The sequence below is a fragment of the Furipterus horrens genome, unplaced genomic scaffold, assembly GCF_987537825.1.
Source record: "Furipterus horrens unplaced genomic scaffold, mFurHor1.1.pri manual_scaffold_6, whole genome shotgun sequence".
NCBI lineage: Eukaryota > Metazoa > Chordata > Mammalia > Chiroptera > Furipteridae > Furipterus > Furipterus horrens.
Genome location: NW_028327176.1, coordinates 130447520 through 130591698, shown reverse-complemented (window position 1 = coordinate 130591698; position 144179 = coordinate 130447520). Strand labels below are relative to the sequence as shown.

Sequence of the window (144179 nt, the reverse complement as noted above, 5' to 3'; positions counted from 1 at the left end):
ACGCATAAGCCTCACTTAATCCTCTCTGCAGCGCTGCCTCCTGAGACTCAACGGTTTGGCTGAACTAAATGGCTGGGTTGGGGAAGAATGGGGTGGTCTGTGGGCTTCACTTTAAAACGGGTTTCTCTTTTCTATCCTAATGGCTTGGACAGAAAAGGCCCAGAGGTCTGAGAGGGGGAAAAACCTAAACTATTTACCTCAGCCTAAACTAAGTATAATGGGCAAAAGGGTTTTGGACAGGCGAGATGTGCCTAGCACACCTTCTTACAAAGAAGCCTTTTTTTTTTTTTTTTCCCTAATATGGAACATTGAAAAATTAATCCCTGCCTTTTGTCATCTAGTAGTTATGGATTGAATGATGTCTTTTAACCCTTTACGCCAAATCTGTTGCCCTCAGAACACAACAAAGACACCAGCCTGTTAAACCAAGCACGCCGTTGACCGGAGGCAGCCAACTGACCTGGAGTTTGCACGATCCTTCCCCATGTGGGAAGGCCACCCTCCCCTCCACACCCCCACTCTTATTAGGGTTTTCTGGACCGAAGGGTAGGTAGGACGACGACCATGTCCAGCTTGAAGCAGCTAGAGGAGCTTGAGACCTTCGCCCATTGTCCTTTACAAGATTACAAAGGGTCCTAATATTTGAGAGGGGGGGGATAGTTAATTTTTACGAACCAGGGGTATGGACTTGGGGGGGATCGCTGGGGGAGGGGGGTGCTGGGTGGAGGGGAACAAGGGGGAGAAAATTGGAACTGTTGTAACAATATAATCAATAAAAAACAAACAAAAAAAATAAAATGATGGGTACAGGCTATAAAAAAAATAAAAATAAAAATAAAATATGCTGATTAAAATTAAAAAAAAAAAAAAAAAAAAAAGCTCCCGCAGAAGACCATATAGAACTCCTATGGGTCCGTGAGGAGAACCAGGAGTTCCATTCCCTTGCTTCCCATTCCCCTTGCTCCTACAGGCCCTTGAATGGGTCTGGTAGTTGCCTCTCCCCTTCACCCCCTTTCCCTTTTTCCCTCAATAAACCTGTTGCCTGATCCCACAGTTGTCTATGGATGATTTCTCAGATCAGGGCTGCTCTGACACCCACATGGTACTATATTCTCAGACTACGTTGTATCAGTATCAGCATTTAGTTAAGGAGTCATCAACTCACTGGAAGGGGGCTCAAGGCTTCATCTATCTTGCAGTCTAAAGTGTTCATGTGCACATTGGCACTTTATTGGAGTGTGCTTAGATAAAATGGCAGCTGGACGAGATAACGGCTTTGCTTCTATAACCTAATTGCACTTTCTGTTCGAAGTTCTTTACGTGTAATGACTCATATCATAACTCATACTACACAGAGCTTTATTTAAATGTCAATTATGTATTAAGAACTATTTTATTCCTAAAACTTTGGAGATATAACAGTTAAAAGAATAGGAAAAAAAACTTTCCTCATCTTAGAAAACTGAGCCATGCTTTACTTATTATAATATCCTTCAAAGCATCTTGCTCAGTACCTCATGTGTATGCATAATGCATGATTGTTAAATTGAATTGCTTTTTTGTTATTAGAAGTTGACTTCTAAATAAAGTTGCATTGTAAGAATGCTTTTGTATATGGGTATTTGGAAGCAATTATTTTATCAATCAAATGTAAATTGTTTAAAACTCATTTTTCATGAACACATAATACATTCATTGAGGCTAATGTTGGTTGAAGGAATTAGCAAAATTGTTACATACTAAAACATAGCTGTTTCAATCTCAATCTTTAAACCATTTCCATTTCTGGGTCATTACAGTTTAAAATCATCATATTTATTCATAGACACTTGAATTCTTTCATTCAAATTAAATTGTTGAAGGACTTCCATATAGTGCAATTTAGTAAGACCTTTTTTCTTCATCCACAGCTAGCTCAAAATGAATACTCAGTTTTTTTTTCTCAATCACAAATATTGACAAAATTTCAAATCATCCAAAATTGGGCAAACTGTGGGCAACTCCAAGGCAAGAGCTATCTCCTCAAAATGTCCAGTACAACCCCTGGTATAGAACAAAATCTCATTGTTAAATTGGACCAAACCTATTGCTTTTGACTATGAATCCTGTTATCACACAATACTGCAACGGATTTCTTTTCAGATTCTTTTTTCAGAATCCATTTTAATACTATCTAACTTATGACATGGGAACTTGAAAATATAGCATATTTTATGTTACTCAGGTAGACTAAAAATTAAACTTTTTTTTTTAATAAGAAAAATTCTTGAACACGTTTCTTTTCAAAGCAACTCAAAAGTAGCTTGGTCTCCTAGGTTATGTCAGGTGCCGTGAGCTGTTTCTATTCCTTTTATTTAAGGAACGAACTCAAAATCTTCGTAATAATTCCTTTGTTCTGTTTTGTATTGTAAACAACAAAACACCATTTCTGTTTCCCCTAGGCACCAAACCATTCTTCCTCTTAATACAGGAAATATACCTCCTGCCTAAAAATGTCTTGCACCAGAACTTCCTTGTAAAGGAGGGACAGTCTAAACATACGTAATATAGTAAATGTTCATGTGTTCAGATGTGCAAAAAGCAATATTTCTATGTTATTTTGTAACAAGATAATTTTCTTAAAGCCTCATTTCATCTGATGAGAGATAATATAATCTTAGTCAACAATTCTCCTGAAGTTAGGCATTTCAGGTAAAACTTAATAAAATGTAGTTAAAACATCATGTATGGCTCCCCATCACCGTTTTTCTTCCCACTTAGTATCTTCTTGGTTCCTGAGGCAAAGATTACCTAGTATCGTGATGTGAGGATGTGGCATTTATTCATGTTGGATGCACTGTCCAGGTCAGATCCTCCGGATTCACTGTTCAGGCAGGATTATCCATACAGGCTGGATTCATTTTCCATACTAGTAGCCTGTGGCCTTTGGATGTGGTCAGTTCCTCATACTGAGACCCTCTATGTATACTATCCACACTGATTGTCCCTGCTGTCCTCACACCAGGGGCAAGAACCGGAACTCCAACGCAGTTTCCAGGCAAGAAGACACACCTTTCTTCTCTTCTCAGATTCCCACACCCATTGATGGCTTTATTGCTAATCTCAGAGGGGAGAGGCAAGAAACAGGGTTTTCTTTTTTTTTTTTTCAGAAACCATCAATATCCTCCCAGTATCATGCTTACATGTCCAACAATTTTTCCTTGTCCCTGCCTTTTAGAATATTTATGTAATCTGGAAGAGAGAATATTTATTGTTTATGACAAAAAAAAAAAAATGATGACTTGAGAGCTTTGCTTTTGAAAAAACAAAATTCAAGTTGTTAAAGTTCAAAATCATTGTCTCTGTCTTGGCCTTCAAAGGAACATTTTAAAAATAAAAACACCAACCTCTAACCTTTCTCTCCTTCTGGATTTTCACAGTATCAGTCTGCCCTGAAAACAATAATTCTAGAATGTTTTCCAGCTACCTAGACTGTGGGAAAGTTGAGGTGCATGCATGGTTCAGGGTCCAGGCTATAAAAGGAAGCAAAGCAAGTTATTTCAAATACAGGACATTTAATACAGGCCATTAGTCAGTTTGAAAGGTGTTGGGAGGTTAAGAACAAAAATTGAACTTTGAGGTAACTTTTAGAGGCAGCCACCACCCATTCCCAGGGCTTGGAGAATGAAAAGGAAAAAATCAGTATTACCAGGTCCTAGGAGCCCAGAAGAGGCTGACCAGTGAAGGGATGTTCCCAGATGGTGCACAGTCCTCAGGGGTAGGCCCTGAATGGCTGGCACTAGGACCTTGGAGGGAACACCAGTGCTTGGACACCTGAGGAGAGCACTACAATGGCTGGCTCTGAAACCTCTGAGGAAGGCACTGCTCCTCTGATCTTGGATTCCTGGGGGAGCACATTGAACAGCTGGTACTCAGAGATCTAAGAGGCCACTGTTCAGCTAATCCTTGGACTTTTGAGGGGTTGTGCATGCCTCCCAGTGGCACCCAGATCTCTGAACTGAGGCTTCACGGGGGTTATTTTCCAGTACTCTGAGCAGATGCTGCACACTTGGTGCTTAGACCTCTGAAGCAATGCCTTCCAGCTGCTTCTTGGCATACAAAACAAAAAAACACACCTGTAATTGTCTACTGCTCCTGTAACTCCTACTGCTAGAAGAATGCTTACAGGACTTGGGAACAGGATAAGTGTCCCTTCTCCCTTTCTCATGCTTCCCAGACTCCTGCCAGTTCCTCCCATTGCAGCTACAAGGGAGTCTTGAAAATGTAGTTCACAGACTCAGCCAGCCATCACAGAGCCAAGTACAGAAGGATGGCCATGAGTTAAGAAATACTAGGTTAGTAGCTAGCTAGTACAGTACAAAAAGAAAATGTATCACTGGAAAGGACAACGAGGATATTTCAAAGTGTTGTGAAGGAGCTACTTTTCAAGCAAATAAAGCTATCACAGAAGTACCTAGACCCAGGCTTGAATTTTCCCATCTGCCTTCAATCAAAGAAACTTATAATTGACTTTTGTTTTTACTTACAAAAGGTTGGAACTTAATATCTTAAGCTATTAGAGTACTATGACTATGTTAGATACTAAGTAGGAACCCTAATAAAATGAAATCTTTGTAACAGGTAAATTTTGCTAAAGAAACAAGGAGAGCAAAATCTTAGCCTCTGCCTACTTGAGCAAGCCTACAATGGGAAATCTCAGGAGTTTTGATCTGGATCATTGGCACATCACTCAGTGGCAAAGCTAAATCAGAAGAGGCAGCATGGAGCCAAGCTAACCATCAGTACAGCTTGTGTCTTATGGTTCTTCAGCCCTGACCAACTGGACAGAGCCTGTTTACTTCCAATCATAGATTGAGTTTGTCTGTGGCTATTCTCGGGTCCCTGCCTGATTTCTAGCTCCTGATCTGGGCTCTTACTGTACCTCCTTTGGTCCTTATGATGGTTAATTTTATGTCTCAATTTTGCTAGGCAATGGTGCCCAGTTGTTTGGTCAAACAGTAGTCTAGATATTGCTGTGTAAGCACATTTTAGATGCAATTAACATTTCCAATCAGTAGACTTTGATTAAAACAGATTATCCTCCCATTATGTGAGTGGGCCTCATCTAAAAGCTGAAGGCCTTAAGAAATAAGACTGCAGTTTCTTAGCCCTGGCTGCTATGGCTCAAGGACTGAGTATCGGCCTGAGAGCCAAGTGTCCCTGGTTCGATTTCTAGTCAGGGCACATGACTAGGTTGCACGTCAGATCCCCAGTTGGGGGCGCGCGTGAGAGGCAACAACACAGTGATGTTTCTCTCCCTCTCTTTCTCCTTTTCCCTTGCTCTACAAATAAATAAGTAAATAAATAAATAAATAATTTTTTAAAGTTTATGTAATTGAAAAAAAAAAGACTACAGTTTCTTGAAGAAGAAGGAATTCTGCCTCAAGACTGCAACATAGCAAACCTGCTTGAGTTTCAAGCCTGCTACCCTGTGGAATTTAAATTCAAGACTGAAACATCAACCCTTCCCTGAGTCTCCAGACTGCCAGCCTGCTCTACAAATTTCATACTTAACAGCCCCACAGTTGTATGAGCTGGTTCCTTACAAATAAACCTCTCCCTCTATGTGTATGTGTGTGTATCTTCTTGGCTCGGTTTCTCTAGAAAATGCCAATCCATAGACCCCTCATACCCTCCTGTACCCCCAATATTAATTCAATTCATCTTTGGTTACTACTATTTGGGACTTCCAAGTCTAGTTGCGAGCACAATTTCTGAAACAACACTTGCTGTGTTAAGTACATCTTTGACCTGTCCTATATACTTCCCAAATACTTCAAGATCCCCAGTAGCCTTGAACAGCCTCCTGTCCTCCTGAGTGACTAAAAATGGAAACTCATTTATTATTATCTCCTGACTCCTAATCACCAGAATATGGCCTTCCTAGGGCCTTCACATTCCAGCTGAAATTATTTATTTAGTTGCTGACAGCCTCTTCTGTGACCCATGCTGAGCAGCTGGGGCACTATAGGTCTGTAGCTAGGAGAGGGTGGGGCCTACACAGTAACCAGACAGAGTGAGGGTCATGGCCATGGGCTCCCCCACTGAGTATAGGGATATGTCATGAAGGAAAGGACTGTGGCTTTACAAAAGTATTTTAATGTAACTCAAAAGATGAAAGTATTGTTCAAATGATGAAATATCCAGCTGATAACCTGTTTTGTTTGTTTGTTTGTTTTTTACTTTTCCCTAGAAAAAGAAAATAAGCCTTGGGTGTTTTCAGACTGATTGCAAAGGTTTTGCTCTAAATTTTACTTTAGCTGCTCTTTTTGTGGCTAAAAGCCATGCTCACCCAGATCACTCATATCTTTCTGTCACTCTAATTGCTTCACAATTCACTTTTAGAAACTCTTAACAGCTCACCTTTCCATTATGAAGCATCACCGAGAGAGCTGAGGCTGGTGTTCAAGCATGCAGACTTCCCTACAAGCATCTCAGTGCCCAGACTGTGAAAGCTAATACTTACTGAACCTCGCATCTCCAAGGTCAGCAGAGACCTTTTGCTAACCAAACCAATGACCTTTTATCTGTCCTTAGTCTACCTGACCTCCTCCATTCATTTAAAAAACATTTACCAAGGGCTTACTTGGTATCTGGCTCTATCTAGGTGCTAGGGACATAGAAATCAACAAGATACGGTTCCTGCCCCCAAATAAAGTGAAAGAAAGGATAGATATTAAAATATGTGTGGAGGTTCCAAAAATTATGTGAATTAAAGCTATATGTGAAGCAGCACAGGAAAAGTTCACCTTATTCAGGCCGGGCTCTCAAGGGATGGCTTCTGGAGGAGGTCGTAGGAAATAATTCATAACTCGTCGTCGTCGTCGGCAGCCGTCCGTCTCGAGAGACGATGGTGTAGCTTCTTAAGAGTCTATCTGCACCGCCGAGAATGGCTGTGCAGTCCGACTCGGGAGTGACATGGTAGTATCTGTCTCCTCCCGTGTTGAATCGACATTTTGCGATGACGCTGAAGCTACAGAGCCTGGGCAGGGTAATATGGAGGGTCTGCTGTTGCCCATGCAGCAGACCCCCCCTCTCTTCGCAGCTGAAGGATCCAAGGGAAAGACGGAGTCAATACAGCTCGGGTTCAGGTGCGCCGCAGGAGTTGCCGGTGTTGACTACAACGTCAAACCGCCTTAGGGACTTCGGCTCCGGATTTTCTGTCGGGGTTTACTCCCTTAGCCTTTCCCCTGAAGAGGTATGCCGCAAGGCAGCGGAGGTTTTTTGGAGTCAGAGTTTTCCTTCTCTGATGTACCCTGACTGGAAGATCGAACCAGCGATACTTAGCTCACAGGCCGACGCTCAATCCACTGAGCTAAACCAGCCAGGGCAATAATTCATAACACATAAGTAGGAATTAACTCATTGAATGAGGGAAAGAAAAGCGACCCAGAAGAACTTACTTATGTGAAAGCAACAAAGCATGAAAAAGCAGGAAGCATTCCAAGAACTGCTAGAAGACTGACTGGAGGAAAATGAGTGTATGGAGAGTCTAGCCAGATGTGATGCAGGACAAAATGGGGTGTGAGGGAGGCCCCAAAGGATTTTAAAGGAGAATTCTTAAGAGTAATGTGGAAATAGGCTGCTGTGAAATAAGCAGAAGATGCTTTAGAAAGTTATTAGAATAGCTATTGGAAGAAATGATGAGAACCTGAACTAAGGAACCAGCTGAATCATCCTCCTATTAAATGCAATGGCACATGCAAGAGAAGAATCCATCCAGTGATGAATGCATTCAGTGTGTAGACCTTGCTGAGCAAAGTCTTTGCAGAGAAACCAGGTACAAGGTTCTGGCTAGAACATGAATAGGAGAAGTGAGTGTATGCATAGCAATTAAAAGAATTAGTATGTTTAAAATCACAATAGAGTGTGAGTCAGAAGAACAGTGACCTGAAGATAGAATTTTTAGAAGGAATGACATTTCTTAGAAACACAAAAGGTGATGATTTCTTTGAAGTACAAAAGGTGATGAGCCTAAAGAGCAAGGGAGCAGCCAGGAAGAGAAAATCCAAAGGATAACAGTATCAAAGAAGCATTTAAAACAATTGACTACTACTCTGACTGGTGTGACTGAGTTGACTGGGTGTCATTCCGCAAAGCAAAGGTCACTGGGTGCGATTCCCAGTCAGGGCACATACCCCAGATGCCGGTCCAGTTCCCGGATAGGGTGCATATGAGAGGCAACCAATCAATGTTTCTCCCTCACATGATGTTTCTCTCCCTCTCTTCCTCCCTCCCACCCTTCCTCTGTTTCTAAAAATAAATAAATAAAAATTTTAAAAAAATAAAACATTGACTACCCAGGAGAGGATATGTACAAAAGCTGGTAGGCTGTGGGTAATGGAGGTAATGGGTCCAAATTATGTGCTTTTTTCTTTTGCCTTATTGAATAAACCATATTTCACATGAGACAGCTACCTGCCTATGGAAGATTAAATTTGTTACCTAATAAATGTAAAGAAAGGACAAAGAAAAAGTCCATTTTTTTACACCTTATAAACAATTGGATATGCAGCAAAACAATAAACCTTGCTCAACAGGTTATCTTTAGAAAGAATAGACTGAAGGACTTTGAATATAGGGTTTACTAACATGGAGGGCTATCCCATACCAACAATCAGGACAGGGAAGGAAAGATATAATAAAGAAGAAACAAAAGAGCTATCTGGTTGCTTCTGGCTGGGGAGGTAGGGGCAGGGGAGAGAAAAATTGGGAGGTGTCAATCTGTCAGTCTTGTGTCTCCCAGTCTCCCATTTCCACTTCCTAGACTTCAGGTAGATGTTTGTTATATAAGTGAGGATAAGATCAATGATAAAGATGTAGGATATTAGCCAGGCACTTATTTTCTTATGGAAGACTCTGTGAAAAGAGCACCTTTCAGTTTGTCCTCTTCCCCCAAATTCAACAACCTGGGATGCAGCCACAGTTCCTTGGCTGTGCAATGTGTACATAACAAGAAAGGTTCAGAGGTGGAGCTTTCTCAAAACTCCCAGTTTCTGCATTTGTGCACCTGACGAACAATGGACCCATCAAGGGACTTGTTGGGCAGAGAACATGGTGAGCTTATAGAGTAGACTTAGTAAACACTGGGACAGCAGGCTGGACAAAGGCCAAGGCAGTCACTTAGGAGCAAAGTGAGGTCAGGTTAGCCAGGAGCGGTGCTGGATCTTTGCAGAGAAAACAAAGTGACATCAGCTGTAGACTGCCTATAAGGAGGCCAGCATACCCAGTCAGCCAAGAGCAGCAGATAACTACAATTATACATCCCAGAGAAAGGATGAGCCAGGGAAGCCCTTCCCCAACACACCTGAATGCCTCCTTTGGGGAAGAAGCAAGAGCTGGAGAATGCCACCTGAGAGACTGAATAAATATTTGTCCCAAAGGAGAAACAAACAAACAAAAAACCCTCCTAATATCATATTGACCCAGATGATACATTCACTCAATCTGTTCTCCTACTATTCCATAGATAAAAGCACAGGAAAAAGATGAAACTTATAGTAGATGAAATAAAGAATTTATATTTTTCTTCACATTAGAGTGTAAGCTCAATTTGCAACCTTGCTATGTAAGTAAAACTAGGAACTAACATTTCCCAAAGTCTATTCCACAGAACACTAATTTCGCATAATGTTGACAGATATTATACAGGCAAAAAATAATAATGAAAATTTAAAATCTATGGTCATTTACATTGGGCTAAAAATAAACAAACTATGTTTAATGCAAAGTTTTCTAAGAGCGTGTACTTAGCTTACAAAAATTCTGAATCTCCAAGAGAGAGCAAGTTGGTATGCCTTGTTTCCCATATATTTGTCCACAACATTTCTGGAAACACTTCTAACATTTAAAAATGGAGATACCGCCAAATCTTTAGAACAATTGGGTCAGGAGCCCTATAGTGCACTGTTTTCCCCTCTACTGCAGTTTATTTATCAGTTGAAAGCTTGAGCTATTGCTAAGCAGAGAAATACAGGACAAGAACAGAGCAAAATGTCAAAGCAGAAGAAACTAACATTTGTTGAACACAAAATTCCACTTTCCTCCACTTTGGGAACATTTCTTCCTACTCCTTCCCTCTTAAATAACACTTCAGATTTTTTTGTTTGTTTATTCTAAACTACATTGATCATTTATGGGCTGTGATAGTGGACCAACCACACAACTCACCTCTTCTTTTTCACAAGAACCAGTGGCAGTGTGTTGTGGTGGGTAAGAGTCTGAAGACAGACTGCCTGGGTTTGTTCAAATCCTGCTTCAACACTTCCTAGCTGCATAATGATCTTGGAAAAGTTACTTAACTTCCCTGACCCCGATGTCCTTACCTGCAAAGTAGACTAAATATTTCGTCTATGGATTATAGTTTGTCAGCACTTGAATGTTTATGTGAGAAATGCTAAGTAGGTTCTAAACTAAAAACAAAAATCCTGGCTGCTTTTATACACAAAGAGAAATGATCACAGCAATATAGACCCTGTCTAATGTACTTTTCACTAATTCTTAAACAATTAAATTTTTCTAAATATTTTAATACTTATTATAAACAAATATGTCAAAAATATTAATTTATTAAATAAGATTTCTCCAGACATTTAAGTATTGATTGTAAAGTAACATATTATATTCCTTATAAGTGTGTAATCTAATGGCCTCTAAAAATGCTTTTAACACCTTAAAATAATATACTGATGCAATGCTTCTAGAATTAGGAAACTATTAGAAATATTGAGAAACTATTAGAAAATCACTAACACATAGGCTTAAATATGTTTATTATGTCTTTTTAAATTTTAATATACATTTTCTTTTTTCTTATCCAACTACAATTATACACATTTTCCCTGAGAGACAGAGTTACCTTCCTGACCAGTTAAAGCTGAAAATAGAGTTTCAAATTCCACGACTGGACCTAAAATTACACATCTTGGGTCATGTTCCTACCTGTTCTACCCAAGACCATTATCAACTTGGAAGTATCCCTTTTCACATGTAGATTTTCATTGCATAAAAAAATTATTGGGGACTTTCGGCCAAGATGGAAGCCTAGACCGACATGCTGCATCTCCCTCAACAACAAAGAAGGAATACAACTACCTCAAAACTAAAGACAACCAGAAGTTCCAGAAAACCGAGCTGCATGGAAGTCCAACAAACAAAGATATAAAGAAGAAATACTAATCCAGACAGGTAGGAGGGGCGGAACCGGGGCAGAGAGGAAGCAGTGTGGTGGTGGCAGCAGTGGCGGTAGCAGCAGGCTGACAGAAAGTGCAATCACAGATTTTAAAAACTCGGGAGGGACACCTGGGGAGTGCTCCCAGCACAATACCAGACCGCAAAGCTTGTGGTCCCAGTGCCAGGAAAAATAAAGCCTCATTGCTTCTGACCATGCAAACCAGTGGGGGCAGAAGCAGAGAAAGAAACTGCCAGTCTCTCAGCAGAGTCCACTTGTTTAAAGGGCACCCATGGTTCTAGAACGTCCACAGATCCACCCACTCTGGGAACGACAGTCAGGGCACCAGCTAGAGAGGCGCTAGTCCCATACAAAGTGGGAGAAGTGCCTGGAAAAGGGGCGAGTGCTGAACAAACAGCATTGTTCCCTCTCAGACTCCTTCCCCACAAACACTGCCACAATGTGGTGAAACGGGTCGCCCTCTACTGACAAATTCCTAAGGTTCCACCCCTTACAACATAACAGGAACAACAGCTCTACCTAAAACACAGAGGCAAACAAACACAGGAACCTGTCAAGATGAAGAGACAGAGAAGTATGGCCCAAAAGAGGGAACAGACAAGGTTCCAGTGGAGAACTAAATGATGAGAAGATAGCCAACCTAACAAATGAGGAAATAGCTGACCTTAAAACAGATACAGAGTTCAAAACACTGGTGATAAAGATGTTCATGGGCTTGACAGATATGCCTAAGGATGGCAAATGCATAAGGGAAGAAGTGAAGGCTATGCTAAATGAAAAGAAGGGAAATCCTCACAAAACCAATGGTGAAGGGAAAAAAACCGGGGTTCAAATCAATGATTTGGAATGAAAGGAAAAAAAAACAAAAACAAAAAAAAACAGTCAACCAGTACAGAATGAAGAAACAAGAATTGAAAAAAATGAAGAGAGGCTTAGGAACCTCTGGGACAACTTTAAATGTGCCAACATCTGAACCACAGGGGTGCCAGAAGGAGAAGAAGTAGAGCAAGAAATTGAAAACTTATGTGAGAAAATTATGAAGGAAAGCTCTCCAAATTTGGTGAAGGAAATAGAAATACAAGTCCAGGAAGCACAAAGAGTCCCAAACAAACTAGACCCAAAAAGGACCACACCAAGACACATCATAATTAAAATGCCAAAGGTTCAAGATAAAGACAGAATCTTAAAAGCAGCAAGAGGAAAGTAGAGAGTTACCTACAAAGGGGTGCTTATAAGACTATCAGCTGATTTCTCAAAAGGAACTTTGCAGGCAAGAAGGGACTGGCAAGAAGTATTCAAAGTGATGAAAAGCAAGGACTTGCAACCAAGATTACTTTATCCAGCAAAGCTATCATTTAGAATGGAAGGGCAGATAACATGCTTCCCAGACAAAGTAAAGCTAAAGGAGTTCATCATCACCAAGCTATTATTATATGAAATGTCAAAGGGACTCACTTATGAAAAATATAAAAATTAGGAACATTAAAATGATAACAAACTCCCAACTATCAACAACTGAATCTAAAAAATAAAAACAAAATCCAACTAAGCAAACCAGAATAGGAACAGAATCATAGATATGGAGATCATTTGGAGAGTTATCAGATGGGAGGGGGAAGAGGAAAAAATGGGGAAATTGTACAGGGATTAAGAAGCTTAATTGTTTGATACAAAATAGACAGGGGGAAGTTAAGAATAATATAGGAAAGGGTGAAGCCAAAGAACTTATATGCACAACCCATGGACATGAACTAAGGAGGTGGGATTGCTGGAGGGAAGGAGGTACTGGGCAGAGGGGAGCAAAGGGAAGAAATTGGGACTACTATAACAACATAATCAATAAAATATACTTTAAAAAAATTATTGACTCTAATTTTCTTTTTGTGATCTAAACTTTTCCCCTCAAATAATGCTGATTTTGAGTGTCTATACCTATAGAACCTACTTTACAACTGTTTTTTCTCCATGTATTTCCTTCCTTTAATAATCCAGTCCTTGTCTGTTTTGTAACTGCTGTTTGAAAAAGTAGAACTTTAAAGTCCAGTAGGGCCTGGACACAAATCTTCCTTAGAATTTTGAGCTTCTTTGGGCTTTGAAAAAATATAAAGATTTGTAGAGAAAAGGAGGTTAAGCATTAGTGTGGAGTCGTATTACCTCATATGCCTACTTTTGAGATTGAATAAGAAAAAAACACTAAGTCAAGACAGAAAATCTAAAAATCTCTAGCTCATTTAATAAAATGGGATTTTGAGAATTTTATAATCCAAGTTTCTTATTTGGAAATTCATTCACACTAACACATGAAGAATAAGACCAACACTATTCATAACTTCTTAAAGTTGTTTAAATATTGGTGTGTGAATGTGTGCGTGTGCATGTGCGTGTGCGTGTGTGTGTGTGTGTGTGTGTGCATGTTGGCTCCTCAACTGAAAAATCCTTGAAGGCAGGAACCACATCAACTACTTTTTATACCCTAAAAAGTTCTAAAATCCTATGCTCACCAAAGAAAGGTGTTAAATAAGTGTTACTGAATGGGCCTACGGATCTCTGTAAGTTCTTGAATAGTTGACTTGAAACAGCTTCATTAACCGTCTGTATCCACAGAGAGTTGAGATCAGCTTAAAGTATTGCATAAATCCTTCTGTTGCATAAAAGCAATAAAAATACTAAAATTACAGTGATGGGGTCCTAAATGTAAACCATAAAAAAATTATTTCTACCCTACATGAGAATATCTGAATGGTCCTTCTTTCTTTGAAATCTAATAAAATATTTGTTAATGAGCCAATGGCATGATTTGAAATTTTCTGGGCCCCAAACAAATTTTGCTTAAAGTGACCCAATCTAGCTTTCTTGAGATTTTAGAGAAAAGTCAAGCAGGCAAGGTTTTTTTTCTTATGTCAGAGGCTTCCTCCTTTATAATGAATTAGGCTTGTGCTTGAGATTTTATTTTTTTAGAAATACGCCAGTAGAAAGCCATTTGGCACTTGCAGCAAACTCACCAATATAGGTGACATTGAAACAAGGAATAAACTTGGCTTATGGCAGTAGTTTTGGACCTGAGCAAGTATATATGCCTTGTTCTCAAACATATAATAATTAAATTTTTGAGTAATAATCAGAATATGACATTTTAACTGCAAAGACACATACATAAAAATGTATGTATTTGTTATAGGTGAATTTTTTGCTTGGTGACTCTTAAAGAACTATCCAGACTTTTTTGGCCTAATCGAAATAATAGCTTTCCCCTATTATTGCAGAAAATAGTAAGCTTCTTTACCAGTCACCAGAAAAACATCTCATTTGCCTTTAATAGAAGTATTGAGCCAATGAATAACATGAGTTTTAGGTTTTCAATATGAAAACAGTTCTCCCACACAAAAGTTGTATATATATTAAATTTATTTTTTAGATCTGCCACATTGGGAAAGGGCTTCCTGCCAAAAGCATTCAGCTTAAAAATCACTTCACCTCATTATTCTTTAAGCTCTACTCACAAGCAAATAACACAAAAAGAAAAAGAAATGAAACTTAATACATCACAGTAGAAACTACAACCTTATGTGGGAAGCCAACTATAGAAGCATTGTTATGTTGACTCATCACCATTTGTAACATGCCCCGTTCTAAGTGCATGATACTACACACTAGATCATAAACTCCTTCAAGCCAGGGTTTTATCCATATTTCATAATTTTGCTGCCTCAGAGTACCTTCTTCTCTAGCAATTAGTACAGAGACTCATACACTGTAGGTAATGATTAATAAATACTTTGAAATGTCATTACATGGAATCAGACTAAGCCACAAACTTAAGTATTAGTTTTGCTACAGGAAGAGAAAGGAAAGAAGGTTATGCCAACATTCCCCAAACTGTGTTCCCACATATTCTGCAGAAAAATAAAAAGAATTTGCTAGTCTACCAGATTTAGTAAAATCCATATACTATATTATCTTCTTGGAAATTCACATTCCAATGTGCATTAACTCCAAAAAGTCTTGTTGAAAACACTTGCTCAACTTGATTTTATACAGCACTTCCCAAGTGTGATTAATTTTATGTGTCAATTCCGCTGAGCGGAAGAATGCCTGGAAAGCTGGTAAAAAAATTTTTTCTTGGTGTGTCTGTTTCCAGAAATGTTAGCATTTGAATTGATGAACTAAGTAAAGCAAATTGCCCTTCCCAATGTGGATGTGCCTCATCAAATTCCTTGATGCCAAATAGAACAAAAAGGTGGAGGAAGGGCGATTTGCTCTCCATTTGAACTAGGATATGCATTTTCACCTGTCCTCAGACCTCAGCGCCCCTAGTTCCCAGTCCTTCATACTCAGACTGGTGGTTACACTATCAGCTCCCCCCTACCCTCGCCCCAGTTCGTAGGCCTTTGGCTTTCACTAAATTACACCATCATTTTCCTGGTTCTCCAGCTTGCAAAAGGCAGATTGTGGGAATTCTCAGTCTACATAACCAAGTGAGCCAATTTCTATAATAAGTATTAGTTTTATACATACATGTGTGTATGTGTGTGAGCATAATTTTATTGGTTCTATTTCTCCGGAATACCTTAACATAGCATATTTGATGATAGAGCCCTTTTTAGAAGATATCTACTGACATTTAGAAGAACATCAGAGTCCTGTGGAGCAAAATCTCAGAAATCCTCAGTTGTCCTGTTCAAAACAATAATCAAACTTAAGGGGAAAAAATGCCACAAATTCCTGGATGCAAACAGACTATGAATTCTGCCATTATTGGATTCATGTGACCCTGTGCAAGTTACTTACCCTCTCTGAACCTCAGTTCCCCCAAATGCCAGCTAGGCAATAAGGTATCCTTCATAGATTGCTGTTGTTGTTAAATAAGATTACATACCATATTGCTTGTCATAAGTTTTTTTTTTGTTGTTGTTGTTGTTCTTCCCCACAAGAAGGACTACTGATTCCCCTTATGAGGATATAATAAAGAAGGAAATAGCATTCCCATTAGGTTAGTAGTTATTGGTGGATGTGAAAAATTTAGGATCAATTAGGGTCAGTACTCTTCTTCTAAAGTTAATAACAAAATAATTTAAATACATGGAGAAATAAAATAAGCCAGACATGCTAAAAGTATAATAGTAAAAAAAAAAAAAATAGGAATAAGGGGTGAGAGGAGATAGTTTCCTACCATGAACATGGTGCAGTGAACTTCAGAAGAGTGTGTCTGAGGGTTTTCAATTGGAAAGAACAGTATTTGTCTCTGACCTAAATTCTCTTAATGTCCTGCATACTTCAGAGCAGGACAGGCTGAACATCAGGCTTTTCTGAGCAAACATTAGGTATTTAGGCCTAACTCTAATTCATCGACCCTGGAAATCTGGTCTAACTCAGATACTGTTTCCCTTTAGATGGTATTGATGTGTGATAACTAATCTCTCAGTCCCTGACAAAGAACAGCCAGACTGAGAGAGAAAAAACTCAAAACACTAACAATGGAATGATAGGTTAGAGAAATGTACTCACCAGACCTTTAACTCCTGCAGTAGATTTGTCAGCATGTTACATAGGGGTTTAATTTAATAGCTTCCCAGCATATGGCAACAATATGGTCTCAGCAGTTTGCTGCTACTGGCATGGCAGAGGAGGAGGAAGAAATACTTAGACATTGACAGGCAAGTGGCTGCTCTCACAGCTCAGCCAAAGCTTTCGCAGAGAACTCTAGATATTTTTAAACCACAGTGCCATCGCAGCTAAAGAAATAAAACATTTTCCTTTTTCTGGTAAATAGGTATTAGTTTGTTTCAGAGTCTGATTATAAGTAAGTGATAGAAGTCACAACCCAATGCTCTAATTCTTTTATCCTATTTCCTTTGGAAAAGTATACATATATGCTGCCTATGATACATACAGTGGAATATTAGGAGGCCAAAACACTAATATTATTCTTACTCTCCTCTCCTTGAGAGTGCACACATCCAAACAATTTGTTTTTAGTTGTCAGAATATTCATGCTACATGTTATCTGAGGAGCGACCTAAGGATTATGTATAAAGCCAGCAAAACAGACCTTAAACATATACATGAGAGAAGGCTAGAACAACAAATTCTTTCCCCAACCATACTGTTAACTGCTCAGGTCTATGAATCTATCTTGACTACCATCTAAAACATTATCACCACCATGACTAATCTGCACAATTTTCAGTATATAGCAGTAATTCATAACTATTGACCAACGTATTGATGTTTTTCCAGTATGCAGACTCTGTTTTCATGATCACTAGAAAAAAATATAGTGCAATGAAATCAAGCAGGGCAAAAGTGTGATACTTCTTTGTGCTCATTGTTTTTACTACACAAAATAGTGCCTGACAGGACTTCAGCCCATGAGAAGGTTTGACTTACCTGAGATCAGATACTTTTTTGGAAATAAATTGCTTTTTCCCGAAAGAAAAGCACATATAAATTACAACCAAGTTTTACTTATTTTTGTTGTCTTTATATAACCAAGTATGTGTACATTTATTTTCAAAGAAGACAATTTTTTGTCTAAAGTTCATCTCTTGTTCATATTCAGTGTTATAGACTAAATGTCTGTGTCCCTCCAAAATTCATATGTTGAAGACCTAACCCCCAATATGATGACTTCTGGAGATGGGGCCTTTGGAAAGTAATTAGGTTTAGATGAGGTCATGAAGGTGGAGCACTATGATGGGATTATTGCCTTTATAAGAAAAGGAAGCACTGGAGTTCAATCTCTTTCCACATGATGACACAGTGAGAAGACAGCCATCCATGAGCCATGAAAAGAGCCCTTACCAGAATCCACCATCATGGCACCCTGATCTCAGACTTTCAGTCTCAAGAATTGAGAAAACAATTGTTTGATATTTAAGTCACACAGTCTAAAGTATTTTGTTATAGCAGCCCAAGCAGACCAAGACACTCAATAAAACAATAGGAATAAATGTGATTGAGAATAGAGTGGTCATATGGGAAAGGACTGCATGAAACAAAAAGGGCATACACTCATAAAACCAAGAAATTTTTTCCTCTGACTTTCTTTTTAAAAAATGAGATGCTGTAGAAATTTCAGGGCCAGACATGCTATCTGCCCTTGTCAAGTGTCTAGGCACTACTGCTATGAAAGTTAAAAGTTCCGTGACAGGAGACTAAGCACAGCTACTGAGCTTGAAGGTGAACAAGCAGGTCTCCAACAGCATCCCTAGAGACAAATGCACACTGACAGCATTTGCAAAGTGAGCTCTTAATTTCCAGACTCATTGGAATTTAGTGCTATAGATTCCAAAGTCCAATCAACTCTCAAACTTCTATATTCACAGAGGGAAAAACCCATTATCATTTAATACTCCCCAAAGTATTCTACTTTTCTTTATAAAGTTGCTCTAGTGAAGGGCTTTGTATTAGTCAGATTCTGCATTAAAACAACAAATAGGAGAGACAGAGATTGTAATGAAGTGGTTCATGCAACTGTGGGGACTGACAATTTTAAAATCTGAAGGGCAGGCCAGTAGACTGGAAATTCAGGTAAGAATTGATATAGTAGTCTTGAGTCCAAAGTATGTAAGGCATGGCAGCAGACAGGAAATTCAAGCAGGATTTTTATGTTGTGGTCTTGAGGTCAATTGGTTCTTTGGGAAACTTCAGTCTGTTCTGAAAGCTTTCAACTGGTTGGGTGAAGCCCACTCCAATTATTCCTATTTTATTCAAAGTCTATTAACTAAATGTTAATCACATCTAAAGAAAATTTTCATAGCAACATTTAGACTGGTGTTTGGCAAAACAACTGGGCACTATAGCCTATCCAAGTTGACACATAAAATTAACTGTCACAAGCGTAAAATGGGAAGTGAAAAGAAAACAAAGACAAATGTTCAAATTGTCCTCTGTCCTAACCAGCTAATCTTCTTAAGAATCTATCTCTGGAGAGAGACCCAAGATGGTGGAGGAATGAGTGGAAGCTACACTAACTTCCTCCCAGGTCAAAACTGGAATTAAAACTAAATTATAGAAAAATTATCCTAAATAATCAATTATACATTAGCTGGAGAGAAGCCTTATACCCACAGTCAGATGAAAAAAGCCACATCACTACAACATGAAGGGTAGGGAGTGTGGAGGAGATGCAAGAGGGCTGGCTTGGATCCCATGGGTGGTAGTTAAAGTTCCAGAGGGATATTTCAGCGGAAAGAGGGTTGCCCCTGGAAAGTGTGGGGTCTAAACCTCAAGCTGGGCTCCCCAGCCTCTAGCACCAGAATTGGAAAGGAATTCAAATAACATATGGCTGTGAAAAACAGTGGGGTTTCTGTCTGTGGAGAGACAGCTGGACCCTCAGAGAGCCTCTTAAAGAACGAACACACAAAATTCTGTGGGCTCTAGCAGAGGGAAGTCAGAGTGTACTAGAGACTTGTGAAGAAAGTCTGGGGCTAGTGGCTCTGGGAAAAGAACTGAAGGGACAGGTGCCAGGATTCTTGTGCTGAGTCATTCCCCATGTGCAGAGGCTATCTTTCTTAGGCAGAGCAGTCCTCTCCAAATGGCATCAGCCTGAGGGAAGACAATAGCCCCACCCACAGGAATTACTCTGCCCCACCCTGTGGTTCTTATGCCTTGTTGCTGAGGAATACAGCTGGAAACATTCATCTTTAAGTCTACAAAAATCATGCAGGCAGACACAGATCTGTGTGAGCTCAGAGACTTTAGCTGACTCTCCTCCAGGACCGGTACTGATAAACGTTGGCTTTGGTGCACAGCCTGGTTCTTTCTGCACACACCCAGGCCCAGCAGAGGAAGCCACATGCTGTGAATCACTGATAGCTCCAAACAGGTTGCCCAGGGCCAGTCACAAGCAGCATCTTACAAAGGTCTGCACCAGAGTCTTTGCAGATCTACCTAATACATAAAAACAAATGTAAGGGAGGGAGCCTTAGGTATTCATCAGTACAGGGCGACCAGTTTCACCACGTTGTGGCGCTGTTTCTGGGACTTCTGGTTTTCTCTAGTTTTGAGGTAGTCGTATTCCTTCTTAGTTGTGGAGGGAGACGCAGCATGTCTGTCTACCCCTCCATCTTGGCCGGAAGTCTCCATAGTAATTTTTTATCAGATACATCTTCCAAGGCAAGGGAAAAAAAAGAAAAAATAAACAAATGGGACTACATCAAACTAAAATGTTTTTGCACAGCATAGGAAATTATCAAAATAAAAAGACAACCCACAGAATGGAGAACATATTTGCTGATATATCTGATAAGAGGTTAATATCCAAAATTTATAAAGAACTTACAAAACTCAACACCAAAAAAACAAACAACCCAATTAAAAAGTTTGTAAAAGATCCAAATTAACACTACTCCAAAGAGGACATACAGATGGTCAATAGACATATGAAAAGGTGTTATACTTCACTAATCATCAGAGAAATTCAAATTAAAACCACAATGAGATACCATCTCACACCTATCAGAATGGTTATCATCAATAAATCAACAAATAACAAGTGCTGGTGAGGGTGTAGATAAAGGAGAACCCTTTTACACTGTTGGTTGGAATGCAGACTGGTGTAGCCACTGTGGAAAGCAGTATGGAGATACCTCAAAAAATTATAAATTGATCTGCTTTTGACCCAGCCATCCCGCCTCTGGGAATATATCCAAAGGAACCCAAAACACTAATTTTAAAGAACATGAGTACCCCTATGTTCACTGCTGCATTATTTAAAATTGCCAAGATATGGAAGCAGTCTTAGTGCCCATCAGTAGATGAGTGAATAAAACAACTATGAGATATTTACACAATGTAATACTACTTGGCTATAAAAAAAGAAGAAAGTTTTACCTTTTGCAACAGTAAGGATGGACCTGGAGAACATTATGCTAAGTGAAATAAGCCAGTCAGAGAAAGACAAATGCCATATGATTTCACTCATATGTAGAATCCAATAAGTAAACTGAACTATCAGGTAAAATAGAGACTCATAGAGAGGAGGATGACAGGTAAGTGAGAGAGGAATTGAGGTGAGGGGGTGAGCAAAAAGGAAAAAGGACTCATGGACACGGACAACAGTGTGGTGATAATGGGAGCAGAAGAAGTATAAGTGGACTAAATGTCAGTGGAAAAAATACAATAAGATAGAAAAATAAAAGGATCTATCTCACTCATCACATTAAACAACTCCCTAAATCAAATATATTTTATTATATCCAAAGGAATGCCTTGCGTTTTTACTAAAGTCAACATTGTAAGTACAGGATGAGTTTCTGGGATGAAAGAAATAAACATGAGCAGTCCTAAACCGTGAAATGTCAAAGGTTAGTAAACTAAGGCAAAGCTGAAGTCTAAAAAGAGGTCAGCCCTTAAGACTAGGATACAGCCCTGGCTGGTGTGGCTCAGTGGATTGAGTGCTGCTGGCCTGTGAACCAAAGGGTCACCGGTTAGATTCCCAGTCAGGGCACATGCCTGGGTTGCGGGCGAGGTCCCCAGTTGGTGGTGTGCAAGAGGCAGCCACACATGGATATTTCTCTCCCTCTCTTTCTCCCTCCCTTCCACTCTTTCTAAGAATAAATAAATAAAATCCTTAAATAAATAAAGCAATATTAATTTAAAAAAAAAAAGAAGACTAGAACACAGCTTATCCATTCATTATTTTAGCCCCTGGGGCTAGTCCTATGTCTGGTACAAGTTGGTCCTCAAAAACTTTTGTTGAACAAATACATGAGCTAGGGAGGTAAATGAGATTAACATTATCAAAGGTGCTTCCCACTTTGAGGTGACAAAGACAAGTAGAGAACTGTTTAGTCTGTTTATTTTTGTACACCATTACAAAATAGATTATTACCTCTACAAATTCAACAACATGGAGACCTGCTGTAACTCTATTCTAGTCCCCAAGACTAGGTTTCTCAGATATTTTGGAGCTATTCACTTTCATTCCCTGTTGCAGCATGCAGAATTCACTAAATGTGTTTACTAGCTGTATGACCTTGAGCAATAATAATTGTAACAGCTAACCTTAACCAAATGTCAGGGACTGTTTTTAGTGCTTATATTTACCCATTACATTCTTATTGGAGTGAGTGCTATTAGTTTCCTTTATACCAAAGAAACTACAGCACAAATAAATTAAGGAAGTTGCTCAAAAGTCAGATTAGTAGTTAGCAGCAAAGTTGGAATTTGACTCATTCTTGTTCCAGACATCTCTCCCTGCCTCTACTATACTGCATTTTACTTAGGTGCTCAGAGCCCCACTGTTCATTCACAAAATGGATAAATAAATTATCCCTTGTAGAATTGTCTTACATTTAAAGCCAATGTATGCAAAGCTCATAGCACAGTGCTTAGCGCAGAGCCCATGGGCCCTATGTAATGGTGGTGGTAGGAGTGAGAACAGTAATGGCAGTTGTAATTGTTGCTGTTGTCATTCTTATCCATTGTCATGGCTGAAGTAGACTTTCTCTACAACCACCTCATTTTGCAATTATTACTTAAGTAACAAAATTCAAGGGAACATGTACCTATGTACTTATCTCTACCACTTGGTTCATAAAATGAATACTAAAACATGAACTAATGAAGTGAATTCAGTGATGCAAAGCAGTCACTTCTAGATTGTTTGCCATGCCTCTAATCCTTAAAATCAAATTTTATATTAACTTTGCAGGAAAATTGTGGTGGATTAAAGATGACCACAAATTATTTGGAATTTCCTCCATCGAAGAACTGACTCCTATTTTCCTCTCCATTAATCTGGGCTGGCATTAGTGAATTGCCTGACCAATGGAATGCAACAGAATTGACATTCTGGAAATTCTAAGACTAGGTCACGGGAGCCTTTCAGCTTCTGCCTGGGTCATTTAAATACTTGCTCTAGGAGCCCTGAATCTATGTAAGTAATCCAACTATCCTGAGTAGCTAAGGTCAACCTTCCAGTCATCTCCATCAATGGAGAAAACACGTGAGCAACGCCATTTTGGACCCTCCACACCAGCCCATCTGTCAGCTAAATACTACCAAGGGACTTCCATCAATGCCACTTGAAATAAACAAATTGTCAGAATTCCCAAATTCCTGATCAACAAAATAGTGAGATATAATAAAACAGTTGTTTTAAGTCACAAGGTTTTGGAGTAATTTGTTAAGTAGCAATAGTTAACTGGAACAGAAAGATTTCCAAAAGATCAAATGAGAAATTGCACAGCACTACGCCCTCAGAAAGAATATTTTTGGATTCAGCTGCCAATCAATAGAATCTAAATAAGTGATGTTGAAGGATGCCAGCCTGTTAAACCAAGCACGCCGTTGACCGGAGACAGCCAACTGACCTGGAGTCTGCACGATCCTTCCCCATGTGGGGAGGCCACCCTCCCCTCCACACCCCCACTATTATTAGGGTTTTCAGGACCCAAGGGTAGGTAGGACGACAACCATGTCCAGCTTGAAGCAGCTAGAGGAGCTTGAGACCTTCGCCCATTGTCCTTTACAAGATTACAAAGGGTCTTAATATCTTAGAGGGAAGGATAGTTATTTTTTACGAACCATGGGTATGGACTTGGGGAGGGATTGCTGGGGGAGGGAGATGCTGAGGGGAGGGGAGTAAAGGGGAGAAAATTGGAACTGTTGTAACAATATAATCAATAAAATACATTTAAAAAATAAATAAATAAAATATAGTTCAAAAACAATAAATAAATAAATAAATAAATAAATAAATAAATAAGTGATGTTGAGAAGGCAGACTGCTCAGAGGGGAGTATATTTATTAGCAAAAGAAAATGTACCAGGCTTGGTTAACAGGAACAGCAGAATGCGTGATGTCAGTGAATTCAACATAATGTTTACAAGTCACCAGACCTTATAAAGAGGACAGAAACTGCATAATGTTTCCATTCTTTTTTGTTGTTACTGTTTTTGTTCTTCAATTTTTTTATTTTTTCAATTGCAGTTTAATTTCAATAATATTTTATATTGGTTTCAGGTGTACAGCTTAGTGGTTAGGCAATTATATGCTTCACATAGTGTTCCCCTCAATATTTCCAGTACCCCAGCTGGCATCACACATAGTTATTACAATATTATTATGCTTTACTTGACATCCCCTGAATTGTACTTCTTAATTCCTTCACCTCTTTCTCCCAATCCCCTGACACCCCTTCCCTCTGGCAACCACCAGTCTGCCCTCTGTGTCTGTGTCTGTTTTAACTTTGTTTATTCATTTATTTTGTTCTCTAGGTTTCACACATAAGTGAAATTATATGGTATTTGTCTTTCTCTGACTTATTTCACTGAGCATAATACCCTCTAGGTTTATCCATGTTGTTGCAAATCGTAAGATTTCTTTCTTTTCTTTTTTAAGTATATTTTATTGATTATATTGTTACAATAGTTCCAATTTTTCCCCTTTGCTCCCCTCTGCTCAGCACCCCCCTCCCCAGCAATTCCGCCCCCCAACCCAAGTCCATGCCCATGAGTCGTGCATATAAGTTCTCTGGCTTCACCCTTTCCTATATTATTCTTTTTAAAATTAATTAATTAATTTTTTATAACAATAAAAAATAGCAATCCCACACATACACACTTAAGACCCTTTATAATCTTATAAAGGACAATGGGCAAAGGTCTCATGCTCCTCTAGCTGCTTCAGGCTGGACATGGTCATCGTTCTACCTACCCTTGGGTATAGAAATCCCTAATAAGAGCGGCAGTGTAGAGGGGAGGGTGGCCTTCCCACATGGGGAAGGATCTTGCAGACTCCAGGTTGGTTGGCTGTCCTCAGACAACGGTGCACTTGGTTTAACAGGCTGGCATTCTTGTTGTATTCAGTCACGTTGTGATGAAGCAGCTTTTTCTGTCTCTCCATGGTTATAAGGCTTCTCTCCAGCTAGTGTTCAGTTGGTTATTCCGGATGATTTCTCCACAATTAAGTTGTAACTCCATACTGGTTCTGGGAGGAGGTTAGTGTAGCTTCCACTTACTCCTCCACCAACATGGATCTCTCAGATTTCTTTTTTTTTTTTTTTTTTTTTTTTATGGTCACAGAACTGAAACAAATCAACAATAAATTTGATCAGATGGAGTCGAGGGTACAACTGACAAAAATGCATGTGCCATGTAGACGCCCTTAGCAACAGGACCCTCTTAGATTAATGATACCACCATGAGAAAGGCATATACAAATTAAGTTTATAATAATTTAAAGTTATATGTGTCTTGTTCATTCCACTTTGAAGAAGGGTCTGGAAAAGAGTGAGGGAGCCCTTTTTGCCCCAAGCAAAAGGTGAAACCTGGAAAACATATTTTTGAATTTTGGGTAAAAAGATTAACCAGAGCCCATGTGCTCCAGAACTTTTTATGTGGCGGACTTGTGACATCTCCCTCTGACTTGGGTCAGTGAAGAAAATGGACAACGTTAATATTTTATACATAGAAGCTTCCCAGCTTGTGAACAGTTGCTTTGTATAGAACCAGCACCCATGCATGTAGTCTAAAAAACTTAAAATTCCTTTACTCTACCTATGCAACACCCTTCTGGAGGCAATAACAGTATTTTCATTTCTGAAATTATTTACAGAGCTATTAAACAACTTACTTAAAGCCATGTGACACCTCAGATAAAAGTGCAAAACAAGGTTGTTTTTAATTTCTAGCTCTTCCTCTCTCTCTCCTTCTCTCCCACCCTCTCTCCCTCTCCCTCTTTCTTAGTTTCTCATTTTCTATTTTTCTTCTTCCTTTCTTTGTCCTAGAAAGTTAATCATTTTGGTATACTACAAAAACCTTCCCTGATAATTATCATGCAGATATTTCAAACTAGCCCCAAATTTCTATATTTTTGAACAGCCCCATAACAGGGAAAAAGAACAGCTGAAACTATCCAAGGCAAAGAAACTAACAAGAAGTTTATTTCATGACACTGTGTAGTCAATATTTTTATTCCAGGGAGTTTTGTCTTCAGAAACCTGCTGCTATTGTGTCCAGCTTCTCTTGAAGAGCACTGTCAGGTGGCAGTCCAAGGTTAAAAGCAGCTGGAACAAAAGAAAAAAGTGGCATTTTGCTACACTATAATATCCAATTATGCATAATTTCCCATCCCCATAAAACCTAAAGAAATTCTGATCAACAGATGTTGATCTTCTTTTATTTTCTAAAAAAAATCATTTTAAGAGTTACATAAACAGCTTCAGATATGTCTTTTGGTAGTGAGATTAAAGATTTTGTTAAAAGTAAAGGAAGTCAATAATCCTGGAGACACAAACTATTTTTGAAACAATCCATCTTGAAAAATATGTTGTTCCCTATGTGATTTAAACAAAGGTTTAAGACAATTCACCCCACAGAAAAGAGATTTTATTTTTAAATATTAAGCAGTTCAATACCTTGCTTTATCTTCTGACTAAGTAGATGAATAAACTGCCAGTGCACAGAGTCATTCTGTATGTAATTTTTTATTTTCATTTTGATCCGTGATCACCGATCATATACTGTCTAGTGTTTTTGTGTCTCTTTTCTTTCCAAGAAGGTTTTTAACTCCTTTAAGCTCAGGGACTATGTTTCTCGTTGTATCCGCCAATGAAGAAAGTACAGTTCTAGACAAACAGGACAATCAATCTATTTTTTTAATCTAAAATTTATTAAAAGAACATATGTTTTTCTTCCAAGCACTGTGTAAGATTTTCAGAAAGTTGATTAAGGATTGTTTTACAACTATGTGCAAATTTTCAACCTTGTTCATTAATAACAAATTCATAAAAACACATTTAATATTTTTATCCTAAGAAACAAACATTTCATAAAGGTCAAATAGTGGATTTTCTACCCAACTGCCAAGGGAGGAAGGCGGGTGTGATACCATAGGCCAAGAGGGTCATGCAGGTGAGCAGCAGTGGCTTCAGGCCATTGCCAGGCTTTTCAAGGTGCAACAGAACCTATGAGTTGAAGATGAATGAAGGTTGTCATGATGAATGTTTGCCAAAAACTTATCATAGAGGATGACTAAATCACTAGGACCACAACTGCAGGTAACAAGCATTTAGGTAGTTAACTGTGGTGTTCAAAAATTCTTCATTGCCTCAGAGGTGTGGTATGTTACAGTTTGGAAGGAAAAATGAATTGGTCAAAAGGACATGAATTGAAGCAAATGATAAAAATTAATATTTTATTTAACATCCATCACTTCACAATAAATTATGTAGAAAATACTAAAAAGAATATTCAAGTAGTGAGTGTTCCAAATTCTGACTGAGGCCAAAAGACTGTTTAAAACTGTACAGGTATATTGAAAGAACTACATTGCTAGAAAAATCAATGGGGAAAAGGCAGAAGGTAAAATATTCATACCCTAATAACTAATAAAAGAATAAAAAATAAATTAGTCTACTAAATTTCCAAAGAGATGTCTAAAAAAAGTGTGATCTATATATCTTTTATTTCATTTTAGAAAGACAAATAACACATGGTTTCATTTATATGTGAAATCTAAGAAAACTAAACAAATGAACAAACAAAATATATATATCATCTTGATGTTTACAAGCATTTTAAATTACTGAATCCGGACTTCCAAGTTAACATGGTTAGAGGTTCTACATGGTGATGGAAATCTGATAATCTTTTTCTTAACTTCTTTATAAAATATCCTTGAAGATACAAAAATGTGAAAGCTAGCTTTGGGACCAAACAATAAGAAAAAAATCTTAGAAAATCCTGGTGGAATTCCCACTAAAGGCACCATCAGTCAAGATGGATTGAGCAATCTATCACCTACTCCACCCCCTGAAACAGAAGGAAAAGGCCAACCAACACCCAGCAAACCAGTGCTAAAGACACAAATGAAAAGTAAAGAAAAAAGACAAAAAGAAGAAAATAATGAGAGAAGATAATACATGTGGAAAGTAGAGGACAAAAAGCCAGATAAGAATTACAAACATTCCAATGAAAGAAAAAAAAATGGAACAGAAATGAAAAGTCAAAAAGAAGAAAACACCTCAGTTGAAAAAATATATGAGCATAAGTGTTCTTGGGGTCCCAGAAAAAAATAAGCAAATGCCAATGTTGAATGTATATATCATAATTTCAAAATTAAAAAAAAAAACTCTACAAGCATCTGGAGAAAATATCTGGCCTCACATTTATCTCTAACCTTAAACATACCAGAAGATAGTAAGTACAACCATCAATCTACTGAATGATGAGGTAAAATAGCTGTGACCTGGAATTTTCTATCCACCTGTGACAGCAACAGAAAAACTTTCTCAAATACGTTAGGACCAAAAAATATACTACTGTAATGTGTTCTGTGTTAAATTTAAATGAGACAAGATTTCCAAGTTCTTTAAGTAAGAAAGCTGCAGAGCAATTTTATTTTACCTCAAGCATGTGAAATGAGGCAAATAACAATGATCACCTTCAGGTTTCACAGAGGGTTTATGCCTTTTAGAAAAAAGTGATGCCTACATCAAAAGCATCACTGAGGCAACACATTATTAAGGAATACAACCAATTAAAATTACTGACCTTTCGGAGATCAAAGGTTACCATCAATAGTTAGCAACCATCTCTGAAGCCCAAGTATCTTATAAAAGTCCTTATTTGGAATTAATATAAGCAAAAATACTTCAGTTTTTCCCTTCAAGTGCAGGGAAAGAGGAAACAGACATTTCCTTCTTATATTGCACTATCTTCTTTTATTCATGATTAGGAAAGTCTGTGTTTCAAGACTAAGTATGAGAATTCCTTTAGTTACCACTAACAACAAAAGGAACAGAGCTCTGAAGCTCAAGTATATAATATGGAATAGAAAGGGCAAGATAATATTATAAACATCAGAAAGTGGAGCATATAATGTTTTGCATCTCATTTGTCCCAGAACACTAAGAGATTTACTCCAAACTTCTGAAGGATGAATCAATCTAGTGTGAACTTTTGCGTTACAATCCTGGCTTTCTTAAGTTGCATAAGTTCTCTCAGTCTCAGTTTCTTCCCCTGGATATATGGTTGAACCTGTATCATTAGATTCCAGTGAGAATCAAATTAGACAATACAGGTAAACTATTTAACACAGTGTCTGCTACACAATAAGTACATCATGGTAAATATTTTAATATAATAAATTATTGGATAATAATATGATTTTCTCATAAAGAAATATATTTGTATCAGTTATCCATTGCTTCATTACAAATTATCCCCCAAATTTAGTGGCTTGAAGTAAGAAGTATTTATGTCCCAGGAGTTTCTGAAGGTCAGAAATCAGAAGCAACTTACCTAGGTTTCTCTGCTCCATGTATCTTATGAGCTTGCAATCAAAATGTTGGTTAGGGGTGCACACAGGTGAAGGTTGATAGGCCTGGAGGATCCACTTTCAAGAAGATCCACACACATGACTGTTGGCTGAAGGCCTTGGTTTCAGATTGGCTAATGGTAGAATACCTTAGCTCCTAGCATACATGGACTTCTGCTTATGACATGTCAGCTAACTTTACCAAGAGTGAGCAATTGAAGAGAAAAAAGGAAGTCACAGTGCCTTTCATGGCCTAGTCTCTGAAGTTCCACATCACCACTTCTGCTTTTCTCCATTCATTAGAAGTACATTACTATCTGTTCACACTCAAAGGAAGGTGAACTAGGTTCCATCTTTTGAAGATCAAATAATTTGTGGAAATATTCAAAACTGCCATACTTCATGTATTATATGCATGTATCTATAAGAAATTGGAAGATAAAATATAAAAAATCCTTTTATACTGAAATATAACTGACATACAGTATTGTGTAAGTTTTTAAGAAATACGATGTGTTGATTCGATACATTTATATATTGCAATATGATTACCACCTTAGCCTTAGCTAACACATCTACCATGTTACATAATTATTATTTCTTTTTTGTGATAAGAATATTTAAGATCTAGTTTATCAGTGATGTTGAAGTATATAGTACAGCATTGTTGACCATACTTTGCATTAGGTCCCCAGAAATTACCAATCTTCTAACTGCAAGTTTGCATTCTTTAATCATCTCCCCAATTTCCCCACCCCACCCCCACACCCCCAATAACCATCATTCTGCTCCATGTTTAAAACTTCTGGTTACCAGGAAAAGTAATAAAATACATGGAAATAAGCAGAAAAATTATTTTGAAATATGTTTACAGTACAAAGTTCATTCTAAAGCCTTCCTGAGGCTGTCCTGCCTCCAACACCCCAGCTCGGTTGGAAACTCCCTATCCCACAGAGGTTTCAGGACCACAGAGGAAAAACAATTTTATCCAGGACACTATTTTGTCTGGAGAGTTGGGAGGCAGTTAGTCTCTCTAGTGGAAAAGAGCACAGAACTTCAGTCTCCCATGCCTTTTATTGAGGAAGGGATTCAGGAGATACAAGGCCAAGACTTATGAATCACCAATAAGCTTTCAGAAGCTTGGGTTAGAGTTGACAGTTATTGATTACATATATCGATATAAAGAACACAGTGAACAGTCTGTCTGAGGGTCTCCTAAACATCTCAACACCATGCTGACATCAGACGCAAGGCCTCATACATTGTTAGCTACAGATTGTTTATAGTTAACTAAGAGATAAGAAAAGCAGAGCAAGCTCTAAAGCATAATACAGTCGTCGACAGCCGTCCGTCTCGAGAGACGATGGTGTAGCTTCCCAAGTGTCTATCTGCACCGCCGAGAATGGCTGTGCAGTCCAACTCGGGAGTGACACGGTATCTGTCTCCTCCCGTGTTGAATCGACATCTTGCGATGACGCTGGAGTGTCCTCTCCAGTGAAGCTGAAGCTACAGAGCCTGGGCAGGGTGATATGGAGGGTCTGCTGTTGCCCATGCAGCAGACCCCCCCTCTCTTCGCAGCTGAAGGGTCCAAGGGAAAGACGGAGTCAATACAGCTTGGCTTCAGGTGCGCCGCAGGAGTTGCCGGTGTTGACTACAACGTCAAACCGCCTTAGGGACTCCGGCTCCGGATTTTCTGTCGGGGTTTACTCCCTTAGCCTTTCCCCTGAAGAGGTATGCCGCAAGGCAGCGGAGGTTTTTTGGAGTCAGAGTTTTCCTTCTCTGTAAGCCAGTAATACATCATTAATAAAGCGCCAATTATATATGCAACATAAATGTAAGCAGAAAAAACACCGTTACTCCCAGTTATTTACTACAATGGAGTATCAATCACGTTTACAAACTGATCTGTGCAGGGCTGAGATTCAAATGCCTATGAAGTAAATTCCCTGTAATGGCCAATATTATTACAATGGTCATGGTTTCACTGTCATGTACAGGGGAAGGCTGACCAAATATTATACTAAAAATGTCTACTAATTAAATTTTTAAAAAGAGTAGGTTTTGAAAATTATTATGTCCAACTCATTTTCAAAATAGGTTTAGCAACTGTATATTCATTCCAAATTTCATACACTCAGGATGAGACTTTGCCTCAGAGACAGCAAACACAGCCGACATAAAGCTCAGTGAAACTGCAATGGCTGCTGTGGTTCAGTACCAATTATATATGCAAAGTAAATGTAAGCAGAAAAAACACCATTAATCCCAGTTATTTACTACAATGGAGTACCAATCACGTTTACCAACTGATCTGTGCAGGGCTGAGATTCAAATGCCTATGAAGTAAATTCCCTGTAACGGCCAATATTATGACAATGGTGATGGTTTCACTGTCATGTACAGGGGAAGGCTGACCAAATATTATACTAAAAATGTCTAGTAATTAAGATTTTTTTAAATGGTAGGTATTGAAAATTAATATGTCTAACTCATTTTGAAACTAGGTTTAGCAACTGTATATTCACTCCAAATTTTATACACTTGGGATGAGACTTTGCCTCAGAGACAGCAAACACAGCCGACACGCTCAGTGAAACTGCACTGGCTGCTGTGTTCATAGACCAGTGCTCATTCTACTGAACCATAATACAGTATTCCCTCACTTATCGCAGGTATTTGTTCTAGACCCCCCTGCGACAGGTGAAAATCCATGAAGTAGGAACCTTACATTTATTTTAGTATTTATATATATTTTAAGGCTTTATAAACCCTTCCCACACACTCATAAACCACTCCCAGTCCTTATTAACCTTTCCCAATCCCTTATGAACCTTTTCTGCACTTTTATAAACACTACTTATGTTCTTAAACATATTGTACACTCTTAAACCTACGTAACTTTAACAACATATATATACAGTACTGCAAAATCCTGCTATATAGTGAAAAATCTGTGGTAAATAAATAAATATAGCATTTTTTAAAATCCTTCGATACAGTGAGGCTGCAATAAGTGAACTGAAATAAAGAAAGAGTCTACTGTTTGCATTCTTTAAATCCGATTCCCATAGAAATACTCTGAGTGGCCTTTGGTCCTGTCTGCCTTTTAGCCTTCCAGTTTTCTGTTGAGACTTAAAGGCCTTCCAGAGGGGGCTGGCTTATGGCTTGGGCTACGATTCCTGAAACCACAAGGAGCGGTCCCCTACACTTTCCTATAAATTATGATATCTAAAAATATAAAGTTATAAAATAATAAGCTAAACTTATAACCCAAAACTATTTAAACATATAGATGTTAGATAAGAATTATAGAAGAGAAAGCATACTGCATTTATTATTGTATATAGGAAGAAGTTACTGTTTTGATATTGATTTTGATGATTAGCAAAATATCAATTCAAATACATAGCTGATAAACCAAAATTCAGCCACTAGTAATATTTTTCTTATAATTTTTATGATCATAAAAAAAGATGCCTTCAGTGTAAACAGAGAAAATTTTTTAAATACCAAAAAAGATAGAAAAAAATCTATAAACTCACCACCCATTAAAAGCCATTTGATTTGTTCCTTTCAGGCAATTACTTGTGTATGTGTGAGATATAAAACATATAAAAGTATAATATGTGTTTCTCCAATATGCTACATAGAATCATAATATATTATACACATATCATGTTTTTTCCTTAAGAGTTTATAAGCATTGTCCCATGTCTTTAAATCTTGTAAAAGTTATATTTAAAGACCGAAGACTACAACATCATGCGCATTGCTATACTTAACTTAATAATTCCACTATTGAATATTTAGGGGTTTTCAATTTTTTAAAGATTTTATTTATTTATTTTTTAAAATGGGGGAGAGAGGAAGAGAAACATTGATGTGAAAGAGAACATCAATCGGTTGCTTTTCATACACACACCAAACAGGGACTGAATCCACAACCCAAGCATGTATCCTGATCGGGGATTGAACTGGCGACCTTTTGCTTTGCAGGACAACGACCAACTAAATGAGCCACACCGGTCACAGTTTTGGTTTTCAATTTTTTATTAATATAAATAGAAAATATATAATTTACATTTTTCAAATAACCATTTTCAAAGAATAAAATCCTAGAAGTAGAATTTCAGAAGAGTGAGAACATGTTTAGAGATCTTTTTTTTTTTTTTTTTTTTTTTTTTTTTGTGGAGAGAGTGGACATCCTTGTCTTGTTCCTGATCTCAGGGGGAATGCTCTCAGTTTTTGCCCATTGAGTATGATGTTGGCTTCAGGTTTCTCATATATGGCCTTTATTATGTTGAGGTATGCTCCCTCTATTCCCATTTTGCTGAGAGTTTTTATCATAAATGGGTGTTGTACTTTATCAAATGCTTTTTCTGCATCTATTGATATGATCATGTGGTTTTTGTCTTTCATTTTGTTTATGTGGTGTATTACATTTATTGATTTGCGAATATTAAACCATCCTTGCATCCCTGGGATGAATCCTACTTGATCGTGGTGTATGATCTTTCTAATGTGTTGCTGGATCTGGTTTGCCAATATTTTGTTGAGGATTTTAGCATCTATGTTCATCAGCGATATTGGCCTGTAATTTTCTTTCTTTGTTGTGTCTTGACGTGGTTTTGGAATTAGGGTTATACTGGCTTCATAGAATGAGTTTGGCAGTCTTCCCTCTTCTTGTATCTTTTGGAACAGTCTGAGGAGGATAGGAGTTAGTTTTTTCCTAAATGTTTTGTAGAATTCACTTGTGAAGCCATCCGGTCCAGGGCTTTTGTGTACTGGGAGTTTTTTGTTTACTGTTTCAATTTCACTAGCTGTTATTGGTCTATTCAGACTTTCTGATTCTTCTTGATTCAGTTTGGGAAGACTATAGGTTTCCAGGAATTTGTCCATTTCCTCTAGGTTGTCAAATTTCTTGCCATACAGTTGTTCATAATAATTTCTTATAATCCTTTGTATTTCTGTGGTATCAGTTGTGATTTCTCCTCTTTCGTTTCTGATTTTATTTATTTGCGTCCTCCCTCTTTTTTTCTTGATGAGCCTGCTTAAAGGCTTGTCAATTTTGTTTATCTTTTCAAAGAACCAGGTCCTACTTTTGTTGATCTTTTGAATTGTTACTTTAGACTCTATGTCATTTAATTCTGCTCTGATCTTGATGATTTCCTTCTTTCTACTTTATCTGGGCTTTGCTTGTTGTTCTTCCTCTAGTTCTTGTAGCTGTAGGGTTAAATTTTTTATTAGATATTCTTCTAGCTTTTTTAGGTAGGCCTGTACTGCTATGAACTTTCCTCTTAGGACTGCTTTCGCTGTATCCCCTAGGTTTTGGGTTGTTGTGTGTTCATTATCATCAGTTTCCAGAACCTTTTTGATTTCTTCCTTGATGTCATTGTTAACCCATTCATTATTTAATAACGTGTTATTCATTCTCCATGAGTTTGAATGTTTTTGAGTTTTTTCCTTGAGGTTGATTTCCAATTTTAAGCCATTGTGATCTGGGAAGATGCTTGATATAATTTCAATTTTCTTGAATTTGTTAAGGCTTGTTTTGTGTCCTACCATGTGGTCTATCTTTGAAAATGTTCCATGTGCACTTGAGAAGGATTGTATATTTTGCTTCTTTGGGGTGAAAACTTCTATATATATTGACTAAGTCCATTTGATCTAGAGTGTTGTTCAGTGTCTCAATATCTTTGGTGTTTCTTTGCTTCGAAGATCTGTCCATTGTTGACAATGGGGTGTTAAAGTCCCCTACTATGAGTGTGTTGCTGTCTATATCTTTCTTGGAGTCTTTCAAAAATTTTCTTACATATTTGGGTGCTCCTAAGTTGGGTGCATATATATTTATAAGGGTTATATCTTCTTGATGGATTTTTCCCTTAAGTATTATGAAATGCCCTTGTTTGTCTCTTTTTATGGACTTTGCTGTGAAGTCTGTTTTGTCTGATATAAGTATTGCTACCCCGGCTTTTTTTCCATTTGCTTGAAATACTTTTTTTCATCCCTTTACTTTCAGTCTGTGTAGATCTTTTGTTTAGAGATCTTAATTAGCATTGTAAAATTGCACTTAAAACGTTTTTGTGCCAACTAATAAATACCCCAGCAGTGTTTGAAAGTTTTTATTTCTCCAGATCAAAACCACAGTGCAACAGCACCTCACACCTATTAGAATGCCTATTATCAAAAACAGAAAATAACAGCGTGGCAAGGATAGGGATATAGGGGAACACTTCGCACTGTTGATGGGAATGTAAATTGGGGCAGCCACTATGGAAAATAGTAAGAAGGTTCCAAAAAATTTTAAACAGTATGATCCAGTAATTCTACTTCTGGGTATTTATCTAAAGCAAATGAAAACACTAATTCAAAAAGACATATGCAACTCCATGTTTACTGCAGCATTATTTATAATTGCCAAGATATGAAAACAGCCTGTCCATCAATCAATAAAGGGATAAAGGAAATATGGTATATATACAAAATGGAATATTATTCAGCCATAAAAAATAAGACAATCTTACCATTTGCAACAATGGAAATAGACCTTGAACGCATTATGCTAAGTAAAATAAGTCAAACAAATACAGTGTGTTCTCATTTATATGTGGAATATCAAAAAAACTGAGTTCATAAGTACAGAAAATAATAAGTACAGAAAACAGATTAGTGAGAGTATTGGAGGTAGGCAAAATGGGGAAGGGATCAAAAGACACAAACTTCCAGTATAAAATAAATAAATTGGATCCAGTCAAGATGGAGACATAGGTAAACATGGCTTGCTTCTTTGCACAACCACAGCAAAATTATAGCTAAACTACAAAACAAATATCACTCAGGACCATCAAAAAATCAAGTTGTATGAAAGTCTGACAACTAAGAAATTAAAGAAACCACATTCATTTAGACAGATAGGAAAGGTAGAGGAACAGAGACACAGAGACAATGAATGGACTGGTCCCAAACCCACATGTGGTAAATATAGAACAGAGAGCTATCTCAGAAGCAAGGGATCCCAGACCCACACCAGATCACCCAGCTCAGGGTTCCAGTTCCAGAAAGATAAGTCCCCATAACTTCTGGCTGTAAAAACCAGTGGAGGTTGGGTCAGCAGAAGGAACCGAGGGATCTCAGGTGTCTCCTCCTTGACTTATTCATATTCACTTCCTCTGGGCTATAGCACCAGAGCAGCACCTTGAAGTGCATCAGTGGCATACGGACAGGAATTGAAGTGTCTGGCATCAGGGCGAGAGCTGAGGACAGCTTTCACCTGGACAGAACTGCAGATAGCAGCCATTGTTCCTTTTCTGAGCCATCTCCCACACAGAGTCACAGTGCAATGGCACCATATCTAAGTCTCCATCAACCTGGTTCACACAGTTAGCCCTGCCCTGACAATTACCTAAGGCTCTGCCCTATCCAAAATGGTAGCAGTAGCCTTTCCATAAGAAGGGCTGGGCTAGGTACAGGCTTCAGGCCTTCCTAAATCCATTCAAACAAGCAAAAGTTGAGCCCATACCTCTAGCTGCAGCCATTTACAGATCACTTTATAGCTTACACCAAGGGCCACCAGACAGAACACAGGTGGAGGCTGACATTGGCATGCACAGGCTTGGAAATCCCAAGACGGTGCACCTAATGGACAGTTACAGACCACATTAGAGCACCACCACAGAACCACCTCCACAAGGTAGGTAGGAAGGTAGTTGCCGGCCAAGGGTCAAAGCCAGTCCTACCAGCTGTCTGGATTGGATAAACTCCTTCCACTGACCTGCTGACAGCAATGAAGACTCAACTATAGGAGGAGGAAGTACTTAGCCCATATGAAGGGCACAGTCAAGTCTCAGCTTTGGGGTTAGGGGAGGCTGTGACACTGGATCCTAAAAGATACCTACTACATTAGGCCATGCTACCAAGACAGGGAGTCATAGAAGCTCTACCTAATACATAGAAACAAACACAGGGAAGCTGCCAAAATGAGGAGACAAAGAAACATAACCCAAATGAAAGAACAAATCGAAACTCCAGAAAGAGCTAAACAAAATATAGATAAGCAATCTATCAGATGCAAAGTTCAAAACGCTGCGTTATAAGAATGCTCAAGGAACTCAGTGGATACTTCAACACCATAAAAAAGATCCAGTCAGCAATGAAGGAGACACTATATGAAATAAAGAACAATTAACAGGGAAAGAACAGTAGAGTGAATGAAGCCAAGAATCGAATAAATAATTTGGAACATAAGGAAGCAAAAAAGTGAACAGTCAGAAAAACAAGAAGAAAAAATCCAGAAGAATGAGGATAGTATAATCAGCTTCTGGGACAACTTCAAGCATTCCAACATCCACATCACAGGAGTGCCAGAAGGAAAGGAGAAAGAGCAAGAAACTGGAAATCTATTTGAAAAAAATAATGAAAGAAACCTTCCCTAATTTGGTGAAAGAAATAGACATGCAAGTCCAGAAAGTACAGAAATAGACAATCTTAAAAGCACCAAGAGAAAAACAGAGTTTTACCTAAAAGGGGTGCCTATAAGACTATCAGCTGATTTCTCAAAAGAAACTTTGCAGGAAAGAAGGTACTGACAAGAAGTATTCAATGTGGTGAAAAGCAAGGACTTACAACCAAGATTACTCTATCCAGCAAAGCTATCATTTAGAATGCAAGGGCAGATAAAGTGCTTCCCAGACAAGATAAAGCTAAAGGGGTTCACCATCATCAATCCATTATTATATGAAATGTCAAAGAGACTTACTTAAGAAAAAGAATGTTAAAATAATGAAAATTAAAATGATAACAAACTCACAACTATCAACAACTGAATATAAAAAATAAAAACAAAATCCAACTAAGCAAACCAGAATAGGAGCAGAATCATACGTATGATGATCATCTGAAGGGATATTAGCTGGGAGGGGGAGGGGTAGAAATGGGGAAATGGTGCAGAGATTAAGAAGCATAATTGGTAGGTACAGAATAGACAGGAGGATATTAAGAATAATATAGGAAAGGGAGAAGCCAAAGAACTTATATGCATGACCCATGGACATGAACTAAGGGGCATGGGATTGCTGGAGGGAAGGGGGTACTGGGTGGAGGGCAGCAAAGGGAAAAGAATTGGGACTACTGTAACAACATAATCAATAAACTATACTTAAAAATTAAAAACATAAGTGCCCTTGTCTGTTTTCTGCAATTGGCATTATCCACTTCTTTTGTACTCATAGAGAAGAGATCTATATAGAAGAGAAGACCTACTATTTCTGCCCTAAAATGTTTTCATAAGTCAGTGTTATGGACTGGTTATGTTACCCAAAATTCATATGGCCAGAGGGACTCTATTTGGAGATGGATCCTCTAATGAAGTAATTAGGGTTAAATGAGGTGTTAAAAGTGAAGACCAGTCCAATAGGATTAGTATCCTTAAAAGACGGGACACCAGAGAGCTTGTGTCTTTCTTTCCATCATGTGAAAGTTCAATGAGAAGGCACTGTCTACGGGAAGAGAGATATCACCAGAAATCAGTCCTGCAGGACTTTCATCAGGGACCTCTAGCCTCAACTGTGAAAAAGTAAGCTTGTCTTGTTTAAGCCCCTCAACGTGTGGTATCTTCTTATGTAGCAGCCCAAGATGACTAATACATCACCAGTTTTATTTTCTTATTTAGAATTTCCAGCCCAAATAGATTGAGATAATATATTTGGAAGTTCATGGGGTGGGGGGACGGGGGGGATACAAGGTAGTTTCATATTACTTGGAAAATATGAACTTGTTCACTTTAAAAATTTTTTTTCCCTAATAAAGTGCTGTATTCTAAGACACACACCTTTAGAATGTTCTTATTAGTAAATGGTGGTTATAATTTCTTTCAGGTGAGCCTTGGTTCTTCTTTCTGTGGGATTTATGCCTTCATCTTGGCACTGCAGAAAATCATTTGTGTAATCTGAAATTATCCTTCCAATGCAAACAATAGTTTCAGATCTATTGCTATCTCAATAACTGAAGACTTGAGGCTGCCTAAATAAAGTCCTACAATGAAGGCTGTAGAGCTCAGAACATATACTTCATCAGCTTTACGCAAGTTTAGATAGACTTGACAGGGATTACATTATTCAACAGTGTTCTGAAAACAGCCATGATTTTTTTGTCTGAGAGGTATTTTCAGAATTCAAGGTACCAGGTGTTTTATAAGAACTGTGGTGAGGAACAAATCAGATAATGTGTGTGAGACAAAATGAAAATCACTCTGCAATGAAGTGAGTGATATTGTGGAGATAATGTAACAATTGGCCTCACCCTCTGTAGTACATTTCTACTCCTATTAGTAATAGTAATAATGGCTAACATTTATCAGTACTTACTAAATAGACTGGACACTGTGCCAAGTGCATCACAGGTATTAATGCATTTAACCCCCACCACAACCTTTTGTGGAAGTAATATTATTATCACTATTTTAGAGATTAAAAAAATGATGCAGAAAGAGGTTATATAACTTGCTAAGGGTCAGAGTGATAGAAAATAAAGTACTATGCCATTTGAAAGGAGACTTAAGTGGAGGAATAAGTCAGAAAACTACTGCCCTGGAATTAGACCGTAGCAGATATCACTGGTACACATGTCACCTTTTGGGGGGTTTAGATTTACCTCTACTGCCAGCAACCTGCTACAAACCTGAGCTTCTCATCTTTCCACATTCTGCCCCAAGGCTGACAATGGTCACCTGCCCTCTTTCTAGGGCAGCTGAAAAGCTAACACTCTCTGGGGGCAACCCTCAACCAATGCCGAATGGAACTAGGAAGTAAATACCCTGGCTTCTGTCTTTCAAGGGGGAACAATTCTCTTTCCCTGCCTTACTCTGCCTACCCTCTCATGCCTGCTTGCTGAATCACCTTCCAAATAAACTACATCTCCCCCAGGTCCTAACCTTAGGTTCTGCTTTTGGGAAAGCTAAACTATGGCACATTCAGCCCTTCTAATTAAATTCATGATTCTAACTAAATACATAGTATAATAAAATATGGGTCTAACCCAAAAACATTTATTAAAATAAGCAGCATATTTATTATATAGTTCTGATTATTTAAAATTTTTTGTTTTAAAATTCTTAGTAGCCAGCATGAGATTCATGGCAAAGCATTTGTGGGGCTTTTTAAAAACTATTTTTAGCACTTGCTGAAATGTTTCATACCAAAGAGAAAATCCTTTCACTCAACAGACACTGATTAGATCTTTAGGTAACTGTTCCCATAGCAACACCCTATTCTTCAACACTGTATTATTTTTTCAAGCCCACTTCCTTAGCCAAAGACTAGAGTTCACTACATATAGCCACCTTTTCCAACTGTCTTTCAATGAAGTGCTTCCTGTTTTTCAGCTTTTTTCCACAATTCTCTCTTCACTTTTATTTCAATAGTGAATTTAATAAATTGAAAACATTTCACTAAAGGTATACTATATATTTTGTATACTGATATAAAATGTTTATAACAACATAAGAATAACAACAACAGCAATTCCTTATTATCCAAATATTCACGAACTTCTGTAAATGTGCTCCAAGCTAACTAAGAATGTGATGTCACAGAGTGGAAGGCCAGGATGACCCTTCCACTCATTCACTTATTCAGTAAATATTTAATGAGCACCAATTATATTTCAGAGGCTGTGTTTGGTATTAGTGATACAACATATAAAAAGACAGACATGATACTGAAACAGGTAGAATAAAATGTTCCCCAAGATTGCTCCATCAAATAAAGCTCTTCCAAAACAAATTGCCCTGCCAGAACTATGGCAATTACCAATAGGTAACTATAAAACAATGGTCCAGGAACTAACCTGATTTCTTTTACATTTGTTTTTCAGCTGTAAAGCCAAGCCACAAACCCCAGAGACAAACTCAATACCTAGTTGGCAAAGTCCCTTCCAGCATCCCATAATAAGTCTTGCAAAATCCCAGAATGCCTTGCTTTACTGATGCATACCAGGACTTCAGTGGGACCTCAGAGTTCCTAAAAAGGAAAAAGCCAGCCAACCTATACCCTGATTGGTTAACCCCAGCAACTCCCACGTTCCCAACGAATAAAAACCCCTAAGCCCCATATGCCACACGCAGAACCTGGGACCCTATCTCAGTGTTCTCACATTCTGCAAACCCTCAGTAAATCTGCATTTGCTTTTATCAGTGTCCCTGGTCTAAATTCTTTTATATCAGGTGACTAGAACCCAAAGTCTTAGGTAACAATCCTTGCCCTCAAAAAGCTTACAGTCTAGGGGAGGCAGATAAACAAGTCTTGAAACATAGGTAAGGAAAGCACAGAAAGTTATGGAAGAGAAGACTACCATCAAGAAACAGGGAAGGCCTTTCAGATGACTCTAAGGATGAGTGCAATTTAGCCATGGGCATAGTGTACTAGGCAGGAGCAACTGTGTGATAGAAGGCTTAGATGTAGAAATCATGAAAGAAGTTAGGTATAATTGGAGTGAAGAGTGTGAGAAAGAGTAAGGAGAGATGAAGTGTCAAAGACTAGATTATATAGAACCTTGTAAGCCGTATGTATTAGTAAGGATAACTACAGGGCTGAAATATAAAAACCCCAAATTTTAGTGGCTTAGCACAATAAAAGTTAGTTTTTTTGCTTTCTGAATAGTCCCATGTAGGTGTTCCTAGATGGTGGGGGCTTTCCTCACCATGTCCCAAGGAATCAGGCTTCCTCCTTTTTTCTTTTTTCTATCTTTTTTTTTTTTTTTGACTTAAGTGTCCTGAACATCAAGGCAGAGATCAGGGGAAGGTTATAGAACCACATGAGAGATTCCTATAGGCCAGGGCTGGAAGTGGAACACATGACTCTCACATTTCATAGCCATGCTTCACTATAAGGGGGCCAAGAAATGTAACCTCATCAACAACTCTACTAGGTGTAAGAATGGTGTCGCTCAGAGAACCATGAGGATGCAGCAAGCAAAAGAAAAGAAGTTTATTGAGGGAAATTAGCAAGCGGGGAAGAAGCCGTGCCGCAAATGGCCTGACTCCGGGGTCCTAAGGAAGGAAGGGGCTGTTTTATAGGCGGAAGGAAAAAGGCACTACTGAATTCAGTTGTTATCGTGCAGCTGCAAGTCTGGGGGCTGATCAAGGCTGAACAGAGCTTGGCTTGACACTCCCCACTATCATGGAAAACTCCCAGACAGCTGCAGGCAGGTGGGGGAAGGAGGAGGGCATGGGAACCAAGGTTGTCCCTGGGAAAGGGTATCATGAATTTTTAGTAGATAGCTATTACCTTTGCCACACTATATTAATACGTTTGGATTTTTAAAAGAGAAATGAAAAGCCATTACATAGTTTTAAGTAGGTTATAGCATTATCAGATTTGTATTTATAAAGATCACTCTGGATATTGGGTGGAAAATGAACTAGCCAACAAATAATTTGTCATGGACTAGGATGAGTCAATGAAGATAAAGGTATTTATAATAGGCAAAATTTATGGAAATTAGTGATTAGCTGGAATGAGTGTCAGAGATAAATCAAGAATGACTTCAAAGTTTCCATCCTAAAACAATAAGTTTAAAATGGAGGATGAGCAGCTTTGCAAAATAAGACTATGAGTTTAAGAGTGGTTATGTTGAGTTTGAGGTGGCTTTGAGACTTCTAAATGATAATGTGTGGTAGGAAGCTAGATATATAGATCTGGAGCTAAGAGGAGAAATCCAGGCTAAAGATGCAGATTATGAAAGTGAAAACATATGGATGCTAATTAAAACCACGAGGTAAGATCTTAAAAAAAAGGAAAAAGAAAAAGAAAGCCCTGGTTAATGTGGATTGAGCACTGGCCTGTGAACCAAAGGGTCACTGGTTCAATTCCCAGTCAGGGAACATGCCTGGGTTGTGGGCCAGGTCCCCAGTTGGGGGCACATGAGAGGCAACCACACTTTGATGTTTCTCTCCCTCTCTCTCTCCCTTCCCCTCAAAGAAGTGCAAATCATAAGACAAGACAGAGCCCACATAAAAGTATTTACAACACAAGAATGCTGCTCAACTCCTAGTTTCCTCACCTACAAAATAGGGAAAATAATAGTCTCTAGCTTATAAAGTTTTCTAAGAATTAAACTGGAGGATAAATATTTAATTTAAATATTCATGTACATATTTAGGACATTGTCTAACACAGAGAAAGAAAGAAGTAAGTGTTATCTGCTGTTATTATTAACTTTGGAGATTAAAAACAGAATGTGGCATCATGAAAATCAAGAAAAGAGAATATTTCAAGAACAAATATGTCATTAACAGTGTGAAGTACTGCCAAGAATTAATTCATGGGTCTTTATGAGAGCTGCAGAAACTTAACAAATGGGATTTATTCCCCCTTAAATTGCTCCTTTGGTCCTTGTCAGTGCTGGACACTCCTGACACCAACACTTCCAGTGCCTGAGTGTGGATCACCAGTCTTTTCTGGCAAGTGCAATAATCTGCCTGCAAGTAGGGAGACATAGTGTCAATAATCTCAGAATATTCACTTGGATCAGAGAAGGAAAACTCTGACTCCAAAAAACCTCCGCTGCCTTGCAGCATACCTCTTCAGGGGAAAGGCTAAGGGAGTAAACCCCGACAGAAAACCCGGAGCCGGAGTCCCTAAGGCGGTTTGACGTTGTAGTCAACACCGGCAACTCCTGCGGCGCACCTGAACCCCAGCTGTATTGATTCCATCTTTCCCTTGGATCCTTCAGCTGTGAAGAGAGGGAGCGGTCTGCTGCATGGGCAACAGCAGACCCTCCATATCACCCTGCCCAGGCTCTGTAGCTTCAGCTTCACTGGAGAGGACACTCCAGCGTCATCACAAGATGTCGATTCAACACGGGAGGAGACAGATACTGTGTCACTCCCGAGTCGGACTGCACAGCCATTCTCGGCGGTACAGATAGACTCTTAAGAAGCTACACCATCGTCTCTCGAGACGGACGGCTGCCGACCGACCGATTCACTTGGCTGGTTTGACTACCCAGTTTACAGTGATTTCTCCTCCTCTCATTAAAAGCCTTTGTCTCAATCTGTAGTTGTAGAGGCCCAGAATCTATTTTAAGTAATGCATTTCTCCCTTAACCTTGTTGACTGGCTCAAAAACTGACCCCAAGTTTGACTAATGTGAGTCCTACCCCGTAAAACCTGAAATTATAGAAAAAAAGAGGAGCAGTTGCTCTTCCTGGAAACAGGAGACTTGAACTGAAATATATACTTGGGTGTGTCAGCAGTCATATTTTCATTTTCATTTGGACCAGAGAAGCAGAGGAGGTCAATCAGCAACGAGAGGGAAGAATGAGGTAGTCGGGCACAGAAGAGCAGAGAAAGGAGGCTTTAAAGGCGTTTGATTCCAGGTTCCAGTTCTAGCCTAAGAACCGATCACTGCAGTTGTGATCCATGAGGCACTTTGTGTCCTTTCCTACTTAAGGTAGTTGAAAGAGTTTATTATTACAACCAAAAGGGTCATAAACTAACACAGGAGGTTCTAGGAAATAATTAACTCTACGGTGATGAGGGGATTCCCTCTGGAATTTGCCTTGTTAAATCCTAGATCTGATAGCAGATAGTATCATGGCCCAAGGAATGGATGTGTTAGACACTTTTTCAAGACACAGGGCTTGCAGGCTCTCAGAGATCTTTAGTTTGTCATGAATTGTGATGTTTGTAATAGTTTGTTGGAGGGGAGGAAAATTAGAAGGGAGGCAAAAAGTTTAGATTACGATATCATGAAAATTGTTCCGATTTCTTTCCTCCCAGCTTACTCATTAGCAAAAATTCGAAAGTACGCATCTCAAATATGATTATTCTGAGGTCATTTCTTGAGACTGCATTAAGCCACTTCTTGGAAAATCACTTATTTTGTTATTTTTCAGAGAAAAATCAACTAAACAAGTGAAGACCCAATGGTTTCCACTCAATCTCCTATGCTATGAATTTTCAAAACAAACATACAGAACAAACATTAAGTCCTACTAACCTATTGACAATACAAATAGAGTTGAATGCAGATAATTCACAAAGGGCAGTTGGAGGTCCCATTTTTGCCACTCACTGACACTGTTATTTTATACAAAGAACTTAAATTTCTCAGAACTGATTTCTTCATATTTAAAAAGAAGGAGTTGGTGCTGATCCAAGATGGTGGGTGGAGGAGTAAGTGGAAGCTACACTAACCTCTTCCCAGGACCAGTCTGGACTTACAACTTAATTGTGGAGAAATCATCTGGAATGATCAACTGAACACTAGCTGGAGAGAAGTCTTATAACCACGAAGAGGCAGAAAAGGTCGCTTCATCACAACGTGACCGGAAGGAAGTGCGGAGACATGAAAGGGCTGGCTGGGCTCCCATGGGTGACAGATGAAGGGACTGAGAAACAGTTCAGCAGCCAGGAGGTCCCCCTGAGAAGGAGAGGGTCTAAACTCCCAGCTGGGCTTCACAGCCTACAACAACAGAGCGGAAGTAAAATAGTATCCAGCTGTGAAAAGCGAAAAGCCACAGGGTTTCTTGCTGGCCTGAGAGAAACAGCTGGAGTAAAAGAGCTCTTAAACAGATCACATACAAAAATATTTGGCACCCACTTACCCTGGACTCAAGCAAAGGGAGGACAGAGAGGACTAGAGATGCTTGGGGAGAATTTGGGGTGGTGACTTTGAGGGGAGAACTAATGGAGCAGCTGAACAGGTCCCAGTGCTGACTCATTCCCCATACTGCAGGCAGACCATTAAGAGAGCTGCAGGACAACATGAAATGTAATAATATTCATATCATAGGAATACCATAAGGAGAAGAAGAGGAGCAAGGCATAGAAAACCTGTTTGAAAAATTAATGACAGAAAACTTCCCTAACTTGGTGAGAGAAAGAGTCACTCCAGTCCAGGAAGCACAGAGGGTCCCAATGAAGATGAACCCCAACAGGCCCACTTCAAGACACATCATAATTAAAACGGCAACATTCAAAGACAAAGAGAGAAACAGCTAATAACATACAAGGGAGCTCCAAGAAGGCTATAATCAGATTTCTCAGCAGAAACACTACAAGCCAGAAGAGAATGGCAAAAAATATTCCAAGCAATGGAAAATCAAAGGCCTACAACCAAGAATACTCTACCCAGAAAGGCTCTCATTCAAAATGGAAGGTGAAATAAGGAGTTTCCAAGACAAAAGAAGGCTAAAAGAATACATCTCCACCAAATCAGCATTGCAAGAGATGCTAAAGGATCTTCTTGAAGAAGATGAAGAAACAGAGAGAGACAGAGAGGAACACAAGTACAAAGGGACAAAATGACAATGAATAAGTACCTATCAATAATAACCTTAAATGTAAATGGATTAAATGCACCAATCAAAAGACATAGGGTAGCTGAATGGATTAGAAAGCATGACCCACATATATGCTGTCTACAAGAGACCCACCTTAGAACAAACAATCTACACAGACTGAAAGTGAAGGGGTGGAAAAATGTGTTTCAAGCAAATGGACATGAAAAGAATGCTGGGGTAGCAATACTTATATCAGACAAAACAGATTTCACAGCAAAGGCCATAAAAAGAGACAAAGAAGGATATTTCATAATACTTAAGGGAACAATCCATCAAGAAGATATAATCCTGGTAAACATATATGCACCCAACATAGGAGCACCCAAATATATAAGGAAAATCTTGGAGGACTATAAGAAGGATATCAACAGCAGCACGCTCATAGTAGGAGACTTTAATACCCCATCGTCAACAATAGACAGATCTCTGAAGCATTGAAACGCCAAGGATATTGAGGCATTGAACAACACTCTAGATCAAATGGACTTAGTTGTAAATATAGAACTTTTCACCCCAAAGAAGCAAAATATACATCCTTCTCAAGTGCACATGGAACATTTTCAAAGATAGACCACATAGTAGGACACAAAACAAGCCTCAACAAATTCAAGAAAATTGAAATTATGTCAAGCATCTTCTCAGATCACAATAGCTTAAAACTGCAAATCAACCTCAAGGAAAAAACTCAAAAACATTCAAACTCATGGAGAATGAATAACATGCTATTAAATAATGAATGGGTTAACAATGACATCAAGGAATAAATCAAGAAGTTTCCGGAAACAAATGATAATGAACCCACCACAACCCAAAACCTATGGGATTCAGTGAAAGCAGTACTGAGAGGAAAGTTCATAGCATTACAAGCCTACCTAAAAAGGATAGAACAATCTCTAATAAAACACCTAACCCTGCAGCTACAAGAACTAGAGGAATAACAACAAGCAAAGCCCAGAGCAGGTAGGAGGAAGGAAATCATCAAGATTAGAGCAGAATTAAGTGACATAGAGACTAAACAAACAATTCAAAAGATCAACAAAAGTAGGAGCTAATTCTTTGAAAAGATAAAAAAATGGATAAGCCTTTAACCAGGCTCATCAAGAAAAAAAAGAAAGAGGACCCAAATAACTAAAATCAGCAATGAAAGAGGAGAAATCACAATCGATACCACAGAAATACAAAGGATTGTAAGAAATTATTACAAACACCTGTATCACAAGAAATTTGACAACCTAGATGAAATGGAAAAATTTCTGGAAACACATAATCTTCCAAAACTGAATCAAGAAGAAGCAGAAAGCCTGAACAGACCAATAACAACCAGTGAAATTGAAGCAGTAATAAAAAAATAAAAAAAAAACTCCCAGCACCCAAAAGCCCTGGACCAGATGGCTTCACAGGTGAATTTTACAAAACATTTAGGCAAGAACTAACTCCTATCCTTCTCAGACTATTCCAAAAAATCCAAGAAGAGGGAGACTCCCAAACTCTTTGTATTAAGCCAGTATTACCCTAATTGCAAAGCCAGGTCAAGACACAACAAAGAAGGAAAACTACAGGTCAATATTGCTGATGAACATAGATGCTAAAATTCTCAACAAAATATTGGCAAACCGGATCCAGCAACACATTAGAAAGATCATACACCACGATCGAGTGGAATTCATCCCAGGGATGGAAGGATAATTTAATATTCATAAGTCAATAAACATAATACACCACATAAACAAAATGAAAGAAAAACCACATGATCATATCAACAGTTGCAGACAAAGCATTTGATAAAGTACAACACCCATTTATGATGAGAACTCTCAGCAAAATGGGAATAGAGGAATCATACCTCAACACTCAACATAATAAAGGCCTTATATGAGAAACCTGAAGCCAACATCATACTCAACAGGTGAAAGCATTCCCCTTAGGGTCAGGAACAAGACAAGGATGTCCACTCTTTCCACTCCTATTCAACATAGTCTTGGAAGGGTGTGGGGAAGCAATAGGGAAAAAAAGTGGGACAACTGTAATAGAAAAACAGACAAACAAAAATTTTTAATGGAGGAAAAAATGAAAGCAGAATAAATTAATAAATGAGCCAGCAACCGCCCCCCCAAAAATAACCTCACACGTAGAACAGTGAACAAAAGAAAATGTAAAATATGGAAATGCAATTTTAGTGATTAGAAAAACAAGGATTTTCTTTCACATTGTATGTTTTTCTCCCTACCTGATCCCTCCAGAATTTGGCATTCTGAAGAAGTAAGCAATGACATAAGATTCTTTGCATAGAACTAATAAGACCAGTTGTTAATAGAGGTTTTGTTGACCATGACTTTGACTGGAATGTCGTGCCTAAAGAGGACATGCTTGGGCTCTGGTTGTTACCAAAAAGCCCTGAGGAACTAGGATTGACTTTCAAAGGTAATAAAAGCCCATGAGAAAAAAGGCCTGGTACCTTGGTTGGTTGTGTGGTCCATGGCAATCTTTCCAGGGAAGGAACGAAGGTTGCTTTCCCAAAAGATGGCTAGAAGGGACCTTACAGCACAGTTGAAAACCTGAAGGACTTGGGAAAGACAGGCGTTTACAGGCAAGGCTGAATGGCAGGTATGTGGCTCTGAAGGGCATACTGAAAGTCACTGTGAAGTTTCTTTGTGTAAGTTCCAGCAAAGCAGACATAAAGATCATATGTGATCATTTGCTGCTCTTTTTCTGTTTATGCAAATGAACAGGATAAATTAAAACTGGACTTAATGAAGTCTCTTTAATGACAAGGAGGGTAATCTTAAGGAGAAAAATCGCAATTCAAGGAAAACCACAATGCTCAGTGGTAGACTATAAAGTAGTGCAGATAACTGTCTTTAAAGTTTATTTTCATTTAAAGTTTGTTTTCATTTGAAAGTTAAACTAGGTCTGTGACATCATCAAAGATGCTTAATTTACAGGCAAGAAGAATGTCAAATGCCTTGCAAATGGGTATCTTTCCAATAAGAGAGTCTTGCAGATATAGAGACTGGTTTGTGGGTTATATTGTGTAAATTAACATGTGTGTTCTGTTTTCAGAGGGCATAAGCCTATGATCTCATTACCTAAGTGATTGTCCATGCCTATAGGCCTCACTTAATCCTGTCTGCATCGCTGCCTCCTGAGACTCAACGGTTTGGCTGAACTAAGTAGCTGGGTTGGTGAAGCCTGGGGTGGTCTGTGGGCTTCACTTTAAAACTGGTTTCTCTTTTCTGTCCTAAAGGCTTGGATAGGAAGGTCCCAGAGGTCAAGAGGGGGGAAACCTAAAATATTCCCCTCAGCCCAAACTAAGTATAGTGGGCAAAAGGCTTTTGGGCAGGTGTGACATGCCTTGCACACCTTCCTCCAAAGAGCCTTCCCGCCCCCCCATAATATGGGACATTGAAAAATTAATCCCTGCCTTTTGTCATCTAGTAGTTATGAACTGAATGATGCCTTTTAACCCTGTCGCCAAATCTCTTGCCCCCAGAATACAACAAGGATGCCAGCCTGTTAAACCAAGCATGTCGTGGTCCAGGGACAGCCAACTGACCTGGAGTCTTAAAAATCATTCCCCATGTGGTAAGGCCACCCTCTCCTCCATGCCCCCACTCTTATTAGGGATTTCTGGACCCAAGCATTGGTAGGACAATGACCATGTCCTGCTTGAGGCAGCTAGAGGAGCACAAGACCTTCGACCATTGTCCTCTATAAGATTATGAAAGGTCTTAAGTCTGAGAGGAGGAAATTGTTATTTTTTATTGTTATAAAAATATAATTAATTAATTAATTTTTAAAAAGAAGAATATAGGAAAGAGTGAAGCCAAACAACTTGTATGCACAACCCATGGACATGAACTAAGGAGTGTGGGATTGCCGGGGGAAAGGGGGTACTGGGCGGAGGGGAGCAAAGGGAAAAAATTGGAACTATTGTAACAATATAATCAATAAAATATACAAAAAATAAAAATTAAAAAATTAAAACAATGAGTTGGGTTTGATGATTTTTAAGGCCTCTTCCAGTAATACAAATCACATCCTACCTAAATTCATTGGCCAAATGCCAGTCTCAGGCACAGTATTCCTAGAGGAGTCAGTATGAGAGTACTGACTTAGGGATGCACATCAGCTTGAGAACCATATTATCACCTAGCCTGCTTTGTTAATATTTCAGTCTACAGCTAAAATTATGTTCTAGCAACTACATCTGCATCCTAAAAATAGAACATTGATTAGTGTTAACTACCCAGGTCTAGATTCAAGACTGAAAATCTACTAGCTTAACAGTGATTTCCTATGTTCTCTAAATAGAGTGTTGGATACTAGAAAGTGAGAAGACTATGCTGTGGGCATAACAGAAAGACCACATTTCATCCAGTTTAAGAGTCACATTTTTTTCGTATCTTAACAAATCAGAAATGAAGATAAGTTTCAGAATTGCTATTGGCAAACCACAATTCCTGCACATCGGTGTTTGAGAAAGGGTATCAGGGGCTTAGGAAAGGATCCTGATGACAAAAGTGAAATACTCTTTTAAGAAATGTTGGGTCACCAGTGCTGTTGACACACAGGAAAACAATATGTGGAAAATTGTGGATACTGACAACCTGGGTAAAATATGACTCAAGAGTCTAAATTTTAATGTGAAGAAATTCTAGCAATTCTTTAATCAGTGTATTTTCCTTATATGTTTCTTTTTATTGATACACAATGAGTGGTTACGAGAAAACTCCATGTTAAACATGTCTAAAAGACCCTTGTAATAAGCATAAGATTAAAATTCTCAGTAATAAAATATCATACTGTGGTTTAATTGACAACATTTTTTTCTTAGTGGCACATAAAATAATGGGGCATCTTGCAATTAACAGTGTCTTAGATTTAATAAATATGGTAGAAATTAATCCATGTTGGGCCTACACTCTAAATAAGGACCTCCAATACCTCCTCTCAAGTTTATATTTTAGAAGCTGTGGAAAGAGTTGAGAATACAAAGCAGATCCATTCCCAGCTACCTGAAAGTTGAGGCTGGCACACACAAAGGAAAAAGAGCCACCCAAAGATCCTCTCAGCCCATCTTCTAATGCAGTGAGTTCCGGTTATTGACAGGTTTTCTTATTTCATCCGATAAATTACTCCCACAAGGAGGTGAGACAACCCAGGAGGTAAAGAAACAAAGGACAATACCCCCCAAAAAAAAAAAATTCCAAAAAAGATAAAAGTATAAGAAAACCCTTTCATTCTATGCTATAAAACAAGAAATTTGACACAGAGGAAAAAAAGAGCACCCACTACAAAGATCACACTCAATGTCAAAAAATTATTTCCTTTTTGCTCCTAAGATAGGTGAGTGGCAGGAAATGATCCTAGTGTAAAGAAGTCTTGGACAAGAGCAAAAGAAAACAAGACTTGGGCTGGCATTCATTGTCAAACTACTCTTTATATGACAGATTATTAATTGCCAAATATTTATTGAGCAACTTCTGGATTCATATGTTCTGGAAGATCACAGGTTATAAAATTAAAGACATGTTCACTAAGTAAAAAGCACAATTAAGTCAGGAATTAAGACAGGCATTTCACATTGACAGAAGTATAAATAAGGAAGTATAATTTAAATGTTCAGTAGAGCAATCTTAATAGTATTATGTTAAACATGATAAAATTCTGCCCTTAAGAAATAATATTAGTCATGTTATTATTTTTAATAGCTTTTTTAAAGATTTTATTTATTTTTAGAGGGAAGAGAAGGGAGGGAGAAATAGAGCAAGAGAAACATCAATGTGTGATTGCCTCTCACATGTCCCTTTAATGGGGGACCTGGCCCACAACCCAGGCATGTGCCCTGACTGGGAGTCAAACTGGCAACCCTTTGGTTAGCAGGCTGGAATTCAATCCACTGAGTCACACCAGCCAGGGCTTTAACAGCTCTTTTATACCTAGTTTGTATGTTGGCATATATATTTTATGGATAATTTATGATACAACTGTACTTTTTCAAGTTGCATTAGAATCAAGTACCATCATACTGCACAAAAAAACCTTTTTAAATTAAGACCTAAGAATTCACCTTTGCTTATCAAATTATTGGTATAAAAATCAAACTTCTCATTGTGGAAATGTATGTGCAATAAGGACCTGATGTGATCTGTTAGGAAGTTTGGTAACTGCTTCGTGCTAAAAATTCACCAAGGAGCCAGCAAATACTTAATAAGTAGTTACTGAGTTGAATATTTCTAACATAAAAACATTGATAATATTCATGAGTACCTAAGACACATGAATAAAATTTGAAGTATTATATCAGAAGTTGACAACCAAAATGTTTAGGAATCATTTAAATCTGATTTTCAGCTCTGTAATTATACTGAAGTGGCTTTTGCTGAAGACAATAGTTGTCTCTTTGGGCTGTTTTTATACAGAAACATCTTACTGTTGACAACTCAACCTTATTGCAACTTTTCCCTCCTTTGCTTTCTATAATTACAGTCTTCTGGTTCTTCTCATATATTCAAGTGCTGCTCTATTTTATCATGGACCTATTTCTGCTTTTACTCCACAAGCTTTTCCTAAGCCACTTTATTTCATCCATAGTTTTACATGATGATGATTTCTAAAGATCAACCATTTTCCCAAGTTCCCCATATTTCCAACTACCTACCGATGTCCTACACACGTTAATATGTCCAAATCACCACATCTTGCCATCTATGCTGCTCCTCTCCCTACCTGTATCCTGCACTTATTCTTCCTCTTGTTCTGTTTTATCTTTCCATCAAGCAAAAGCTAAAAGTTATCTTTATTTCTTCCATCTTAACCCATAAAAATAAAAGTTTTTATTTTCTCAATTCAGAAAAGGAAAAGATAGATTGTATTTTGGCTTAAGGAAGAAGTAATGTCAGAATCAGTTTTACACACAAACTCATAGATACAGACAACAGTATGAAGGTTACCCAGGGGATGGGGGGAGGGGAGAAGAAGAGAGTAAAGGGGGTAGAATATATAATGACAGAAGGAGACTAGACTTTGGGTGGTGAGTACACAATACAATATATAGATAATGTATCACAGAATTGTACACATGAAACATATAATGTTATTAACCAATGTCACCCTAATAATTTTAATTTTTAAAAAAGAACCCTTTTTAAACTCATCCCAGTCAACAAGTGGCACACTTCAAAAAACACACTTTGAAAGTAATGCATTCTGTGACAGCTTCTCACGATTTGTTACTGATCAACAATAGCCTCACTCCATTAACCATGTTTCTATAGTAACAGTCAACTAACCCCTTAAAGTCTTACCAGTGGAAGTTCACAAATTATGATCTCCATGCTTCCTAAAAGCAGCTTGTTTCTCAAGGAAGCTATGTACATACAAGCACAGCAACCTCTTCTTTAATAAGCAATAAATTCGACTTTTTTGTTATAGATACTAAATGATGGGTTGGTTCTTCTTCTGAATCCTAAATCAGTTTCTTAACTCAATTAATTCTACCTACAAACTATTTCTCCCCAATCTTGCAACTCCTCATCACTTCTTCGAATTGTTGTTCAGTCTACATCCCATTCAATTTTCCTCCCAGTATTTATTTCCTTAAATGCAATCTGTTAATGTAGTCCCTCTGCCTAACGTCATTCAGTGCTTTTATTGTCTAAATCAGCAATTTTCAATCAGTGTGCCACAAGAATGTTTTTAATATGCAATACCTGACTATTTAGTCAAGACACTGACCTCTTCTCCCTTATATTGTGAAATTAAAAAATGACAACGGCCAACTCAATGATAACCACCCAGTGTGAGTGAATCAAAATTATACCTGTTGTTTTTGTCAGATCAGCAAAAAATATATTACTTGGTGTGCCGTAGAGTTTTAGTGATTAATTTATGTGTGCCATGAGATGAAAAAGGCTAAAAATCACTGCTCTAAATAAAACCTTCACCTTAGTCTGGCTGATAGTAAGGTCTCAATAAATGAATGATTAAGCTAGGACTGGAAAATTGGTTTTTTATAAGTGTATCCTCTTTATTTCCCCCCTTTCTTTCTTTTCCAGTATGGAAATAATATGGGTTTTTTTTTTATTATTGTTTTTCAATTGCAGTTGTCCCATTTTTTTCCCCCCCATTGCTCTCTCCTGACCTGCCCTCCCACCCCAATCCCACAATCAGTCTCCACTCTGTTGTCCATGTCCATGGGTCCTTCATACTTGTTTCTTGACAAGACTCTTTCCCTTCTTTCCCCGTTATCCCCCTCGCTCTTTCCCTCAGGTCGCTTTGAAGGTTTTGTTAAATAAACACATAAAGGTATTTATCCAGAGAGAAAGAAAAATCAATTTACACTTGCAATTGCAAATATAAATTCACCTATTCTTCTACTGAAAGAAAATCCAGGTGCTTGGATAGTACTGATTAAATATTATCTTTTCAATTTCCTCATGAACAATTTTGCATATCTAGAGGTATAATTTAAATATGTTTAATATACAGTTTTGTTTGTTTTTTACTTGAAGTTATTTAAATACAACTCATTTTTCTATTGCTGCAAGAATTATAGAGAAAAATAAAATAAACCATTTACTCTTCCAACAACAATAACAAAAAAGTTACAGAGAAGAGCATGGAGGGTGAGGTCAGAAGACCATTTATCAAAGCTGGTAATTAATGTCTTGCTGTTTAATTTCTTCAGGCTACATTAAGTGTCTCACATATTATAATATACTATTATTACTTTATGTACTCATTAGTTGCCTCTCTAATCAGTAAAATGTCAGCCTGTTTTTTTTTTGTTTTGTTGATTTTGTTTTGTCATCAAAATGAGTTTGCCTGTTTAGTTCTTAATTTTGTTACCTTGTGAGCAAAGGCAATAAATTGGTATAGTTTGCATTTATTGCCCAAATTTCTAGGTGGGGGGAAGTGTATGTTTTGATTAGAATTGCTAACAAAGGAAACATTCTTTTAGTTGATGTAGGGTCTTTCAACAGTCTAATGGTGAAATTGATCTTCGCAGAATGAGGAACAAAATAAATCTAAAGAGATTTTATTGAAAAGATTGAGTCAAATTTTCATTAACTACCATATCTATCACATCACACAAAACCAAATGTATCAGTTAAGTTGTATTTCATATGTAATATTGACATAAGCAATAATAATAGTTAATTATTGCAAATATATGGCTTCAGATTTGGTGCAATGATTCAATACTTTCATCAAAGACCTTTAATTTTGGCATCCTCAACGTGTTGACTTTTAGGACTTTAGACTTTTTAAGTTCTTGTCAATTCACAGTCACAACATGGCTTCTTTGGGTCCAGGCATCACATCGTAGACAACATCCCAAGTGGAAAGGAAAAGATAAATGGATCAGAAAGAAAAAGTTTTCCCAGAGACTGCAAGCTTATTTCTCATTATGGCAAATCACGAGGGACACTTTGCAAAGTTCAATGGAATTTCCACAATTAGTATAGACAAACTGTGATTCATCTTCTAGGGCTGCATATTAGTTTTCTACTACTAAAGTAACAAATTACCACAAAGTTATGGCTTAAAACAACACGTGTTTTCTTACATTACTGGAAGTCAGAAATCTGAAATGGCTCTCACAGGGCTAAAATCAAGGTGTGGGAATGTCTAAGTTCCTTCTGAGGCTCTATGAGAGAATTTCCTTGCATTTTCCAACTTCTAAAGGTCTCCTGAATTTCTTAGTTTATGGTCCCTTCCTTGCATCACTCCAACCTCTGCTAACATCATCACATCTCCTTCTCTTACTCTCCTGCTTCCCTTTCCTTTACAAAGACTTTTTGATTACCTTGGGCACCCACCCGCTACACCCACCTTGATACTCCACAATAATCTCCCCATCTTGAAATCCTTAACTTAATATCTGTGGAGTTCCTTTTACCATAAAAGGTGACATTCACAGGTCCTCAGGATTAAGAAGTAGACACTTTGGGGGAGGAGGGGCATTATTCTGCCTACCACAGCAGAAGAGGAAGAATAGCTATTGGGTAGGCAAGTATTAGTGTTTGCTGCGCTCCATCTATATTCCACCCATCCCTCATCAGGTTCATCCCCTGCCATCTCCAACTGTTCGAAAGAAAAGGGAAATACATGCTTTGCTTGTATTTAATTATAAATAATTATTTTCTTCTAAAAGCCATTAAAGAATATAATTGTATTGCAGCAGAACTAAGTCAAAAGTCAGACTTTCAAATGTGCATGTTATTTTCTATATGGTTTCATAAAAATGTATTAAAATGTATAGAGGCTAAAATGAGAACAGAATGAAATGGTCAGGTTTTTTTTTAGGTAGCTCTAATTGCACTGTTTTGCAGATGTATTTGTATGAGCCATTCCAAATGTCTGCATCATTTTTCCAGACTCCATTTTTACACTTTCTTTGAAAAGAGGAAATCAGTAGACCAGAGTATTAGTGACTTGCCAGCTTGAACCAATAGCTTATAGTTCAAACTACTGACTTTGAAGCAAGTTTGTTATTTTGAAAAATTTGGGTTCTCTCTCTTACAGCTGAAATAATTAGCAAAAGCTGAACTTAGTCTCCCTAATGTCTAATGCATAGTTGAAAAGGAGATTCTGAATGTTGTTGCTAGCATAAAATCACTTTAGCAGACATGAAATAACATCCCATGGGGTTTGTTTATAATCATCATAAGATATTGCCTAACAAAGATGTTCTTAACTAGATTATGTTTAAGAATTGAGCATGCAAAAAAGGTAGTAGTTTACCACCAACTCTTAATGTAGCTGTGACCATGGAGATGCTGAGTGGGACGAGTGTTTGTAGGAAATAAGTAAAATTTATTGACACAAATCAATTTTTTAAAAGCATTTGGAGAAGCTTTATTCATAGCACAGGATGTTTCCAACACTCTCCTCAGTGCACATTGTTAGAGTTTTGAGTCCCTCAGAATAATTCTATGTTAGAGGCCAGCATAACTTCATAGGATATTCTGACCAGAATCTCATTTCCACACTCACTCAATCAGATGTTAAGAACACAGTCCCAAGTCCCTTGTCTCTTTGTTTCTCTTTCCCCCAAGGCATACTGAAGAAATATTATTTTTGTTTTGTTATCATTTCACTCCCTCTGTTTCATCTTAGCCCACAGATCTTTTCTCAAAAACTAACAGCCATAAGTTCCCCATATTTTTCAAGCAATTTAGTTTGATCTTCATATTATTGGCTTAGAAGCCCCCAAGGTCAAGGGATCTGAAATGTTCCTGGAAGCTTTGAAGTAAAGCTATTCACAAAGAGTCCCCTTTTGTTTTACCTTCCAGCCCTGTGTCTTTTTATATTCCTCTCTCCCACCTCCATCTGACCTTGCTCCTCACACACAATTGTCCCCAGAAACTTAGCAAAATAACACAGAGATGCATTAAAATTTTGACTCAACATCACAATCTGAAGTAATTTCTTAAGAAGGCATGAGTTAAGTGTGCATATTATATACCTGCAGTGAAGAAAAGATATGTAGTAAGACCATGAAAAGCTCATCCCTACACACAATATTTAAGGGTGAATCTCCAAGTGGTTCCAGATGATCTTTGTGCCAAAGCACATAATCTACTCCTCAAAACTAGCTCCATGCTTAACTTTGATTTGAATGTTTAAACAAAACTGATTTTGAAACAGTTTTTAATGTTTCAAAGACAAAAATCACATCATCTATATTGAGAAGTTGGTTTTTATGCTCTCTTTAAAGAAGAAACTGATATCTTTCCCTGAATATAGTTGGGAAGATAAGCAATGAAGAAGTGATTTCAGGTTTTGAGTGAATTCAAGATAAATTTGCACTCGATCATCTGAATGTCCAACAATTGATCCTGATGTCAACTTCTCATTTGGATATATGCTTAGCTTGCTCTAGATAACCTTGTAGAAAGGCACTTAAAGTATTCTTTAATTTTTTCCCATAGCCCTTGAAATAGTCTATCTAACACAGGCAACATGCCTTTATTGTCCACTGGTAGTGCTGTGTCACAAAAAAAAGTCATTTGGGACATTTAGAGTCAAAATTTAGCCAGATATTATCTTTTCTGTTCTTGTAACTAATTAGTCCTATCTATGTTCCAACATTTAAGTAATTTGCCAATAGTTTTCTTAGATTTCAGCAACTTAATAATTTGTTTACTATTCATTAATCACATGAAATTTGTTATTAAATATAAAGTAAGACATGAAACATTCATTTTACAGTATTATCTTATGCAGATATGTTAACAAAAAAGTATTTAAAATCTCATTATTTGCAGATGACATGATATTATATATAGACACCCTAAAGACTCCACCAACATATGATTAGAACTAGTAAACAAATTCACATAATTTGCATGAGGCAAAATCAGTGTGCAAAAATTTGTTGCATTTTTATACACTAATAGTTAAAGAAAAAGAAACTAAGAAAACCATATTTACAACTGCATCAAACAATAAAAGACATAGAAATTATTTTAACCAAGGAGTAAAAGATCTGTACACTGAAAACTATGATATTGATGAAAGAAAATGAAGGAGACACAAATAAGTGGGAAGATGTTCTGTGTTCATGAATTGGAAGAACTAACATTGTTAAAATGTCCACACTACTCAAAGCAATAATCAGATTCAATGCAATCTGCATCAAAATTCCAATGGCATTTTTTACAGAAATACAACAAAAAATCCTAAATTTTGTATGGAACCACAAAAGACTCCAAAGAGTCAAAGCAATACTGAGAAAGAAAAACAAAGCTAGAGGGATTGCACATGCTGATTTCAAGCTATATTACAAAGCTACAGTAATCTAAACAGTATTGTATTGGCATAAAAACAGACATATAGATCAATGGAATAGAACAGAGAGCCCAGAAATAAACCCACAATTATATGGTCAATTAATTAACAACAAAGAAGCTAGGACTATACAATAGGGACAGAACAGTGTCTTCAATAAATGGTGTTGGGAAAACTGGACAGCCACATGCAAAAGAATAAAACTGAACCCCTATTTATACCATTTACAAAAATCAACTCTAATTAAAAACTTGGATGTAATCTCTGAACAATAAAATTTTTAGAAAAAGACATTGATGTTAAACTCCTTGGCATTGACTTTGATGATGTTTCTTGAATTTGACCAAAAGCAAAGGCAACAAAAGCAAAAATAAACATGGGACTATATCAACCTAAAAAGCTTCTACACAGCAAAGGAAACCATCAACACAATAAAAAGTTAACTTACAAGATGGCAGAAAATATTTGCAGAACCTATATCTGATAAGGGGCTAATATCTATAACATAGAAAGAACTCAAACAACTCAACAGCAAAAAAAAAAAAAAAAAAAAAAAAAAAAATTTAATGGGCAGAGGATCTGAATAGACATTTTCCAAAGAAGACAAACAAATGGCCAACAGGTACAGGAGAAGATGCTCAACATCACTAATCATCAGGGAAATGCAAATCAAAACCACAATGAGATATCACTTCACACTTGTTAGAATGGCTATTATCAAACAAATTAAGAATAGCAAGTGTTGTTAAGGATATGGAGGAAAGAGACCCCTTTGCACTGTTGTTGGGATGTAAATTGTTACAGCCACCAGGGAAAACAATATGGAGGTCTTCAAAAAATTTAAACTACAAGGTCTGTTCAGAATGTATCCAGCCATGTAATATGAAACATAGAGACATTTACTGAAGAAGATACAAGATACAAGAAACACTGTACATAGGACAATGATGCCTCAATCCCCTTCAAAGTAGGCACCTTGAGACCTCACACAGTTCTCCCAATCACCATCAGCTGCCCCATTGTATTTTCCTGAATCTCGCCAATGGTCTGAAATCTCTTTCCTTTCAAAAGTGATTTTAGTTTTGGGAAAATTCAGAAGTCACAGAGCACTAAATGTGGTCTGTAAAGGGGCTAAGTCACCTGGGTGATTTGATGTTTCACCAAAAACCTCTGCATGAGACATGATGCATGAGCTGGTGGTACATTGTGACAAAGCTACTAATCATCAGTTGCCCATAACTGCAGCCTTCTGAATCATCCAAATAGTTTCCCCAGAGAAATGTTCAAGATTAATGCAAAACCTGATGCAGATCCATTTATCTATTTGCTCAGTCATTTTTTCTTTTTTTTAAAATATGCTTTATTGATTATGCTGTTACAGTTGTTCCAATTTCTTTTCCCTTTGTTCCCCTCCACCCAGCGACATCCCTCCCTCCAGTTGTCCTCCCTCACCCCTTAGTCCATGCCCATTGGTTGTGCATATAGTTCCTCTCAACATCTTCCTATCTACTCCACTCCCTCCTACTATGCTTCTTAATTTCCTCCCTTTCCCCCTTCCCCTCCCTGCTGATGTCCCCCCATAATGTTCCCCATACCTATAATTCTTTTTACACTCTCATTTTTAATGTGAAGGCTACACAGTGCATACACATGTTCACTCAATGGCATCTACTGCCCCCACTGACTAGTGCAGTGAAGTTGTCATTGTTCACATATGCGCATTCCAGTCCACTCTCCTTGGCTGCCAGGTTATATTGGTGTCACACAAACCATTCTCGTTATATTAACAATGGCTGGACTTTTTCCAGACAGACCTCATATAACTCCATATGATCCAGAAGTCCCACTTCCTGGATATATATCTAAAGGGAATGAAAACACTATGTTGAAGAGATTTATGCATCCTTAGGTTCATAGCATCATTATTTACAACAGCCAACACATGGAAACAACACATATATTCATCAATAGGTGAGTGAATAAAGAAAATGTGGTATAGCCCTGGCCAAGTGACTTGGTTAGTTGGAGCATCATGTTGCACACCAAAGGGTTGTGGATTCAATCCCCAGTCAGGGCACATACCTATGTTGTAGGTACAATCCCCAGTTGGGGGCACATGCAGGAGGCAACCAAACAATGTTTCTCTCTCACATTGATATTTCTCTTTCTCTCCTTGAATCTCTTTCTAGAATTGGTAACTATATACTCAGGTGAGGACTGAAAAAAAAGCTTTAACAAAAAGAAATTGTGGTATATATACAGAGTGGGGCAAAAGTAGGTTTATATTTGTGAATATGTGAAACAGAATTTATTCTTGTATTGTGATTTATTAATTATATTATTTTCAATATGAACAACAGTAAAACCACCTTTGCCCCACCATATACATATACATATATATATATATATATATATATATATATATATACAATGTAATATTATTCAGACATAAAAAAAGAAGAAAATCTTGTTCTTTGCAGCAACATGATGGACCTTGAGGGCATTGTGTTAAGTAAAATAAGTCAGAGAGAGAAAGACAAATACCATATGATATCATTTATGTGTGGAATTTAATAATGACTTGGCTATAATAAGAAATAAACTAGAAAACCTAACTTATAAGAGATGAATCCTTCTTCAGAGCTTGTATAGCCCAATGCATCTGGGTCCTGTGGTGAGTACCACCTTGGTGGTCCTTCTCACACCTGCTATTAAAAAGTTCATGCTTAAATACCTACTCTCCTTGAAATTTCAAAGTCCTTCTCTTATCTGCTGCTATAGGTTGGCCTTTCATGTACTGACTTTTATTGAGGTTAAGTTGCCTTTATAACAATGAGAGTTCTTATCCACAAGAATGTGTCCATACTTGATGGTCTCAACGAACTAATTACATCAGAATATACCACAATCCACCTTCATTTTTACAAGACATAAATGCACACAATACTGAAGAACAGAAACAGTTTTCCTATAGTTTGCTTATTCAAAGCAAAGAACAGGAAAGATAAATTTGACAGTCATGTTCAGATAAATGACAAGAAATAAAGACTTGAGACAATAATTTAGGTATGACATGAACCAAGTCCATGAAGAAAAACTTGACTAAATTTGGAAATATAACTAGGTATTTATTAAGACTGTACGGAAAAAAAAAAAAAAAAAAGATTGTGTCAAGTTAAACGTGCTAACTAGCTTTCTTGTTTAAAATCAAGTAAACTGGAGTCCTTGCACATGGAGAAAGAGAAGTAAGTGGAGGTATATGACGTGGTGAACCTCTGACTTTTGTTTCTATGTCTTCCCAAATGCCCAGCTGTGGTCTAAGAGCAGATGGTGAACTTCAGAATGCAGCATTCATTATATAAGGTTGATCTGTGCCCTCTTCATCTTCTCTGCCTCTGCACAAGCACCACAATTTTATGCTCCCACAGATCTTGAGAACCTGAAATCATGGACAATGACTGCATTCAAGTTGATTTCATGGGCAGAAACAAATCCCACCAAAACTGCATTAGACAACAATAATTTTAACTGCGTGATGTCATTTGACATAATTTTGCTAATACAGTTGTCTATTTATTGGTTAACCAAAGAATAATTTAGGTTAAGTTGCCCCCTAGAGGTAGCCAGAAAAAAACTAAATTGTCAATTAATGTAAGAGAAAGTCCAAATAAAATGTTAGTAAATAGAAAATAAACAGATAATAGAATCTTTGTACTTTACATATTTCCCTCTTTCAGAACAAAAATAGACATAGGATTCTCTAATCATCTGTTACATATAAATATTTACCCAAATTGTTGAGATACTATGATTTTTAAATCCTGCCCCCCAAAATGGCTCTGATAAATATGTACCACTCAGTAAATCAACTACAAATGAAGTAGTAGAGCATAAGTAAATACAACAGTATTGTTTAAGAACAGTTGATTTTCTCCGATATAAATATTGATTTCTAAATGCACATTTGATTTAACTCATTTATTTGACTTTTTGATGTTGTTACAGTTTTTAAAGTTCTGTTTTTATATCAGTAAAAACCCCTTTGTGTGTCACTTGGCTATACCCACTGATCCCATTTAAAATTTTCTTTTAATCAAGGAAAACAGGGAGGTGTTGATGCCCTGTGGCATGTCTAACATAGTGGGGAATTTTCCATCCCCAAGTAAGAATCCAGTGTAATCCTCACTTGCTGATGAGAGTTCTAAAGGAAAGAAAAGGACCTGTTTAATGCTCACTGAAGGCAGTAGGCATGCAATACTGTTGACCACAACTTAGAGCAAAAAGTAGCCTTCAGAGGAAGATAAGTCTGGCTCAATTGCAATTATTGATATTTTCAATCAAATAGCATTTTTATTTGTGGAAAAAAATTAATGCTAGGCATAAGAAAGGAATTCAAAGGTTCAAACTGAAATAAGAAATGATTCAGGAAAAGCAACATAAAACTGATTTGAACATAATGAATACTTAAAATCTAGAGAAAAAAATTAAGCCTCAGAGTTAATAACCTGGGAGAAAGGACAGGGCTGGTAATTAATCTTTTTCTTGGGTAATATATATAAAAATGTAAATTGCTAAGTGGGAAATGTCCCTTTCACAGCATATTGGTTTCCATATTCTAAAATAGCAATCTCTAACCATCTAAGAAACAACATTTCTTGAAAAATAAAAAAATTGCTACACAATAAGTTTATATTCTGTTGAGTTTCTACACAACTATATCAGACATCTCAATAAATTTGTAAGATCAATTGTTTACCTCCACAATTTGTATCTCTCAGTTGGTGTTGTATAACCAACACACATCATTTACTGTGTTAAGTGATGAGACTTGCATGCAAAACAATCATGAATATTAAAAGTGAAAAGTACATTCTTATGACAGTTCAATTTAGATAGCTTCAAATTATAAAGAACATAAATTAATACATTTTCTGTTTTTAAAACTTCCAGATGTAGCTCAAATTATAATTTAATAGATGGCAAAAGTTTCCAGGTCTCACATTTGATCTGAGACCATGTTAGCAGCCTAAATGTGAATTGTTTAAGTGGTACCTGGAAAGCCCATTCCAAATCAAAGCTTCTTTCCAACTTTCTGCCATAAACTCCCTATAAAGAAGCTGCCACTTTGAGTTCACAGAGTTTTCACTCATGTTGGATGTCAACTGCAGTTTGACCAGGTGCTCAGCTCCCTATCTTCTCATATCTGTCTCAGGCTGATGGAGGAGTTTCTATTTCAAATATTTCCAGTCACTGTGGTGGAAGGGGGAAAGCTGTGGAGCATCCCACATTGGCTATTAAATGCCCTGGCCTCAAAGTGATACATTTCATTCCTGTTCACAAGTTGTAACCTGGTCCTACCCAACTTACAAGGGAACCAGGAGCAGCAATCCAGAGGGAAGAAATGAAAATATTTGAGGAACAGCATTTATTACTCCTACAACAAAATTATCAGCGGTTATTTTTTTGTTGTTGTTGTTGTTGTAAACAATGCTGCAAAGAATTACCATGTACATCTTTATTTTGCAAGTATATCTGTAAAATAAATTTCCAGAAATGTGGTTGCTGGACCAAAGATTGTATCCATTTCTAATTTTGATAGATATGGTCAAAGTTACTTTGAATAGCAATTTCTACATCCATTTAAAATTGGACTTATAAAATTTACAATCACGCATAAAATTTTTTAAATACCTTAAATGAAAAATCTCAGTGGTTTTATGAGCTGTGCACACAAATAGCTGTATTATGTGGCCATTTATGATAAATGTTACAAGGGTACTGAAACTGATGTACTGAGTTAAGAGTTATGCAGAGCAGGGGGGATATGTTCAGCTAAAATAATTTATCAAGGCTTCACAGAAGTAAGTTTTCAGCTGGGCCTTAATGGATAAATCATTATCTACCTTGCCTCCCCTGTTATTTCTTTCTTCAAATTCCAAAAGCCACACAAGCAAACACCTTGGAACCGGGGTGCCTGGCTTTAAATCCAGCCCCACAACTTACTAAATTCACCTTTGTCAAGGTACTTAAACTCTTGGTTGCCACTATATTCTCCCATAAAATCCTCCAACGTTTTATTTAGTAATCTTAAATCTTTGCTTTCTGTATTTTAATGGTAATCTATGTTATAAATGACAGCAACAATTGCTCACTTTCTCAGCTACCTGAAGTCCAACCAATAGCTGACTTCATGGCCACTCCCCTATTTGCTTGTGTTTGGAAGAGCAATTATTTCACAAGCTTGGGCTGACAAATGAATAAATGGCCAGGAGTCATTTTAAGTGAAGGACTTTCAGTTCTGTAGAAACTATAAAACTGACTTTCCATCTCCTCCCCCTAAAATAAACTATTGAAATTGTAATGTCCAAAACTTCAGCCTCTGAAAGCCATTATCGACTGTAATGCAGGGATCAGTTATTTGAGCTGTCAATAACTTTACAACTGATATCAAAAAATGGCTAAAGTCTATGAGATGATACATGTAGTATAATTATTACTCAGGTAATTAGTTTTCTTCAAGCTAAGAGCAATGAGTGTCCTTTGATATAAATGACTGATAGTTGGATTTGGCACTTCCTTTGTTTTATTTATATATAAATATTATATACATGCCTCTTAAAATATGTATTTATATTATATAAGTATATATTCTTCCAGCTTTTTTCCCAGCTTTACTGAAGTATGACTGACAAATAAAAATGTATATAGTTAGGTTGTACAATGTTTTCATAGACATTTTGAAATGATTACTACAATCAACCTAATTAATATACCCCTCATCTCACATAACTGAAAGTTTATACCCTTTGACCAATATCTCCCCTTTTTCTCTACTGACAACCACCATTCTATTCTCTATTTCTATGTGTTTGACATTTTTTTAGTATTTCACATGTAAATAAGATCATACAGTATTTGTCTTTGTCTGATTAGTTCATAGCATAATGTCTTCTAGGTTCATCCATGTTGCTGCAAATGGCAAGGTTACCTTTTTTTTAAGGCTGAATAATATTCCATTATATATACATATAATTTTTTTAATCCATTTATCCATTCATTTAGGTTATTTCTATATTTTGGCTATTGTAAATAATGCTGCAATGAACATGAAAGTGCAGATATGTATATGCCTTTTAAAAAATATTCTTTTCTTTTTGAGTTTTTTAAAGTTCAATTAAGTGACTTCATTAAAATAGATATTTTTAGTACATTATATAGAAATATCTATTTATCAAATTTCATAGATATAAAGCATATAAAATTATGCTTAAACCTTGAAACCTAGATCTAAAATTGCCCTTAAATCTAGATTGATACCTAAAAATAACCACTTTAGTTTGACATGATAAATTAATATCCGGACCAATAAATAATATCAGACTCCAATTCAAGATACTTTAAGATTTTTTAACCCCAGTAAACACTAGTATTCTTGTTTTATATTTCTGTTTTGTTTATTTATATGTTTATATCAATCAGGAAACAGAAAGCATAACACCAATTTAAACAAGGAAAATTAATATACAGAATTGCATACTGATATGTATTAGTTCTCTATTGCTATGTAACAAATTATCCCAAAATTTAGCAGCCTAAAACAACATCCATTTATTATTGTCTTATTTGGTTCAGGCTTTTATAACAAAATATCACAGACTGGGTAGTTTATAAAAAATAGAAATTTATTTCTCACAGTTCTGAAAGCTGAGAGTCCTAGGTCAGTGTGCCAGCATGGTTGGGTGAGGGCCCTCTTCCTGGTCACAGACTTCTCTTTGTATCCTTTTATAATGTAAAGGGCTAGGGATCTCCCTGTAGCATCTTTTATATGGGCACTAATTCCATTCATGAGATCTACCCCATGATCTAAGTAGCTCCCAAAGGCCTCACCTTCTAGTACCATCACCTTGGGCTCTAGTATTTTAACATGTGAATTTTGGGTGGACACAAACATTCAAATTCAAATTATAGTAATCATCTCACAATTTCTGTGAGTCCAGAATCTGGGAGTGGCTTAGCTAGGTGGTTCTGGCTCAGAGTCTTTCATGAAGTTAGTCAACTCATTTAAGAGAAAACAAATCACATATTCTAGAGAGGAGGCAAATAGTCAATGGCTGCTACCTAACTCCTTAAAAACTGGGTCTTATACAGAACCAACTATCTTGGGCCATAGATCCCCATATAAAATATTGCTGCCATAGACAGCCCTGGGAAAAGTGAAGTTTAATCCAATCTTCACCCCCATCACTTTGTCTTCAAAGTGATGTGACTTCCAGGGGCTATGACTTCCCCAGACCCTTCACAATTCTAATGAGAACATTTCTGTCCAGAAAAGAAAACAAGAATTCTGTGAAAGAAGCGATGTCATTTGAAATTAATAGTATATTTTCACCCCTGAAGTGATTACCATAAAGCAAGATAAACATTTATGAGCACTGTGGAGAATTCAGTGCATGGGTGATCAATTATGATGGCCATACATCAAGACCCTATTGATTTGCTGTTTGGGTTGAAAAATACATTATTTAAAAAGAGTATCAAAATCAACAGTATAATTTGTACTATCTATGAAGAATGTGAGAAGTCCCAATGAATGTCTAAAGAAAGCACAAAGGAAAAGTTCTTATACTAGATTTTCAGGTAAAATGATTTAGTTTTAAAGCCAGGGCCAATTTGCATAATATTAGGGGCTCCAGACCAAGTGGCAGGACTAAAGAGAAGGCCACATAGGTTAAATCACAAGTTAAGCCCACTAAAAAGGTTGAATTACACTTAGTAAGTCATTTCTATAGACAAAATAATACTTGGTAAGTCATTTCTGTAGACAAAATTTTTTGAAGGAAAAAAATGGCCTCAAGGAAGAACTTGGCCAAAGAAGAAAAAGCCACATCAGAGTCATTCACAAGTTTCACTCTTTTGTTTGGTACCAATGCTACAGATGATTTAGAATAACACTGCTTTCTCTAATTGTATGAAAGTTCAGCCCTAACTATGCAAATGTCCATCAGGGCATTCAAAAGTCATACAAATGTAGGACAATTCTTTTTTGTGTGAAATGTTCCTTTAATTTCAGATACCAGCATACTGACCACTCTCACACAAAATTCCAGTAACACCTCATTGTGACAACTGAAAAAGTCTCCATTAATTTAAAACTATCCCCTAGGAGGTAGTACTCCCCCAACTAAGAACCACCATGCCCAAGTTTAGTAAGAGGGCATCCAACACAGCCTTAGGGCCTCAGGAAAGACTGACAGAGAAACTTATGTCTTAACTAGCCAGTAGGAATTGGAGTTGAGTGTACAGTGTTGAAAAGGGTTGAAAACGAAAGATAGCATAGAACATTCAGGACACTGCATATATTTAAGAATGGATGGGACATCAAGTCATGTTAATATTTACTCTTCTGCTTAAAACATGAATAAAAAGAATAAAGTCTAAAAATCAAGTTTGAATGGTACATTAAAAAAGAGGTTTTTGACTGCCTTCCAAAAGTTTAGAGACACTATTAAGCAGGCATTGCTACACAATTCTCAACTTAAAATTTTTACACCCCAGCTAGTGTGACTCAATGGCTTGAGCACCAGCCTGTGAAACAAAGGGTCGCTGGTTCAATTCCCAGTCAGGGCACATGACTGTGTTGCTGGCCAGGTCCGCAGTTGGGGGTATGCAAGAGGCAACCACACATTGATGTTTCTCTCCCTCTATTTCCCTCTCTCTAAAAATAAATAAAGAAAATCTTTCTTTAAAGTTTACCAGAGGACATCAATAGGGAATTGACCTTCTCAGAGACTCCCAGTCAAAACAAGGGCATAGATAGACATGCTTCGTCTCCTCACACAACTACAGAAGAAATTACAGCTAAATCTCAAAACAACTAACACTCAGAACTGTAAGAAAATTGAACTGTATGGAAGTCCAACAACCAAGGATTTAAAGAAGCCACATTCATTCAGATGAGTAGGAGGGGTAGAGAAGTGAGGACACATGATGCGATGCAAAAAAGCAGCAGCAGTGGTGGAACAGGCATGAATAGTTCCACATTCACGTGTGCTGTGGTGGATTAAAATCAGGAGAGATACCTTGGGAGCCAGCAACCCAGCCCCAGGCCAGAGCACACAGCCCAGGTTCCCAGTGCTAGGAAGATAAATCCCCATAACTTCCAGATGTAAAAACTAGTGAGGTTGGGGCAGCAGAAGAAACTGCCATATTTTCAGGAAACTCCAATTACAGGGCCTGCACAGTTCTTAAAACATATGCAAACCCACACACACACTGAGATTCAACACTAGGGAACAGCTAGAAAGGCGCCAGTTGCATACAGGGAGTGGGTGAAGTGACTGGAAACAGGTCATATTCTGGGAAAATCCCCAGAAGCCAGGCAAGCTGCAAGTTGCCTCTCCAAGCCCTCCCCCTACACGGTGCCACAAAGCAGTGAAGTAGGTTGCCCCATACAATTTATAGGAGTCAAAGCAGCTCTACTTAATATACAGAAACAAACACAGGGAGGTTGCCAAATTGAGGAAGCAAAGAAATATGGCCCAAATGAAAGAACAGAACAAAACCCCAGAAAAAGAACTAAACAAAATGGAGATAGCCAACCTATCATATACAGAGTTCAAAACACTGTTGATTAGAATGCTTGAAGGCTCACCAAGCACAGCAAAAACATAAAGGAAGAAATGAAAGTTACACTAAGTGAACTAAAGAAAAACATACAACTTCTGGCCAAGATGAAGGCCTAGACAGACACGCTGCACCTCCCTCCACAACTAAGAAGAAATACAACTACTTCAAAACCAGAGACAACCAGAGTTTCAGAAAATCAAGCTGCATGGAAGTCCAACAAACAAAGATGTAGAGAATAAATATTCATCCAGACAGGTAGGAGGGGCAGAGCCAGATGGAGAGGACGCGGTGTGGTGGCAGCAGCAGCAGCAGCAGCAGGCTGGCGGAAAACGCAATCACACATTTTTAAAACTATGGAGGGACACCCGGGGAGCGCTCCCAGCACCAGACCAGTTACCTACAAAGGGGTGCCTATAAGACTATCAGCTGATTGCTCAAAAGAAACTTTGCAGACAAGAAGGGACTGGCAAGAAGTATTCAATGTGATGAAAAGCAAGGACCTACAACCAAGATTACTTCTCCAGCAAAGCTATCATTTAGAATGGAAGGGCAAATAAAATGCTTCCCAAAGTAAAGCTAAAGGAGTTCATCATCGCCAAGCCATCATTATATTAAATGTCTAAGGGACTTACTTAAGAAAAATAAGATCAAAACTGAACATTAAAAAGGCAACAAACTCACAACTATCAACAACTGAGTCTCAAAAAACAAACAAATTAAACGAACAAGCAGAACAGAAATAGAACCATAGATATGGAGATCATTTTGAGTTTTAGCAGTTGGGAGAGGGAATGGGGAGAATGGAGAAAAAGGTCATCATCATCGGCAGCCGTCCGTCTCGAGAGACGATGGCGTAGCTTCTTGAGAGTCTATCTGCACCGCCGAGAATGGCTGTGCAGTCCGACTCGGGAGTGACAATCCCTGCCGCACTTGTTACAGGTGAAGGCAGATGGCCGTTGTTGCTGCTGTTGACGCTGCTTCCGCCTCGATCTTTTCTGGACCGCCTCCTCGTTGCGCGCAGCCTCTGCACGTGACGTACCTTGCCTGACCGCGAGCCTCCAGGCTAGGCGGTCGTCTGCTTGAACTTCCCATGTGTTGAGATTGATGGAGCATTGTGTCATGTCCTTTTTGCAGATGTCTTTGAACCGCAGTTTTGGGCGCCCTGTCATCCTCTTGCCTTCTGCTAGCTCGCCGTAGAGGAGGTCTTTGGGGATACGGCCTGCATCCATTCTTTTGACATGGCCGAGCCACCTGAGGCGTCTCTTGCTAAGACCTGCATGCAAACTGCTCATGTTGGCTCGCTTCAGCACCTCGGTGTTGGGGACCTTATCCTGCCAGGCGACATGCAGGACGCGTCGCAGGCACCTCATGTGGAAGCTGTTGAGTTTCCTTTCGTGCATTGCGTAGGTGGTCCACGTCTCGCTGCCATAGAGGAGAGTGCTGAGTACGCAGGCTTGGTAGATGCGCAGTCTGGTTTTCTCAGTGAGGCTGGAATTGTTCCACGCTCGCCGGTTCAGTCTGGCCATAACTGTGGCTGCCCTGGCGATTCTCCGGTTGACCTCCAAGTCAACTGACAGAGAGCTCGAGATGGTGGACCCGAGGTAAGTGAAGTCGTTGACAACCTCCAGGGTGTACCCGTCGATGGTGATGCATGGGGGAGTCCCCGTGCCTTGAGCCATAACATTCGTCTTCGTCAGGCTGATGGCTAGTCCGAACTCCTTGCATGCGTGGGAAAGGCAAGTGACTAGCTGCTGGAGTCCCTCTTCGGAGTGTGATGTCAAAGCTGCGTCGTCGGCGAAGAGCATCTCACGGATGAGCACCTCTTTGACTTTGTTCTTGGCTCGTAGACGGGCCAGGTTGTAGAGCTTGCCATCGGATCTGGTGTGAATGAAGACACCCTCGCTGCAGTCCTTAAAGGCGTATTGGAGGAGCATGGAGAAGAAGATTCCGAACAGCATAGGCGCGAGGACGCAGCCCTGCTTTACTCCGCTGCTGACTGGGAAGGCCTCAGAGGTTGCGCCGTTGTAGGACACCGTGCTGTGCATGTTGTCGTGAAAGGACATGACCACAGCAAGCAGATGTGGTGGACAGCCAATCTTCCGTAGCAAGCTGAAGAGACCGCTTCGACTGACCAGATCAAACGCCTTCGTAAGGTCGATAAAGGCGAGGTAGAGTGGTTTATGCTGCTCGTGACACTTCTCCTGCAGCTGGCGTAGGGAGAAGATCATGTCCACTGTTGATCGGCCAGCTCTGAAGCCACACTGGGACTCTGGGTAGACGCGGGAAGCAAGGGTCTGCAGGCGGGCAAGAGCGACCCGGGCGAATACTTTGCCGACGACGCTGAGGAGAGAGATGCCCCGGTAGTTGTTGCAGTCGCTGCGGTCTCCTTTGTTCTTGTACATGGTGATAATGTTGGCATCTCTCATATCCTGGGGGATGTAACCCTCCTTCCAGCAGAGACAGAGTAGATGGTGGAGCGGCTGTAGCAGGACTGGTTTCCCGCTCTTTAGGATTTCTGGAGGGATTCCGTCGCTTCCTGGTGCTTTCCCGCAAGCGAGGCGGTCGATGGCTTTGCTGAGCTCTGCCGCAGTAGGTGGGGTGTCTAGCTCCTCCATGACTGGTAGGTCTGGGATGGCGTTAAGAGCAGTGTCTGTTACGGTGTTCTTCGTTGCGTACAGCTCGAGGTAGTGCTCGGTCCACCGCCGCATTTGCTGTTCCTGGTCAGTGATGACCTCACCTGTCTTGGACTTAAGGGGGGCGATCTTGGAGGGGATTGGGCCTGTTGCCTTCTTGATACCCTCATACATTCCTCGTCCGTTGCCTATATCGGCGGCTTCCTGAATGCTTCTGCACAGGTTTAGCCAATAGGTGTTGGCACAGTGGCGGGCGGTCTTCTGGACTTTGTTCCTGGCAGCCCGTAGAGCTTGAAGTGTACTGGGAGTGGGCGTGGCCTTGTAAGCCAGTAGGGCCTTCCTCTTAGCCTCGATCACGGGTTTCATTTCTTCCCAGTGAGCCTCGTACCAGTCAGCGTTCTTCCGCTCTTTCTTCCCGTAAGCAATAATGGCGGAGTTGTATATGGCGTCGCGGAGACGTGGCCAATTGGATTCGATAATGTCATCTGCCGCCACTCCCTCGCCGAGTGCATCTTCCATCTTGTTGATGAATTGCTGGGTCTTAACTGGGTTGCTGGCACAACTGGTGTTGATGCGTGGGCGACCCTTCATCTTGGAGTGGTGCAACCTCTTCGGCATTATGCGCACCTTGCTTACCACGAGGGCATGGTCCGTGTCGCAGTCTGCACTGTGGTAGCTGCGGGTGAGGAGAGTGCTGCCAATATCCGTTCTTCTGGTGATGACGAGGTCAAGCTGGTGCCAGTGGCGGGAGCGGGGGTGCCTCCATGACACCTGGTGGATCTCTTTGCACTTGAAGAATGTGTTTGTCACGCACAGGCCGTGGTGACACGAAAGCTCAAGCAGTCGCTGACCATTCTCATTGATCTTTCCTCTCCCAAAGTTTCCAAGGCAGGTGGGCCAGGCCATGTGGTCGGCTCCTACTCTTGCGTTGAAGTCTCCAAGGAGATAGAGAGCGTTACTTCTGGGGATCTTGGATAACGCTTCGTCCAGTGCATGGTAGAACTGTTCTTTCTCTTCGATGGTGGCGCAGAGGGTTGGGGCGTACGCGCTAAGAATGCTGACTGGGCCGAAAGTTGTTGACAATCGGAGGGTAAGTAATCTCTCTGTGCCTCCTGTGGGTGGCTCTATGGAGTTAACAAGCGTGTTCTTCACAGCAAACCCAACACCGTGCTGTCTTGGTTGGTCCGGAGACTTCCCTTGCCAGTAGAAGGTGTAGTTGGTTTCTCTGATAGTTCCGTTGTCGGCCAACCGGGTCTCCTGTAGAGCCGCAATGTCGATGTTTAGTCGTGCCAGTTCCCTATCGATGACAGCGGTTTTCCTGGCACCCTTGATCCACGGAAGTTCTGCAGTAAGTCTGGGGTACATGGTCCTGATGTTCCAGCTAGCGAGGCGAAGAGCCGGAGGCTTCTTTCTTGTTGTTTGCTTGGAATTAACTGGTGCGGGTGTTTTGTGGCCCACTTTTCGAGAGGCGCCTCTCTGATCCCCACGCACCCAGTGGGGCAGGCGAGCCATGGCGAGACGGCACCTAATTGGCTGGGGCTGCCCAGCTTGAGGCGGGCGGTAGCTGTCCAGTGAGGTGCGATGACCTCTCCCACCATCAGAGGAGACCCCTGGCGCTCGTTTCCTTCGCCAATCGGATGAGCTTATAACCGGTATCTGTCTCCTCCCGTGTTGAGTCGACATCTTGCGATGACGCTGGAGTGTCCTCTCCATTGAAACTGAAGCTACAGAGCCTGGGCAGGGTGATATGGAGGGTCTGCTGTTGCCCATCCAGCAGACCCCCCCTCTCTTCGCAGCTGAAGGGTCCAAGGGAAAGACAAAGTCAATACAGCTTGGCTTCAGGTGCGCCGCAGGAGTTGCCGGTGTTGACTACAATGTCAAACCGCCTTAGGGACTCCGGCTCCGGATTTTCTGTCGGGGTTTACTCCCTTAGCCTTTCCCCTGAGGAGGTATGCCGCAAGGCAGCGGAGGTTTTTTGGAGTCAGAGTTTTCCTTCTCTGATTTTAGAGATGTCCTTCCTCTTTCCTCCTTTACAGGAGTAGAGATGGCCCACTTGGTGTCTGAGCCACCTGCCCCTTCCAGGACCTGATTCCCTGATTCTGATCAGAGGGGGATGGGTGGAAGGCTTGGGCTTGGGCTTGATCAGCTCTCAGGAGTCAAGGTGGTGGTTGTATGAGGTCTCCTGGCCCCTGGAGCATGGTGGCATGCTGTGCTTATCACCTCCAGCTTTGTAAAATGTGATGCTTCTCAGCTGTGTCCACAAGCATGGGGAGGAGCAGAAGTCAGTGAGGCAGGAACAGGAGTCTCGAAAAGAAACACATTGGTGCACCGTAAGCAGGAAGTGATGATATCACATCTGGACAAAAAGTTGACAGGCCAGTGCTTCAGGTATCAAATTCCCTTTTTCCTGCCCTGTAGTTCAGAGAGTGCTTCCCTCAGCAAGTCCTTGAGAGAGAGCCCCCAGCCCACCCTGGGCACAAGCAGAAGGAAGACAGAGAGGACAGGAAATGCTTGGGGAGAGCTTGATGTGGTGGCTTTAAGGGGAGAGCTGGGGAAGTGGCCGGCCGGGTCCCAGGGCTAACTCATCCCCACACTGCAGGCAGACCATTCCCGGCCAAGGAGAAAAAGGTACATGGATTAAAAAGCATAATCATGACCCTGGCTGCTGTGGCTCATTGGATTCAGCGTCAGCCTGCAAGCCAAGTGTCGCTGGTTCGATTCCCAGTCAGGGCACATTACTAGGTTGTACGACAGGTCCCCAGTTGGGGGCGGGAGTGAGAGGCAACCACACAATGATGTTTCCCTCCCTCTCTTCTCCTTTCCCCTCTCTCTAAAAATAAAATAAACAAATAAATTATTATTTTTAAAAAAGCGTAATCAGTAGGTACAATATAGACAGGGAGGTGTTAAGAATAGTACAAAAAATGGAGAAGCCAAAGAACTTACATGCATGACCCATAGACATGAACTAAGGGGGAGATTGTTGGAGGGAAGTGGGACACCAGGTGGAGGAGGACAAAGAGGGAAAAATTGGACAACTGTAACGACATAATCAATAAAATATACTTTACAAAAAAGGGAAAAGAAAGAAACTGACCATTTCAGGTTTAGAAATTTGTTTCCCATTGAATTAAAACAGCAAAGAATGGCAATTCAAAGTAATATTAGTATCTTTCTTCCTTTCTCAGCTGTCATTAGATTTACTACCTCTCTCACCTTCAGAGTGGAGATTCTCTGCCCTTCTCATCAGAGCTATTCTCTGAACATCAGGCTATAGACAAGAGGTCACAAATATTACAAACAAAAATTGAATGTGTGTCATTATTTACCAATCCAGCATTAGATATTATTTGCCCATCACATTTACAATAGATATTCATAGACAGTTAATGAGCTGCATAATTTTTACTTACTATTTATAATTAGTGGGATACTCACATAGTATAGATAAAGACACAATGTTCTTTGCTTCTGAAGGTAGACAATACTATAAAAGTATTTCTAAAGGAACTCTCACTTCTACCTAGTACTGTAGTTGTATAAGTACATGAATTGCTGAATTATAATTTAGTAATTACATATATCATATGTAACTTTAATAGCAATGCATAATATATACTTGAGATGTACAATAATAGCTAACATCTATTGTTCACTATGTATTAGGCCTTACACAAATTTATTTAATTCCTCATAATAATACTGACAGGTAAGTATAATTATCCTTCCCATTTTACAAATGAACAAATTAAAGTGAGATCTTCTGGTCAAGATGGTGGCATAGGTAAACACAGCTTGCCTTCTTGCACAACTACATCAAAATTACAACTATATTATAGAACAACCATAACTCAGAACCATCAGAAATCAAGTGGAATGGAAATCTGACAACCACAGAATTAAAGAAACCACATCCATCCAGACTGATAGGAGGAATGGAGACACAGAATGGGCTGGTTCCACAACCAGGTGTACTGGATAAAAATTTGGAAGAGATATCTCTGGAGCAAGGAGTCCCAGCTCCACACCAGGCTCCCCAGTCCAGGGTTTCAGTGCCAGGAATAAGTCCCGATAACTTCTAGCTGCAAACATCAGCAGGGATTGAGTCTTTGAGAAAAAATTCTGGAGTCCAAGCAGATCCTCTTAAAGAATCTATGTTATGGAACAGCAAGTGGGGTCCTGCTGCCTGCTGCCACCCTCTGGGAAAAATCCCAGAGGCAAAAGTTTGGTGATAAAGGAAAGGAGTCTTTATTCAAAAGCTACACAATTTTGGAACAACAGCTTCATACATGCATTAGTCACTTAAGCTTATCAATTAAGGCTAATCTCTTTAACTCTTTAGTTCCTGCTTTAGTTCTAGCTATAGCTTTCTGAATCACCTGAATAGTTTCCATGGAGAACTGTTCAAGCTTCACACAAAATTTGATGCAGATTCACTGCTCTACTCACTCATTTTGAATACAACAGCCACATAGTACATGTGCTCATTCAACTGCAACTACCACCCCCACTGACTAGTAGTGAATTCATCATTGTTCATGCATGCGCATTCCAGTCCACTCACCTTGCTGCCACATTACATCGATGTCACACAAACCATTCTCATTATATTAACAGCTGGAATTTTTCCAGACAGACCTATATTGAGCTAAATAAGATACAGGTCTTGCCACCAAGGAGACTGCAGACAGTAAGGGTTTGACCTCCAGTCCCAGCGCTGTGGTGAAAGACATATGACTTTCAGGCTTTTGTCAAATGCAAGTGTTCATATCCTTTTAATGTAATTTTTCTTCATTGGGAAAACCATTCCCTCACCTTGTTCACAGTGTTTCAGTGGTAGAATGAGAGACTTTGGAAATGAGAAAGAAGGAGCAATCCTCCACCATTTAAAAGGAGCACTGCATGAAATTGCATATGTTGCAATACTTCTCTTTCTCTCTCTCTCACTCTCTTTCTCTAAAAGCATTGCTGCCATAAACTAATAATAAATTTATCTAATATTTAAAATATTGCATAAGGAAAAAGAATAAACTAACAGAATTAACCTTACCCTACTCATACATAGGCCAGGTTCTCTATTTAGTAGGTAGTTTTCATTTGCAAATAATCTTTATTTGAGGAATGTTCCCAATAAAGAAATATGTCACTTACTCCCTTCTGTGTATCCTGAACTCCTTGAAAGCAGAGTGTATCTTATTCTAATGACAAGATTCAGACTCTTAATCAAAGAGGTCAGTGATCCCCTGAAAATATGGGTGAATTTTTGAGTGAATGTTCATTTTTACAGCAAGAGGGCCTGTAACTTTCATCATATTTGAAAGATTTTAAACCAAAACATTCAGGCAGTTTGGAACCACACACTACAAGCTTTATTAAAGTTTGCTGAATAAACTAATTTATTTATATGTTCTGTCAATTCTTTTCAGCCAAAGAACCCCCAGAATCACACCTGTAGCTAAACAAGTTCAAGTTATTCCTTGATGCAGATGGAATATACACCATGGGGAATTGTGAGTTGTCTCAGCAAGAGAATTGTAGAAAGAACCAATTGCAAAGATTTGGACTTTGATTAGGTGACTTGGAGGAGAATCTATGATTGAGTAGCTCAATAAATCTTATTCATGGGAGAGGAGATAGCACAAGGATAAAAACTGTGATTGGAAAAGAAATGCTCACTCATTTTGGCTGACAGAGGAGTGTTTAGTAAATATTCTGAGGTGCCACAGTGAACTTGTTTATGTCTGTACTTAGACAAAATTATGAAGTGGCCTTGTTCTGTCTCATTTTATCATGGCCTCAGAGTAACCTTGTCTGAGATTGGTGTTCTGTGAGATTACTTATGTCTCATAGCAGAAAAATATGTCCTAGCTGTGAATGCTAGGCCAGCTTCTCAATGTCAGGTATTGCTCTGTTTCCTTTCTCAAATTCTAATAGTGGAAAGATTTTCTGCATTGTAAAGTAACTTAGTAAGGTGATGATAAAGATTAGGAATTTACTGTCTTAAACATTGCTGTTGGAATCTAAGGTAGGAAATTTTATCTATGATAAAATATACATTAGAATTTTATATACCTAAGTAAATTTTTATTCACACAATAAGTTTTCTTAGCACTTCTTTTTGCAAATAGTTTGCTGTGGAAGGTATATAAAGAAGTGGTTTCACTTAAAGCTAAGGTAAAGAGCTTTAAGTGAAATCACTTACCTTACACATGCCTTAAAAGTTTTTTTTTCAAAAATGGCCAATGACCAATTGTATACTGGAAAGTCTATGCATTTTTTTTTTTACTTTGTGATTATCTAAAGAACAATAATATAAACACATTTGGATGAAAATCTCATCACCAAGTACTATGAGATGATAGTGATTCCCTTGTATATTTCTAAAAGGAGAACTTTTTTATTCCAAATTAAACCAGATGGCATCAGAGGGCACTGTTATCAGAACAGTACTCATCAAACCAGAAGAAATGGTTGGGAGAAGTGAGTTCATCAGGTAGCACACAAGCACACAGTGATACAGGTACAAGAAACTCAAAACAACCTGCATCTAGCACAGAGAACAATAGATTGTAGGCACTTTACAAAATATGAAGGAGGAGGGAAGGAAGGGAAAAAGGAGGAGGAAGGAGAGAGGAAGATACTATAATGTGAACAGTCATGCTGTTAAGTGATGGAATTAATTACAAACTTCTTTTTCAATCACTTCATTCTTATTTTTTTGTTTGTTTTTTAGATTCTGTTGTTGATAGTTCTGAGTTTGTTGTCATTTTAATGTTCATAGTTTTGATCTTCTTTTTCTTAAATAAGTCCCTTTAACATTTCATATAATAATGGCTTGGTGATGATGAACTCCTTTAGCTTTACCTTGTCTGGGAAGCATTTTATCTGCCCTTCCATTCTAAATGATACTTTTTATGGATAGAGTAATCTTGCTGTAGGTACTTGCTCTTCGCCATATTGAATACTTCTTGCCAGTCCCTTCTTGCCTGCACAGTTTCTTTTGGGAAATCAGCTGACAGTCTTATAGGAACCCCTTTGTAGGTAACCCTCTGCTTTTCTCTTGCTGCTTTTAAAATTCTCTCTTTATCTTTAACGTTTGGCATTTTAATTATGATGTGTCTTCATGTGGTTTTCTTTGGGTGTAGTTTATCTGGGACTCTCTGTGCTTCCTGAACTTGTATGTCTATTTCCTTTGCCAAATTTGAGAAGTTTTCCTCCATTATTTTTTTACATAAGTTTTCAATTTCTTGCTCTTCCTCTTCTCCTTCTGGGACCCCTGTGGTTTGGATGTTGGCATGTTTAAAGTTGTCCCAGAGGTTTCTAAGCCTCTCCTCTTTTTTTCAATTCCTGTTTTCTCATTCTGTACTGGTTGACTGTTTATTTCTTCCTTATGTTCCAAATCATTGATTTGAACCTTGGCTTCCTTCCCTTTACCATTGGTTTTGTGTGAATTTTCTTTAGTTTCAAGTATTATAGCTTTCATTTCTTCCCTTATGCATTTGCTGTACTTAAGCATATCTGTCAAGTCTGTGAGCATCCTTATCACTCATGTTTTGAACTCTGCATCTGTTAGGTTGGTTATCTCCTCATCACTTAGTTCTATCACTGGAACCTTGACCTGTTCCCTCTTTTGGGCCATACTTCTCTTTCTCTTCATCTTGACAGACTCCTGTGTTTGCCTCTGTGTCTTAGGGAGAACTGTTTCACCTGTTACATTGTGAGGGGCGACGCCTTAGGTATTCATCAGTATGGGTGACCTGTTTCACAATGCTGTGGCATTGTATGTGGGGGAGGGGCCTGAGAGGGAACAGTGTTGCTTGCTCAGCACTCACCCCTTTTCCAGGCACTTCTCCCACTTCTGTATGGGACTGGCACCCCTCTAGCTGTTGCACTGGCCATCGTTCCCAGAGCAGATGGGTAGACATTCTAGAATTGTGGAGGCCCTTTAAACAAGTGGATCTGCTGAGAGACCAGCAGTTTCTTCCTCCACCCCAACCCCCACTGGTTTTCACAGTCAGAAGCAATGTGGCTCTATTTTCCCTGGTGCTGGAGCTGTGAGCTGTGTGGTCTTGTCTGGTGCTGAGACTGCTCCCGAGGTGTCCCTCCCTACTTTTAAAAATGTGTTACTGTTCTTTCTGTCAGTCTGCTGCTGCTGCCACTGCCGCTGCCGCTGCCAACACACCGCTTCCTCTCTGCCCCAGCTCTGCCCCTCCTTCCTGTCTGGATAAGTATTTCTTCTTTATATCTTTGTTTGTTGGACTTCCATGCAGCTCGATTTTCTGGAACTTCTAGTTGTCTCCAGTTTTGAGGTAGTTGTATTTCTTCTTAGTTATGGACAGAGACTCAATGTGTCTACCTATGTATGCCTCCATCTTGGCTAGAAGTCTCTCATTCTTATTTTAAACAGAACTAAAATTTCCTTCATTAATCATCTAAAATAAAATCTTCTAAAATAAAATTTATATTTTTAAAAAATCTTTACATTATTCAAGAAAATGCTATTATCAGTTAGTTTTATAGTACTTGAGGTATCTGGTACTTTATAAAATACTGAGACTTCCAGTTTCCAGTCTAACATGTAAAGAGCTTGGAAATTGTAACTCCTATCCTTACATCTAGAAAGGAACTGAACAAACTAAAAATCAACATCTCTGCTTAGCTCCACCAGAGAACTGAGGTCACAGGGTAAATCACCACCATGAATACCAGAGAGGCAGTTTTCACAGCTCCCTGGAGCAGAAATTGCTACAAGGGGCACTTAAAGTATAATTTACTAATTTTCAGAGACTAAATTTGGACTAGCTTAACACATAAGAACTCCTGGGGGTCCAGCTCAGGGTGGCCCTAGAACTTTTATGAGTTTTATCCCCAAGAGCCCCATCAGGTTCTCAAGGTGAAGAAGATCAAAGAAAAACTCCCCTTATGTTTCTGGCATACAGAGGACAAAAGTAGCCATTTTGAAATAGGCCAAGAGCACTTTATTCTCCTTAACAATTTCTTGCCCCCAAGGAAAACTAACATATGTTGACTGCTCTACTACATTCCAGCAATGAAAAATTAGAATTTAAAGTTTAAAATATAAAATTATTAACATTAGCAACCCCCCAGAAAGAAATACTTATGTATAACCCTAACAAAATATGTACAAGATCCACATGAGGAAAACTAAAACTCTAGTGAATGAAATCAGAGAACATCTAAATAAATGGAAAAGATAGTAGGTGTACATAAATAGAAAGACTTGATGTTGTTAAGATCTTTGTTCTTCCCATTTAGATCTATAGATTCAATACAATCCTGATCAAAATCCTAGCTAGTTATTTTGTTCATATTGATAAACTGATTTTAAATTTTATATGGAAAGGCAAAAACTCAAACTAGCCACAACAGTATTGAAAAAGAATAGTAAACTTGGAGGACTGACAACTACCTGGCTTTAAGACTTACTATACAGCTACAGTAATCAAGACAGTGGGGTATTGCTGAAAAAACAAACCAATAGACTATTGCAACAGAACAGAGAGCTCAGAAATAGACCTACACAAATATAGTTCAGTGATCTTTGACAAAGGAGCAAAGGCAATTTAATGGAGAATGGATAATTGTATTAGCTTGCTACAACTATCATAACAAAATATTACAGACTGGGTGGCTTCAACAGCATAAATTTTATTTTGTCACAGTTCTGGAAGCTACAAGTCCAAGATCAAGGTATCAGCAGGTTTAGTTTATTTTGAGGTCTTTTTTCTTTGCTTGTAGATGTCCACTTCATCACTGTGTCTTCATATGATCAGTTCTAGGTCTGTGTATGTGTCTGATGCTCTAATCTCTTATTTAATTAGGACATCAGTCAATTGAATTATGGCCCATCATAACAACCCATTTTAATTTAATTATCTCTTAAAAGACTCTATCTCTAAAAATAGTCACATTCTAAATAAGTAGGGGTTAGGGCTTCAACATATGCAATTGAGAGAAACATGATTCAGCCCATAACAATAGTCTTTTCAACAAATGGTACTGTAACAATTGAATACCCACATGTAAAATAATAATAATAATCTAGACAGATCCTACAACTTTTACAAAAACAAATGTTGGTGAGTATGTGAAGAAAAGGGAACCCTCATGTACTATTGGTGGGAATGCAGACTGATGCAGCCACTATGGAAAGCAGTATGGAGTTACCTCAAAAAACTAAAAGTGGAATTCTCTTATAATTTAGCAATTCAATTTCTGGGAATTTAGCCAAATAAACTAGAAACACTAATTCTAACGAATATATGTACCCCTGTGTTTATTGCAGTGCTACTTACAATATCCAAGATCTGGAAGCAGCCCAAGTGCTCATCAGTAGATGAGTCTGTAAAAAAGCTCTGGTATATTTATACAGTGGAATATTACTCAGCCGTAAAAAAAAAAGAAGGGAAAATCTTACCCTTTGTGACAGTTTGGATGGACCTGGAGAGCATTATGCTAAGTCAGATAAGCCAGTCAGAGAAAGACAAGTATTATACAATTTCATATGTGGAATCTTAATGAACAGAATGAATTAACATGCAAAACAGAGACAGACACATAGATAGAGAGCAAGCTAACAGCTTCTGGTAAGGTGCGGGGATTCTGGGAAGGTGGAGGAATTGGAAAAAAAGAGAAAAAAAATCATGGACATGGACAACAGTGTGGTGACTGCCAGGAAGAGAGGGGAGGTGGAGGAGGTGGAGGGGGTGACAAATGGTGATGGACGGAGACTTGACTTAGAGTGGTGAACATACAATATGGTGTACAGAGGATGTGTTGTAGAATTATGCACCTGAAACCTATATAATTTTGTTAACTAGTGCCACCATAATAAATTAAATAAAAAGAAAAAAATTAAAAATGGATCATAGACCTAAATGTAAGACACAAAATTATAGAACTTCTAAAAGATAACATTAGAGAAAATATAGGTAACATTGAAGTTGGCAATGAATTTTCAATATAACACCAAAAGCAGAATTCACGAAAGAAATAATTGATAAGTTGGAATTCACTAAAATTTAAAACTTATGCTCTGTGAAAGACACTGTTAAGAGAATTAAAAGACAAGCCATGGACTGGGAGGAAAATCTTTGTAAAAAAATTTATCTAGTAAAGTATTTATATCCAAAATATATATATTTTAAAACTCAACAGTAAGAAAACATACAACTCAATTTAAAAGCAGACAAAAGATCTGGTACCTCACCAAAGAAGATATGCAAATGGAAAATAAGCATAGGAAGAGATGCTCAACATCACATTTCATTAGGGAATTGTAATTTAAGACAATGAAATACATTACACAACAATTAAAATTGCTAAAATCCAAAACACAGACAACACCAAATGCTGACCAGAACGTGGAGCAACAAGAATGCAATATGTTACACCAACTTTGGAAGACAGTTTGGCACTTTTCTACAAAGATAAACATAGTCATTTTTTTCTTTTTTTTTAATTTAAATAATTTATTGTTTATGCTATTACAGTTGTCCTAATTTTTCTCCCTTTGTCTCCCTCCACCCAGCCTGCTTCCAACTCCCACAGTCAATCCTCACCCTGTTGTCTATGTCCATGGGTTATTCATACATGTTCTTTGACTAATCACTTCACCTTCTTTCAACCAGCCCCCCTTCCACTGTCCTGTCAGACTGTTACATGTTTCTATGCATCTGGTTCTCTTTTGCTCATTAGTTTATTTTATTCACTAGATTCCACTTCTAAGTGAGATCATACGGTATTTGTTTTTCATCAACTGGTTCATTTCACATAACACAATTATCTCCAGTTCCATGGTATCACAAAAGGTAGGAATTCCTTCTTTTTTCTGTTGCATAGTATTCCATTGTGTAAATGTACCACAGCTTTTTAATCCATTCATCTACTGATGGGCACATAGGCTGTTTCCGAATCTTGGCTGTTGCAAATATTGTTGCTATAAACATAGGGATGCATATGTTCTTTTGGTGTTTCAGGATTCTTAGAATATATTCCCAACAGTGGACTCATTGGGTCAAAAGGTCAGTTTTATTTTTAGTTTTTTGAGGAAATTCCATACTGTTTTCCACAGTGGCTGCACCAGTCTGCATTCCCAGCAACAGTGCACTAAGGTTCTCTTTTCTCCACATCCTCAGCAACACTTATTGGTTGTTGATTTATTAATAATAGCTATTTTGGCAGGTATCAGGTGATATTGTGGTTTTAATTTGCCTCTTTCTGATGGCTGGCAATGTTGAGCAATTTTTCATCTGTCTATGGGCCATCTGTGTGTCTTTCTTGGAGAGTTGTTTATTCAGGTCATTTGCCCCTTACTAAAAATTGTCTTACTATATGATTCAATGCAGTTGGGCTCCTGGATACAGATACAAATAAGTTCAAGATGTATATCCACATAAAAATTTCCACACAAATATTTATAGCAGCTTTATTCATTATTTCCAAAAAGTGGAAGCAACCAAGATGCCCTTCAATACGTGAATGGATAAACAAACTGAGGTATGTCTATACAATGAAATATGAGCAATATAATAGGTGAGCTATCAAGCCATGAAAGATATGGCCTTAATTGCATATTGCTAAGTAAAGAAGTCAGTCTGAAAAGACTACCAGCTGTACGATTTTAATTGCCTGGTGTTCTGGAAAAGGTAAATTTGAGAGACAGTAAAGGGACCTGTGGTTGTCAGGGATTTGGGGGGAGGAATGAATAGGTAGAGCACAGGAGAGTTTTAGGACAATAAAATTATTCTGTATGGTACTATAATGGTGGACAAATGATCTTATGCATTTTTTAAAACCCACATAACTTTATAACAGTGCTAGGGACTAACCTGTGTTCCCTGAAAATTCTTATTTTGAAGCCCTTATCCCCAATATGACTGTTTTTGGAGATAAGATGTCAGAGCACTCTCTATTCTCTATTTTTGCCTCTCTCCTCTCTTCCCCTCTCTCCTTGAGCATTAAATATGTCTCCTAAGTCATCAAAGATTAATATTTAAGATTTGAAAATAAAATTCATAAGCAAGTTTGCTTACTGTAACATTGTTTGAGTAGCAAAGAACTGGAACCCTCAACTGTATCAACAGAGAGCAGGATAAATAAATTATAGTGCATCCACACAATGGAATATTACTCATTCATTAAATAAAAATGGAAAAGCACTTTAAGTGCTGATATGGCAAGAATGCCAAGCCATACTGTTAAATGAAAAAAGAAATGAATGGAACAGTGTGTATGGAATACTATTGTTTGCCTAGGCAAAAGAAAATCTTGTATCTATGTATATAATTATTTCTTTTTTGAAACAGTTTTATTTATTTATTTGTTTGTTTTTGGAAAGAGGAGAAGCAAGGGAAAAAGAGAGGGAGAGAAATATTGATGCACAAAAGGTAGACTGATCAGTTGCCTCTCATGTGCCCCAAACCATTGATGTGCCCCGCAACCCAGGCATGTGCCCTGATTAGAAATTTAACCAGCGACCTTTCTTTTCACAGGCCAGATGCCCAATCCACTGAGTCACATCAGCAAGGACGTATATACATAATTATTATATGCATATTCATGGTAATTGCTTAGGAAGGATATACTAGACATGTATAAGTTGGAAAGGAACTTTGGGAGTAAAGTGATGACTTTTAGAATATTCTTTCTTTCTCTGACCAATATGATTTAGTTGGTAGGATATCATTCTATGAAGCAACAACTCGCCGGTTTGATTCCAGGTCAGGGTACATGCCTGAGTTGTAGATTTGATCCTTGGTCGGAGTGCATACAAGAGACAACCAATAGATGTTTCTCTCCCCCTCTTTCTCTCTCCCTTTCCTTCTCCCTAATAAATAAATATTTAGAATATATCATACTCTTGAAAGTTTTGAATTTTGTGCTGTCACTATATCACCTATTTTTAAAATAAATAAAATGAATGTTTTAAAATAAACATTTAACATCTTTCTATCATGTGAGGATACAATGAGAAGTTGGTTGTATGCATCTGGAAAAGGGCTTTCACCAGAACCTCATCATGTTGACATCCTGATCTTAGACTTCCAGTGTCTAGAACTCTGAATCCTTCAATGAATTTGCTGAATTACTAAATGAAGCTGAAAATGAAAGGACGATGATGGTACACAATGTTAGTGATTTGCTGATAAACCCCTGAAAATTTTTGGCAGGAGTAAATAGGTTTCACCAAGAAAAATTTAGGAAATCCAAGATGGCAGCAGAGTAGGTGGAAGCTACACTCACATTCTCCCAGGACCAAACTGAAATTACAGCTAAATTATAGAACAGTCATCCTAAATAACTAACTGAAGAGTAGCTAAAGAGAAGTGTTATAACCAAGAATTTACAGAAGAAGCCATATTGAGACTGGAGAAGAAAAAGAAATTTGAAAAGGATGATGAGAGGTTTTATTCTTTGCTGGATCAGCACTTGCATTTGTCTTGCAAAAAGAAGAAGTCTCAGTTACAAGAGGCAGGCCTGCAGGTGAACAAGTAGAGGCACATTTTTTTTGAATCCTGCTTTGATTATGTTAATCAAATCCAGGAAATTCAGGAATCCAAGAAGCTTGAAGGCTGCCCTTTGGAGAGGCTCATATGAGTGAGCTTGGAAGCAAATTCTTCTGTCCCAATTGAACCTTGAAATGACTGCAGTCTTGGCCAAGAGCTTGACTGCCACGTTGTGAGAGACCCTGAGCATGAGGTACTCTGCTAAGCTGCTCCCAGATTCCTAAGCCTCAGAAACTATAAGATAATGATTATTATTCTAAGTCACTAAGTTTGGGAGTAAGTTATTAGTCAGCAAAAGATAACTAATACACACTACAATTATTAAAGCCACCATTTAAATTAATTGATGCAATACTTGATACATTCTTTAAAATTCTGTTGTCCAAAGAACAGAAACAAGTAGTAGATGCCTAATAATGTTGATTGTTTTTGTGACAGATTATTAAAATCTCATTGCAGTAATTAAATAATCAATAAAATGATTATTACATTTAAAAATAGTGAAGCCCTGGCCTCCATGGCTCAGTTGGTTAAGCATTGTCCCAAAAAGCAAAAGGTTGCTGGTTTGATTCCTGATGAGGGTACATGCGTGGGTTGTGGGTCTGGTCCCCAGTTGGACCATGTGCAAGAGGCAACCAATCAGTGTTTCTCTATCTCACCCGTGTTTCTCTCCCTCCCTTTTTCCCTCTCTTCCCCTCTTTTTATATAAATAAATAAAATATTTTAAAAATAAAAATAGTTAAAACTTTGGAATGACTCATCAAAAAATTAAATATTGTTTAGCATAGCGGGTTTTGCATATTTTATATTCTATGTATGAAAATCTCTTTATGATATTAATGTATCAAGAATGTCTATATTATGCACAACTAATGGACATGATCTAAAAGGGGGGGACAACTGGAGGGAGGGGGGGCCACCGGGTGGAGGGGAGCAGAGGGAAGGGAAATTGGCACAAATGTAATATTATAATCAATAAAACACATTAAAAAATAAAGAATGTCTATATTTGCATAAACAGAATCACTAATCCTTAGTTCTGCCAATTTACTGAACTTGAAATTCAATTTGTGGATCTAAATTTCATTACAGTGGTAATTCCTCTCAAATCAATGCCTGGAAAAGCATTTGCTTTAAAGAATGGGGCATGAGTGCCCTCTTGTGATAGAATAGGTATTTAAATATTTTTTAGTTGCATACGAAATAATTTGAACTGAATTATTTCACAAACACAAAATGGCCTCTGTTGCTAGGACAGTTTTTATTAGTACTTTCAAGTCTAAGAAGGACCAGTACCTGAAGAACTTGGTTAATGTTAATAGACAAAATGAATAAGTCACACTAAAATGCTGTTGTTATTTTTTTCATTGTTCTCATAGCTCTAACAAAAGTTGAGTACAGTAGAAGCTCTTTAAACTAATCATCACTTAACTGTTTCACAAATGTTCTTCATTTCTGTTTAGTAACATACAAAGGCTCCCAGAACAAGAAAAAGTTTCAAGGCCAAGTAGTAGGCTCTGGTATGCTTCCACTCTTTTTTTCAAATTATATTGTGCTATTATAGTTGTCCCAATTTTTCCCTGTTTGCTGCCTTGCTTCCACTCGTTAGCTGCCACTGGGTGAGGTGTCTACTTTTTGAGGATCATTGTTTGATCCTAAACCTACTTATGTCAATTGTACTTGTATTCAGTTATATAATTAAATAAATAATATGAAAAATAATTTGTTAAAAGAAAGTGTTATTAGGGTTAAAAAAAAAACCTAAGTTGGATGTTTTGAAATCACTTCAGAACAGGTATTTGAGAAAAAATTTTTGAATTGTACATGGACAAAAAATTTATAAAAAAATCAAAAATAGAAGTCATAAAATCCAGAATGATTCTAAACTAAACAGCATCAAAACATCAGCAGATTACTTAAAATAATGTTAGTAAAAGCTTTGGCTCCATATCAAAAGGCTTGTAAAATATTTGTTTTTTTTAATACTAAAATAAAATATACTAGATATATCTTTTTAAATGATTTTTCACTTTAACTGATTTTTGATTCACAGTCTAAAAGGCGTTTTTTTCACCAACTTCTTATACTTTATATGTATTTAAATAAAAACTTGTATAGAACATGGATATGACCAGACTCAAAATGAATTTGGGTCTGTGTGTCCTGAAATACAGGAAATCTGTCTCTGGTTAAAAACTAAACCATAACATTTGGCATTAACATCTGGAAATATTTGTATGAACTTTTGTCCCCTAAAATTACACTGCTTTTACATTGCTGACATCAATATTTGGCACAAAAGGTTTATGTGGAATCCTGACCAGAGGAGGGCATTCCATACCCATTTTTTAAAAACCTAAATGACATTATCTTCAAGTCTGAGCATAGATTATAATGACATACTAACTACAGCATCAGATAAGGAGATTTCTACCTCATTTTTTAATTACCCAAGAAATTGTAAACATAACTTGCCCAAATTAATGTAAGCAGCCAATATTTCTCTGAATTACATTTATTTTTAAAATTTTAAAAACCTACTATGTACTCCTGTTTTTTCCTTGAACTTACAAGGGAATCTCAGGACCTGTCACATTGGTTAGCAGATTTTGATATATAACTATTCTACATTGGATTCCATGAAACAGTGTAATTGCTAAAGTACCAGAATACAAGTAGTCACACATTATTTAATAATTACTTAGCATGTACTATGTGCCAGGCTCTGTTCTTAGCCAAGGCAATAATATAACAGATAAAATTTCCTGGCCTCGCAGAGCTTATATTTTGATAGGGGAAATATTAAAACATCAATAAACATAAAACCTATATAGTATGTTAGGAAGTGATATATGCTGTAAAAAAAAAAAATAGAGGAAAGAAACAGCTGGATAGTGTTGGACCAGGGTTGCAATGTTTTTCTCTTTTTTAAATATTTTCTTTTTTAAGAGAGGAAAAGGAAGGGAGAAAGTAAGAAACACTAATGTGTGAGAGAAACATCAATCAGTTGCCTCTTGTATGCTCCGAACCAGGGACCTGGATCACAACTCAGGCATGTGTCTTGAGTGAAAACCAAACTGTTAACTTTTTGGTTCATAGGCCAGCGCTCAACCCACTGAGCCACCCAGGCAGGGCTGGGATTGCAATTCTAAACGTGGCCTGAGAAAATGACACTAAGAGGATGACATTTAGTTCAGAACGTACAGGAAGCGAGGGAATGAGCCAAGAAGAAAGGTGAAAGGAAAAGAAATCCATGCCAGGAGGGATACAACCTTGACAAAGCCTAGTTATAAAGCAGTTTCACTTATAAGTAGAATGGCAATATAATTTATGTCTGAAGCAGGACATATGTTTAAGGCAACCTGTGTCAGTAGCTCCAGCAGCAGTGAAACTATACAGGTACTCGAAATGTAATAATTCTCTCTTCTGCACTTTTTAAAAATAATTTTACATATATACTATGTATTTCCTATATTTCTCTATTTTCATGTTTGTTAGATAGCTATTATCACCACTAATATGGTGCCTCGGGCCAAGCAGAGGTTGCAGCTGGAGTTTCATGTATGAAATCCAGGGCTCTATTCACTACACCATACTGTCGTAACTTATGGAAAAAAAAGGTTCTTTTCATGACTTTAGGGTATTTATTAAAAAATTGTGTATTTATTCTTACATGTTTAAACTTCAGTCACCTTTGGGGGACCCAAAAAAGGGAATTATCTCTGGAAGGCGGGTGCCTTGTAGTACAGTCTTTCTTGCTAGGTGAGTGTTTTAGGAACCCATCGTATCAGGGTACCAATGGGCATTGTTGTGAGAGGTTGCATTCGGCTTCAGTGAATTTTTTTTGAAGACTCTTTCAATGCATTTGCCCATTTTATGATGGGTGATTTACAAGCACACCTGCCCACACTGTGCTGAGTGTTTAGCAGTTTTTGACCAAAAATGGCATGACCCCCATGCCCCACCATCGTTATTCACTTGATCTCACTTCAAGCAACCCTTTTTGTTTCCCCAGATGAAAAAGTCCTCAAAGGGAAATGTTTTGCTGATATGGAAGAGGTGAAACAGAAGAAGGCAGAATCACTAGAATCACTAACAGGCATCAAAATCAAGAAGTTCAGAAAGAGTTTTTGAGCAATGAAAAAAGCCTCAATGCGTGTATTGCATCAGATAGAGAATACTTTGAAGATGACTGAACCTCCAGTTGCAACCTCTGCTTCGTCTGAGGCACCATATTAGTGGCAGCAATAGCTATCTAACAAACGTGAAAATGGAGAAATACAGGAGTCCAAATTAAAACGTTCATCCATTTTCATCTGTCGAGTTTTTTAAAAAACGACTACCTATAGTTTTGTCAAGTTCAGATTCATTAGTAAAAACATTAATGATCCTCAAACCTCACTTCTTGGGGTTCTTTCTGTCCTGGGAAATTTTTTTCCAGGGTACTTCTTTGCATAGGTACGTGTTTACCAAGGCACAGCTATTAAAGCCACAACTTTAGAGGAACAAATGAAATATAGGATAAACTGTTTAAAAATATAGTAAACTTGGGGGAAGAGGTGGGTTGAGTTGGAAGAGTACAGAAGTAATAAATGGTAATAGAAAAATACAATAAAAATGAACTATTAAAAAATATAAATATAAAAATATAGTAAGCTCTTGTCAAGAAAGCCAGGACCAGCCAGGCCTTTGAGAAACACTTATGTAGATGTGGATAGGCCAATTGCTGATCTGTTGAATAACTTGCCTTTTCAGCATCCATTTTCCCTTTTTTTTTTTAAATGTAGGACTTTCAGTCAAGATAGAGGTGTAGGTAAGCATACTTCTCTTCCTCTCACAACTACAGCAAAAATTACAACCATACCTCAAAACAAGTAATATGCAGAACTGTCAGAAAATCAAGCTATATAGAAGTCCAACAAAGCAGGATTTAAAGAAGCCACATCCATCCAGATGGGCGGGAGGTGTGGAAATGCAGACACAGGCGGAGAGGCACAGACACCTGGTGTGGCAGCGGAATGGGCAGTCCCACATTCATGTCAGGTAGATAAAAATCAAGAGGGTTACCTCAGGAGTGAGGGATCCCAGCCCCAGACTACCACACAGCCCAGGGTTTCAGCATCAGGAAGGTAAATCCCCATAACTTCTGGCTGTAAAAGCCAGTGGGGGTCAGAGCAATGGAAGAAACTGCCAGATTTTCAGGAGACTCTGCTTTAAAAGGCTGTACAGACTTAGAACTTACACAGACCCACCTCCTCTGGGATTCAGCACCATGGCAACAGCTAGGACACCAGTCACATACTAGAAGTAAGTGAAATGACTGAAAACAGGGTAAGTGCTGGGAAAACCTCCAGAAACCAAGCAGCAGCATTTTCACCTCTCTGAGCCCTCCCTGCACAGAGAGCCACAAAGGGGCAAAACAAGTTGCCCTGTCATGGTGATTACCTAAGGCTCTGCTCCACACAATATACAGATGCCTTTTCTACAATAGGCCAAGCTCTTAAGACAGGGAGTTAAAGCAGCTCTACCTAATACACAGAAATAAACACACGAAGGCCGCCAAATTGAGGAGGCAAAAAAAATATGGCCCAAATGAAAGAAAAGAACAAAACCCCAGAAAAAGAACTAAATAAAACAGAAATAACCAACCTATCAGATGCAGAGTTCAAAACACTGGTTATGAGGATGCTCAAAGAACTCATCAAGTATGGCAACAGCATAAAAAAGACCCAGGAAGAAACAAAGGTTATATTAAGTGAAATAAAGAAAAATCTACAGGAAACCAAAACTGGAGAGGATGACGCTGAGATTCAAATCAATGACTTGGAACATAAGGAAGAAATAAGCATTCAACCAGAACAGCAAGAAGAAAAAGAATTCAAAAAAAATGAGTATAACATAAGGAGCCTCTGAGACATCTCCAAACATGCCAATTCTGAATAATAGAGATGCCAGAAGGAGAAGAGGAAGAGCAAGAAATTGAAAACTTATTTGAAAAAATAATGAAAGAAAATTCCTCTAATTATGAAGGAAATAAAGCACAAGTTGGACCCAAAGAGAACCACACTAAGACACATCATAATTAAAATACCAAAGGTTAAAGATAAAGAGAGAATCTTAAAAGCAGCAAGAGAAAAGAAGAGAGTTAACTACAAAGGAGCTCCCATAAGACTGTCAGCTGATTCTTCAAAAGAAACTTTGCAGGCTAGAAGGGTCTGGCAAGAAGTATTTAAAGTGATGAAAAGCAAGGACCTACCACCAAGATTACTCTATCTAGTAAAGCTATCATTTAGAATGGTAGGGCAGATAAAGTGCTTCCTGGATGAAGTAAAGCTAAAGGAGTTCATCATCACCAAGCCCTTATTACATGAAATGTTAAAGGGACTTATTTAAGAAAAATAAGAATACCAAAACTATGAACGTTAAAAAGGCAACAAATTCACAACTATCAACAATTGAATCTAAAAACCAAACTAAGCAAAGAACAAGAACAGAAACAGAATCGTAAATGTGAAGATCATTTGGAGGGTTATCAGCTGGGAGCAGAAAGGGAGAGAATGGAGGAAAAGGTGGAGGGATTAAGCATAATTAGTAGGTAGAAAATAGACAGGGGGGTGTTAAGATAGTATAGGAAATGGAGAAGCCTAAGAACTTATATGCATAACCCATGGACATGAGCTAAGGCAGAGATTGCTGAAAGGAATTGGAGTACCAGGTAGAGGGAGGCAAAAGGGGAAAAATTGGACCACTGTAATAGCATAATCAATAAAATATATTTTTAAATGTGTAAACAATAATATATGCTTCACCCACAGCACAATATTAATGTTAGATAACATGTTAAAAAGCTTTGACTAATGTAAAGTATTGCCATCATCATTAATCATTTATTGATTATCTACTATAATTAAAGCAATAAGAGAAATGTTTATTTGGGACTGAGGGAAAGAATACAAAAAGAAGATGAAAAGAGAAGCAGCTTTTTGGCTCCTTCTTGAACCTCTGTCTGGTTTGGCCTCTTTGCCTCCACTCCAGCCTCCACCAAGTCCACAAGGATGACCCAGAAGACGACCTACAAGGTGTCCACCTCTGGCCCCCGGGCCTTCAGCAGCTGCTCATACTCAAGTGGGCCCAGCATCCGCTCATCGGTCTTTTCCCAGGTGGGCAGCGCCTACTGGGTTGGCCTGGGTACCAACATGAATCTGGCTGGAGGCTTCGGTGGAGCAGGGAGTATAGGGTCCATCAAAGCCGTCCAAGTGAACCAGAGCCTGCTCAGCCCCTTGAAGCTGGAGGTGAACCCCAATATCCAGGCCATGTGCACAACCAGGGGAAGGAGCAGATGAAGACCCTCAACAAGTTTGCTTCCTTTATCAATAAGGTGCGGAGCCTGGAGCAGCAGAATAAGATTCTGGAGACCAAGTGGACTCTTCTGCAGCAGCAGAAGATGACTCGCAGTAACATGGACAATGTTTGAGAACTACATCAACAACCTTCAGTAGCAGCTGGAAACACTGTCCCAGGAGAAACTGAGACTGGAGGCGGAGTTTGGCAACATGCAGGGGATGGTGGAGGACTTGAAGAATAAGTATGAGGATGAGATCAACAAGCGCAGAGATGGAGAATGAATTTGTCCTCATCAAGAAGGATGTGGATGTAGCTTACATGAACAAGGTAGAGCTGGAGTTACACCTGAAAGGACTGACCGATGAGATTAACTTCTACAGGCAACTGTATGAAAAGGAGATTCGTGAGCTGCAGTCCCAGATCTCCGACACATCCGTGGTGCTGTCCATGGACAACAGCCACTCCCTGGACCTGGACAGCATCATCGCCAAGGTCAAGGCCCAGTACGAGATTGCCAACTGCAGCCGGGCTGAGGCTGAGACCATGTACCAGATTAAGTATGAAGAGCTGCAGACATTGGCTGGGAAGCATGGGGATGACCTGTGTCGCACCAAGACAGAGATTTCTGAGATGAACCGGAGCATCAGCCACATCCAGGCTGAGACTGATGGCCTCAAAGGCCAGAGGGCTGCCCTGGAGTCCTCCATCGCTGATGCCGAACAGCGTGGTGAGCTGGCCGTCAAGGATGCTCAGGCCAAGGTGGCTGAGCTGGAAGCTGCTCTGAGAACCACCAAGCAGGACATGGCCCGGCAGCTGCGTGAATACCAGGAGTTCATGAACATCAAGCTGGCCCTGGATGTGAAGATTGCCACCTACCGCAAGCTGCTGGAGGGCGAGGAGAGCCGGCTGGAATCTGGGATGCAGAACATGAGTATCTATACCAAGACTACCAGTGGCTACTCAGGTGCTCTGAGCACAGTTTACAGCAACCTCAACTACAGCATGGGCTTCCAGGCCAGCTTGGGCTCTGGCTCCTTCAGCCGCACCAGCACCAGCTCCTCCAAGACAGTGGTTCTGAAGAAGATTGAGACCCGCGATGGGAAGCTGGGGTCTGAGTCATCTGATGTCCTGCCCAAGTGAATGACTGCTGCGGTCCCTCCTGTCCTCCGAGCTGCTCAGGGGGGTGGAGGGCACAGGAGGCCCACCTGAATCTCAGCCCTACCCAGTCCTCAGCTCGCCCTTGGAGTGGGGGAGTTTACCACATTTTACCCATGTCCCTGACTAGAAACCAAATCAAATGTTTTCCTTTTTCCCCAAATAAAGTCTCACCTGGCTCTGCCAAAAAAAAAAAAGAAGAAGAGGAAGAAGGGGAGGAGGAAAAGGAAGAGGGGGGAGGAGGAAGAGGAGGAGAGAGTGGAGGGGGAGGGGGAGGGGCAGGAGAAGAAGAAGAAAAAAAACTGAATATCTGCCCTACCCTGGAATAAAATTAGATTGGAAGAATAACACATGTGCTGTATAGACCTATATTCAAATACTAACATTGTCTTAAAGCCAAATACTTAATAAAGATTACAGTTGAAATAAATTATTAGATTGTGCTGAGTTTTTGGAGATTACCGAAATAATGCAAAAATTTGCCAAGAACATTGACTGAAAGGAAATGAGAGTCTTATGATAAGTAATGGAAGAAAACAAATAACAAGGAAAAAAATAAGAAAAGCTTTCTTTACAGGTCATATTAGAGATATAGCTCAAACAAGATATGAAATAATGAGCATTTCATCATTCACAGGGAGAAATTTAGTCATGGCCACATTTAATTTAGCTTGAAAATGTAGCCATGACTGTAGTCAAGGTCCCAGGTTGTGTTAGATCATTGACTTGAAAGAGAAAGATCAGGCAGAGTCATTCAAGAGAATGTTTTTCTAGATTACAAAAGTGTTAATCTATTAAAAATTTCTCCTGGTGTCTCTGAGTAAAATAAAGTGAGAAAATAATTTTTTAGTTGTAACCTCCTAATAAGCTATAATAAGATCAATAAGTAAATTAATACAGAAACTTATCTTTCCTTACATTCATTTTATAAACACCAAGCCTCTACCCTTCTCCTTGGGCTGGAAGAATTAATTCAGACATGGCTTCCCATTGTCCCTTCTGCCCGTTATCCATACTCTTCCTCTGGACTCCATCCCATCTGGCCATACTCTTTCCTTCCAGGTGGCCATTTCAGCTTTTAGTTCATCATTTCTCCTGGACCGCACATCTTATCCCTTGCTTTTCAAAATCAGCTGCCAACTCTAAAAGGAAAATGGTTCCAAATCTGGTCTGGAACAGAATATTTAACTTGATGTAATGACAACCTCTTTCTGATAAAAGGCTTATGCAATTTTCAGATAAACTTTAATAGAATTAAGACTTGTTCTAGGAAAGTCAGTTTAGGTAAGAGCTGATATAAATCCAACCAGGAAGTTATTGGTGAAGAGTACAGTTTCTATAGAGGCATAAAGAAGAAGCCAAACTAGAGCAAGCTGAGGATTAAGAAGTAAGGAATTCCAGACCCTGAATGCCAGTGGCTATTTCAAGAAGCTTGGCTAGGACAGGCAAGCAAAGATGAGGTGGCAGCTTTTTTTCGAAGATGTACCTGATCATGTTTATATGTTGAAGGAAAGGAGGGATATACCTAGTAATTGGCTTTTTGTTTTTGAATGAAAACTTTTGCTTCTCATTACAAATAAGATAATGTGCTGATTGGGTTTAATTTCTTTAGAATACGTAAATATTGGAAATGTAGAGTTGGAGAAAAGCTTATTTTTATTACCCAGCATTAGAGAGGAAGGGTCCCCTAAGTTTGTCTGCCCACTAGATTCCCCTAAAAATCTTGATAAAAATAAAGATTCCAGGGCTCTGTGTCAGACCCACTGAATGAGAATATATAAGAGAGAGGCCTGGAAATCTGCAGTTTTAACAAGTATCTTATGAGCAAGGGAGGTTGAAGAGGAGGAATGCTGGAAAGTATACACTCTAAAATCAGAACTACTTGGGTTCAAACCCTACTTGATCACTACATGGCCTTACATGAATTATTCTACCCCCCTCAGTGGTTGTATTGATAGGGGAACTCATTAAAGATTTTAGCCTCAGTTCATAGGATGAAGTGATTAATGCATGTGGAAAGCTGTTATTCCTGGAACTGGAATACATGACCTATATGATTGCAGAAGGTCAACAAACATTTCAACCTTTGTGCCCCAGGGGGTCTGCAAGTGATGGAAGATAGTACGGTATCTGAGTCACTGTGTTCCAGGGAAGGAACTCTGTTGACACAGATAAAGAATTATTGATCAGCAGATAAAGAAATACTAGGAATACCAGTTGCTTCTGGGCTGCAACTCTTATCTGATTAACGCTTTTCCAAACCCTTTACCTACTACACTTTTCTTTACCTTATGAAAAGGTCAGCTTGAGACCAGTTGTCCAGATGGCTTTTAGGGTACATAACCTGCTCTCTTCTCAGATCACTGGTATCTGAATAAAACACCCATAAAGATGCAATCGTTGTCTCTACTTATTGGTTCTGGTAGTGATAGGCAGCACAACCACTGACTTTTCCAGTTTCAGTATGAATGAAATAACACATGTAAAGTGCCTGGTACACATAAATGCTCAATCTATATTTAGTATCACTATTTTTTTTAATAAGATTTTTCCTAGGAAAGTCCACTCCTCAAACCCAGCTAACTGCCATTGAAAAATCTAGTGCCCTCTAATGAACTAGATTTTCTTTAAATATAGGCAGTCTAAGGATTACATAATCATTCTCTTTTCCTATCAAATGGTCCTAAGGAGAGTGAACCTTTGTATGGCGTATAAGGAACCTTTTGCTTTTGCAGCAAGATTGTAAGGAAACTTTGGCATTGTTCCTAACTAAATATTTTAATAAGGTTTCTTTATCATAACCCTTTGAGCTGTTGATTTTTTTCTAACCCCTGGAATGTGTTTACCCCCAAATGTTAATGTTTTTGCTTTAGCACCATTCCATATATTCTGATACTGCCATAAAATGTTCTTTCAACAGCTAACACAGCTGGAAAGATAGAGCTGTGAAAGCATTTATTAGAGGAAAGTGTTAAATGTGAGGAGTGCTACACTGACCTGTCAGGAGTAGCAATTCAAGACCAGGGACTTTGGCTTACGAGGGTGTTATAGCAAAAATTAAAAAAAAAAAAAAAAATGGGGAGGTGGAGCAGAAAAAACAGTAATACAGATGTTAAAAACCAGTGTAAACAACAGAGAGAGAAGAAATGGGAATAGGATCTTTCTAAAAAGCTAGAATTGCGTATCAAAGAGACATTAGGGATTAAGTAAAGCCCGAAACATAAAACAAAGTGCAGTACACAAAAGTTGGAATATGTATCGCAGGATTTTTAAAAATAATATATTTCATTATTTATCATGGACTTTTCGCTATATCGTGGGATTTTGTGGTACTGTATACGTATGTTGTTAAAGTTACATAGCTTTAAGAGTGTAGAATAAATGTAGGGTTCCTACTTCACAGGGGGTCTGGAATGTAATACCCACGATAAGTGAGTGAAAACTGTAGTCAAACATTGAAGTCCACAAGCAGTAGAACAGATGATTGAATTGGAATACCATAGTGCAGTGAAAAAGGAATGCATTTCAGCTACTTATAGCAACATGGCTCATCTTACAAATCTATGGTTGAACAAAAAGAAGCAAGATGCTAGAAAAATCTTTCAAATAAAAAGTCAGGGATAGTAGGTAATTTGTGGGAAGTGGGGCTTATGTGGGGACTTCTGGGTGCTGGCAGTGTTCTAGTTCTTAACCCAGGTGGTGGCTACATTGTTGTTGGAACACTTGTTTGCTTTATAATTATTTATAAAATCATGCATTCATTATTTTATATGCTCTTCTGTATGAATATTTCACAATTTTTTAAAAAATGTTTTTTAAGCCCTGGCTGGTATAGCTCAGTGGATTGGGCAGCAGTCTGTGAACCAAAGGGTCATCGGTTCAATTCCCAGTCAGGGTACATGCCTGGGTTGTGGGCCATGTCCCCAGTTGGGGGCATGTGAGAGGCAACCACACACTGATGTTTCCCTCCCTCTTTCCCCCTCCCTTCCCCTCTCTCTAAAAAATAAATAAATGAAATCTAAAAAAAAAAAAAAAGTTGAAATAAAAGATCAGAACTGAGCAAGTAGAGTTAATTGGAGGAATAGGATATCTTTGACTTAAAGCCACCTTGTTGAATTTAAAGAGGACTCACCTTAGGAGTAGTGCCAGGAATGACAAAGATGCTTAAAGCTTGAAGGTGATTTTTGTTTTTGTTTTTTATCACTGAAAGTTATATAATTGTATTAAGCAATGTCACCCCAAGAAACTCAACAACAACAACAAAAAGATGGGGATGGAGACGACCCAGACTCACCTCTGTGAAAATAGGGAAGTCAATTGTAGAAGAGAATACAGGTCAATGTGAGAAGGGGATCATGGTGGTCAGGGAGTGGGCCAGTTTCCACACCTCATCATGTTATACTAATTGGAACACAGCCTCATTTAGATGCTGGACCCAGGCACAGCCTAATGTCCTTACCAGCAGTCAGGGACTGGACAGTGCACTCCCCAGTCTGATGTTGTAACAATAAGGGTGGTTGTCCTGTTGTCCCTGGGAAGGTGTTGCCTGGGTCTCCTGGGAGGACTGAATCCCCACTGATTTTCACCACCAGATGCTATGCAGACTCCTATTCCCATCTCTGTTGCTCTGGGTTGGGATCCCTGTATGGGGTTGAGACCCCCATGCTTCTGAGGGGAGGGAGCTTTGCTGCTGCAGTATCTCTCCAGCTTCTCAGCCCACTGAGCCTGGGTGCGGGGGCTAGCTCCTTCCATGTCTCTGTTTTTCTTACCAATCTCTATGTGGCTTCTTCTGTAAATTCTTGGTTATAATATTTCAATTAAGCTGGCCTTCAGTTGGTTGTTCAGATTGATAGCTTTATAATTTAGTGGTAAATCCAATTTGGGGCTGGGAGCAGATGAGTGTAGCTTCCACTTACTATGCAGCAATCTTGGAATCTCTGAGGGTGTTTTTGAATACCAGTAATTTACCTGGATTTTAGTTTTGATATCTGCATTTCATTTTTTCCTTACTTAATAAAGAGGAATTAATTTTGTCACTTTACCAGATACAACTGCATTTTGAACAGGCTTTGCTCTAATGCACTCAGTCTTGAATTGAAGTTCTTACAGAAGAGGGGTAAGGCATATTGCAGCAGCAACCAGGGACCAAGATGGCAGAGTAGCACAGGAGCATAGCCAAACAAACAAAAGGAAAGTGGATGTGAAGCAGCCTGGAAAAATATACGAAAACATGGTCTAAAAGAGCAGGTTACTTCATTGTAGCCATCCTAGAATTTTAGGTGAGGGAGATGGCCGGTCAGTGAGATGAAGTAGAAGACAGATCCAAGTAGATACCCAAAGAGGTCTCCAATAACCCACACACTGGAATCATTGAAAAACACTTTAAAGAGTGAAGTCTGCCCTCTGCCCAGAATGCTCTTCTCTGAGCTGTCTAAAGAACTCACTCTCTCCCTTTTTTCAGACATTGATCAAATATGTTCTTCGCAGCAAAGTCACCCTATCCAAAATGCTAACACCTTTACACACACACACACACACACACACACTCCCTGTCTCCCTCCCCAGATGTTTTATTTTTCTTTAGTTCTTATCAGTGTCCAACATATCATATATTTTTACTTATTTATCTTGCTTAATCTTGCCCACTGAAATATAAACTCCATGACAGGGAACTTTGTTTGTTCATTGCTATATCCCCTACACCTAGAATACTGCTGAGCACATGTTAATGGAGACTCAACAAATATTTGTTACAAAAAAATATTGAAGAGCCTGTTAGCTAATTATGCAGGTAACTTGTTCAAAATGATTAGAAGTACTAGAACACAATTTATGCATTCTTTTGGGGGGAGGTGAGAGGGAGAGGCAGTATTGAGAATAACTGTTCAATAAAGAATATCTTGAACTTTAGGGTTGAAAAAGGATTTGGAAATAATCTAGTTGGAAACTATCCTTAGTATGGACTGATTGTTTGTGCCCACCTCAAAATTAATATATTGAAGTCCTAATCCCACTGCGATGATACTATGAGATGGGGTCTTTGGGAGGGACTTGGGTTTAGATGTGATCGTGAGGGTAGAACCTCCATAATGCTATGAGTGTCCTTATAAGAAAGGAAGAAACAACAGAGCTTCTTCTCTCCTCATTGTAAGGATATAGCGAATGCAGTTGTTTGCAGGTCAGGAAGAGGGCCCTCACTAAAAATTGCATCTGCTGGCACCTTAATCTTGGAGTTCCCAGCCTGCAGAACTGTGAGAAACAAACCTCTGTTGTTTAAGCCACCCGGTGGTGTTTTGCTATAATAGTCCAAACTGACTAAGACAATCCTAGTATCCTTTAATAGAATTCTGGTTAAACAAATTAATAGCAGTCCGATTAAATAAATTACGATACAGCCATATGATCAAATATTCTTCATCTGTTAAATAAAAATGAGAAAGCTATATGCTATTATAGGAAGATCTCAAGATACACTATTAAGAGAAAAAAGTAAAATTCAGAACAATATATATGAGTATTGTTTTTGGTATAAAAAAGAGCAGAAATAAGAATGTGCATTTATATGTGCTTGTATTAACATAAACATAAAGATACATGAGAAACTAAGAGGGGAGAGAGTAAGGTAAGAACTGGACAGGTAGGGGACAAGCATGTTAGAGAAACTTAACACTTTATAATATTTTACTTTGATTTTTGAATGATGTGAATAGATTGCTTCTTCAAAACCAAGGTTAAAAATGTAAATCTGACCTCTCTCTGTAACTCAAGACTATCTACCCAACATTTACCCTGAAATGTCTAATAGGTTTCTCAACTATGACATGTCTAAAATAGAACATTTTATTTCACTCCTCAGATCTGTTCCTCTCCCTCCTTTCTCTAACTCAGTAAACACCACCATCTACCCTCTTACCCAAGTTCCAAATCTGAGAGTTATTCTTAATTCCTGTTTCTTCTACACCAGTGAATTTGTGAACAAGTCTCATTGTTTCTGACACCATGGTAGAGCCCTAATAAGCCCACTTCCTATTTCTCTACCATTATCATCCCAGTCCCAGCCACTGTCCTCTCTAAGCTGAACTACTGAAATATCCTTGAAGGTGTTACTCAGAGTGAGACAAGAACTGCTTGTTTCTAGTCCATAACAACATAAGGACCTTGCACCAAAATGAAAATCAACTACTTCACTAAGCATAATGTGTAGTTCAGCAAATAATTTATTTCATAACAAGACTTCTGTAAAAGAAGGGATGCACTGATGGAGCAAGTAGCAGTGTTGTTGGTAACACTGCTTCCTCTCTTGTCCACTTATACCCATTCTTTATATACTAGCCGAAATTTATTTTTAAAACATTAATCACAGCACTTACTGGTGTGGCTCAGTTGGTTGGACATCATCCCACAAAGCAAAAGTTTGCCAGTTTGATTCCTGGTCAGGGTACATACCTGGGTTGTAGGTTTGGTTCCTGGTTGCGGCACATATAAGAGGCAACAGATGGATGTTTCCTCCCTCACTTTCTCCCTCTCTTCCCCTCTCTCTAAAATTAAATAGATAAAATCTTTAAAAATGAAATAAATAATAAAAAAAAATTTTTTAAACACTAATCACATCATGTTGCCCTCAGCTTAAAACCTTCCAAAGTCTTCCCATGAACACTGGAATAAAATCTAAGTTTCTTATCAAATTTCTAAAGGGAACTGCATGCCTTGGCCCAGTCCTCTTCCATTACATTCCAGACAAGTTCTTTCCCATGTTGGGGCCTTTGGGCCCTCTGCCTGAAGTTTTCAGCCCCTTTATCACCTTGTGGCTAATTGAGTGTCATTATTTAGGTGTCAGCAAAAATAAATGGTGATAAGATGAATGTTATAAGTGATCGTACCCTCCCAACTTTTTACTTTTTTGCTTTTAGGAAATAATAGAACTTGCTCCTTGGATCTGATGTTTGACATTCTTCTGGTGGTATCTGCTTCTGAACTGCCCCTACTTCAATTACCTCTTAAACTGATAAGTTTCTAGCTGCTCCAGGAAAAGCTGATGTAGCCCATTCCCCTGAGGTTCCACACCTGGGACAGCCCTTGTGGCTGGAATTCCTGCCAGATTCACCCCAGGAATAAGGCCTAGATGGAACCAGGTTGATTGTATGGTGAATGACATTAAAATAATTTCTCAAATGCCCTGTGGACAAAAAAACGGGGCGGGGGGTGGGGTGGGGACCACATACTAAAACTTGACAAGTTCAGGGGAAGCAGCATGGTGGGCCCTACAAACTTAGAGACTGAAAGTTACCATACAGGAAGGAACATAAAAATTTTTAACTAAAAGCAAGTCATGGCTGGTAGTCATGTCCTAGACCTGCAGCTTCTTTGATAAAAGTCAATCTTTACCTTAAGTGAGACTGTCTATTGTCTTTTTTCATATAAGATAACACACCTTTAAAATGCCAGAGTAATCATCTTGTCCAGACCCCTCAAAGTACAACTGTGGGCATGAGAGCAACAGACCACAGAACCCCTCAGTTACCTTGTTCCCCAAATACCATTTCTGTGTTGTAAATGTTAATTATTAACTATCTTGTACCCACCAAGGTCAAAGAAGTGTCTCTGCATTTTACTTCTTATTCCATTCCAGAGATTCTCCCTCCCCCACTCCCCCACTCGTTTTGCTTTCTCCTACCCCGTTAATCTACCACCAGTGGATTTCATGTAACCCTCCGTATGTCTCCTCCTTTGATTCTAATGTACAAAATAAGCTGCAAAACTGCCTTCCTCTGGAGCATTTTCACAATCCATTGAGATTTTGCTTCCCGGCAATTGTCAGTTTGGCTCAAATAAACTCATTAAAATTCTCTACAGGTTTAGACATTTCTTACATTGACAGTCTCCATAATCATTCTCACTGAAACAAACCACCAAGGGTAAAGATCAAAGATAAAAGTTGGAAACAGAATTGCACACTCATAAAGAAGAGCTCAAAGAAGAAATCAGAAGTGACAATTTAACAAAGAAACAGTTGCTAAAGAATTAGAAATGTTAAGTATCAAACACAAACTGAAGTGGTGAATAGGTAAGATCTGAAACATCATGTACTCAAACTGTCAGAGTTGTCAAATTTCATACTTAATAAAAGTATATATTTCATCAGGAAAGCATTAGGATTCTAAGAAACACGTCTTGAAAAAATAGTGACAAAGGGGTTTATATAAAAGCAAAGGAAGAAATGTTGAAAAAAACAATATTGTACAAAGACATATTGATATACTAATTTGCTCTCTCAGCTGAAGGTATTTTTCCATACTCTATCCTAGGCAGGTAGCCAAATCCTTGGTTTCACTTGCCATAAAGACTTTTTAATCGGCTTCTAGGTAGCAATCACAATTCAGACATTTATGAAAAGCTATGTCTTCTCTGAAAGGGAGACATGGAGTGACTCTGCTGAGTATAATGAGCCAAAGTAGCTTTGTCTGAGTTACCAAGTTTGGCCCTTGAAACCTGAGAAAAATTTGGCATATGAAAAAATACCAGAGGGCCCTGAGCGGTGTGGTTCAGTGGGTTGGGTGTCATGCTGCAAAGCAAAAAGTCAGCGGTTCAATCCCCTGTCAAGAGTACATGCCTGGTTCGGTCTCCGGTTGCAGCGCCTAGGAGAAGCAACCAATTGATGTTTCTCTCCCTCTCTTTCTTCCTCCCTTTCCCTCTCTCTTAAAATAAATAAACAAAACTTAAAAAAAAAAATACAGTGCGATCTGCACAAGCATCCCACCTCTTCTTTTTAACTGGGTAAAAAATTAGTAAACTATCTTTTAATTTGTAAAACACTCTAAGAAACATCTCCATCAGATTTGTCTCCACATGGCTTCCCTCAACTGCCAAAAAGTTATAGCTTATATGACTGTTCCTTACTTTTTGTATCCAGACTTTTGATTTGCTCAAGCAGGTTTCCTAATTGTCATTAGAATAGTATGCATGTGTTGAAAATCTTTATCTTCTTCATATAATTTCCCTTCGTGTCAGTTAGTATTAGTTTTAGTTGCATATGAGAAAACTCTAATTAGGAGTGCCTTAAACAAAAAAGAACTTATTTCCCTCACATATAACAAAAACCAAGTGGAACAGTCCAGGGTTAGTACATAGATACACAGTTGCTATGAGCTGAATGTTTGTGTCAAGTCTTTCACCTTTTAGCTTTACAATATATAACCATGTGTCATATATTTTAAATTCTGGTTTTAGAGAATTTCAAAACTCTAAATGAGATTATAGATTTCTTAAAAGATATTTCAAGAGGATGAAATCATGGCCATAGTTTTGTATGTTATTAAAGTAATTCTCCAATATACTACAAAATTTTGCCATTTTTCTTTTTATCATACAACCAATGTGATGGTTGACTATATTTTGTAAGTACTTTTGATTATATCTTGTGTTTTTTCCATTGCTTCCCCCACAGTCATTTTAGGATGCAAAAGTAGAGATAATGGGATCTTCCACTGGAGAGGCTCCTGTCCCATGAAGGCCTCTGCTGCATCATCCACATCCCCCAGGGCAGGGTCACATAGCCAGGTGTCTATGGCTTTTTACCTGAAATGCAGTTATGGCTTTATGAATGGTTTTCTAGAGGATCTTAGTCTCAGGAAAGTCCCCATTGTTGGGACTACTGTCCTCAAGCTCTTTGCAATCCAGATCAAGAGCAACATGGGCTTATCTCTGCTTCTGTTTTATTAGTTGCCCTTTCCACACTGCAGCAGGAGGTGGGCTGGGGGCAGGGTGTCAGTAGTTAGCTTTCCCGTAGTAGTCCATGCCATTCAGCCTTAATAGTTTCAGTCCCTGGGGCTAGTGCATCTTGCCCTGAAGCTGACATAGGGAGATGATCTACACACAGCCCTCCTGTGCTTCAGGTGAAGAACACCTTTCCCTTCCTGCCAGGAACAGATATAGCAGTGAGGTTGGCCAGGTGCCATATGATGCAAACATTTTAAGCAGATCAAAGAAGTATAGTCAAGCCCAGAACAGGGAAAGATAATCCCAAACAAGTCCATATGCCCAGGACAAACTGTGAGGGCTCCTTATCATTGTGTAAGAAAATGTTGCAGGACCTAGACATAGTCTCATGCAATTATGCAAGGGTCAACAGGCTGTGCATGACTGCTTTTCCCAATACCAGCCTTATCTTTTGTTTTAACAGATGAAATAGATGAGGCGTCCCTGTTCCAAAGACCTCCATATGTATTCTGGAAAGGCTCTTCTCTTGTCTTCTCAGGGATTTTGCTCCTGTAACTTTTGCCTCTTTTTTCCAGCATCATAAACCTCCCCCTCTACTAAATCACTCCCGTGAGCATATAACCATGCTCTAATATCTCTCATTTAAAAAGCAGTTCCTTGACCTTACAGTCCTCTCCTGCTACTGACCCATTTCAGCCTTCTTACCTCACTTTCTCCTCAATACTCTTCAACTGGGCTTCTTTCTTTAATATTCCACTTGAGATTGTATTTATAAGATCACTGGTGATCTTCGCGTTGCAAAACTGAACGGTCATGTTATCCTAATTGACCTTTCAGAAGTATTCAATCCCATTGACCCATCTCTTCGTGAACTCTTCTGAGATATAGCACTCTCCATTTTCCCCTTGAGGGGTCTCCTTTGCTGGCACTTCCTTCTCTTTTACTGGAACTCTCAAGTTTGCTGAGCTCCAAGGCTCTGTCCTAGGCCTTCTCATCTTTCTTTATATTCTTTCCCTGATGATCTCACTCAATGTCATACTTTAAATACCTTACTCATGCCAATGACCTCAATTTCAGAACTCTCCTCTGTACTTCAGATTCATGTATCAAACTGCCTCCTTGATGTTTCCACAAATAATGATTTTCCTCCTAATTTAGCTCTTTACTGTTTCAAGAACCTAACACTTTACGATTTCATGGAGTATTCACAAGATTTTCTTCAATTCACAGTTATCTGTCCTGCAATCAAACTAAAGTTTATTGACCAGTTCAGATTAGACATTAGAAAAAACAAAACATTATACTAAGAGATAAGATTATTAATTCTTTTATATATATATTTTTATATTAAGTAATATTGGCATACATATTAGTTTCAGGTGTATAATACAATGACTTGATATTCATATATTAATATATTGTAAAATGATTACCACAATAAGTCTAGTTAACATCTGTCACCATACATAGTTACGGAATTTTATTGTTCTTGTGATGAGAGCTTTTAAGAGTAACTCTTAGCGACTTTCAAATATTACTAACTATAGTTGCCATGCTGTACATTACATCCCCATGACTTATTTTATAACTAGAAATCTGTACCCTTCACCCATTTTTCCCAACCTCCATCCACTGCCTCTGGCAACTACCAATCTACCCTCTACATCCATGAGCTTGTTTATTTCTTTTCGTTTTTTAGATTCCACATATAAATGACATCATATGGTATTTGTTTTTTTCTGAGTTCTTTCACTTAACATAATGCCCCCAAGTTCCATCCACTTTCCTTATCTGTAATATAAGGTTAAAAATACATGCCAGAACTGTTTTTTAATGATCCAACACATACAAGAACCTAACAGCATATAAGTTCTCACTATATGTTGTTCTCTTCCCTGCCTTCCATTTCCATTGCCAAAATTATAGTGATGTCCCTCACAGTATCTCATCTCTATGACTGTACTCATTTCTAAACTCTGCTTTTAATCTTTCTCCAACATTACTTGGTTCACAGTATGATCTTACTAAAAAGTCTTTAATGTCTAAAGTTTAGTGGATACTTCTTATTAAACTATAAACTCTTTCAGAAGGTCAAGGGCTTTGTGTATTCATACTATCTTTCACTAAAGCACATTACATGCACCAAGGGCTCAGTGAACATTTCTTCCAAAAAAATGACTAAAATTATGCTTTTATCTGGAAGTTTGTTACAGAAAGGAAGAATTTATTTTCAGTATGCTAAGTTCCTCAAGGACACTTGATTTCAGTTGTTACTTCTATAAGATCTTTCTTAAATCACTTCAAATATTTGGTAGCAATTTGCTTGACTATTTTAGGTTTGGAAGCAATGACTGATGGCTTCATCCCTCAGTATTTTTTTTGTTCCTTGAAGAGATAAACATCTTGAATGAGGTGTGTACTGGCACCACAGCCACCACCCATGTCCACTGGAGAGCATGTTGTTAATAACCAGGCTCCAGATTCATTTCATTTTGCATTGCATTTGTTAGTTACTAGTTTATGAGTTAAAAGTAATGTGGAATGTTTGTTTAAAAAGTCTCAAATACCTGTCAGGTGTGCACTACTGCACTTACCCTAACACAGTGGTTCTCAAACTTCTATATGCACATGAATCACCCTAGACCTGTACTGTCCAATACAGTACCCACTATCCATGTGGCAACTGATCACTTGAAAGTTAAAGTGAGACGTGCTGTGACTGTAAAATACACACCAGATTTTAAAGACTGAGTACAAAAAAGGAATGTAACATATTTCAATAACATAATTGATCATATGTTGGAATGAAAATAATTTGGTTATATTGGATTAAATAAAATGTATCATACTTAATTTCATTTTTTAACTTTTTAAAAAATGTGGCTACTGGCATATTTAAAAATATACAAGTAACTCACATTTATGATTCATGTTATGTTCCTGTTGAACAGCATTGTCTAGATGCTTGTAAAATGTTTCCTGATTCCCATTTTTGGAGATTTTACTTTTGTACTTCCAGGTTAGGGCCCAGAAATCAGATAATTTTTAGCTCCTCAAGTATGCAAGTGCTAAATCACCATAAGGGGTCATTGTTTTATGTTACTTTGACCAGATGATTTAATGGTGTTCAGCACAGCAGTGATTCAAAGATAGCAAAGAGAGCAATTGCTCTGCTCTTCAATTGTGTAATAATTGGCACCCCATAATAGTCATAGATGTTTTTGATTGAGGGAAACACACTTCCAAATATAATCACAATACAACCATTTGGTGGTGGAAGATGGCAGCAATTAAGCAAAATATATCACAAATTTAAGCACACATAACCTTTGACTCACTTCTAGAAATTGATCTTGCAGATCTTCTCATAAGCTCACTATGACATATCTATAATTCACTTCAGCACTGTTATAGTAGAAAATTGGAAAGTGATGAAATAAACTATGATACATCCAATTGAATGCTGTGCAAGCTATAAACAAGAACAATCATCTATATGCACTGATATGGAAAGATGTCTATGACATTTATGAAGGAACAAAGCAAGTTGCAGAAATGTACCTATATAGATCCTATTTTCATGTGAAAAAATGTGAACATATACTTGTACAGATTACAAATTATATTTGTAATTTTTGACTTTATAATGGTGCAAAATTGATAAGAATCCAGTAGAAACTGTACTTTAAATTTTGAATTTTGATCTTTTCCCTAGCTACCAATATGTGGTAGGATACTCTCTCCTGATGCTAGCCAGAGGCAGAAAGCTACAGCTCCCAGTTGGGCACTGTATCATAAGGGTAAACAACCAATACTCTACATTGTATTTGTTGTATTATAATTTTACCCAACTGTAGGCTAATGTAAGTGTTATGAGCACATTTAAGGCAGTAGAGGCTAAGCTATGATGTTCAGTAAGTTAGGTGTATTAAATGTATTTTTTATTTAAGATATTTTCAATTTACTGAAGGGTTTATTGGAATATAATCCCATCATAAGTCAAGGAGCATCTGTATATACACAGAAAGTTTCAAAATCTGTTAAATAGTGGTTACTGTTAATGTGGAGAGGATTCCCAGTGATATGGAAACTTAGACTCTGCTTTTTATATCCATCAGTATTTAATTATTGTGAGCAATATGCAAACTTACATTGTACATTACAAAACAATATCTGAAACTCTACCTGATGCCAAGCGAAGTAAATTCCTTATTACTCTGGTTCCTGTTACAGACATTTACTTTTCACTATTATCTTTTATTCATTTTAATTTTCTAAAAAGCCACCATATTCATTTATCCGTTCATCCATTCATTGCCATTGTTCTAAGCATAAAAATAAAGAACGGTGCACAAAACCATGTGTTCCTTAAACAAAACCAACACTTAAATAGAATTAGTAATAAGCACTATGAATACTTGCATTTTCAAATGCGGACATGTGCAAATATTATGTGTGCTTGTGTGCACATATACATATATTCACTTGCACTGATTAATTAATAGACCCGTTGCGACAGAATTTTTTGAGTGTTGTTTGGATAAAGTATTCTGCGATAGTTCTCAAATCACTCTTTCTCCTGCATTCACTATAACGAACTTTATACAAAGAAATTAAAAATAGCAATGCCTTCAGTTGTGTGAATTTAGGCAAATTACTTAGCTGCTTCAGGCCTCAGTTCTCTTTGGCCAAATAGAATATTCACCTCTCAAGTTTGCTGTCTCAGGGAGACTTCCATGTGCTGAATACAGTGTGCCGGCAGCGCCTGGCACAAGGAAGCCTGGCGGTTTGAGGGGTGCGGTATTGTCGTTTGTGGACGGTAGAAGAAACGCGGCGCTTTCATATACTTTCTTTAACCGAGCATTTCTAACAGCCAATTTCTCTTTCCAGGCGTGCAACGGCCGCTGGGCGTCACACTCACTCCACACGCCAGCCAACCCAACTTTTCGTGTGGATATAAACAGGTTACAAAACTCCGCTGCAAAACTCAAGTCCTCTCCCGATCCCGAGCCGTCCAGTCGGTTCTGGGAGGACGTGGCTCGCCGAAAGCAGCAGCCTTTGAATTCTGGCGCCACTCCCGCGCCACGTACAGCCAAACTCGGAAAGGACGAAAAGCAGTGCGCCAAGAGACGCGCGCGGGTTAGTGGATGGGCGCGCGACGGGCTGGCGGCGTGTGCACCACGCCCCGGAAAGCGCCCCCGGAAAAAAAGCGCCGCCGTGCGCGTTCTCGCTCTCTTCCCCCAAGAAACAGCCACGCCCTCATCATCTCTCGCGTCCAATAGCTGTGAGAGGGAGGGGCGGCCTCGGTCTGACGCGAGAGAGGCTATATAGGGAACCGCTGGGCTCGCAGCACGTTCTTTTGCGTCGGGGTTTGGGAGCAGTCTGTCTGTGTTTGGTGAGTAGGTGTCTCCGGCGAGAATCCGAGCGAACACTGGGTGTTCAGGCTTAGCTTGGAGGCTGAAGTACTGAAGAGGTTTACAGATTTGAGTGAGCTTAGAGTGTTGTAGATGGAGAGCTCGCATGTTGGAAAGACGCAACCGAAGCGCCACGTGTCCCGAGTCGTGGTGGCGGCAGACTTCGAGCTTAAGCTTGAGGAGGCTGCTGCTGATGGCCACCGGCGCTGCGCACAGCCTGGTTACTAAATCCAGGAGGCCGTCTGGCTAAGCCTGAGCAGCGGCAGGAAAACCACATTCCCAGGATTTGGAGCGAGGGGTTAGCTTTAAGAGCAAGAGGCCTTTATTACTAAGGCAAGTGTCTTCTTGTCTCCATGTGAAACGGTTATTTCAAAATGGACAGCCCCTGATTTTGCCGGAGACTGATAGTTGTATTCTGGCCAGGTGGCGCTGTGTGCAAATCGGATTAATGAAGGGGAAGGTTTTTTTTTTTAGTACTGAAAACCTTGAACTCTATTCCTGTTACATCAGAATACTTAGTTTTAAATGTATTGGTATCCCGCAGGAACAATGGCGCTCTGTGTAAAGGAGCTCTTACGTGAAGATGCTAAGGTAAGTGGTGTTTAGAGTTTAATGTTTAGTTTTCAAACTGAAGAAATAAACCTGTTGATTTACAGGAATAAAAAGTGGTGGATCGTTTGAAATTTGCTTCTTTTTATTAGATGCAAAAGAAAATTCCAAAACATGGGAGAATATTTGCTGGAAAATTACCTGGCTAATACATTCTTACTAGGTATGTGTTGGACTAGTATTTTGATTCAGAATATGTTTAGTCTATATGTAGATTAAATGGAAAAATTTTTTTCCCTTCAACAGCATCCTGAGGGTTGATGAATACTAATGAAGCTATCGTTGTCAGCTTCATTTTGAAGTAAGTTGTGTGATTTAACAAAATGTGCTATAGTATTTCTGATACAGTACTTACTTTTTAATACTGCTTTAGTTTATGGTCTAATCAATGATGAAACTTATCCCAAAGCTGATTACCTGAAGAAAAGCTTATACGGATTCGGCTTCTGAGATGAGACCAATATGTAAAAATGAGATAAATTTTTGTTGCCTGCAGGGGAAAAACTGCTGTCTCACAGTTTTTTTTTTTCTTTCTTTCTCTGCCAGCAGTGAGGGGTCATTGTCTGCCAGTTGGAAGGGGCCAGTTTGCTGTGCCATTTTGAAGCTGTAACCATTTCTGTGAGTGGAGATATTTTGCTAACAATCAATATTGTGTCCTTGGTCTTATCTGTGATGATTCTATCCCGAACCTGAATTTATGTTGAAAAATCTTTATACGGATCTGGCTTCTGAGATAGACCATTATAAGGACTATAGCATTTTTGAAAATTAAGTTTTAATAAGTTCTGATGGTTGGTAGTTTTGTAAATCGGAAGTGTTTTCTTTTTCCAGGGCCAGTGTTCCAAGATTGACCTGCATGTTGTATGGAAAACTGGTGATCAGGAAAAGCTCTTTATTTTATGAACATGGAAAGAAAACATACAGATCAAGATGGAGTGTTTATTTTTAATTTTGTAAAAAGATTCTGAACCACATCAAATCTAGATTAATATATACGTAAGATTCAAGCCATTTCTAGTCATATCTCACTGCCCTGGAGAATCACAACCTGTTAATTAGTAGATTACATCCTAGATCTACTTTTAGGAATGCATGTCAAACTGAGTATTTGTAATGGATTTTTTTTTTTTTTCAGTTAAGTAGCCTTGTAATCAAATAATTCTGGATAAATGTCTTACCTTTAATCACCTGTTTAAATTTAAAATGCATAATTGTAATTAAAGTGGAATGAAAGTTTATGCTGTTTAATAGAGATGAGAGCAATTTGGAAAGACAGGACCTATTAGGCAATGGGGGATACCAGGCATCAAAGTGATCACTCTGATTAACTGAATCATAGAAAATTTGAAAGGATGTTTAAGCCAAAAAATGGAGAGTAATGATGAAAATGAAGAGAGCATGGCATAGCAGTTAAGAGTCACAAGGAAGGTAACTGAAAAAAATTTGGATTAGAATTAGTCAAGCATGGCATGTAAGGGATTTTTATAAATAGTAGTAGCATCTGATCTAACCAAGGTGATTAGGTTCCCATTCATGATTATTTTCCCTGAAGAGTTACATGAATAAGCTGTTCCCAAGCCCATATATAATGTCATAGTCAAAACACCAAATATTTTTCCTCAGTGAGCTGTCATCTTTTTCCTAAAAGGTATGTTTTCTTGGCTTAGTGAAAAGAAAAGAATTTAATATTTGACCCATACAGCCCAGGAGAGGTTCATGAGACTTGACAAGCCTATATCTGAGTGTCCAGACACAGTGAATTTGCCCCAAGTAGTAAGACAATATATAAAATGGATCTCTGGAAATGTTTCTTGGACCCATATTAAAATACAAAGTACTGATATCCTAAAAATTGAAGGGCTTAGTAGGGTATCTGTACAATATTAAACCCGGTACAAGAAATTCCACAGTGGCTTTGGTGTGTGGGAAATTATGGGGCCTTGTGGCTTTTTTTAATAAGAAAGATCAATTGGTATAATGTGTTACACGTATTGTGAATATCTTGATATTACCAAAAGAAGTGAGAAAAGCTGGGACCTTAGAGGTTAAATGCACCGGTCAGGTAAAGATGTAGTAATTTACAATCTTGGCTATTACAGGTCCTACATTTCTTCTTGGTGTCCTATAAGATCAACTAACAAGTAGCATTGTGTTGGTAACCTTATTTCTTTTTATTATATGTATATAGATATCGGTAAACAATGTTTGACATTGCAATCTGCATCCTTTAAAATTTTTTAAATTTAATTGATTTTGAGAGACACCAATTTGTTTTTCCACTTATACATTCAGTGGTTGTTCCTTGTATATACCGTGACCAGGGATCAAACCTGCAACCTTGTTGCATCGGGACCACACTAACCAACTGAGCTATTGGCCAGGGCTGCAATCTGCATCCTTGAATACCCCTTGCCCTGCTCTGTTTGGGACTTTGCAACATGCTTTCTAAGATCTGTTTTGTTCAATGACTTAGTACCTAGGCACCTTAACGACCTTGTACTTGGTTGAATAGTAAGTTTTAAGTGAATAATGAATGGTAAAAGACTAATTGGGATCCTGCACAAAACACTCAAGCAAAAGTGTCTACCCTTTGTCAGAGCTGGCAAGCAGAACTTCAAAACAAGACAAAATTGTGAAATAGACAAAACGATCCCTCTGACCTTTTCCTGCAGTTCTAGTTTTGCTCTTTTCTCTCCCAATCATTCTTTTAATGCCACATTTCCTTAGTTGATATATTCCAAATCAAATTGGTAATGTGCATGTATTTTATTGCACTGTACTAGGTTCTCCCAAAGAGATCAGATGTAAAATACTTCCTATATATCCTATATGTCATTAGTATAAAATGCCAAGGAGAATCAAAAGCAGACTATAGAGACAAAGTACTGTGGGAGAGAGGAATAATTAAAATGTCTGAATATTGAAAAAGTGAATTTGGAATGCAACCAACTCCAATGCGAGGAAGATGATGTGCTTCAGAACCTGAGACAAGTGGGGAGGATAAGGCTGAAATGTTAGAAAAGTACCTTACTAATGTTTTGGGGCAAGGAGTTAGAGCTGTAAAAAGCTTTAGTCGTTTGAGTTTCCTAAACCATGTCTTCAGTGGAAGTTGCTGTCAACCATGTTTAGCCCTTTTGACTACAGGGTCCACACCTGGACAACACATGAGTTGAGTGCAAAAAGGTACAATTTTAGTGGAATTAAACTTGGAAGTTCAATGTATACCAGCTTTAATGAAAATTACTAGTTGATTTAAACCTTTAGTAGACACCGGGATGGGATTTTTCATTTCACACAGCAGAGTTCTTGCTGTTAAGTGTCTTAGCTTCTTGGTTTATAAATGCTGGGAAATAGACAACTACTAGCTAAGACCAGGGACCTTAAGTTAGCTGGGTGGGGGATTTAACCTTCCACAATGTATTTGCATCTTAATAGAGAAATCAGTTGAGACTCAAAAGCCCTAGAGACCTAAAAGAATCAGACTAGAATGCAATGGTGGGCTTGATTAGGACTTGTTTCAGAAGTGAAAAGCAGAATCTACATGTCTGGCTTTAGTGACTAGCCAATAGGAATTCTTTTCTCTTCGCCTTGCACCATGCTTCCAGGTTATCTTGTAAAGTTCAGTTGGCTCAGACCTACCATTTGGTGATTTCTAAAATTAGTTCCGTTGCCAGAAACCCAATATCCTACTGCACTTGGCTTCCCAATCAAGTGCCCTCTGAACTAAGTAGGTACTTCTTAATTCTTGCTGTTGGCCCAGCCTGTGTGAAAGAGTTTTTGACTGTTTCCATGGTGGTTGGGTTTTTTTTTTCCCTATTTATTTTTTTTTTATTTTATTTTTAGAGAGAGGGGAAAGGAGAAAGAGGGAGAGAAACATCACTGTGTAGTTGCCTCTCACGCGCCCCAAACTGGGGACCTGACATGCAACCTAGTCATGTGCCCTGACTGGGAATCAAATCAGTGACACTTACTTGGCTCACAGACCGATGCTCAATCCACTGAGCCACAGCAGCCAGGGCTCCAAGGTTCTGAAAGCAGTTTCCCAGTTAGATCCTTTTTGAATCCCAGGCTACTAGGATAAGCCTCCTTATCCTTTGTCAGTCCTTCCTCCTTCCTATCTTTTTCCTCCTGCAGGTTTGTTTTCAGGTCAAAATACAATAGTACTTAAAGCATAGTATTGGGTTGGCCAAAATGTTCGTTTGGTTTTTTTCCATAAGATGGCTTGAGTAGCACTTAGCTGTCTTTAACTTCATTTGAAACAGCTTTGTTAGATTGCATTGTAACAGCTGTCATAGCGTACATAAAAAAAAAAAAAAAAAAAATCTCAAAATTCATGAATTTTTGTGTAGCCATTTTAATATTGAAGATGGAAGAAAGTACGCAGCGTCTTGGCATATACTTTATTATTTTAAGGTAAAAATGCAACTGAGATGCAAAAATGATTTGTGCAGTGTATGGAGAAGGTGCTGTGACTGTCAAAGGTGGCTTGTGAAGTTTCGTGCTGGAGATTTCTCTCTGGAGAGTTGGGTTGAAGTTGATAGTGATCAAATCGAGACATTAATTGAGAACAATCAATGCTATACCATGCAAGTAGACAGATGACATACTCAAAATATCCAAATCAATCAAGTTGTTGGTGCAAATGAAAATTGTGCTTTACTTTATGGAAAAAAAACATTGACTTTTTGGCCAACCCAATACTTGCAGTTGCCTCACTAAATATTGCCACTGCCTCTGGCCTTACTCTACCTCACTGATTGTTTGTATTTGGGCATGTACAGAGAGAGAAGATCAAAACACAAGTGTGCCATGAAGTTTACAGAATTTTTATGTACTCCTTGGTCTCATTATCAACTCCTGGCTTCCCCTCACCCCTTACCATTTGTCCACTGCTGAGGTCCTGGCATGCCATGTGGCTGAGTTAGAACAGGAAATAAGGATCTAATGTCACAGAACCCCAAATGGACTATAGTGTAATTCAACCTATATGGAAACTTTATGCTTACTCACTTGATTCTAGTTCTCTTCTAGAGTATTAACAATGGAAAAAGTGTTCCAGAAATTTGAAGAAAGTAACAATTACAAATGCAGTACATCACTTAACTGAGGTTAGAAGATAATATGCCTTTGCCCCTCCTAACTATTGAGTATAATTGACAATACAATAAATTGTACATTTCAAAAAATTATTTTTGAAGATTTTACTTTTAGAGAGAGAGGAGGGAGGGAGGAAGATGGAGAGAAACATTGTGTGAGAGGTACATCTACTGGTTGCTTCTTGCATGCCCCCAACTGGGGACCTCGCCTGCAACCCAGGCATGTTCCCTGAGTGGGAAGCAAACCAGCAACCTTTTGGTCCACAGGCTGGCACTGAATCCACTGAGCCACACTAGCCAGGGCATAAATTGTACATTTATAAGTGTACACTTTGGTGAGTTCTTCATAGACATATACCCATTAAAATATTACCACAAGATAATGACTGTCCATCTCTACAAAGTGTCCTCTTGTAGGGTTGATTTTGAACATAGTAAGTTTTTTTTTAATTTTCACTTGAGCATATGTTTATTGATTTTAGAGAGGAAGAGAGAGAGAAACTGATCAGTTGCCTACCATACACACCCTGACCAGGGATTGAACCCACAACCTAGTTATGTGTCCTGAGCAGATATCAAACCCACAACCTTTTGGTGCATGAGATGATGCTCCAACCAGTTAAGCCACATGACTAGGGCTGAACACGTTAAGTTTTAGATGGCAAAATCCCAAATGAGACTTAAGTATACAGGTCTGGAGTTTCAGGGGAGAGGTGTAAACTGGCAAAATTAAATTGGGAGTAATTAGCATGTGGATGATATATTTAAAGCCATAATATTAGATGAGGTCACCAAGGGAGTGAATATAAATAGAAAGGAGAAGTGGTCCAAGAGTTGAGTCCTGGAACATTCCAAGAGTAGGACATGCCAGGTTTCGTTCAAATCCTGGAGATAGTTTTGTGCCAAGGGACAGAAATTGGGAAGTAGAAATCTGTTGTCAAGTCCAACTGGCATACCTGGAACAGAAACTACAGCAAATCAAGGAGTTCTGGAATGAAAAGTAAGGGTAAGAACTAAGAAAATTGCTTGGGTGTTGGGGCTAGAGATTGCCTTGGATTTAATACAGAGCATTGTTAATAACTGAGGACAACTTTGTAAAGTGATCTTCAGGACAGAATGAGATGGGGAATTTTGGAAGTGTCCTAAGAGTATCAGACACTGTGGACATAGATAAGTGGAGTTAACTATAGGCAAGTTAAAGGTCTGCCTTGGCAGTGCTAATCTGCTGAGGCTGGAAACTACCAATTTTTGCCCTGGCCAGTGTAGCTTGGTTGGAGCATCATCCCATAAATGAAAGGCCGTGAGTTCAATTCCCTTCGGGGCACATACCTAGGTTGCGGGTTTGGTCCCGATCAGGACACAATTGATGTCTGTCTGTCTCTCTGCCTCTCTCACCCTCTCACCCTCCCTGCCTCCTTTCCCTTCTAAAATTAATAGGCATATTCTCGGGTGAGAATTTTAAAAAATAATTAAAATGAAATATAGACTGCTTACAGTCTACAGTCTATCATTAGAAAGCATGATTTCATCATCCTCTGCACATTAAAATATTTTTTTAATATAAAGTAAATATATATTTTTAGTTTGGGACATTTAAGAATAGTGACAAACTAAGGATGTATCCTAGGGAAGAAGACAAGGGCTCCGGAAACTCTTAATTCTGGACAATGTTTTAAGGACTTAGAAATATTTGACCTGAGGAAATAAAAATCAAAGGGGAAGGTATGATGACTATTTTGGGTATTTAAAAGTATCTCATGCCCCAGGTTGGTGTGGCTCAGTGGATTGAGCACTGGGTTTGAGAACCAAATGGTCACTGGTTTGATTCCCAGTCAGGGCACATGCCTGAGTTGCAGGCCAGGTGCCCAGTTGAGGGCATGTGAGAGGCAACGGCACATTGATGTTTCTCCCTCTCTCCCTCCCCATCTCTAAAAATAAATAAAATCTTTTTTTTTTTTTTAAGTATTTCATGTGCGATAATGTTATGCCTATTTTATAGATGAGGAAACTGAAACTTAGAAAAGTAACCTAATGAAGGTCACATAGGAAAGTGGGGAAATTGGAATTTTAAATCTGGCAATCTTAAGTCAAGAAATGGTGTCCTTGCCCCACTAAATACCTTCCCCAGAGGAGTAGTTCATGTTTCTCTAGAAGGCAAAAAGGAGATTAATGAAATAAATAAAAAGAGGCAAACTGCAACTCAACCTAAATATAAATTTCCCATTAAGAATATACTACCTACATATCATGGTCTCCTTTCAATATTAGATGGAAGAAGGAGGCTGGCCCTGATCAACTTCAAAGACCATTCCAAGTCTAAATTCAGATTCTTGACTTGCCCAAAATAATCCAGCTAATTAATGACTAAAATGACAACCAACATCTACTCCTCTCTCAAACCAGTGCTCAAATCACTGATAGTGTGGTGCCCAATTTTTTTCCAGTGAAAATTTAAATTTTCTCAAGATTCATTAATCTGTAGGAATGGGTAAAATAATACTAAATTATACTGGTTCATTGTCCATCTGTTCACATAGGGCCTCTAGCCCCTACATAATTCCTCTGGAGAGATTCTGTGGTCTCCATTAGAGTATCTCACATGTATTCACAAATAAGTCTTTTATGAAGTTCTACCTGATACTCTGCCTATTAATGTGGCCCCTCCTTTGGGTACCTCCACACATACAGTGCTTCTCACAGAACATCAAAGTCTCCTCATCCTGGTGTTATGTCTCATAAAACAGAAATCTGGAGCACTGTACCACCTGTCTCACTAGCCTCTCAGGAAATGGGCCCTTTGGCCTTTTTTCATAGACATTTTTCCATGGCACTGAGACCTGGTCCCTGGTTTCAGGCTTCTGTTTAGTACTTTCCTATTCTCATCTGCACCATCTCTGATCTCATCCTAGCAGGTTCTCTGCGATTCATCCTGAAAACCTGGAAGGCTCAGCCTCATGAGCGCAGACAAATATGAATCTCAGATTAAGCCTAACTGCTATGTCAATAGTAGCCCATAATCCATATTTGCTGCATCATTTGTATTGACTACATGGCCTCCACTTATTTAAAATACGGATGTTTAAGAAGATTTTATTTATTCCTAGAGAGAGTGGAAGGGAGGAGAGAGATAAGGAGAGAAACGTGTAAGAGGTTCATTAATCATTGCCTCTCATGTGTCGCCAACTGGGGAGCTAGCCTGCAACCCAGGCACGTGCCTTGACTGGGACTTGAACCGGAACCTTTTTTGTTCGTGGGCCAGCACTCAATCCCTTAAGCCTTACCAGCCAGGGCTAAAATATGGATTTTAATGGTAATAAAAACACAACCAAAATAGCTTTCATCAGCTATTTTTATGCAAAAGTACAGTTTGGGGCTTTCGCTAATAGTAGATAAATTACATCTGTGAGAACATGGGCATTGAGCACATTAAACTCTGAGTCAATTGTAAGGTGTATTCTTTGGGGTACATTTTGATTCTCAAGTTTTATTTTCATTACTGATGGAAATTCTTAGTTTATATTACATTTGTTTTTCAAAAAATGAATACACAGACTTTGCTTTGAGTCTGACCACAAACCCAAAGATGTCAGGACAGTTTTGAAATTCATGGACTTGTCTCCACATATCTGGATATAGCTTAGTTTCTTGGTAGATGTTTCTTGATAGATGTTTGCTTTAAATTCAGTCTTTTCCTTTGGAGATTGAGTCACACTGATAGATTAGATGCGTGATAATTCAAAAATATTCTAAGCCTTCATTTATTTGTTCATTGGACGAATAGGTACTGAATAGCTACCATGTGCAGGTACTGTCCTAAGCACTAAAGATTATGTAGTAAACCAAATGACCAAAATCTCTGACCTCGTGGAGCTTACATTTTAGGAGGAATATGCTACCTAATAAATAAATTATAAAGTATGAAAAATGAGACATGACATGAAAATTAATGAAAGCTCTGGTCAGGTGGCTCAATTGGTTGGAGCATCATCCTGTGCACCAAAAGGTGGTGAGTTTGGTTCCTTATCAGAGCACATACCTGGGTTGTGGGTTCGATCCCTGGGCAGGGCATATACGGGAGGCAACCGATCAATGTTTCTCTCTCACATTGATCTCTCTCTTTCTCTTCCTCTCTCTCTAAAATCAGTAAAAACATATCCTCAGGTGATGATTTAAAACAATAGAACACAGGACATTGATCGTGGGTTTGGGGGAGTAAGTAGCTTTGTGATTTTAATGAGTTGACAGGATAGGTTTTCATGAGAAGGTGAGCTAGGCAAAGACTTATAAAAAATGAGGGGGTGAGGGACTGAGCTATGCAGCTACCTGGGAAAGGGGCACTCCCATAGCAGTGTCCCAAAGACAGAAGCATGCTTGATAAGGGAAGAGAAGAAACAGGGAAGGCAGATCAGGTAGGACCTTATTTGCCATTGAAAGGATTTTGCTCTGAGTAAAAATGGGAACCACTGTAAAAGAAAACAGAAATTTGAAGTATGATTCACACATCAAAGCGCCACATTGTGATCTCCACCATTTACCATTAAAAGGAAACCAGGTTCATTGAAGAAATAACTGATTAGAGATCTTAGGCAGTAAATGTGTAAGATGAGCCTGGTGCATCTTGTTATAAGACAGAGAGCAAGAAAGCTATCAAAGACTGCTAGGGTTGTCTTAAAAGAACTCAGGAGCAAACTTGTAGCATCTCCTATTTTCCAAAGGTGAATATTTTGACTATTATTAGGATAATAATTACAATAGATTGAAATACATAAACTATATACAAATTATAAATTCATAATGATACTAAAAGGAAAAAACAAAACTGATTTTGATGCTGTTAGAGGGAGGATGCCAGGAAACCAACTTATCAATTTCAGAACTGACAAAGGGACTTTCCAACACTAACTGTAGTAACAGAAAATCAAATAGAAGGTGAGAGCGTTTGTCTTTATTGATGCATACTAGTTAATAACTGAAAAAGATTGACATAGATTATCACCATTTCTCAATATATAATGAATTAATGTAGCTAAGCAATGATCATTAATGGCTGCTAAAAAAAAAAACAAAAAATGGAGGCAACCTGCATATAGTGGCTAATTGGTTGTTTTGGGGTTATGTCAACAACATACTACTACTTACAGATACACTTTCCAGAGGAAAAATGCTTTAAATAATTTTTCCCAATAAAGATAATGTATTTATCTTAAGAGATTAGCATTCTCCATTCTTTGCAAAAATGTCACAGATCTGTGAGATGTCTGCTCAATCTTCCCAAAAAGAATTTCTCAGGTGAATCTAACAAAACTCTAGGAAAGCTAATGAATAAAATAACATGGGATTTATTACTTCAGCTTCAAAGGGCATCTTGGAAAGGTGAGTTTGTTGCATATACTTTTAACACTTATATCAACTAGTGATATCAGTCCTGCCCGTACTGTTATTGCCTATCTTGCTAAACAGTCATGTCTCAGACATATAATAAGCTCAATATCATGTTAATGTTTATTCAAGATTTTTGGTTAATAATTTATATAATAACACTTCAAATATTGAACATTCTTCTTAATACAAAATAAAAATATAACCTATTAAACTTATAATTCAGTGAAATCCAAATATGAAACTGTCTCCTATGCAATTTTCTATTTGTCATTTACTTGGTATTTAAACAATTATTATTTTTTAACTCAAAGAATAATCTGTAGAAGACAAACTTGCAAAGTAAATAAAATAGACCTTTTTAATTTTAGGCATGGGGTTCTGGGGTGTTTAATTATCTAATATCCTCTATATTTCTGTTTTTCTTTTTTACCTATTAAAAACTTATAGAAATAAAAAAGTTATAGTCTCACCTAAAGACATTACTAAAAAACATTTTATAAAAATAAGGAAGCTATTAGGAATAACATTAAAATAACTCATATTGGCACCAGTCAGAGATAACTATTGTTAGAATTTATATGTCTTTTTCTATGCAGATATAAATTTTAATCAAATTTGAATTACATTGTATATGGTTTATTATCCTGTTTGTTTTTTAATCCTCACTCAAGGAATTTTTTTTTCATTGTTTTTAGAGCAGAAGGGAAAGCGAGAAACATCCATGCAAGAGAGAAACATAGATTGGTGCCTACCGTATGCACCTGGACTGGGGATCCTTTGCACCTGTGCTGGTCTGAACCCACAACCTAGGCATGTGCCCTGACAGGAAATAGAATCCTCAAGTTACCAGAGGACACTACAACCACTGTGCCACACCAGGCAGGGCATCCTGGTTTTTTATTTAATATTCTATAAAGAATTTTCAGTGCCATTAAATATCTTCTACTCATTGTTCTTATTGGCAACATTGAGAACATTTTATTTTTATGCATAGTCAATAGTTATTTAACCAATTCCCTAAGAATGGACATTTTTATTGCTTTGAATTTTATTATGATGACAAATTTTATGGCAATAAATATTCCAAATGGTAATGCGACACTAGTTATCTCTGAATAGTGGGTTAATCTTACCAACCAAAGAGTTAAATGGTAAGCTGTCTTCTCACATCCATTTGCAGCCATTCTAGTACATAATGCCTCAGCAGGTGCACTCTCTCAGACTTTTCTACTGCCCAGTCTACAGAGGTAAGAAACTACTACACATGCTCAACCATATTTTTGTGCATTACTTCCACCGCATTGCCCTTATTAAAATGTGGTCCACACCTGAGGGCACTGCTTCCCTTTATAGCCTTCTTAAACTGTCTTTCTCAGGTGTGGAAGTTAGAGTCATTATCTTCCTTGCCTCCCTACTGCTATTTCTTGACAATTATTCTTCCATATTTATGTACAATCCCACGTGGCTTGCCACCATTTGTCCTGCCTTAAAGCTGTTATTTTCCAGCTTTCCATTTACTTGCTCTTATTTTTGAAGAGTTTGGGGCTTTGGCTTCTGTCCTAGTCTATATTATCTGTCTCCACTCTCCACATGTCATTGTTCAAACCACCTGGCTTCTCAGCTATTTGACTTCTTCCTCCAAATTCTTATCTGGGATCCATGGCCTCCAAGAATCCATGGATAGTGTTCAAGGGGTCTATGAAGTTGGATAAGGAAAAATATGTATTTTCACTAAGCACTAACTGAAATTTAGCATTTCTTTCAATAATAAATGTAGGCAATACACCACAGAATGATTAGCAATGTCTATGGTTTTACTATCAATAAAAAACACAACTATGCCCTGGCCAGGTGGCTCAGTTGGTTGGAATGTGGTCCCATGTACCAGAAAGGTTGTGGGTTAGATTCCAGGTCAGGGCGCATGCAGAAGGTGGCCAATAAATGTTTCTCTCTTTCAAATCAAAGAAAATGAAATGAGATAAATTTTTGAAAATGTTTAAATTTCTTCATATGTATTTCTAACTTAATTTTCCGATGTTTATTGTCATAAATCTATTTAGGAACTACAGACAATTTTTTGTAATATTCAGTCAACCTCATCCAGAGCTATGTATATCTCTCCATATATGCAGTTTTATTTTTACATTATTTAATATAAGTTTTGTGATTTTTTTGATATATGATCTTTGTATTGCTTTTATAGGCAACTAAGTCTTTTACTATGTTTGTGCATGTATATGTATGTGAATACACACCCACATACACACATAAAATCACCACTGTTGTAAACTAGAAGTCTTTTCCACCATATTTTATTACTAGGTATTGCTGATATATAGGAAATCTTAAGGTGTTGATTGCTTTCTTATCTAGTTACTTTATTGACCTTTTTGTTAGTTGTAAATGGCAACTATCTTATCATCTGTAAATAGTGATATATTTATCCTCTCTTTTCCAGAGTTATGCTTCTTGTTTCAAAGCTCATTTTAATTGCTAGAAGTTCTTTGTTAAAATAGTTACAGGGCAGATTCTCTTTTGCACTACTTATTTTAATGGATATACTAGTGTTTAAATGGCCAGTGTGATACTGCCCAGATTTTATAAAACCATTCTTTATTATTGTAAGAAAGTTTTATTCATTTCTGAGTTTACTACTAATAAAACTCAAAAGTAAAATTTATTTTTATGAAGATGCCTTTTTAGCATCTATCTAAATGAATATATAGCTTACTCTGTTTGAACTATTGATGTGATGTATTAAATAAGGTATTTGGAGATAAAATCTACTACATTGTTTAACCAATTGTAAAATTTAACTTGCAAGTATTTATTTTAATTAGGATTTTTACATTTCTTTTCATAATGGAAATTGGTCTGAATTTGTGAGTGTGTGCTTGTTTGCGTGCATTCACATACTATCACATTTTATATCAGAGTTTATGCTGATCTTATAAAATGAACTAAGTCCCTGGCTGGTGTGGTTCAGTGAGCACCAGCCTGCAAACTGAGAGGTCACCAGTTTAATTCCCAGTCAGAGCACATGCCTTGGTTGTGGGCCTGGTCCTCAGTTGAGGGGCATGTGAGAGGCAACCAATTGATGTACCTCTCATACATTAATGTTTCTCTCCCTCTCTCCCTTCCCCTCTCTTTCTCCCTTCCCTTCTCTAGAAGTAAATAAATAAAATATTTTTTAAGAATAAAAATAAAATGAACTAAGAAAATATCCATCTTTTTCTATTCTATTTTCCATAAAAGAATCTTCAAACAATCTTCCATAAAAGATTCTTCAAAAAGAATCTTCAAAAAATTCTATTAGGAGTTAATCCTTAACATCTTTTACAAGTTCTCCCATAGTTTTTAGACTCCTATTTTCTACTTCAATTAATTTTGATAACATGTTTTTCCAAAACTTTTCAACTTTATCAATATTTTCAAATTTCTATCCAGTAATTATGCAGTAGTACAAAAACCCAATCATGGTCATTTCATTATCATTTTAATTTTCTGAATTGTGTTTTCACCCTCTTTCCACAATTACACTGATATTTGTTTGCATTAAAAGAAAAAATATGGCCCTAGCAGGTATGGCTAAGTGGATTGAGCATTGGCCTATGAACCAAAAGATCGCCAGTTTGATTCCCAGTCAGGGCACATGCCTGGGTTGTGGACCAAGTCCCCATCTGGGGAATGTGCAAGAGGCAACTGATTGATGTATCTCTCACACATTAATATTTTTTCTCCCTCTCTTTCACCCTCCCTTCCTCTCTCTCTAAAAGTAAATAAAATCTAAAAAAACAAAAAACAAAATCCATGAGGTCTGTGCGGAAAGTGTACAGCCATGTAATATGAAAAATAGAGACATTTATTGAAGAAGATACAAGATACAAGAATCCTTGTACATAGGACAACGATGCCTCAGTCCCCTTCAAAGTAAGCACATTGAGGCCTCACAGTTTTCCTAATCACCATCAGTTACCTCATTGAATTTCATCGATGGTCTGAAATCTCTTCCCTTTCAAATGTTATTTTAGTTTTGGGAAAAGCCAGAAGTTGCAGGGCACCAAATCTGGGCTGTAGGGGGAACTGAGTCACCTGGGTGATTTGATGTTTTGCCAAAAAAAATCTGTACATTCCGGCCAAGATGGAGGCTTAGACGGACACGCTAAGTCTCCCTCTACAACTAGAGAGGAATACAACTACTTCAAAACAAAGGATAACTAGAAATTCCAGAAAATAAAACTACACGGAAGCCCAACATATGAAGTTATAAACCAGCGGTGCCATTCGGGCAGGTAAGAGTTAAAGAGGGCAAAGCTGTTTGCGGAGCGGCTGGGCGGCGAAAAATCCCGGCGGCAGTCAAGCCCCTGGCAGTGCGCGACCCCAGCGCTGGGGAGAGCGGCCACCGCATCGCCTTGAACAGTGAGGCCCAGGGGGGCGGGAGGACGGATCCCGGTCTCCTAGCTGAATAACTGTGTGAATCCATTTTGGACCCCAGCCCCCAAAGAAAGAAAGCACCACAGGGCTGTGAAATAGGTCGCAGACAGGCGCCGGTCGCTGACTTGTGACGCCAAAAGGCGCCGGTCGCTGGGTCATTACGAGTACACAGGCACTGCCCCCGACAGCCGGCCCAAGAAAACAAAACGCATCTGTCAAAATGTGGCAGACAACTATAGAAATCCCGGTGACACAGCTCACCAGGCAGCAGATAGAGAACCTGACAGATGAACAGATAAGAAACCTGTCAGAGGCTCAGTTCTGGGCCATTGTTATCAGGTGGCTTACAGAATTCACAAAAGAGCAGGAAAAAGATAAGAAAGAAGTGAAAAACTTTCATAACGAAAGGAACAAAACCGCATACGAGACAGATGGTGAGGAAAAAAAATCCAGAGTTCATTTCAACAAACTGGAATATGGAGAAGGAACAAGCAGTCAACCAATGCAGCGAGAGGAAATGGGAAGCAACAATGAGAGGATCAGAAACCTCTGGGACAGCTATAAAAGGCCCAACATAAGAATCATTGGTTTGCCAGAGAATGAGGAAGATGAACTAGAACTTGAAAAATTGAGTGAAAATATAATAAAGGAGAACTTCCCAGACTTGGGGAAGGGAATAGACTTGCAGGTCCAGGAAGCAAGGAGAGTTCCCAAGAGACTGGACCCAGGGAGAACCACTCCAAGACACATTATAATCAAAATGTCAAAAATTAAAGATAAAGAGAGAATCTTAAAAGCAGCAAGAGAGAAGAAAAGAATTATGTACAAAGGGGTCCCAATTAGACTATCAGCAGACTTCTCAAGGGAAACCCTACAGGCAAGAAGGGACTGGCAAGAAATATTCAAAGTAATGAAAATCCAAAACCTACAACCACGAATACTCTATCCAGCGAAATTGTCATTCAGAATAGAAGGACAGAGAAAGTGTTTCCAGGACAAAATAAAACTGAAAGAGTTCATTAGATCCAAACCACTGTTATATGAGATGTTAAAGGGACTGGTTTAAAAAACAGAAGCTAAGGAGATGAAACAAAGGCAAACTAAACAGGCAACGAGAGTGGAAAAGGAACTGTGGGTACGGGAAGCATATTGGGGGGAGGTCAACAGGGAGGGGGAATGGGGAAAGGGAGGGAGATGATATAGGAATTGGGGATCAAGGTAGGAGGGAATGGAATAGACGGAGAGAGGTTGGGAGGAACTGTATGCACAACTAATGGACATAATCTAAAAGGGGGGGACAGCTGGAGGGAGGGGGGCCACCGGGTGGAGGGGAGCAGAGGGAAGGGAAATTGGCACAAATGTAATATTTTAATCAATAAAACACATTAAATCTGAAAAAAAAAAATCTGTACAAGACATGATGCATGAGCAGGCACATTGTCATGATGAAGCTGACAATTGCCAGTTGCCCATAGCTGCAACCTTCTGAATCATCTGAATAATTTCCTGTGGAGGAATGTTCAAGCTTAATGCAAAATTTGATGCAGATTTATTGCCCACATGGGGCGGCAGAAGAAACTGCCATATTTTCACCTCAAAAAGGGCCCACATGGTCTTAGAACATATGCAGACTCCAGAGCAGCAACTGGGGGTAGGGGGGTGGGGTGGGGCAGATAGCATATGGGAAGTGGGTGAAATGACTGAAAATGGAGCGAGTGCCCCGCAAATCACTAGAAGCCAGGCACTGGCATTTTCCCCTCTCTGAGTCCCCCATCACACACACAGCCACAAAGCAGTGAAGTGGGCGGCCCCACCCTGGCAATTACCTAAGGCTTCATCCCACACAATTTACAGGTGCCTTTGCTACATTGGCCATGCTACAGAGACAGGGAATAAAAGCAACTCTACCTAATACACACAAACAAACACAGGGAGGCCACCAAATTGAAGTGGCAAAGAAATATGGCCCAAATGAAAGAAGAGAAAAAGAATTAAATGAAATGGAGATAGCCAACCTATCAGATGAAGAGTTCAAAACACTGGGGGTAAGGATACTCAGAGAACTCAGATAGTATGGCAAAAAAATAAAGGAAGACATGAAGGTTTCACAAAGTAAAATAAAGAAAAATATACAGGGAACCAACAGTGAAGGGAAGGAAGCGCAGAGAGCCTAAACAAGCCCCACAGAGGACCATACCAAGACACATCATAATTAAAATACCAAAGGTTAAAGATAAAGAGAGACTCTTAAAAGCAGCAAGAGTAAAGCAAAGAACTACCAAAAAGGGGTTCCCATAAGACTACCAGCTGATTTCTCAAACGAAACTTTGCAGGCAAGAAGGGGCTGGCAAGAAGTATTCAAAATGATGAAAAGCAAGGACCTACAACCAAGATTACTCTGTCCAGCAAAGCTATCATTTAGAGTGGAAGATAAAGTACTTCCCAGATAAGGTAAAGCTAAAAGAATTCATCATCACCATTATTACATGAAATGTTAAAGGAGCTTATTTAAGAAAAAGAAGAAGATCAAAACTATGAACATTGAAGTGACAACAAACTCAAAACTATCAATAACTGAATCTAAAAATAAAAACAAAAGCAAAAACAAACTAAGCAAACAACCAGAAAAGAAACATAATCATAGGTATGGGAATTATTTGGAAGGTAATCAGCTGTGAGGGGGAAGGGGGAGAATGGGGGAAATCATTCAGGGATTAAGAAGCATAATTGATAGGAACAAAATAGACAGGAGGATGTTAAGAATAGTATAATAAATGGAGAAGCCAAGGAACTTACACACTTGACCCATGAACATGAACTAAGGGGGTGGGATTGCTGGAGGGAAGGTCAGTACTGGGTGGAGGGGTGGCAAAGGGTGAGAAATTGGGACTACTGTAATAGCATAATCAATAAAATATACTTTAAAGAAACAAGTTATATTAAGATTTTTTATATATGATATGGAACCATTTTCAAATATATTAATATAATATTAGTATTTGGAGATCTAAAAATTAGAAGAATATATATCATTTGTATATTTTTATATAATAATCATCTCTTGCAATGAGGTTATGGGAAATTTTTTTTGGTTATGGGAATTTTACTTCCATTTTGTATATGTAACACTTGAATTTTTATTTGGAGCATATATTATTTTTATAATAAAATATATTTAAAATAAAAAAAGGACTGAAAATATACAAGCTAGTAGTCTTACAACTATATAATTAATTCTTGGAACAGTCTATGATCCAGTTATCTAGGGCTTTTATTTCTTCACACGTTTCTACCACTTCACCAGTCATATGCATATACAAAAAGAAAAATTAGCCAGTTTTGTTACATTTTATCAGCTATGATGAAGACTTTTGACACAATAATGCACTGTTGACTCATATAAATGGTTAAATCTAAACGGAAGTATTTTAACTGAGCCCTTTGTGCTAAATCAAGGGACTCAATTCAGTCAAATAAAGAGGGTATTACTTTAAGGATATATGGGAAGGGTTGCGTGTTTAGGGGGAACTGAGGAATCTGAGCCTGAATGATGGAATGATTGATCAGCAGTTACAGGAACTGGACCTGGGGAAATAAGAGCATCGAAGAGGCTCAAATGCCTGACAACTTTGTGTTTCCTCTCTTGCTGTGTGTATTTTCCTTTTTAAACTATCTTTGTCCATCTCTGAATACTTGCTCTATTTTTCTCCTGCTTTGTTAGCCTAGACCCTTCCTCTTTAATATTTACATCTATTCTTTTCATGCTTACCTTCTCAAAAACCTCACTCCTTTGTTCAACTCTTCTCTCTCCTGTACCCTCAACTTTTTTCTTTTTATTTGATTTTATGCAAAAGTGTGTAAATATGCTTCTCCCATCCTAAAAACCAAAACAAGACCAAAACCACCCTGTACTGAATCCACATCTCCTTTAAGCAACCACTCGTTTTTCTGCGCCCTCTCTCAAAGGTGTTGAAAGAGCAATCCATGATGCTGCCTCCACCTTCCCTCTCAATGGTCCCTCCCCGCATTTTACTCTAGCTGTTACTTTCCTGTTCCTACTGAAACAGCTCTTAAGATCACTTTTCTGTTCCAATCTTAACCCAAACTTTTAACTGCATTCATTCAACATAGTCAATCACTTCTTCCTTCTGAAATACTCTTTCTTCTCTTTTCTGAAACATTACACTCTCTTTGTTTTACTCCTACCACTCTGACCATTCCTTCTCACGCTTCATTATAGGCTGCTCCTCCTTGACTCATTCTCTATTAATTAAACTTTGCCAGAACTGAAACCTTGGACTTCTGTCCTAGTTCTCTTCCTACTCTTCTGTCTCAGTGATTGCATCCATTCAAATGGCTTTTAGATACTTTTGCAACAAGGCAACTGAAAATGCAGGTGAATTGTTCTTTGTTCGGTGCTGTCAGAACTTTCTGTGATGATGCAACTGTTCTCTGTCAATGCTATCCAGTATGATAGTCACTAGCCACATATGGCTATTGAACACTTGACAGGTAGCTAGCGTGACTGAAGAAGTAAATATTAGATTTTATTCCATTTTAATTAATTTAAATTAAGTAGCCACAGATGTCTTTGGCTATGGTATTAGAGAGTTTGGTTCTAGATTAAAAGAAACTGAAGAAACATAACAAAATGCAATGTTTGAACTTGGTTAAATATAGTAAAAAACAGATACGGAGATGGGTTTCAGTTTGATCTCTCTCTCCTCTGGTATGTATCTAGCTTTTTCCCAACTGTTGACCCTGCTAACCAACAGATCCTCCAGGCCTGCCACCGACCACGGAAAAGCCTTCCGCAAAGCTCTCTGTTAGCTTTCCTTCATGGTCCCACTCCAGCAACTGGATATGTCCAGCTTGCTCTGCAAGGCCTCTTTTTCACCCAGCCCTCAGGAGGGTTGGTTAGTGATTCAGCTCTCATTCTCCAATTCTCCTTTTTGAACCACTGCTTCCTGATTCCTAACTGATGAACTCTTGAAAATTGTTACTCTCTCAGTCTTCCCCAACTCAGTAAAAGGCACCAACATCCATCAGTTGTCCACTTAACACCCTCCTTTCAGTCCATCACTAAGTCCTTAGCAAACCAGTTCAAAATACACATATCAATATGTCCACTTCTATTTCCTCTGCAACACCTTAGTCCAAGCAACTCCCATTCCTTACCTGGTTTCATTTCCATATTCAATCCCCAATATCTATTCTGTTTTTAAATACTAATTTTAAACATGTGAAAATTTTCAATGGCTTCCTATTGCACTTACTCACCTAGTCCTACCAATTCCTCTGAATTTATCTTTGCCACTTTCTCCCTTATCAAATTTGTTACAGTCACACTGGCTTCCTTTCAAGAAAGATCAAGCTCTTTCTTCTCTCAAGTTTTCCACACATATTATTCATTCTGCCTGGAATGTTCTTGAAGCTCCCTTTCATGCCTTACACTCCTTGGTTTATTCATTCAAGTCTTGGTTTAAATATCATTTCCTTAAGAAGGCCTTTCTTGAGCAACCTAAGTAGGCCCTCCCTGCTATTCTGTAACACTTTACTATGTTAATTTCTTCCTTGCATTGATCACGTTTTATAAGTAATTCATTTTCATATATATATATATATATATATATATATATATATATATATATATATATATTTTCCACTTAGCTGTGATATCCATGAAAGCAAAGACACTTCTACTTTATTAACCTAGTGCTTAATTAACTGCCTGGCACATAATGAGTGCTCAAAATATATTTGTGGAATAATAAATATAATGAATAAATTTCTCTTAGTTTCTGCTTATTTATGGTTTTTGCTTCCTTATAATTTTAGTTTGACATGAATTCTTGTACCCCAGCTCTTACTCATTGTTCATGACACTGATTCTATCTTTGGTCTTTCTCTAAGTATGTTCTGGTACCTGATGCTGGTCCAATTAGTTGTGGCAAGGCAAGGATGTGTGGTGTTGCAGAGAAGAATGTGATGGGTTAGGCTGCTACCTTAGTAAGGCTTTTGGTAAGGTTACCTATCATTGGAAAGAACTTGAGACACACCATAATGGACATATTCAATGAAACAATAATTATTAATTTTTTGCCGTGATTCATCTTGAAAAATCTGAACAACCAAAGATTGCTTGTATTCTGGAACTCATTCAGAGTAGGATGAGAATACTTTGATAAAACCATTGTTTGGGTTTATGTTTATGTGATCCTTGTTCTTTTTGTATAAACTCTATTCTTGTATAAACTCTGTGGCTTCTTGTAAGCTAATTCATTAACTTCCATTTTAAAAGTTAAAATGTAAACAGCTAAAATGAGACAAAGCTTTTAATTAAAAAACTCTAAAAACAATAGAAAGATGTCTAGCATTTCAAGTGTATTTAAAATATTAGCCTTTTTAATTAATGGATTTTATCTGATTTTATTTTTCTTTTTTAAAGATTTTATTTATTTAATTTTAGAGAGAGGGGAAGTGAGGGAGAAAGAAAGAGAAACATCAATGTGTGGCTGGCTGCCTCTAGTGCTTCCCCAACTGGGGATCCGGCTCTCAACCCAGGCATGTGCCCTGACCAGCAACTGAACCAGTGACCCCCTGGTTCGTAGGCTGATGCTCAATCCACTGAGCCACACCAATCACGACAATTAGTTGATTCTTATATGTGCCCTGACCAGGGATCAAATCTGCAACCTCAGTGTATCGGGGCATTGTTCTAATCAACTGAGCTAACCAGCCAGAGCCTTGTTCATTTTTAAAAATTGGTTTATTTGTTTTCTTATTGTTGGGTTTTAACTTGTTTGAATTTGCATATTTTGGATACTCGTCCTTTAACAAATAGGTGTTTTGCAAATATTTTTCTCCCAGTCTATAGCTTTTCTTTTCTTTTTCTTAGCAGTGTCTTTGAAGAGCTGAAGTTCTAATTTTAACACATTAGCTTTCAATTACTATGAAAATAAAACATGAGCTATATTACAGAACTTTCTTAATTATTGAGAAGATTGAATTGAATGACTTCCACAGTCTCTTTTGACTATAGGCTTTTATGGTTTTTAGGAAAGAATAATGGTGTGCTGTGGATTTTTCTCACATGGATTCTAGGGTTCCCTTCCCATCAGAGCATTAATATACAATAATTTCAGGAAGTTTAGAAAATGCAGAAGTAAAAGAAGGAAATATGATATTTTTTAAAAGAGTGGCATTGAGAAGGTGGAATAATCTTTGATGACAAGAAAAAATCCAAACAGGCATGCTTGTATGCCTGCCTTTCATTGCCTGCAACTCAACAAATCTCCATCTTTTCACTACTTTCAAAGATTACATGGATGAAAAAGCAGTAATGTAGTATATAAATAACTTTAAAAAAATTTATTATAAAAAGTTGAACATCAACAAAGTGTATGAATTAAAAAGTGATGGTCTCCTCCACCCCATTCTTCTAATTATAGTTGGTTATGTAGGAATAAAATCCTTATAACCATGCATACCTGGTTACACACATACACACAGCTTCATGAATCAGGGATCACCTATGTCTATTTTGATATATGTCATTGTAAACCTAGTGTATACCCTGAAGCTTGGTACCTGGAAGGTACTTAATTGAATGAATAAATATAACACTGTACATTGTTCTGCAGGTGGCTTTTTAAAAAATTTAAGAATGTAATGTGGATATTTTTCCATGTTAGGACATCTATAACTACTTCCTTCTTTTCAGTGGCTCCTGAATAATTCAATGTATGGATTCACTATAATTTATTCAACCAGTCCCCTATTACTGGATGTTTAGGTTATATTTATCTTTACATACACACTACAAACAACTGTGGTATTTTGTCAACTTATCTTGTAAGAAAGTTATCCTCTCACTAATGGTAGATGTGAGTCAATTTCTCTACATCCATGCTGGGGATGATATCCAAAGTCACATATCATCAGTCTTTATTATTGCTTCTAGTTTTGTTTGGAGTAAGGGTAAAAACAAGGGAAATACTATAGCAGACTATTTTGCTATAAAGGGAAGTTATTATTCAAATGGGAATGATCTTAAGTGGCAAAATGAGAAGCCAGAGCAAGAGTTTGAGAAGAATTTTTATATATTATAAAACATTAAAGCTAAAAGAGACCTTAATTATGTTTTAATACACTTCTTTTACAGATGAGTAAATAGAAATTTTAAGAAGTGAAATGTTTTATCCAAGCTCACGCTATCAATTAGTGGCAGATCTGGGATTAGAACCAGGGTCATTTGGGTCTCAGCCAATTATCCTTTGGTTTTATTCAGCAAATATATACTAACCATTAAATTCTGTGCTAGGTACTAACAGGGTTAAGGGAAGTAAGAACACACTTACTGAGCACATTTGTTGTGCCATATCTTTCACATACATTTCAGTCTACCCCAGGGTGTCTACCATACCAAGTAAGTCAATGTACTAGTTTGGCTTAAAAACTTATTTTAAAATTTATTTTTAGAGAGAGGGGGAGGGAAGAAGAGAGGGAGAAAAACCTCCATGTGAAAGAGAAACATCAATCGGTTGCCTCCCATACACACTCCAACCCACAACCTGGGCGGGCATGTGCCTTGATTGGAATCAAACTGGCACCTTTTGCTTTGTGGAACAATGCCCAACCAACTGAGCCACACTGGTCAGGGCTGATGCTCCATACAATCTTATTTGGGAAGAGAGAGACAGAGAGACAGGGAGACACAAAGAGACAGAGACAGAGAGACAGAGAGACAGAGAGAGGGAGACAGGCAGAGAGGCACTTGGGTTTTGAATGGATTAGGGAAGTTGTAAGATTGGATGAATCAGGAGGCTATATCAATAGTTAAGATGGTAAATAAGGGTGCTGTATCCCCTGCTTGCAATATAGAGAGACGTAAAAATATATTAGGGAGACAAAATCAGCAGGACTTGGTTAATTGTTATGGCATTGAGAGAGAAGGCAGTGTGCTGGATGACTCTGGTTTCCAGGTAATGCTGCTGGATGTAAGTGGGTGATGTTCATTGAGATGGGGACTCTGGAGACGAAAGATTAGAGGAAGATCATGTGCTCAGTTGTTTTTTTTTTTTTTTTTTTAAATGTTGATTGGAGCGTCTGAAAGCCCAAATAAAGGTCTTGGGGGTAGTTAGACAAAGGAATTAGAGCTAGAGATTTTACTTTGGGAGTCTTTGGTCATCTGGTAGACGACATCGCCCGAGTAGAAGCACTTTCTTTTTTCCTTTCTTTAAGGAACATTGATCCCCTACAAAGGTCTAAATAAAGTGTTGGATTGCTTAAATTTATTATTTTCATTCTTTAACCTATAGGATTACTCTATTTTATCATATTTTTAAAGCAAACATTTTGGCTATTTGTTTTTCATTTGTAATATTATAACTTTTGGATTATGAGCTAATTGTTGAATTACCTGAATACCATAGCAGGTACATGTTTATTAGTAATTTTAGGTAGACCTCAGATCAAATATTTCATGTTTTGATTCAGGAACCTACTAAAATAATATGGTATTTTATGTGCTCAGGCACTTTGAAGAGTGCTCACCTAACTTTTTCTCGAACCACTGATTTGTTGTCATAGCATATAGCTTATTTAGGGAACCAGAGCTCTTAAAAATAAGCTTATTTTTAAGTTAATAGAATACTTTTTTTGTTTCTCATTACAGCTGCATTGTTTAAAATTAATATCCATATCGCGTCTGAAATTCAAATGCCTTTGTATTGTCTCCCGTGTAACTAGTAAACCCGTTGCAAAGGAAATGTCACTTCACGTAAGATTTAGTTGTCAAGATTTTTGAAAAGACAGATATGTTCCTCCGCTGCCTTAACCACGCAGCTTTGTGTGACTTCAAGTTGCTCAAACTGCTGTGAGGAAGCCCTTAATTGCTTAAAAGGCCAGGGACTGAAATGGAGTATTGCACAACTCTTCACCCGGCGGTTTCTCTTCCAAATCTGGCCTTCATATCATCCCAGGACTGGAGCCACTCCTCGCTCCGCTGGATCCAGCCCTATTCCACCTCAAAAGCAGCCAGGGTTTCCACGTCTGAGCCTCGGATCCTTCTGCTCCCTTCCTGCCCAAGGTTCTCATGAAAGTGAGCGCCGCCGGGCCCCGGCAGTTACCATTGTCCAGCGGTAGAGACCTGGTCTCCCCAGAAAGACTCCCGCACTGAGGTTCCGATGGCCAGGTTGCCCTAAAGGTCCGCGGGTTTCCACGCCGGTCCCCTCCCCTGCCGCCCCATTGTCTGCCTCGCTCCGCCCCGGGGGACACGTGCGCTTGCAGCTTCCCCAGTGAGGAGAGCGCTGGGCGGCGGCCGCGGCGTGGACACAGCCTGGAACGACTACGCTGCCGCGGCGCTAGGGCCGGGGCCCGGCGCCCACGGGCCGGTGGGGGCTCCCCAAGGAGCTGCAATCGCATCGAGCCCCCACGCCAGTGTCTCAACAGCCCGGTACACGAGTCAGAGGTGGGGTGGGAAGGCTCTCAGTGGGGGTGGCGTGCACGCGTTGCTGCAGAGGGAGTGGGGTGGGGCGGGGTGGGAAGATGCCTGTCTCCTGACAAAGGAGAACGAGTGGAACACGCTGAGCGGGCCCTCCCCTCCCCGCCCCTCCTCACCTCGCATGGAAGGTAGCGAGAGGAGGAGTGTCAGGAGGGGAAGGGGCGGGCCTTTCATTCACTCTGGGGCCCTGCGCGGCTGCCGCCGGAGCGGAAAGGCGGGGTCTCCCGGCTTCCCGGAGGTGAGGCGCTAGAGAGGCAGTGGGGCGTGGGGGCGGAGCCCGCAGGCGCGCGTCCCGAGGCGTAGGCTACGTCGTCACGTCAGCGCGGGAGAGAGAAAGAGAGAAGCCGACTCGGCAGGGACTGGGGGACGGGGACGGACGAGAGAGTGAGGGAAGGAGGGAAGGAGTGAGTGAGCAGGCGAGCGTGCGAGCGAACGAGGAGGGGAAAGGCGGCCAGTTGTACCTGGGAGGCCGCGGACGGGAGTGGGACCGGTGGGGGAAAGGAGCAGGGAGGGGAAGAAGAAAGGGCGAGAGAAGAAGTAGACGGAGGCTGCTGCTGCTGCTGCTGCTGCTAGTGGTGGTGGCAGAGGGAGAAGGAGGAGCTGAAGCAGGGCAGGGGCTGAGGGAGTGAGTGAGAGAAGCGGACGCGCGAGGGAGGGGAGGGGAGGGAAGGGGGGGCCACGCGGTGGCGCGCGCGCACTGGGAGCGCGCTCGGAGGCGAGTGGAACTGGATCGGGTTTGCTGCCAGCGGCGTGAGCTTCGGCCGCCATTTTACAACAGTTCCACTCGCGCTGGACACAGGGAGCAGCGAGCACGCGTTTCCCGCAACCTGATCTCCTCGGACAAGATTCCTCCGCCGCAGCCCAACGGGGAGGTAACGACCGCCAGGACCCGGGTCTGGGAGGGGAACTCCGTGACATTGTGGAATGAGCTGGAGCAGGGAGGTGCGGGTAGAAACCGGCTTTTCTGGAAAATGGATTCCAAGGAGGAAAGGAGCACGTTGACTGGGGCTGCTTGGGAGTAGGCCGCGGTCCGCGCCACTACTTCCTCTTCTGGTCCATGTGCTGCTGCCGTTCGGGCTTTGTCTGCGGCGCTCCAGGGAGGAGGCGGCCCCGTGGCCCGCGAGCGGCGGCGGAGTTGGTGCTGTCGTGGCTGTCGCCGCGGCGCGAGAGTGGGCGGAGAGGAGCCAGTCCTGTCCCGCAGCCGGGAGGCGGGCTTGGGTGGTACTCACAGGCCGGTCGGCGACGGGCAGTTCGCGGAACGCCCTCACGCTGCCGGGTTGTTGGCCCTGGTCCGAGGGTGGGACAGCTGGCCGGGGGCGCCGCAGTCACTGTATGGACAGGAGAGGGATGGGGGCTTGCACTGCGCGCCGCGGCTCGCGTCTTGCCGGGGTAGGCGGGCAGCCGGGGGTCGCCGGCGTCCGGGGTGGAGAGAGCCATGTGTCACGGCGGAGACGGCGGCGCTGGGGGTTGGTGGGTCGTGGAGAGCCTGTGGCCTGACGCCAACGCGGCCTCGGTGTTGAGGGGTGAGGTTGTGCTGCTGATGCTTTCTGGGAACTCAGACCGCGGCTTGATGTTGGGAGGCGGTGACGGTCGTCTTGGCCTGGGACTAGGTGGGTTTCCGTTGGAGGAAGTTGTAGGGCATTTGAAGGCGCTGAGCACGTGTCTCTAATGGGCTCCTAGTGGCCTTAGCGGTGAGGCTGCCACGGTGGGTGCGGAGTCAGGGGCGGGCTTTGGGATGCGGGGGCGAAGGGTGGAGAAATTGGGTGGTGGGAAGGTATGTTGTGTGAGCGCTTTGTTCTTCGCTGGCTGGTGTTACTGATCTATAAGCGGCAGGCGGGAAAAGCGCGCACTTTGGGGGTTTACCTTTGAGAGGGAAGAGCCCAGTTTTGCTTTATCCACACAAACCTCATTCTCTGTATGGGCACAGCTGCATGTGGCACGCTGGCTGCTCCTCGTGCTGATTGGGCTCCATTTGTAATGTGGCTTTTCCTAGGGAGTGTTAGCAGGTGAGTCAGGGGTGGTGCTAAGGAAAAACAAGTGAATCCGTCCTTCTGTGCGGCGCGCTCCAAATTAGGCTTGTCAGGCTATAGTGACTTAAAGGCTTCTTCAAAGGGAGGCGCAGGCTGGCTGGTGTAGAAATGGTAGAGAATGTAAGGATCGGGGCTCTCATTTTGTCCTCTACCCTTTTTGAAGATCCTAGTTTAATTTTGCTTATTGCGTTTGAACAGATCTCTGGAAACATGGCTACAGAACATGTTAATGGAAATGGTACTGAAGAGCCCATGGATACTACTTCTGCAGTTATCCATTCAGAAAATTTTCAGACATTGCTTGATGCTGGTTTACCACAGAAAGTTGCTGAAAAACTAGATGAAATTTACGTTGCAGGTAAGAACTAACACTTGCAAAATTATATTATGAAATTTTTCTATTGGATTTCTGGCTTTGAGCTAAAATAGCAACTTTTTGTGGTTTCCAATAAGTGTGGGAACTGGAGTTTTGTTTGCCTTGTTGTGATAGTTGTGAACTAGAGGTTAAGGTGTCCTGGCCATAGAGGGAGGGAAGAAGGAAAGGTTAGGAGGTAAAGGCTGGCCGGCCAGATGGATAAGTGTATGATGGTAGCAGCAGCTGTTAGCTGTTGGAAGCAGGCAATGTGACTTTTGGGGGTAATTTTAATAGTAGGATTCTTGTTAAATAATTTGGTAACTATAGACTTGTGGCTTGTCTGTCTTTGTGTGGCTGTTACTTTTTCTAGGGGTTATTTGAAATGGACAGAGGTTCAGTTGTCAGACTTGGTATTTTGTTGGTTGATTTTAGAATTTGTAAGCCTATATATTGTACAAATACTTAAGTGTTCAGAACTATCTGACTTAGATAGGCACAGAACAAGATATAAAAGAAATTGACTCATTGTAAGTGCGGTTGAGAAGCTTTCACAGTGCAGTTCAGAATGGCTAAAGTATGTGTGTTTTTCATTGTATAGATGGTAAGAGGAATGGAAGAATACTTAGTTGGCACACGTGTTACCTGTGTTGGTAAACATGATATTCTATAAAAAGAATTTTCAAAAATATTAAAAGTTGACAACTAATTAAGCTTTCTCTTCTCCAGGGCTTGTTGCACATAGTGATTTAGATGAAAGAGCTATCGAAGCTTTAAAAGAATTCAATGAAGACGGCGCATTGGCAGTTCTTCAGCAGTTTAAAGACAGTGATCTCTCTCATGTTCAGGTAACAACTTAATGTCAGTGTAAAAAGAATAAAAATCTTGGGTAGTTTTGATATAGTTTAAGTTTGATTTAATAAGATACAGATGAGATAATTATTAAATAGGATTGGAAAATTACTTTTCAGAACAAAAGTGCCTTTTTATGTGGAGTCATGAAGACTTATAGGCAGAGAGAAAAACAGGGGACCAAAGTAGCGGATTCTAGCAAAGGACCAGATGAGGCAAAAATTAAGGTATGTTTTAATAAAGGTATTTTGCTCCCTTCAGTTTTAAAGTTCTTTTAACTATTCTATAGCTTTGGTAAATACTCCTTGGGTGTGAAATGAGTGTTTTTTTGTTTTTTTTTTTAATGTTGAGAATTTATGACCATAAGATAATTTGCAAATCTTTCCTAATTACTGTTTTTTGAGGTTTCCTCCCTTTAACTATGGTTCTAAAACAATTTGCTCTTTTTAAGCACCACCTCCCCCCCATCCAGCTATACCGATGTTAAACCTGTGCTGTTGGTATTCTAAATAAAAGATGGAAAGCAATACATCCACCCTATCTTTAGATTTTTTTTTTTATTTTTTTATTTTTAAATCTGCAAGTCCAGGTTACTGACAATGGACCCAAAATGGGAGGGGATCATTTCACCTCATGCTGGTGGAGATTACATGTAGCAGTTGACTGCTTTTCTTAGGATTCTCAAGCCCTCAAATGAAACCAATTTAGAATTTTAATATGAACTGCCCTTTTTCCTATCTATCATTATGGATTATTAAGGCTAATTTGTTAATTTCTAAAAGCTGTGTGGAAGTACAAATGAGGAAACAGGGTAGGAGTGTAGGTTTTTTTTTTTTTTTTTTTTAATTTTTTTTGCCTTTTTTTGTTAAAGGTCCTATAAAATGGTCAGTGGCCTTGAAATCAACTAGCTTTTGATCTCTGTGTTGGGTGTTGTGTTGTTTTTAGCTCATAGAAAATATGGTGATTATACTAGTTTTAACCTGGTGTTCTTAATACAGTATGCCAGTAGTCTTGAACCAAGAGTTATGGTTTAAGAAAATAAGTTATTAAGGACAGTAGAGGTGTTAGGTGGTGTTTTATTTTAATTTCTATTTATTTATGTATTTTTAAAGGTTTTATTTATTTCTGAAGGAGAGGGAGAGAAACACCAATGTGTGGTTGCCTCTTGAAGGCCCCCAGCTGGGGATTTGCCCTACAACCCAGGCATGTGCCCTGACTGGGAATTGAACGGCAACCCTTTTCTTCACAGGCTGGTGCTCAAATCCACTGAGCCACACCAGCCAGGACTAGGTGGTGGTTTAATGGTATGGGAATAGTGAATCTTGGAATATATGGAGTTAGCTGGTTAATGTCATCCATAAATTGAGGCTTTCACAGGTCCAGGTATTAGTGAATTGTGTTTGACCTATAGATCTAGTTTTTCTATAGAAATTTTACCAATTGTAATTAAGTCTACTTTGGGAGTTAGAATTATTAAACTTTCATAAAAAGTTTAAAGTTTAATACGTGTGACTTCCAGTTCTATGGAAGGGAGTGGCTTAAAGTGTTAGTGTAACTTAAATTGTGGCAAAAAGGGAGAGGCATTTTTATACATGGTTTTACAAATGGAATAAGTTTTTCCTTTTTGTTTTTAGGAATTGGCATAAAAGGTATTTGGGTCATACAAAAATTAAGGTAAAAGAAGCATAGTGATTACATATGGGGAAAAAGGGAGATGAGCCATTAATGATTTAGATTATGTGATAGTAATTTGAGTTTATTTTTATAAGTAACCCAATGTTGTACCCTTAAGCAAACATTTGGGTATAATAGAAAAGATTGCTTAAAAATATGTAACATTTTGTGGACCTTTTTGTTAAAGTTTAGAAATAGATGATTTTGTCATTTACAGTATTTTTTCAGAAATACTTAATGTTCTTTGAGAAAAAATTTTAAATGTGTCTAGTCATTTTCAGAGACTGAGGTGACTCCAAATCATTTAACAGAATTTTGATAAATTATGTGCCCAGTGTGTTTTTATTTCAGGATTTGTTAATTATTAGATTAGTTTTATTATTTAGAAACCTGATTTTGTGCTTTGTGGTTTGAGTAGGTGGAGAAGAGGAATAATTCTTATTTTTTTCCTTAGGCCTGTTTCTAGTACTTTTGCCTATAATAAGAGATGAAGAGAAACTCCTGATGCTATGAGTAAATAGGAGTTGTATAAATTTTAAGTTTACTTTCAGGGAGATAAAGTGTAGAAATTTCCACATTGTTGCAATTTCTTAGTTTTCAAATCAGTTGGCTTTTTTTTTCCTGAATGATCCATGTTGTACTGTAAAACATAGTATATGAATGTCAAATGAATAAGCAGTATTCTTCCTGTAGCTCCTAAGTTTCTGGATTTGGTTTGAGGAATGTAATTTCTATAAATGTTGATGGAATGCCCACAGTGGCACTGTGTACCTAGGAGTATAAGGTATAGGGGATTTATTGGGTAAGAAATTCAGACTTGGGAGAAGTGACTTACACTCCTCCTTCAGGAGAGAATTAAAATCATCCAACTTAGGTGCAGTCATTGCTTTAGAAGGTATTGGCAGAATAGATACACCATGCTTTGAAAATTGTTGATGGATTCATATGTTTCCTGTTGTTTTCTATGCACTACTCAATAATTAGAGACCAGCAAATAATTTGAACAGGATCCTGTGATTTTTCACTATAAGTTGGGGCCATTTTGAGTGTACATTAGGAAATTCTAAAACGGACACCAGAAACCTGTTTGTAGGAATGTTGCCATGATAAATGGAAAAATTTGAACAAGATTGATTTTTATTTTTAACTGCTAAGTGCATGGATATGGTCTTGTAAATTAAATGTATTAATGAC

General features: G+C 38.7%; 2 protein-coding genes, 1 long non-coding RNA gene and 2 other non-coding genes across 6 annotated transcripts in view; 4 read left to right on the top strand and 1 right to left on the bottom strand.

Annotated features, from left to right (window-relative positions):
• Positions 1 to 62811: 62811 nt before the first annotated feature.
• LOC150007422 (uncharacterized) lies at positions 62812 to 112160 on the bottom strand. Its single transcript, XM_090280817.1, has 2 exons — positions 111344 to 112160; positions 62812 to 63075 (listed from the first exon to the last, which is right to left on the bottom strand). The coding sequence occupies exons 1-2, from the start codon at positions 112158 to 112160 to the stop codon at positions 63017 to 63019; spliced, it is 876 nt and encodes a 291-aa protein (XP_090136943.1). The 3' UTR covers positions 62812 to 63016.
• Positions 112161 to 112592: 432 nt separating this feature from the next.
• LOC150007419 (uncharacterized) lies at positions 112593 to 113899 on the top strand. Of its 2 annotated transcripts, XR_016511626.1 has the most exons (5): positions 112594 to 112643; positions 112754 to 112824; positions 112908 to 112962; positions 113211 to 113279; positions 113493 to 113899. It is a non-coding gene; the product is annotated as an uncharacterized LOC150007419 (long non-coding RNA). The 2 variants fall into 2 exon arrangements; XR_016511627.1 differs by lacking the exon at positions 112754 to 112824 and having other exon boundaries at positions 112593 to 112643.
• Positions 113045 to 113114, top strand: LOC150007421 (small nucleolar RNA SNORD50). The gene has a single exon (XR_016512127.1). It is a non-coding gene; the product is annotated as a small nucleolar RNA SNORD50 (small nucleolar RNA).
• Positions 113326 to 113396, top strand: LOC150007420 (small nucleolar RNA SNORD50). The gene has a single exon (XR_016512126.1). It is a non-coding gene; the product is annotated as a small nucleolar RNA SNORD50 (small nucleolar RNA).
• A 24861-nt stretch (positions 113900 to 138760) lies between the features above and the next one.
• Positions 138761 to 144179, top strand: part of SYNCRIP (synaptotagmin binding cytoplasmic RNA interacting protein) — a 25098-nt gene continuing 19679 nt past the window's right edge. The window contains exons 1-4 of the mRNA XM_090279642.1: positions 138761 to 138949; positions 140306 to 140465; positions 141189 to 141307; positions 141431 to 141538. Coding sequence (XP_090135768.1) covers positions 140318 to 140465; positions 141189 to 141307; positions 141431 to 141538 — 375 coding nt within the window. The 5' untranslated portion in view covers positions 138761 to 138949; positions 140306 to 140317. The remainder of the gene's footprint in view (positions 138950 to 140305; positions 140466 to 141188; positions 141308 to 141430; positions 141539 to 144179) is intronic.

Excerpts from the sequence above, each read along its gene's own strand:
- LOC150007422 (XM_090280817.1), bottom strand. The coding sequence starts at position 112,160 with ATGCGAGCTCTCCATCTACAACACTCTAAGCTCACTCAAATCTGTAAA. Across the intron at positions 63,076-111,343 it reads TGAGACAGCAAACTTGAGAG|GTTCTCAAGATCTGTGGGAG; the intron begins GTGAATATTCTA and ends CCATGATTTCAG.